Source organism: Phoenix dactylifera, chromosome 5 (genome assembly GCF_051530095.1).
Source record: "Phoenix dactylifera cultivar Ajwa chromosome 5, Ajwa_hap1_PhDact_Kaust_v1.1, whole genome shotgun sequence".
Taxonomy (NCBI): Eukaryota; Viridiplantae; Streptophyta; class Magnoliopsida; order Arecales; family Arecaceae; genus Phoenix; species Phoenix dactylifera.
Window position 1 is genome coordinate 6,339,558 of NC_143194.1, and position 143,834 is coordinate 6,483,391.

The 143,834-nt window shown below is 38.7% G+C and overlaps 11 protein-coding genes and 1 pseudogene across 16 annotated transcripts in view; 5 read left to right on the forward strand and 7 right to left on the reverse strand.

Annotated features, from left to right (window-relative positions):
• The window catches only part of LOC103696168 (pectinesterase-like), a 2,214-nt gene extending 1,293 nt beyond the window's left edge, over positions 1-921 (forward strand). Inside the window, exon 2 of the mRNA XM_008777708.6 lies at positions 62-921. Coding sequence (XP_008775930.4) covers positions 62-753 — 692 coding nt within the window. The 3' untranslated portion in view covers positions 754-921. The remainder of the gene's footprint in view (positions 1-61) is intronic.
• Positions 922-13,062: 12,141 nt separating this feature from the next.
• On the forward strand, positions 13,063-16,489 carry LOC103696169 (uncharacterized). Of its 2 annotated transcripts, none has more exons than XM_088721501.2 (2): positions 13,063-13,705; positions 16,208-16,489. In XM_088721501.2, exon 1 carries the CDS (start codon positions 13,271-13,273, stop codon positions 13,661-13,663), a length of 393 nt encoding a protein of 130 aa, XP_088577627.1. In that variant the 5' UTR covers positions 13,063-13,270; the 3' UTR covers positions 13,664-13,705; positions 16,208-16,489. The 2 variants fall into 2 exon arrangements, with proteins under 2 accessions (XP_088577627.1, XP_038977087.1); XM_039121159.3 differs by having other exon boundaries at positions 13,072-13,705; positions 16,250-16,489.
• Positions 16,490-29,820: 13,331 nt separating this feature from the next.
• Positions 29,821-42,323, reverse strand: LOC120107348 (glycosyl hydrolase 5 family protein-like; annotated as a pseudogene). The gene is made up of 5 exons (XR_016395565.1): positions 41,829-42,323; positions 41,450-41,697; positions 40,971-41,208; positions 40,640-40,924; positions 29,821-30,738 (listed from the first exon to the last, which is right to left on the reverse strand). The product of XR_016395565.1 is annotated as a glycosyl hydrolase 5 family protein-like (transcript).
• A 12,933-nt stretch (positions 42,324-55,256) lies between these two features.
• On the reverse strand, positions 55,257-64,291 carry LOC103721121 (Rubisco methyltransferase family protein). Its single transcript, XM_008811184.5, has 5 exons — positions 63,830-64,291; positions 61,912-62,078; positions 61,498-61,797; positions 58,116-58,379; positions 55,257-55,858 (listed from the first exon to the last, which is right to left on the reverse strand). The coding sequence occupies exons 1-5, from the start codon at positions 64,203-64,205 to the stop codon at positions 55,490-55,492; spliced, it is 1,476 nt and encodes a 491-aa protein (XP_008809406.4). The 5' UTR covers positions 64,206-64,291; the 3' UTR covers positions 55,257-55,489.
• A 2,286-nt stretch (positions 64,292-66,577) lies between these two features.
• On the reverse strand, positions 66,578-71,857 carry LOC148703341 (uncharacterized). The gene is made up of 7 exons (XM_088721502.2): positions 71,613-71,857; positions 70,175-70,421; positions 69,968-70,089; positions 69,765-69,887; positions 69,571-69,687; positions 68,937-69,053; positions 66,578-67,796 (listed from the first exon to the last, which is right to left on the reverse strand). The coding sequence occupies exons 4-7, from the start codon at positions 69,792-69,794 to the stop codon at positions 67,689-67,691; spliced, it is 372 nt and encodes a 123-aa protein (XP_088577628.1). The 5' UTR covers positions 69,795-69,887; positions 69,968-70,089; positions 70,175-70,421; positions 71,613-71,857; the 3' UTR covers positions 66,578-67,688.
• A 12,730-nt stretch (positions 71,858-84,587) lies between these two features.
• Positions 84,588-88,764, forward strand: LOC120107346 (uncharacterized protein At3g17950-like). Of its 2 annotated transcripts, XM_088721504.2 has the most exons (3): positions 84,588-84,793; positions 84,883-85,409; positions 88,439-88,764. In XM_088721504.2, the coding sequence occupies exons 1-3, from the start codon at positions 84,719-84,721 to the stop codon at positions 88,458-88,460; spliced, it is 624 nt and encodes a 207-aa protein (XP_088577630.2). In that variant the 5' UTR covers positions 84,588-84,718; the 3' UTR covers positions 88,461-88,764. The 2 variants fall into 2 exon arrangements, with proteins under 2 accessions (XP_088577630.2, XP_026665835.3); XM_026810034.4 differs by lacking the exon at positions 88,439-88,764 and having other exon boundaries at positions 84,590-84,793; positions 84,883-85,482.
• A 74-nt stretch (positions 88,765-88,838) lies between these two features.
• Positions 88,839-96,082, reverse strand: LOC103721122 (LOW PSII ACCUMULATION-like protein). Of its 3 annotated transcripts, none has more exons than XM_008811186.6 (4): positions 95,762-96,082; positions 89,600-90,166; positions 89,464-89,514; positions 88,839-89,210 (listed from the first exon to the last, which is right to left on the reverse strand). In XM_008811186.6, exons 1-4 carry the CDS (start codon positions 95,968-95,970, stop codon positions 89,069-89,071), a joined length of 969 nt encoding a protein of 322 aa, XP_008809408.3. In that variant the 5' UTR covers positions 95,971-96,082; the 3' UTR covers positions 88,839-89,068. The 3 variants fall into 3 exon arrangements, with proteins under 3 accessions (XP_008809408.3, XP_008809409.3, XP_088577629.2); XM_008811187.6 differs by having other exon boundaries at positions 89,600-90,220; positions 95,762-95,928; XM_088721503.2 differs by having other exon boundaries at positions 89,600-90,227; positions 95,762-95,898.
• Positions 96,083-104,097: 8,015 nt separating this feature from the next.
• On the reverse strand, positions 104,098-106,825 carry LOC120111648 (endoglucanase 17-like). Its single transcript, XM_039129343.3, has 7 exons — positions 106,616-106,825; positions 106,059-106,466; positions 105,882-105,974; positions 105,633-105,794; positions 104,838-104,952; positions 104,582-104,745; positions 104,098-104,501 (listed from the first exon to the last, which is right to left on the reverse strand). The coding sequence occupies exons 1-7, from the start codon at positions 106,820-106,822 to the stop codon at positions 104,154-104,156; spliced, it is 1,497 nt and encodes a 498-aa protein (XP_038985271.3). The 5' UTR covers positions 106,823-106,825; the 3' UTR covers positions 104,098-104,153.
• Positions 106,826-111,902: 5,077 nt separating this feature from the next.
• Positions 111,903-115,185, reverse strand: LOC120107735 (prohibitin-3, mitochondrial-like). The gene has a single exon (XM_039121162.3). It carries the CDS (start codon positions 112,987-112,989, stop codon positions 112,129-112,131), a length of 861 nt encoding a protein of 286 aa, XP_038977090.3. The 5' UTR covers positions 112,990-115,185; the 3' UTR covers positions 111,903-112,128.
• Positions 115,186-115,332: 147 nt separating this feature from the next.
• LOC120111649 (Signal recognition particle, SRP9/SRP14 subunit) lies at positions 115,333-126,988 on the reverse strand. Its single transcript, XM_039129344.3, has 4 exons — positions 126,796-126,988; positions 126,628-126,696; positions 115,753-115,846; positions 115,333-115,659 (listed from the first exon to the last, which is right to left on the reverse strand). The coding sequence occupies exons 1-4, from the start codon at positions 126,865-126,867 to the stop codon at positions 115,583-115,585; spliced, it is 312 nt and encodes a 103-aa protein (XP_038985272.1). The 5' UTR covers positions 126,868-126,988; the 3' UTR covers positions 115,333-115,582.
• A 3,173-nt stretch (positions 126,989-130,161) lies between these two features.
• LOC149753439 (uncharacterized) lies at positions 130,162-131,312 on the forward strand. Its single transcript, XM_089931127.1, has 2 exons — positions 130,162-130,423; positions 130,845-131,312. Exons 1-2 carry the CDS (start codon positions 130,187-130,189, stop codon positions 131,310-131,312), a joined length of 705 nt encoding a protein of 234 aa, XP_089787253.1. The 5' UTR covers positions 130,162-130,186.
• Positions 131,313-136,141: 4,829 nt separating this feature from the next.
• On the forward strand, positions 136,142-139,502 carry LOC120107736 (putative polygalacturonase At2g43860). Its single transcript, XM_089931128.1, has 10 exons — positions 136,142-136,210; positions 136,493-136,609; positions 137,409-137,540; positions 137,656-137,805; positions 137,898-137,918; positions 138,064-138,319; positions 138,499-138,580; positions 138,656-138,764; positions 138,850-138,963; positions 139,115-139,502. Exons 1-10 carry the CDS (start codon positions 136,142-136,144, stop codon positions 139,349-139,351), a joined length of 1,287 nt encoding a protein of 428 aa, XP_089787254.1. The 3' UTR covers positions 139,352-139,502.
• Positions 139,503-143,834: the final 4,332 nt, after the last annotated feature.

Consider the following 143,834-nt stretch of genomic DNA (forward strand, 5'->3'; position numbering starts at 1 on the left):
CTCTGATTAAATTCCCATATCTCTAAGCCTGCTTACTTACGAACCCTCCTAATGGTTTCAGCGGTCACCGGGGATGGCTTCATCGCTCGAGGCATGACCTTCCAGAACACAGCAGGGCCCCAGAAGAACCAGGCAGTTGCCTTCCGGTCAAGCTCAGACCTCTCGGCCTACTACCAGTGCAGCTTCGAGGGCTACCAGGACACCCTCTACGTCTACTCCCAGCGTCAATTCTACCGCGACTGCAACATCTACGGCACGGTCGACTTCATCTTCGGCGACGCCGCGGTGGTCTTCCAGAACTGCGACATGTACGTCAGGAAGCCGATGAGCGGCCAGAAGAACACCGTGACAGCCCAGGGGCGTACCGACCCGAATGAGAACACTGGGATTTCGATTCACGATTCGGCGGTCACAGCCGCATCGGACCTCAAGCCGGTGCAGGGATCATTCCAGACCTACCTCGGCCGGCCGTGGCAGAAGTATTCGAGGACGGTATACATGAAGACGTCACTAGATAGCTTAATTGATCCGGCTGGATGGCTCGAGTGGAATGGTGACTTTGCTTTAAGTACTTTGTACTACGGGGAGTACATGAACACCGGCGCAGGGGCCGATACTAGTCGCCGGGTGAACTGGCCCGGGTACCATGTTATCACGAGCGCGGCGGTGGCCAGCCAGTTCACAGTGGGGAACTTCTTGTCCGGGGGCTCATGGATTCCGGCCACCGGAGTCCCATATACATCTGATCTTTAAGATAATCTTTATTTTTCACTATGTAAGTCGATGAATAATGATGCGTACTTATGCAAATTTTATTGGTTGGGGAGCAATAGTGGTGTCACTGTCCGAAGGACTAGATATGTAACCAATTGTTTTCTTATTATTAGATTCGATATCCAGATGATCTTATGATAACTTCAATACGGTTGTCTCTTGCTTATTTGTTTGTTGTTGAATAAATCATTAAGATAAATTATATAATATAATTAAGACCAATGGTCTTGCGATTATATATGTTTAAAATTGCATTAGGTATACATGGAGCAAATAACAAGGTGCCTAGCTTTGTCGTCCTTATGTTTACAGGAACGGTGCTAGAGCATGCACTGATGGCCTGTGATATTTTAGCTGTGGAAGTTCAGAAGTTCACAATAATACTGTTTTTCTACCTAGGTGACAACCGAAAAATTTGAACTCACCGATGGAAGGTTTCTTTGACCCATATGGAAGATGACATGGACATTTAGAAACAATCCTATCCTTCGCTACCAGAACTAAGAAAATACCAATTCGCATAATAAAATTTACAGGGTGGTCCATGAATGATGACCAATAGTGGTGTCAGGGTCAAATGACTAGGGATGCAAGCAATTGGTTTCTTTAGTAATTCAATGTGCAAACACAGCCTATCATATTTGAATATATGGTTGCCGACAATAATTTTCATTTAGATAGATTGGACTTTCAGAACAAAAATCTGATATTATCCATTCTTTTCCTACAATAACTAACAAAAGTACTTCTAGTTCATCCACGTAATTAATTCTTGGCATAATATAGGAGAGGATATGGCCTCTTTAATTCTTTTTTGTTCATAACATGGGGCCAATTACGAAATATAGCTGCTCAAGGTTACACATAACTTGGGGCGAAAAAAGGCAATTAAGGAAAACTAGTTAAGCCATTTTTGTGATAGATGTTTACTTTTATCGAACTAGTTAGTTTGCCTTTTACAGAGGTGTATACATTTGTTTAATGGCGTCTCTTAGCTTTTTAAATGTTGAATTTTTGTGGTGTCCCTGTCGAAATTTTCACCAGTTCTAATGGTAGATGCAGCGAAAGTGATCCATTAAGATATTGTAGTCACCTATAACGGTCACAATCAAATTGATGTAGCATGTTCAAAATAGCCACTAAATGGCCGACATAATAGCTAGGGAGGACAAGAAGGAACCTTGCCTACTCACAAACGTTAACGTGAAAGGCACGTCCAAAACCCTCTTTTCTTCGGCAAATTAATAGCTGGTCCTTTCATTAACCGGATTATAATTTTTAGACTCTGATGATTGGGACTTTATCACCTACCTCAAATTTCAAAATCTTTTTAATGCTTGATCCAAATAACTGTACACATATGCTGTGAGGATCCGTGCAGGCGTGTATTTAGTCCCAAATCAGTTATGCGCTGGATAATTCTTGGGTACTTGTACAGAATAAAGAAATCCAAATAATACCTTTCGGTAAGCCATTTTGGGTGAGGTTCTGAGTGTTGCAAATGGTATCAGAGTGGACCTGGCCCATAATCTATGTGGACTAGGGGACACTGTAGCATGAATCCATTGGAGCTTACCACAGGCCGATCGTGACGTTTGTGATTAGATTTGAATCTTTAGTCTGACGAGGATGTCAGGGTTTGAACTGGAGGAGTATATGAGGATCTGTGCAGACGTGTGTTTAGTCTCGCATCGGTTATTCGCTGGATAGATCATAAGTAATTATACAAGATCAAGTAACCCAAATAATACCTTCAATTTAATTTTATATAGAAAGAATATAATTATATACAAAAATTAGTATAAGTGTATATAATATAAGTGTAAGTGTGTGTAAATCTGTCACGACCCCCGCCCCGTTCCTGGCGGGCCGCCGCGACGGTCCTAGGGTGCGGGTAGGCATAAGGCCACCAGCACCACGTAGAACCCTACTACCTATCAACCATCAATAAATTCTGAAAATTTTGGCATGATGCATGCACAAAATGATCACCTTTCCTATGGTGACCTGTCAGGATTATCTCAATACATACAACACACTACCTGTCCGAGCGGCAATCACATAACCTGTCACATAACGAACCTGGACAATATATATCAATACATCATCACAGGTATATAACTCAACTGTATAAAAATCTGGTTCCCATTCCATCCATGGTCAAACCCATATCCACAACAGGATCTATGACTGTAACTATACACTAAATACAACAGAAGGTTTATAATACACCAAAAGGGAATAAACCTCTATCTACATTATACTATACTATGGAGCGGCACAGCTAGCAGGCAATCTCTAACCCTGCTCCTCTCTATACAATACCTGCCCTGCAATCAAAAACACCAAACTGGGGAGTGAGTATATGAATACTCAGTGAGTGGAGTAGAGAGTACTATGCACATGAGACAGAATATAATCATGGCTCGAGATGAAATCTCAAGATCAATAACAAGATGAACATGATCTCAACATAGAAAATATGGAGTAAATCATCAATATCACCACAATCAATATCAACTCATCTGAAGCATATATGGAATAATCAAGTAAACATATATGCTACTCATGAATATGCTCAACAGATCATAATGCTGAAACATACAAATCAGGTGTCAATATTCTGAAATCATCACTAGACAGCTATCGGGAGGTGGGTTTTACGCCCCAGGCGAACCAGCAACAACTCCCTACTGCCATATGCATATATCGAATATGACACCACACCAATATGTAAATCTTCACTAGACAGCTGTCGGGAGGTGGGTTTTACGCCCCAGGCGAACCAGCAACAACTCCCCACTGTCACATGCATATGCAGGATAAGACACCATACTAATCATGTAAATGCTGGCCAGTATCCAGAACAGAAATCCATCTCACATCTACATACTAAACGGCACCTCGCGGGAATTCTACATCCGCGGAAAGCCATACTGCACCTCGCGGGGTCTTACTATGCCCGGCGGCAAGCAGAATATAGGTCGTAGGACCGGCCGATCCTACGCCTAGGGCCGTGTCCCCCCCTAGGAAGGGACTGGGCTCCGCCCACCCAGAAGGCTACTATGTGCACAAAGGCCGATGTTCAACCCCATCGACTATAGGTGTCCTGCAAATACTGCCAAGCCATGCATAAATGCCATAATGCACCCTCCCAATACTCTACTAAAAAGGAGCATAATCAAGACTACCACTCACTCGGCCACGACCCAATTATAACTAACATCAGGGTTGGGAGTGAGGAATCACGGGAGTACAATGCAACTCAATATACCATGAGAAGGACTCTACAAGTCTTTGAAATAGAGGACATGAAATCAATTTACAAAAGAAGTCATTTCACAATTCAGATCCAATTTAATTACTCATAAAGGAGTATAATCAAGCTACGACTCACAAGTCTTTAAAATAGAGGAAATAAAATCAATTTACAAAAGAAATCATTTCACAATTCGGAATCAATTTAATTACTCATCAACCCCTCGTAATTCCTCTCAATGTTCCCTCAAATGCATGTACAGAATAATCAAGCATGGAGAATCAAGATTATAGAGGAATCTACTACAATATCAATCAATATGCTCAAGTGGAATCAATTCACACTTGGCGACATTCATGAAAATGAATTAAGGATGCTCATGGTGCAAAGTACATGACTCCCACTCACCTGCCAATCCGGCACGGCCTCGATACGCCTCTAGAATTCTACAGCAGGCAGTGGGGAACTTCTTCCTCTCGTTCTCTAGCTTCTTGCCCAACTGTGACATGCATTTACCATACATTTAGTCTTGTATCAAGGTCATAATCTACGTGCCAATTATAATATAGGGAACTTTAATTGATTCAACTCCCCCGTTCCCTAAATCTTTTCTTTTCTTTCTCTTTTTCTTTTTCTATTAATTAACTCATCATTTATGTGTATTAGGGACTCCCTTGCACGAGTACAAGGTCTCCCTTAGCCTAATCTAGGCTTAATACCCTATTATGGCATGAAATCCCTTATTTTCCACCCGGATGAACAGTAACCCGAACTGACAGTGAGTTACTTCATCCCGGTTTTGATCCACTTTCAGGACTCCAAATTTGATGAAATTTTTACCTAACATTCTACACTCATAGAGGATTCCAAAGAGATAACATGCATCATCATCGGAGGCCGTTTGACCCCCTAAATAATTCGCCGAAGTTGGGACTTCGACACAGTTTTTCCGTAGTGCCGGAAAAATTTGTTAAAATCCGATTCTTCCTCTTTTAACCACCTCTACAACCCTTATCCGACCCCTCTAGACTATATCCACCCTTTGTATAGCCTAATGTCATCAAAAGACTAGATAGGGACGGATATTTACCTTTTTCTTTTTGGAAATCGAGGTCCTTGCGTAGAGGGGAAGGAGATCTACGTTTTTCCCTTCAGCTGGAAGTGCAACCGGGATCCCCCTCCTCCTCGAATCCCCTTCCTCTTCTTCTTTCTTCTTCTTCTTCTTCTCCTTTTCTTTCCTTCTTTTCCTCCACGCCTGAGAACCCCCTCTCTGTGACTCTCTCTCGGTTTCATTCCCGTGAGCCACCAACCACCCCATTTAAATCACATCAAAGCACTATTCACCTTTGTTTAATATTATTAAATTCCCATTTTGCCCCTAACACTTCAACATATCTACAACTATGCCATTATCTTTTGATTCCTTCCAATTTTATTCCTTATATCAATTTTAAAAGACTATTCTATCCCTTTTTATATAAAAAAAAAAAAATTTTGGGGTTATTACAAAATCCTTTATGCATGTGCCTGACTCAAATTTAATTAATAATTGTTAAGGGACCACATATCAAAAGCCCGTCTAAGAAAGGATCGGGTATTAAGTTCTCCTAAGGTTTTTTTCCACATTTGTTTGCAAACCTCATGGTTAACACCAAGTCATACACGAAAAAAAGCCATGCATTTGGTAAGGAGAAAGGAAAAAGGAACACTTAAGCCGTACGCACGTGTTGATAGGCATATAAGTACATATTGACAATGGCATGCTACCAAGATTGAGAATGATGGCTACATTGTAACATTATAGCACTCGTTAAAACAGTTTTGGATGCATTTTTTCTATTTAAGAAATATGGGGCAGCTCAAATGGCTATTTATATAACAAAATTGTAACAACCCAGGACCTCACCCAAAATGGCTAGCCGAAAGGTATTATTTGGGTTCCTTAATCCTATATAAGTACCCAAGATCTACCCAGCAAATAACTGATATGAGACTAAACACACGCCTGCACGGGTCCTCATATACTCCCCATATTCAAGCCCTGACTTCCTCGTCAGGCTAAGGGTTCAAATCTATTCAAATCTAATCACAAATACCATGATGGGTCCGTGGTCAGCCCCAATGGATCCGTGCTGCAGTGTCCCCTAGTCCACATAGGTTATGAGCCGGATCTGCTCTGATACTACTTGTAACAACCCAGGACCTCACCCAAAATAGCTAGCCGGAAGGTATTATTTGGGTTCCTTGATCCTGTATAAGTACCTAAAATCTATCCAGCGAATAACCGATGTGGGACTAAACACACGCCTGCACGGGTCCTCACAAAAATAATAGCCAAATTTTCTAAACATAGTTCACCTAAATATGATAATATTTTATTCTCTAGAATAAATGAACAATAGGTTAAAATCCAAATCTCTTTAAACATCTACATCCAATATTTTTTGGTACAATGATAAATAGAGGTCATTGTTTATTATAACCGTAAGAACAGCATCAAGGGATCGTGATTTCATAAATTCGAACATGAAGGGTTATTTTCGCCTCCACACCAATTTGTACTTAAAAGGATTGCAATCAAACTCATAGTCGACTGCGATATGGATAAATGGCGTGAGGTCACCTCTTACGGTATCTTGGTGTGAAGATTGGCTCTTCGTTGGCCAACTCAACAACTACATGCTGCTATCCACCAATATCATCTTAAACTGGGTATCGATATTAAAGGTGACTTGGACATCAAATGCATGCATGTGGTTCTTATCCATGGAATAAAGCGTTGGACAACCCTTAAGTCGCCTTCATATTTGCCGTCCAAAGAATATAACCGAGGGAAAAACCTTAACTAGTTCAAAAGCAATACACCACCGCAAGAGCAAACATATATAGCTTCAGCAGTCACCAGTGATGGCTTGATTGCTCCAGACATTCCAGGACATCGCAAGTAGGGCTGAAAATAGGTTAAATATTATCCAATCTCATATGTTCCTATATTTGATTGTATTTTGTTTTATGATCATGATTTATTATAATTATTCAAATATTATTTATGTTATAAAACATACTCATTTTATCATTTTTTATATTTTAATTTTTAATTCTTTTCATGAAAATTCAATCATTTTTCTTTGGTAAAAAATGGAAAACAAATAACTTTATTTTATTCTTTATGATACACCTTTTTTGTTTAAAATATTTACAAATATCAATAACTTCAATACATTCCTATAATTGCATATAATTTATTTCTTACAAGTTATTTGAACTATAGATGATTCATGAGTTTTTTTATTTTTCTTGCAGTTAAAGTGTAATATATAAATTTTCAAATATTATATTCAGTAATTAACTATTTAATATTTGAAGTTGGTTTATAATTAACTATAAATATTTTTATATTTATATATTAATATTTTTATATTTAATAATTAATTGTATATTCATTATAATTATTCAAACTTATTTATGTTATAAAGCATACTCATTTTATAAAATATTTTATAATTTAAGAATTATTTATTTTCATAAAAAAATCAATCATTTTTCTTTGATAAAAATGGAAATGAAAAAACTTAATTTGATTCTTCATGACAAGACCTTTCTGTTTAAAATATCTAAATATATTAATAACTTCAGTATAATCCTATATTTGTATATAATTTATTTCTACAACTTATTTGAAATATAGGTAATTCATTAATTCTCTTTTTATTTTTCTTTCCAATTATAGAGTAACATGATATCTAATATATAATTTTTTAATACTTTTATATTATATAAAATATATTGATAATGCATGTTCTTAATATAATTTGAATACAAAATTTGGTCAAATTAGTGAACAGGTCCACAGACCGTAAAAGTATATTTTTGATGATGCGAAATAATTAAATAAAAGGATCATTAATCTATAGCCTTGAGTATGCTTGATTGAATTCATAAAGCCAAGAAGAAAGCCTATAGTAACACTCTAATGAAGATCATTTATCTGAAGCTCTACCCCATGAAATGCAACTTCAAAAAGATCTTGAAGCAATCCTTGGAAGCTCACATGCAAATACAAAAAATTTTGTTGTAAGCTATTTTAAGAGTCCACCCTCAGTTTGCAATGAGTCGACCCTGGCACACTGTCACTGACTAATATGCTCTTACGAGTTTACTCCAGCAAATCGCCAGTCGACCTAAGAATAGTTTCAAAAGGCATACAGAAAGCTATCAAATACATTGTATTGGCGAGTTAACCCACGAATAACACGAGCCACTCCACTCTAACACAAGTTGATCCTAGAAATAAGCGAGTCGACTCCTAAATGGCCATAGAGAAAAAACAAAGAGCTAGAATTTTCATCACACTCGTGAGTCAACCGATATGAATCACGAGCCGACTCTAGTCAAATAAAAGTCAACTTCAAAAAAAAGTGAGTCAGCCCCTAAGCGGCCATATTGGAACGATAGAAAGTAGTAAAACTCAATTTGTTGAAGAGTCAACCTCCGAAAATATTTGGTCAACCCTTCTTACTATACGAGTCGACCCCAAAACTGAGAGAACCGACTCTATAATGATCACAGAAGAAAGATAGATTGTAGAAAAAACAACAACAACTTCGAGTCGACCTCTAAAGCTCCCAAGTCGACTCTTGTAGATCGTAAGTCGACCCCTCTACACCTAACAATAGTAACAACTAGTTTTTCTATAAATTAGAATGATTATGTTTATCTCACAATAGCTTTTTCAACCTATCTAATGGCTATGAGAATGTTCCAACCATTTTCAAATAATATAAATACGTGGGAACATAAAAAAACAAATGGTTGAAGAAGTACAAAAGAAAATCAACAAAAACAAGAGTAGGAAAGAGAAAATAAGCTCACCAACCGAGCAAGAATGCCAAAGGAGTACAGAAATCACCACCCAAAAAAATCTCACAAGGGATACAAAGCAAGAACTCGCCATCTATCGGAATCCACCGAAGGATAAGAGTTTAAGAAGAAGCTCTTTTTCACAAGCCAAAGGCTCAATTTGATAATCGACTCAAGTTTGAAAATTCTATTAGCATGAACGGTTTTAAATAGGAAAACTTGGAACAACCCTCCAAGCATAAATAATTAAAACTTGGAACAATCCTCCAAGCATAGGTAATTGAAACTTGAAACAACCATCCAAGCATGGGTGATTAAAATTTGGAACGCTCCAAGCATAGGTAATTAAAACTTGGAACAACCCTCCAAGCATGGATAATTAAATCTTACCACTTTCCACAACTACTAGTTAAGATTACCTAATTCTTGAAAAAACAAAGAAAGTAAAGGAAAATACGAATTTCTGTAGCGTCTTGCCAGCCTTGCACAGCCTTCAGTAAAATCAATATAACTTCCTCTAGAAGACTCCAAATTGCATGTTGTTTGATGCATTGGAAAGTAGAGACATAGAGCTTTCTAATGAGATAGAGCTTGCTGGCTAATTCATTTAGAATAACTATATAAAAAAGAGAAATTTCTAGTTGTGATCCGTCGATGCTATAACGAAGCATCGCTAATTTAGTCACCGCGCCAAGTTTGCCGACACTAGTGAGTAGTGTTGGTATATTACGGTGCTTAAAATCGTCAAAAGTGGGAAGAGAGCTATGACGATATTTATAAGCATCGTCAGAAGCCTAAGCTAACACGATGCTTTTTAAAAGCATTGTCGGAAGCCTTAGTGCGCTAAGGCGACGCTATAGAAAGCATCGTCGAAGGCTTAATCTCTTTCCCCCCCAAGATGATGACCCCCCCCCCCCCCCCCCCCCTCCCCCCCTCCGCCCCCCCCCCCCCCCCCCAAATGCCAAGACGACGATTTAGAAAGCATCGTCAGAGGACAATTGTCCCCCCACCTCACCCCACCATAAATCTCTAATTGTCTCCCTGCCCCCTTCCCCAACAAAATCCCTAACCCCTTCCAACCCAGCCGCCATCATCCCAACCCTCCCTTTCCTCCTCGATCCCAACCCCCTTTTCTTCATCTGATGGTGATCCAGCATTGACGACTTTTGCTGGAGCCTCCATTGTCGTAGAGGCCTCCGCCCAAGATCTCCGACTAGAACAAATAGCGACGTCGGTGGCTGAGTAAGAACCCCAAATTTCCGTCCTAGGTCGCTGGAGTTAAATCACAGATCCTCCTCGTCACCGGATCGCCGCCCAAACCTTGCGACAACCCCATCGGTGACCACTACCTCCTCAAATCCACCAAGAATAAGATCGACTACTACTGCCTCCACAGGATCAAGATTGTCTACAACATGACCCACTTGGATCAGGAGGTCGCCGAGTATTGGGCCAAGCTCCTACTGATGCGCCACTTGATGCACTCGCACCAAGAGGTGGAGTAGATTTGGTGGATAGACAGCGACACCCACTTCACCGATATGGCCTTCGAGATCCCGCTCTACTGCTACGACGCCCACAATCTCATCATCCATGGCTATCCGGATCTTCTATTCGACCAACATTCTTACAGGCTCTTCAGATCTCTCTCTCTCTCTCTTCTTCTCCTGCTCCTAGTGAAAGATTTTCTCTGAATAAGAGAAGGTTTTTATTACCTCATGTACATTCTCCAACTTGGAAAATTAACCTGCAGGTAATTGTGGATGTAATTAAATAGAGTTGGTTAACTTTTAAAATTTTTACAGTATTTTGTTCTGTGACAATTGGTACTTTATTATTTTGTTCTGTGACAATTGGTACTTTATTTCATTTGCTTTGCTATTTTATTCTCTTTAGTAGGGTTCTATATTTATGAGTTTGAGATAGAGTAGGGTCTCCATTAATATGTACTGTCGATGTGTTTTCAATACAATAAGAGTGGTAGAGAGAATTTTATCTAACTCATTTACAGAAACTTCACCTATTCATGAATATGTACAGTATGAGTAGGTAGAAAAGTTGATGAAGAACCAAAAACTATTAAGAAAACCTTTCGTTGATGGATATGTGTAGTATGTATACAGAGTTTTAAAAAAAAATTAAATATTTTTTTAAAAATAATTATAACGATGTTTTAAAGCGTTGTTATAACAATATTAGCGGTTAAAAACCGGCAGTTAGAAGCGTCGCTAATTGCCGATGCTTGTAAGCGTCGGCTTTTAGTGATGCTAAAAATCGTCGCTAAAAGCCGACGCTTATAAGCGTCCCCAGTTAGCTAGCGACGCTTTCTAAGTGTCAATAGATTTTTTTCTAAGAGTCTTAAAGTGTATGTCATTTGGAACATATTTGTATTTGAGTGAAATTTAACACATTTTGTATATGATTGGCATGATACTGTATGTCAATGGCATGTAACGGATATTCCACCTCATTATTGATTATGACAGATCATCCATTTTATAACTTTTGTTTTCCATCAAGCAAGCTAGGTGCTCTTTTCAAAGCAAGAAATTATAAAGGGCTTATTTAGCATTGTGAATCTATTTATTTAGTATAATTGTTGCATTGAAATTTACAAAAAGTGAATCTATTTATTGAGTATAATTGTTGCAAAGAAACATATAGCAGCCGAATCTATTTGTTTGGTATAATTGTGCAAAGGAACATACAACAGGTGAATTCTGAAGCAAACATCATTTCATAGCAAATATCATTGTTCTGTAATGAAATTAGAAAATAGGACAACCTCTGTAATAAAAGTTGAATTGAGTTAAGGATTACTTAATGCAAGGAACCATGGTTCGTTATCCAAACGTAATATTTATTTATGCAGTATTTATCACTGCAGACTTAGAGTTTATTTTGGATAGTTTCTATTTATTCTGGAGGATTTATATTTATTTTGAAGGTATCTATGTTTATTTTTAGATGGGAGCAAGGAAGGCAGTGAGCAGCCATGTATTCATGGTCAATTTGTATTTATTCTAAAGAGGTTTGTATTTATTCCATGATAGTTTATATTTATTTTATTCAAAGTTAGTGTTTATTCTTCATTCTTATTGTTTATCGTGGGTAAACAAAGAAAGCAATGAGCAATCCTGTCTATTTATCTTTATTCATGGCTAATTTGTATTTATTCTATGATAGTTTGTATTTATTTCATCCAAAGTTAGTATTTATCCTTCATTCTTATTGTTTATCATGGGTGAGGCCTAAAAAGACTAAAGATTAAGGGTAAAGTTGGTGTTTATTTCTACAGTATTTTTATTTATCACTGCAAACTAGATGTTTATTTTGGAGAGTTTTTATTTATTCTGGAGGAATTTCTATATATTTGTTTTGAAGATGTTTGTGTTTATTTTTACACAAGACTAAGGAAGATAGTGAGCTCTTACATCTATTTCTATTTATTGGAGCCTAGTTTATGTTTATTCTAGTAAAGTTTGTGTTTATTTTGCGATAGTTTGCATCTATTCGATCCAATGTTAGTATTTATCCTCTATATTGTTGTGTATTATGGGTGAGGTCTAAAGTGACTAAGAGTTAGAAGTAAAGATAGAGCTTGGCCGCAATCGGAAGCTGATCTAGAGTTGGATTCCGTCCGACCAAGTCGGAGAGGAAGAAGACTCTCCGATGGAGTTTTCTTTTCACGAACGTGTGCAGTACGTGTTGATTTTTTTTTTTTTTGGGCCAAAAAAAAAAGACCGGGCCGGCCAACTGGAGTGAGCCTAGGCCACCGAGTCTTGCAATAAGAAATACGCTAACTTGGCTCTATATACGCTCTAAGTATACTATAATAATACTTTAACCCAACCAAGAGGCAAGAGGCGACGGTGTGTAGGCCACAAAAGTGATATTGGAAAGTTACAAGCAATGCTCGGATGGGTGGTTTTAGGCATGGAATCGCCCATTCCGTCTCAGCGAAGGGAAAGCGCGAGGGGGGAAAAGTACCCGAGCTCTGACTCTGAGCCACACGCGTGTTGTGGGCTCCAGCCATCTGATAGCGACCGGAGACAGAGTGAAATTTGCGATCCCCAGACCGTTGGGCGTCTAATGTCTATGTAACAATCAACCGTCCGCATCCTCCCTTGGATAACCCGGACGGCAGATCGATACTTCGCCCAGTGCAACACGTCTAGAACTTTCGCATGCCTTGTGTCAATCATCTAGCCATCACCGACCTCGTCGTCCGCCTTAAAAGCCAAGCCCTTCCCTTCCCCCTCCCCATCGCCGAACTCTCTCTCGTACACCCTCCAGGGGGAGAGGAAAAACAGAGCTCCTGAAAAGAACTCAGTTCTCGTCCTAGGGTTAGGGTTTTCTTCGTCGTCGTCACCGGAGATGGCTCTAGAGTGGGTGGTGCTGGGGTACGTGGCGGGGGCGGAGGCGATCATGCTTCTGTTCCTGACCCTCCCGGGGCTGGACAGCCTCCGGAGAGGGATGGTGGCGGTGGTGCGGAACGCGCTGAAGCCGCTGCTCTCCGTGCTGCCGTTCTGCCTCTTCCTGCTGATGGACATCTACTGGAAGTACGAGACCCGGCCGATGTGCGCCAAGGAGCACGCCTGCACCCCGGCTGAGCACCTCCGTTACGAGAAGTCCATCATGACCAGCCAGCGCAATGTCATCCTCATCGCCGCCGCGCTCCTCCTCTACTGGCTCCTCTTCGCCGTCGCCAACCTCGTCGTTCGCCTCGACCAGCTCAACCAGCGCCTCGAGAAGCACAGGCAGGACTGATACGTCACCGCCTGCTGATCTCTCCTACGGAGAAGCGTATAGGTAGCATTAACATAAGTGCTGAATTTCTTTCAGGCTTGGCTAGTTTTTCCGTTTCATGATCTCTGCTTCTATTTCGGATTTCGATCTTTAGGGATATTTCTTTTTCTTCTTGTTATCTTTGATATCATGGTGTGTATGGATATTTTAATTTGTATACGCTATTCCGAATGAATGACACCTTGAATTTGGGATTTAGGGTTTGCGGTTGTTTATTTGGTCAGATCTGTTGAAATGAATGACACCTTCGTTGATGTCTGACTTGTTTATTTAGTGGGACTTTAATACAATGCATGCCGCGGATGGGAATTTCATGGCTTGAAACCTAAATTTTGATAAAATGTGGGAGAAAGAGGCTGCATAATTCTTCGTAGTCGGAATCAGTTTATCTTCTTTCAGAAAAATCCCAAAATCTCCTATCAGGATTAACAATTATCCTTCTGCTACATCTGTTGAAGAGGTTGTTGTGTCTGTGGATTTGTTTTGACTGCACACAATGTTGTCGCTTTTTTTTTTGGTTGAAAGAATCTATAATTGATGTTTGTAATTGTCATTCTGTAAGGTATTCTTCCTCTCTTGAACGATCTTTTCCAGGTAAAGGGATCTAAGAATGGAAAAGGCTAGAGTAATGATATTGTTGTCTTGGAGAGTTAGATTTTGCATGTTTACTTGGATTGAGGTTACAGAGTATAGGTAGTAATTTGTACATATTGGACGGGTTATGTATAATTTTTGCTTCTAGTCATGCTGTGTGCAATTTGCTAACATCCTAGAAAACACATCACCAAAAACTGGAGTCTCATTGTCTATTTCTCAATCTCTTGCCTTATCCTGTTCCTATCGCCCTCCTTTTTTCCTGGTCTTTTAGTAAGCAATTTCTTTTTCCACATTTATTCTTCTTTTAACTTTTGCTGAACTGCAAAGTTTATCACTTCTCCATTTTCTTCTTTACATTCTCCCTTCAGTTTCTAACTTAAGAGGCTTCCAATTCATCTGCAATTTCTAGTTTAGAGGCTTCCTTCTTTTGATTTTGATTTTGCGATTTAATTCATAGCTTTTCTTTACCTGTAACTAGATCTAACTGATTCTTTTTGAAATTTCTCTTCTATCAGGGTTGTGTACTATAGTGTCATTTCCTCTGATTAAACATCATGTCATCCTATAACCATATGTGAACCTTAGCACCTATGACCATTTAATCAGAAGTCCCACAGTTCATTTCAAATTTCTTAATAGGCATTCACTCCTTTATCTTTTCTGAAATTCTCTAAATAATATATTCATAATAAAAGTGTAAACAAAATATAAAGCACTCCTTAGCTTGTATCAAGATGCCTATCCAACTTTTACTTTTTTATTGTGATCATGTGTAGTGGCATATGATTCCTGAAGATTTTATCAACCAATTGTCGCATGTATTTTTGTCACTGGTTTGACATATAGCTTTTATGGACCCCCCCTAAGTTTAGGACCATGCTTTGGAGTGCATTCCAATTCAAGCTTTCAGGATGTTATGATAACAATTTTCAAATATGTTGCCCATCCTTCTACTTGGTACATTTACTATTAGAAAGGTCTATTCATATCTGAGCTTGTAATTCTGTAAACTGTATTACAGATCTTTTATGCTACTTTTGTTTGACAGAGAATTACTTAAAAAATTTAGATACGTCTAAGTTATTTATAACAAGATGTTTCTTTTCTATATATTGCTGCATTGACATCTCTTATTTTGTGCTCTTAAGATTGTTAACTTAGTTCCTTAAAGCAGATGCTTTGTTAAATTACCCTGATAGAAAAGGTTTCTTAATAGGGCAGGTTATCTTGAGCTAATCTGTTTTTACTTGGAAACTCTGAATTTTCTTTGGATGTCATACAAATCATGTGAAAAGCATGCGTGAAAACAATTTCTCACAATGTCTTTATCAAATTCTCTTTGCAAACCTGTTTATCCGTTTTGGATTCGATTTATATTCTCTCTCTCTCTCTCTCTCTCTCTCTCTCTCTCTCTCTCTCTCTTCCTTTAATTTTTTGTGACTTTCAGATCCCATGTTCACAGCTAGGCATTCTCTTTACACTACTAACAAAACCTACTTGAGATGTAATAATCAAATATGATACAGAACTAGTGTTCTTTTATGCTTTAAAATAAACTTCATTAGCAATGTAACATAAAAGTGCAATCCTTCTGTACCTAGTCTTCTAACAATTTATTGCCGATCAATTGTTTGTTTCCTATATATTTCTTCTTTCCCTCTTCCATCTTATTTTAGATCTTAAACTAGTTGAATTATTTTATTTTGGAATTTCTTATGACAAAATCTGTGCCCTTGTTGAGGCCCATCATAGTTCTATTTTATATATAATGTCTTCAATTGATCATTCTTTTTTCTAGAAAAATGTTTAATTTTGATCAATCACCTTATTCTAGTTGAGAATTTCACCAGTTAATCTCATCAACCAGAGCTACATAACCTGCAAAACCTATCTTTTGACTATTGACAGCTATTGCATCTGCTAATATGTCGTCCTTTCTGTGCAATCTAGAGGCGGTCTTATTGGAAGCATCCTGTTCGTAGTCTGCCTGAAATTCTCCCTTATATTTGTTTGACTGCCAGTTCTTGGAGCTTCAGAGTATGATTCTAGAACAGAATGTGGACGTTCTGAATAAAATTTGTGATTTTACTTCAGTGGTGATGATGTATATAGTGCTGATGTAAAATTTGTGTACCGTGTGCTTTGTCTGTTCCAATGTTAGACGAAATCTAATGAATTTATTTGTCTCCACCTCCTCGGTACTTAGTGATGACGTATTGTTGCTCCCTTCAGTGGTGAGTGATCTCCGTCCTATTTGCTTGTGGCATTCAATTGCTATGAATTTCTGCAGGAATTTGCAATGGTCTTTTTCCAACAGAGAGTATCTATCATGCGACATTGTGTTCCTGTCTTACGAGTTTCCAGCTCTACTATAACTACTCGCCTTCCATAATGTAAATAATTTATAATTAAATGGAAACTCTAGCTGTTAGGCGCACCATGCAGGACTCCAGGAAGCTTCTGCGTGGAGCTGTCTTGTTTTTTTTTTTCCCCCCCTCTTTTATAGTTTATTGGGATCCATGCTGATGCTGAGAGAGATTGACTCCCCATTCTTCTCCTCGCCTATAAAGCATAGCACGTTCTATGTACCAGTTCGATATAGTTTCTCTTGCATTAAAGCTTTAGGTACGTATGACTCTGGGATTGAGGGTAGATGTGTTGTTAGCAATCCAAAAATTAGCGGTTTGATATGAGTTTTAGAAAATGAATTTATGGATTAATTTGAAAAGATCTTTGGATGGTTTGGAATTGGAGGGAGAATCATTTGGAGTTTGGAGTAATCGAATAGTCATTTGTAATCGAAGAATCTTTTAGAAAATGAATTTATGGTTTGGAATTTGACCATCTGCTGGGATTGAAAACGTTTATATAGTTCAAAATTCTGGTGTAATCGAAGCGCCTGGCAATAAGAAGGTTCTGATGGTTAATACTTGGGGTTTTAGGAGTTTGGATGAAAACATCTTGGCATCCGAATCTCTTGACATCCACCTCCTGGAGTTTGACGAGTTCAGACACCGGAAACCTTGCATCCCAATGTCTGGACGTCAAATTTTTGGTTGGTCTCCAAGAAACTAGATACTGTTACAATGTTCTACAAGATTGTGAATGATTCGAAGCATGTGAAATTTTAAAATTTGGTTCGGATGCCAAAATATTTGCATTTGAGCATTCCGGTGCTAGAAAGAGAGGACATTCAAAGATCGAAGAAAATATTGCCCTCGGTGCATATTGATGTGTTGGATGCCTTCTGAGTCAATTTGACTCGACCTTTAATTTGACCATTCAAAGGCTTTTGTCAACTCATAGTTTTGATCGTGTTCCCCTTAATATTGGTTTCTTTCATAAAACTACTAGCTCTTATAAAGTGAAGGAGCTACATTGCTTTATGAACATTCATGGGTAAAAGACTTCCAATTAGGTAGAGCTCAGGAACTCATTTGCAAACTTCTTGAGGAATCACTTTGGAAACGGTCACTCCTCACAAACTTCAAGGTGATTGGGAGAAGTTACATCGGCAATGGGAAGCCAATTAAAATAAAACCTTGTCAATCCTTCTACCGGAGTGCACAAATCTGATGTCTGTGCTCTTGGTGTTGATAAAACACTAGGAATGAATAGCCTCCCAATGTTCTTTCTCTGGAGATATTTGGACTTCTTAAGACCATATTTTATGGATTTATTTGATGCATTTGTTGCAATTGCTGTCCTTAGGGAGAATCTGATTGTGCCTTCCTCATGCTCATTTCATAGGAGGCAGCCATTCACCTTAGTGAATGCCAACCAGTTAGCCTGATTCATAGTTTTGTGATGATCATAAATTTTGATAACCACCTAACCATGTTCTGATGATGGCAGGGAGGGTGCATATCAACCCGCTTGATCCACTGTGGTAAAAGACAGAATGCCAACTGATATGGATAGTCGTGGATCTGCACACAAAGAGAAGAGAAATGCCGCCTCGAAAGGCCGTTGGGATGACTCCAGCCAGGCCTCCTCCGATGCTTAAGTTAGGCAATGCTCTGAAATAATAGCATGAAATAGCAAGAGAATAAAAAATATCAGAGTAGAGTGATTATCCTAGATCATTAAGCCTTGAGTGTCTAGATTGGAGTACTTAGCCTAGAGTGCTTGGCATGGGAGCACGACTTGGAGGGCTTGACATTGGAGCACGGCTTAGGAGCTCGACATTGGTTCGCGGCTTAGGAGCTCGGCATGGCTCCAGTCAACGAATACACATCTTGGTCTCCAAGGACTCACGTACTGGTCTCAAAGGATGCACGGACTAGGAGCTTAGCTTGAGAGCTCGGCATGGCTCTAGTTGAAGATCTTACATCTCAGTCTCCAGAGACTCGCATCCCGGTCTCTAAGGATGCACGGATTAAGAGTGTGGACTGGGGTTCAGCATGGCTCTGGTCGGCAGTTACAAGTCTCAGTCTCTAGGGATTGGCATCGTGGTCTCGAAGGGTGTGTAGACTAGGAGCGTAGATTGCGAGCTTAGCATGAGTCTAGTTGGCAGTCGCACGTCCTGGTCTCTAGGGGCTTGTGTCTTGATCTCTAAAGATGTGTGGACTGAGAGTGTAGACTGGGAGCTCGACATGGCTCTAGTTAGAGGTCACGCGTCCTAGTCTCTAGGAACTTACGTCCTAATCTCCAAGGATGTGTGGACTGGGATCGTAGACCGGAAGCTTGGTTTGGGATATCGGCATGGCTCTGGCCAGCGGTTGTGCATCCCAGTCTCCAGAGACTCATATCTAGATCTCCAAGGATGCGGGTCCTGTACACACAGTGCTTAGATCTCGGCTGGCATGGAAGGGTGGCCTCTAAGGAAAGTCTCCAAGGACACAGGTCCCGTACGTATTGTGTTCGAATCTTGACTGGCATAGAAGGACGACGTCGAAGAACTCTTATCCTAGTCTTTAAGAATGCAGGTCCTGTAAGCAAGGTGCTCGGATCTTGATTGGCATGGAAGGGTGGCCTCTAAAGACTCGAATCTCGGTCTCCAAGGACTCGGGTCCTGTACGCATGGTGCTCGAATCTCGGTTGGCATGGAAGGGCGATCACCAAGGGCTTACATCCTGGTTTCCAGGGATGTGTGTCCTGTATGCATGGTGCTCGAATCTTAGCTAGCGAAGAAGGGCGGCCTGTAAGGACTTGTATCCCGATCTCCAAGGATACAGGTCCTGTACATACGGTGCTCGAAGCTTGGTGGACACGGAAGGACGGCCTTCAAGGATTCACATCCCGGTCTGCAAAGATGCAGGTCCTGTACGCACAGTGCTCCAATCTTGGTTGGTATGAAAGGATGGCCTCAAGGGATATGTATCCTGGTCTATAGGGACGTGCATCCCATCTGGAGAGGAGGTAGTGTGCGACAATGGCTATAGAAGAGAAGTCGGGCGTAGTGGTAGCTATGAGAGCTTGAAAGCCTCTCTGTGGGAGCCTTTATGAGAGCTTGAAAGCCTCTCTGTGGGAGCCTTACGCCACTAGAGCTTGTCGCCACGAAAGCTTGGGAGCCTCTTCTTGGGAGATTCTCACCATCTGTGCTTGGGAGCGTCTAGTTGATCCTCTTGTCTGGCTGCTCCCCCTCCTTTGGCTGCTCTCTCTTTATTTGGAATCCCTTGGCCTTGTTTATAAAGAGGAGGGAGCATGAATCCATTATGATTTGGAGGCAAAAGTCAAGGAATTCCCATAACTTTCTTCCTTATTTGGATTCAAATTTGTTGTAATCTCCTTCCTTATTTGGACACCGCCAAAAATTCAATTTATTTTGAAATTCAAATCTTTTTAAAATGCTCGCTACGTGTTGACCCATGATGGATGGATCATGTTTAGGCCACATCAGTTGCCCCTCACTTTCGAGTACGAGCCATTCTTTTCGGCTCGGGCGAGGGAAGTAGTTAAGCTAGCCAACTGTAGATAGGTTCGGGCTGATCTTGCCTCACCCATCTTTTAAAGTCACGAGTCGAGAGTGCAATCAAGTGCGAAAACTTTTGGTAGCCTTTAAACCCTTATTTGTTTTGAAAGCCGCTAGAATCGACCTTTTGTGCTAAGAGCTATGGATGTCGGCTTTTCATCCTACTATAGGTCGGCTTGCTAGATCGATCGGCATGTTGGATCGATCGGCATACTAGATGCTTGCCTTCCCCCACCATTTTTAGCTTTGCTTGACTGAGATGGATGGCTTGGATCTTCCAGGTCATCTCGATCTGAGAAAGTTGGCTTGCTCGTCAAGTCCTTGGCTTGGAAGCCAATATCTCCACTTGGACCGTCCCGATCTAAAGAGGCCGGTAGCTCACCAAGCCTTTGGCCCGAGGGTTGAAACTCCATTTGGGCTATTTCAATCTAGAGATGTCGGTTAGCCCTCTAAGTCTTCGGCGCGAGGGTCGGAAGTCTACTTATGTCGTTTCGACCTAAAGAGATCAGTTAGCTTTCCAAGCTTTTAATGCTCGGGTCGAAATTGCGCTCGGGCCATTTTGACCTAGAGATTGGGTTGTTTCGACCTAGAGTGATCATTTAGCTCACCAAGCTTTTGGCACAAGGGTCGGTAGAGCGGAGGTGTAGGCCCCTACAGAAGCTTTTCTAAAATATTCCTAGCCATCACTATAGGAAAACCAAGCTATCCCGGCGCTTTTTGCGACCTTTAGCGACGCTTATAAGCGTCGGCTAAAGTTCCGCCGACGCTTCGCGAAGCATCGCTAAAGGGTTGGCGATACTGGAGTGGCTAAACTTTTTGCCAATGCACGACGAAAGCATCAGCAAAAACTGTGATTTGTCGACGCTTTGATTTGCCGACGCTTATAAAGCGTCGGCGATAACCCGACGGACAAATTCCTCACGATTTTCTTTCTGGTTTTTCCCAATGCTTTAAAGCATCGACAATTGCCGACGCTTTGTAGCGTTGAGAGATCCGCATTTGCGGACGCTAATGTAAGCGTTTGAAGTGTCGGCATAAGCGTGCCGGGACTGTGCCACGACGTCTTTTACCAACGCTTAAAAGCGTCGAAAATTGTATTTTTTTAAAAAAAAATAAAAGTACCAATTCATATTATAAAACACACATTATAAAACATACATTATAACAATATGAAGCTATATTACATTGATACATTGACACAAATACTCAGATCATTCGAAATATGAATATTGTCATATCTGATTAAAAATTTACTTAATAAGTTTAGAATTACAATGTACTCTAAAAAATAAGAAATATATGCATATCAAACTCATTAAAATTAGTCTCGACGCATCAAGGACGGGATTCAGCTCCATCATCATCATCATCTCTACGAGCATTTGAAGTATCGTGAATCTACAAAAAAAATTAAAGAGAAACCTTAGAAGTTAGGAATAATGTGATACATTAACTTATATATCATAATTGATAATATGTAAAGTATTAAAATTTATATAGTTATTTACCTAAGAAGAAAGAAATCGTTGTAACATGGATGAAATATTCACAAGCTGAGACTGCAAATTTGCTTGGTTCTGCTTCAGCTCTTTAATAGTTGCTTGAAAATGACGAACTTCTGCAGTATTACTACCTTCTCTGGCATTTCTTGTATACGTGCCCACTGAAGACAACTGAGTGGAAGTAACTCCAACACCGTAATCCCTCACTCGACCATAACGCTCTGAGCCCATCAATTCAGCGAGTACTTGAGCTTCAATATGACTGGTCGCGTCGGATGATGATGACTCCCCGACGCGCTCTGAAATAAGATTTGTTGCCCTATCCTATATCTCTCAAAAGAAAAAGTCAAATTAATGTATGCCAATAATAGAACAAAAAAAATACGGCACAAGTCAAAGATGAATACATACAACTATATCTCTTGACTCGTCCCGAACAAAGCTGCCATCTCAATGGGTGTGAGTCATCTTATAAAACTCCACCCTATCAGGCTCCCTCCCATTATCATCCATCTACAATAAAAAGTATATTTCAAGAGTAATCCTATATGATAGAATAATTTAAGATAAATTTAAAGAGTTTCAAAAAAACTAACGAATTCAGCTCTACGCCTCGCATAACTTATGGAGCCTGAAGTGTGAGGAACAGTCTGCGATGCTCGAGCAGCTCTACAAATGTTGGAATATGTCTTCCCCAAAAATAATAAATAATATAATTTATTCAATGTATAAATTTTTAATCTATAATAATAGTAAATACAATCTAAGGTATTGAAAAAATATTCACAACCTGAGCTCTCTCGGAAAACCAGTAGTGGACAAGCTCCCTCCACTGATGAGAGATTACATTTGGAGGATAAAAACGGGCCACCTCCTTCTTGCTCTCCACTAAAATCTGTTAAATTTTTAATATTTTGTTCAAGAGCATCTCTGAGTAAGCCCCTCATATCATATGTTCTATAATTAAGGGTTGGTTAGATGAAGACGATAATTTAGACTCTCTATGAAATATCCATTCTGTATAACCCTTCAGAAAATCATTCCATACCAAATGTTCTTCAACAGTTTGTGGAGCGATAGCAAAACAATTTACACATTTTTGACATGGACAAAAAATATTCCCATTCATTTTACATTTCTCAAAAGCAAATTTAACGAAATTTTAAACTCCATTCAAATATTCGGTACTGGATCTCGACTTATTTATCCAACTTTTGTCTATTCTATTAAAATACTGATTGAACTGCAACTAATATAAAAAATAAAAAAAAATTAGGGTATGAATTATCAATACGAACTCATGGTACACAAAAGGGATATTGATCCATTGCATTATTGTTGCATGTGCTGCTAAAAGTAGTCATATTAAAGTGAAAGGGTGCTATACTAAATCCAATTCTTAGCCTGAGGCCTCATGAATCATCAACCTTTACTGTAACAACCCAGGACCTCACCCAAAATGGCTAGCCGGAAGGTATTATTTGGGTTCCTTAATCCTGTATAAGTACCCAAGATCTACCCAACGAATAACCGATGTGGGACTAAACACACGCCCGCACGGGTCCTCACATACTCCCCCCGTTCAAGCCCTGACGTCCTCGTCAGGCTAAGGATAAATCTATTCAAATCTAATCACAAACACCACGATTGGCCCGTGGTCAGTTCCGATGGATCCGTGCTGCAGTGTCCCCTAGTCCACATAGGTTATGGGCTGGGTCCGCTCTGATACCATTTGTAACAACCCAGGACCTCACCCAAAATGGCTAGCCGGAAGGTATTATTTGGGTTCCTTAATCCTGTATAAGTACCCAAGATCTACCCAGCGAATAACCGATGTGGGACTAAACACACGCCCGCACGGGTCCTCACATTTACAAACACTAAGGACAGGTCATTCTAAAAAAACGCCGGCATGAGAACATAGAGGCATCAATGATCTCATAGGCCATTTTAAATAATCTTTTCAAACAATTATTAAAAAAAATTCTAGAGGAGGAGGAGATCATCATCAGAGCTGACCTCAAGACAAGCTAAGGTGATTAACTCATGATGGAATATGGAGGTGTGGTCAAAAGAGTTTATTGTTTGGTTAATTGGCAATGCCAATCTTCTTTATTGCAGTCTAGCTTTAACCACCACCATGTCTCCAATTCTTTTGTAGATTAAAAAAAAGAAGAAGAATTATTTTAGATAGTTTGGTAGGTTCACTTGTGCCAATTTTTCAGGAGATTTTTAAATTAGGTATATTCTGAAGGCCACTAATCCTCATGAATTCCAGAGGGTGTATTTTATTTGTAATAAGAAAGAAAAAGTCATCCTATTTAAAAATCTGAATGAGAACATTTTATGGACTAATGACTACTATGTAGGTCACACCATGCCTTTCATTTTATCTCACTTTAAAGTTAAAACACAGATGGATGTGCTGATGCTCGATCAAGGGTAACATATAAAAATTACTAAAAAAAAATTTATATCAATATCTTTATTTATCTCCCCCATCCCATTCATTCACACCACTTTAGCATCTACCAATGCAATTAATTATACAGAGTGCAGCAAAAACCAGATATTATGAGAAACGCAACGGATTAATGATGGTCCAGAGTTGACCTTAGAAACAACAAATAGGTAATATATGAATGACATGAATATATTTAAACAGGTATATTCTTGTAAAATTGTATACAGAAGGAATGGTTGGAGTAGTCTATATGTTAGACACTAATCTTCATGTTAACGGTATGAGGATCATGCAATTAATAAATGCTAAAATAAGGAAGAACATTTCGAAGGACTCGGGAAATGTGGATAAACTATGAGATCAAACTCCATGCCACTCTAGAAAACCGGTAATGAAGGAGGAGGAGGCTTACCTCAGATGACAGCGAGGTCGACGGCGGCAGAGAAGCTAGGGCTCGAGATGGAGGTGAGATGTCGGCGCGCAGCTAGGGCATCGACCGAGAGAGGATGAGGAGAGGGAGCTGGGCGAGCGTTAAAAACAAGAAGAAAACAAAGAGGAGGATGAGGAGGAGGAGGAAGAGAAGGAGGAGGAGGAGGCTTACCTCAGACGACAGCGAGGTCGACGGCAGCGGAGAAGCGGAATCTTCGATCGCCGATCAGGACTAGGGATAGAGGTGAGATCAGTTTGATGTCGGCGCGCAACTAGGGCATCGACCAAGAGAGTATAAGGAGAGGGGGCCGAGCAAGCATTAAAAACAAGAACAAAACAAAGAGGAGGAGGAGGAGGAGGAGAAGGAGGCTTACCTCAAACGAGGGCGAGGTCGACAGCGGCGGGGAAGCTAGGGCTCGGGATGGAGGTGAGATGTTGTCGCGCAGCTAGGGCATCGACCAAGAGAGGATGAGGAGAGGGGGCCAGGCGAGCGGTTGGGGGGTTTTATGTTTTCTAACGACGCTATTAAGCGTCGTCGTTTCTGGAGATTTACTGATGCTAGGGGAAAGCGTCGGCAAAGGTTGGCGCTGAGCCAACCTTTGCCGACGCTAAGGGCGCCAACCTTTGCCGACGCTTTCCTCTAGCATCGGAAAAACACAGTCGGCAAAACTCACATTTGTTGTAGTGCATGAAGGTATGCAAGTCGGGGCTATTGAGTTGCTCAATTGACAAATGGAGGTGTTGCCTCCTCAGAGTCATTAAATAGCCTACTTGACTTGTTACGCTTGAGAGCATTTTTATTGGTGGTCATAGAGGGACGCATCTGATTGATGAGATTATTGCTAAAAGCACTCAGATCTGAAAAAGAAAGAAAGTGGGATATGCTATCATTTTCCACAAGTTCGGAGATTCGAATCCTTCTGCTAACACCAATCTGTTGATACCCAAATTCTACCCAACCATGTTCTGATGATCTGAAGGCATGGAGGGCGCAAATTAATAACCAAAGTTCGTGCTAGTAGAATGACACCAGCTATGAATTTACTAGTGGATAAAACAAAGTCCTCCTTTATTGAAGGTCGTATGTGATGGAGAATACCCAATACCTGCCATCTCTCTAAAACCAAGGTAAAATTAAAACTATAAAATATTTGATATCTACGTTACATTCCACCAACTCTATTAGACATAAATTACATTACATTTGACATTGAGTTAGCTTTTCAATAGAACTTGAATCACATGGATCGAAGCCCAAATAAAGGAGATTTTTCAAAATTTTGGAGAAGTATAAGGAAAAATTAGCCTGTGAATTGATGATCAAAATAACACTATCAAATGTAAACGGATGGAAGAAGATCTATCTTTAGAACTATGCAATGGAGGGACTTACCATCAAACTTAACTTTGTCTGAATTTGATCCAACCGGGACTTGAATGCTCCAATGACATAATAATTGTAGTCATAGGAGCTGATAGAGCAATTATCACCATTGAAAGAGATTTGTTTTAGAAGCATTCTTAAAGCAATATATATTATTCTAGTTTTCAAAAACTTAGTTATTTCAAGTTTGAGGTTAGTTCTAAGGGTCCATATGAGTTTCCATTAATGTAAAAGCTCTAGAACCTATAAACACCCCCCTCCCCCTACCCTCGTGTACCTTTGCTTTATCACTGAATTAATAAAGCTTTTTCTTCGGAGATTTCTCTCAAATTCTTGTGTGATGCAAGGCTGCTAAAGACTCCATGACGTGATTTTGTGGTTTGGGTGTGAGGAAAAGATTCTTCAACCAAAGCCGTAGTAAAGAATACAAGTGTGAGACCAAAGGTTCAACAGGAAGAGAAGGTGTAAGGCCCTTTTGGTTGTCCCTAAATTTGGATTTTCTTCTAGTTCCTTTTTTTTCTTTTTCTAATTTTAGTTTCTAGTTGATTTTGTTTCTGTTTTTGATTTATTTTACAATGCTTTGATCTCATGTGAGATAAGGTCTTCCCTCGAACTCCTTAACTATATTAGTATGATATCAGAAAACCTTTTTGCTGCTCATAAAGTTATTGTTCATCATGGAGATTTCTTGGTGTATTGTATAATTGGATTTAAGAAAAGATATGATAATATTAATTTAGCTTTCCTCCTTAAGGTGTTGAAACATCGCCAGTTCCCTCATAATTGGATAGGATAGATCAGAACAATTGTATGTTTTATTAGCATGGGCACTTTGGTCATGCCTTCTAAATAGATCAAGTACCATTGTTATCCTAGATAGGGAGACCCTTTCTCGCCCTCCCTTCGGCCTAGCACTAACAGGCTATCAAGATTGTTCGTAGTATCAGAACAAGAGGGTTAATGGTCTTGGGGGGTTAAGATCCTTTGAAGGGATTACCGACCTGCATTTTGCTGATAATATTTTGTTATCTTATGATGTCAATCAAGATCAACTTCTTGCACCAGTGCTCATACTATTCAGTTCTGAGAATTTGATAGTATTCAAGGTTAACTTTGTTAAAAGTTTAATCATATGTTTAGGGTTAGAGTTTGTTAAACAAATGGACTGGACAGGAATTTAAACTGTAAATCGGAGGCTTTTCAACTGCCTTTGAGTCATCAGTTGAGGAACTTAGATTGGATATCACTAATTAAGAAATTTGATAAAAAGTTATCGTTTTTTTTTGGGGGGGGGTGCACTATCCATCAAGTTCATGTCTATGTACAAGCTTCTAGCTTGAGTAATCAAAGGGATAGATAAGATTCATAAAGCTTTCAACTAGGTACTTCCTTGACATCAAGGTTCTCATGCTTAGTCACATGGGATGAAGCATTACCCTCCTTATAATGTTATCCTTTATGGAATTACCCATCTAATCCATTTTTGTCCAAGCATCTAGCTTGGGTAATCTCAAGGATTGAAAAAATTGTAGAGCTTTCCATTGGAAGGGAACTGCCTTGACATCAAGGTTCATATGCTTAGTTGCATGTGAGGCTATTTGTAGACCGAAGATGAAAAGAGGCCTTCAGTCAATGCAGTGAAGAACCTATAGAACTTGAACGCGACACTCCTAGAAAAATAGTATTGGAAATTCTTCACTGAGGAAATGGCTCTTCGGAGATCCTTATTTAAGAAGTAATATTATAGCATGAAGAAATAGGGGCCTGGATCCAAAAGATCCCTTTAGGCTTTGTCACTTATCTAGAGATTCATCATTATTAGCCTTCAAAGTTAGTAAGAGTACGTTTTTTTTGTATCTCAAATGACACCTATATAGGCAAATTGCCTCTGTGATCCTTGTTTCCTAGTATAATTAGGAGCTGTTTTGAGAGAGAAACCTTTATATTCAGACTTCTAGATTAGGAGGAAGAAACATTAGAAATTATTCGTTCAAGAGGAGTGCTAGAGGAGTATGATCATGTACATTGTAGCAATTCCTCATGCTGTGGATGAGATACATAGCACTCCCTCTAGTACACATTTATGTAAAAGAAGCTCTACCTTCTTATCTCATAGGTGACTGGTTACAAGAAAATGCTAACCGGCAACAAGTTCTTTAACTGGTCAAACCAATCACCTTTCTCTTTATCTTTGCATCGACCATATGTCCCACAAGCTGAAGGAGTGTAGAGCTTTGTGAAGGATTAAGTAAGCTGAGGCCTATGTTTTCGAATAGATTCTTGAGTTTCTTTCCTACCATATGTGCCACATGATGGACATGAATAATTTGTCCCATCCTTTTCGCATGCTCTTAAGGATTTCTTACACCTCTAGGAGGTCCAAAGGGCATTTAGATTTGGAGGCTGGCCAATAAGATTAAGACAAGAGGCCGTGGGTGCCCAAATTGCTTGAGTGAAAGGGCAATGAAGAGATGAGCAGCAGTCACACCTCAAACACTATACAAAGGACATCCGGAGCTTATTCTCCATCCTTTCCTTGCATGGACCTCACCTGTGTGCAGCTTGTTTCGAAGGGCCAACCACATGAAGACCTTATCCTTTTCTGGCACTTGACACTTCCAAATTATTTTGAGTTTTTGACAAAGAGATATATTTGATAATAAAAAACTATATGATTTGACAAAGGGTTATATTTTATCATAATCTGTTGAAAGTTCAATATGATGCACTACTAGATAAAACATTAGACATGAGGAAATTGGGGTAAATAACCAAAATATTATTGGCATAAAGGTTGAATTTTTTCTTGAATGTGATAGGAGGCTAAGAGACTATTAAAGTGATAAAAAAGTGAAGCCTTGAAAGAGATGGAAGATGAGTTTGACTTGCTAAAGAACTACCAGCTTGTTGGGATTTTTATCGACAGGCCGCGCAAAAGATGGTTCAAAGATCTCGAACCTAGAAGAGAAAATAGAAAAGGAATGAACTTATGGCAGTTTCTATTTCATTTCTAAGATTGATCTGCTGATTTGCAAGATGGAATCGGCAATAAACATTTTAAAGCCTATTTGGCATAGTTTCTATTTATTATTTTTAATTTTTCAAAAACTAAGATAAAAAAACATGTTTAGTACTACTATTTTTATTTTCTATTTTTAAAGTTATAGAAAAAATATGAAAGTAAGAAATTCTTTCTTCAATATTTTTAGAAATAAAAAACTTATATTTTTAATCACCACAATCAATACTACCTCCATTACTGCCACTACCACCTTAGCTACTACCATTGTCGATGCTACTGTTGTTGCTGTCGTTGCTACCTTCACAGCCCCATCACTATTGCTGCTACATTATCACGGCTATCGTTGCTATCTCCACCACTATATTGCTGGCACCTCCACCACCACTATTGTTGCCATCTCTATCACTACCATCACTGCCTCCATTATATTGCCTTTGTTACCATCATATCTGCTATATCATTGGTGCCCTTATCATCACTACTATCATCGCCATCACCATCATCATTGCGATGCCTCCACCACACTATTGCTACCTTCATTGCCATATCTGCTTTATTACCTTCCTACCTACGACCAACACCATCACCATCTCCACTACCTCTATTGTAATTACTCCAATGTTTATCGCCATCGATATCTTTATTTTTCAAAAAATCATTGACTATATCAAATGTATTTTATATTTTAAGATTAAGAACAAAATAGAAATAAGATTTTTATTTTTCTATTTCTAAAAATACAAAAATGAAATTGATGCCAAATGATAGCTTAGTTAACTTGTTTTGTAAGTTCCTTAATTAATGCCGATTGTGTCGTCCCTTCTACTCTTTATTAATAAATTTGGCACCTAGAAAACTCAAAATTTTTGTGATAGTAGAAATTAAAAATAAACTGCGATGTCCACACTGGTGATCATCAAAGATCTACGCGGCAGAATGTTTAGACCTTTTGTTCATGATATGTTCACCTCAAAAATATTATAGGTTTTAATTAGAAGTTTCAGAAAATACCACGCACAAGTCAGGAAAATTAGGTTTTAATTAGATTGTTGCTAATGCATGCTTAGACAACGATGTGACTCGGCACTACTTATACCCCTCATGGACACATCCTGGAAAATTAGAAGTTTCAGAAAATACCATGCACGAGTCAGGAAATTCTTCTTGGTGGAACAAGAACATTTCTAACCATTGAATGTTTTAAATAGAGCACTATATATGGATCTTAGAACATTTGCTCTGTAGTTTTCATAAATAGCCAAATTTGAGTCAATATCTCTCAATCATACACAGGTGAACTGTTATCTAGAATGGCCTGGTGCTAGTGACCATCTTGAACCATTGGCTCCGAGGGTCACACCGTCCATCTCCGCTTAGACACTTGCATGGATTTGTGACAATGCTCTGACCATCAGAGCCAATGTCCAAGCATAAATTGCTACTATTACCTGAGACCTTGGTTGAGAACTGAAACTTAGATATCATCTTCCACATGGAATGTTGGTCGCAGCGAAGGGTTTCGAGCTTCACTGGTTTTCCAGCACCACCAGCTTTCAGATACATGAGAGTACCCTGCGGCACCAAGGCTTTCAGTGGTGTGTATGTCCAGGGTTCTGATTCAGTACAGTGGCCTAACTCAAGTGTCAATGATTTCCTCAGCACACACAAAGCAGATGAGGGATGGAAGATTATTGAGTATGGTGGAATGCCTGAAAGGCCAGGACCTGCATCATGAATTTAATGATGATAATCCAATCTTTATAAAAATCAGCAAGCTTGTATTTTGGTGCATGCAATTAAAAACTAAAGCCTTAAACAATTAATCACCGTTTCCTCTCAATAGCAAAAATGCATGTGCAAATGCTCATTAAGCCAGTCACATGGTAGAAACTACAATTGAATTTGATATTTGAAAGGATTTATGCATCAGTTTAACTTCCTACTCATGTTTGTAGCACATTCGTTTCTATCATCTCCATGATCGTTGCGTCAATAATTATTTGCGTGCACTTGTATACACTAAGATTGGAAACATAGCAAGAAAATCTCATTTAAAACTTTTATTAATAAAGCTCCGTTACATGCTGAAAAAGGTTTTATTAGCAAAGGACAATTAATTCAATTTTAGGAGAGTTTTCATATTTCAGTTTTTCAAGTTTAAATCAAAAATTTTATAAAAAATAAAAAATTAACAATTAAAATGGAAGACTCCTCTATTAACTGATATCAAGGTTAATGAGATTGGACCATTTGTTGATGATCCGTACCTAATGATGGTTTAGGTGGTCTAATCAGGGATTATCATGGTAATCCAATGATGGTGTTGCTTCTTCTTAAGGGAGGGAGTGTAATGGTTAACAGATATTCCTAAGGTCTCATTGACAATGTAAGAAATATTTCAAATGCTCGTTGGCCTGTGAAAGAATATAATTAACAGATATCAGGAAATATGCAGATTGTCGGGCTGGTGCATGCTTATTGGGACGCTGATCAACTTGGCAATGCTTTGGCTAACTTGGGAAGGTTATGGAGATATCCAAAATGTTGTAACTTCTAATAGATAAATGGAACAGCCTAAGGGCCACTTTTCATAAAAAGAAGCCGGAAAATGTAGGCTTTCATGAAAGAACTTATATTTTGTCATCTTACTTCTGTTCAACAATTTCTTAAAATGCTGTAATGACACGCAAACCAGAATATGAAGAGAAAAGGTACAATCCTACTAAATGATAATGTCTATCAGGGAAAAGAAAAGAAAGGTAATCTATAATCAAAGTATGTTACGACAGGTAAAAAGAATAATGAAACAAGAAGAAAAAAAAGAGACAAGAACAAGAGAATAGAATATTTCCATGATTTAGTTTATTGACTTACATCCATAGACAGAGACGATGCAACAATTTTACTATAGAAAATTGGAGATGACATAGTACAAGATTTCCTCACAAAACCCTAGGATCCAATATATCGAATCTCTTAAGCACTCAATTTTTCTCTCATTTTAGGGTTACAAGAGATATATATAATAGAATAAGTTGATTTAGACTCAAACTGGTGTTCTAAAATAATCAAGTTAGCTCGGTCCACACGGACTCTTCCCCCACACCTCCAGCTAACCATTCGTGTGTTCCAAACAAAACGTGTGTGGCAGCCTAGGAGACTTTTTTCTTCCGCTCCACAAAAAGGTCCCTGTGTGGCTCTCTAAGGCCTGTAAACTCAAGATATACTCAACAAATCTTTATCTTGCCTTGAAGTTTACTAAGTCAAGTATATCGAAACTCTACTCACTATCTCTTCGACACCTATCCCTAAGAGAACTAGGCTCTACCAATACCAATCAAGTCCAGCAATGCTTAAACTTATCAACTAGAAGTAGCTTAGTTAATATATATATTGGATTCTCTACCATGACTATCTTCTGAATTGCAATAATACCATTATCGATGATCTCTAGAATAACATGATACCTGACATCAAAGTGTTTGGCTCTCTCATGATACATTGGATTTTGAGCCGAGTCAATGGCACTATGGCTATCACAGTGTGGAACTGGTAACTATTGTTGCAAGCTAAATCTATCAACAAGACCATACAACCATATAGTTTTCTTTACTCTCTCTATTACAAGTATATATATATTGTTTCAATTGTAGACAAAGCAATTGTAGAATAAAGTGTAGCCTTCCAGCTAACATAACAAAAGAGAGTAAAAACATATTTTGTTAAAAACCTGGACTAACTTTCAAGATGTTGGACTTATAGCTTATGTTCTTGAAAGTCCATTCACTCCTTTGGAGTGTAGACCTTTGCAACTAACCATGCCTTGAACCGTGCTGCCTTAGCCCCAAGAATGCCTTCCTTCTTTTTAAAAATCTATTTACAGCCTACTGCTCTTTTACCCTTAGGCACCTGGACTAACTTTCAAGTTGTTAGACTTATAGCTTATGCTCTTTGCTATGATGAAGGTTCCTCACCATCAACACTCTCGACTACTGCAAGAGCATAAGCAACCATGTTTGCATATTTTGAAGGTGGTCTTATATGCCTCTTCACATTGCCAGTAGTAATACTATATTGTTGTTGTTGTGATACATCATCATGTATAGAATCCAATTTCTCTATTCTCTATTTGATTGGACTAAACTAGAGAATTTCCGACACTCTCTTTGGAGCTTCAATATCAACCTCCACCTGTTTGGTGACACCATGGTCCATACTTGTATTGTCAGTAGATTTCTTCTTCTATTTTACGCATTGCAGACTTATCAAAAGTAACATCTTTGTTAACGATAATTATAGGTAACTAGAAATCATTTGTACACCACAATTTATATTCTTTCACCCTATGTGCAGAATCTAGGAGTATGCATTTTCTGACCCTCGGTTTAAGTTTACCATCATTTACATGAATATATATAGGATAACCAAATATTCTCAAATCAGAATGTTTAATAGAATTATCGGACCATAGCTCATGCAGAATCTTGCAATCAATCACTTTAGATGGAGATCGTTGTATCAGGTACCTTGCCATATTAGCTACTTCGGCCTAGAAGATTTTGTTGAGTCTAGCATTTGAAAGCATATAATAAGCTCCCTCTATGAGTGTCCTATTTATCTATTTTATAACTCTAATCTATTGTGGTGTTTCTTGTACAGTGTGGTATCTCATTATACCTTCATTTTTACAAAACTCGTCAAATTCGCTTGAAGAGTTCTTGAAGCCATTATCAGTTCTTAGTGTTTTAATCTTCTATTTGGTCTACTTCTCAACCAATGCTTCCCAATATTTGAACTTGACAAACACTTAATCCTTGTGTTCCAAAAAATACACCCAAATCATTCTAAAATAGTCATCAATAAACGTCAGAAAATAATAATGTCCACTCATTGATGCAACTGTAGAGAGACCTCGTAGGTCTAAATGGATGCAATTCAATCTAACCTTGGTACTATAAATATCAATACAGAACTTTACCTTGCACTGCTTACCGAATACACAATATTAATAAAAGTCTAGTTTGCTTGTCTTCACACCATTAAACAAACCACTCTTGGACTAAATCATCATCCCTATCGTATATATGTCCTAATTGCATATTCCATAATTGAATAGCATTTGTATTTGACAATCTTGATGATGGTAAAACTACTACAATACTGGCTATTAGCTTACCTAGTCAGTAATACAAGCTATTCACCAACTTTTCTTTCATCGATATAAGGCTCCCTTGAAGACTTTCAATATACTATTCTCACTATTGTACTTATAACCTTGAGAATCCAGCATAGCTAAGAAAATGAAGTTCTTTTTCAATACTAAAGCATGCCAGACTTTTAAAATTCTCATAGCGCCATCATACATCTCAATTCGAATTGTTCGAGCACCAACAACAGCAATGGATTTATTGTCTCCCAATAGAGGTATTTTCTTTCCTAGTCCAATAGATGGAAAACCAATCTTTATTATAAGTTATATGAAAGGAACAACCAAAATCAAGAATCCAATTTCTCCTGAAGCTACTTACACTGACTGATAGAACCTCACTACCACCATTATCGGAATTTTTCTATGCCCCACTAGTATTAACTTTAGAGATAGTCTCTCTCTTTTCACCTTATCCTTTTCTTTCTGGATAAAGTCTTCTAATGTGCCCTTCCTTATGACAATGAAAACAGTGGATGTTTCTATGTTTAGACTTTCATTTGGATTTCCTTCTTGCCATAACCTTTTTTTTTTCTCCTACCTCTAGGTCAACCAAACATAAGCGACTCTAAAATGGCCACTTTTTCATGATCAACCGAACATGCCCAAATTATTTTTTCAGGCATCATATTCTGAGGAATGTTCCTAGAAAAAATATTTCAATGAGAAAATATTATGTCCGTGAACCAAACAAGTCCTTCAATTTCAAATTTAGTACTCGTCATCATGAAACCCTAATAAAAAAAGCCAAGACTTTAATACTACTGTTACGATAAGTAGGAAGAATAATGAAACAAGAAGACAAAAAGAGAGAAAAACAAGAGCATAGAATAATTATATGGTTTGGTCTATTGACCTGTGTCCATGACCTAATATAATGCAAAAGTTTTACTATAAAAATTTGGAGATTACAGAGTATAAGATTTCCTCACAAACTCTAGCCCTCGATGCGTATAATCTCTAAAGCACTCAATTCTCCTCTCATTTTAGGGCTACAAAAGATATATATAATAGGGTTAGTTGATTTGAGCTTGAATTAGTGTCCTACAATAATCAAGTTAGTCTGACTAGTGGTGGCTGTACTCCTGCACGCCTCGCTGATAATACGTGCAGCCCAAACAAAATGTGTATGGCAGCTTAGGGGATCTTTTTCCTTCGGGCTGGAAAGGGTCCCCTTTTGGCTCTCTAGGGTTGGTAAACTCACGGGATACTCAACAAAGTATCATACACTATTGCAGTAAGGGAATTGATCCTACTCTCCTATATATAGGCCAAGACTTGATGGTTTGCAAACCAGGTCCTCCTACCATCAGGTTACCAGACGAGCAAGCAATCATGTAAGTCTTGATTCGTTCAATGAAAGAAGAGGTCGGATTGAGGGTGGAGTCTGAAGAGATACAGGAGAATGACAATGGAGAAGATGATGAGTTAGTATATAAGGATGAACAGTGGCTGATACATTGCCACAGTAACTGGCACATAATTCCTACTCCCTATCGTACAGCAGCTGAGTCTCTTACAACCCATTTTATACACAGTCAGATCTAGTGATCCGTTGTGGGAATAACCAAAAACAGTTACAGTGAATACTCTGGAACCTGGGAGAAGAACATGCAGTTATAGTGAATACTCTGGAACCGAGTTCAAGTGACTGTGGAGCAGGATCAGTTTAGCTGATGAAGCAGCAGTGAAATGATCATCTTAAGATCCCCCCTCAAGCGGAGAGTGGGGTGCAACTCTCAGCTTGGAACAGATGAAGCGATGACGTGCCGTAGGAAGAGATTTGGTAAAGATATCTGCTGGTTGATCTTGAGTAGAGATATGAGATAGACTAATCTCTTTGGATTGAAGTTTCTCCCGAATGAAATGATAATCCACCTCAATGTGTTTAGTGCGAGCATGAAAGATAGGATTGGCCGCAAGAACCATGGCTGAGATACTGTCAGAGTGAAGAACCGTAGAATCAGAGATGGAGACACCAAGTTCTTGAAGAAGTCGCCGAAGCCATATCAGTTCCTGAGTGGTAACGGCCATAGCTCTGTACTCAGCCTCCGTCGAGGATCGGGCAACAGTGGGCTGCTTCTTGGCACACCAAGAAAGAAGATTGCAGCCGAGGAAGATACAAAACCCAGAGGTGGAACGCCGATCCTGTGCATCGCCAGCCCAATCGGAGTCACAGTAAGCTGTGAGGTGCAGAGAGCTTCGTTGATAATGTAAACAGTAATCAATGGTCCCTTGAACATAACGGAGGATGCGTTTAAGGTATTGAAAATGCAATTGAAGTGGGTGATGCATAAACTGACAGACAAAGTTCACAGCAAAGGAAAGATCGAGCCGAGTGATTGTCAGATATTGTAAAGAACCAGCCAGACTTCGGTAAAGCTCAGCATCTGAAAAGGGAGCAGAGAGATCAATAGAAGAGGACTTCTTGACCGGAAGAGGAGAAGCCAGAGATTTGCAGGTCGCCATGCCAGCCCGCTGTAAGAGCTTCTGAGCATACTGGGATTGACTAAGTCGCACACCGTCGGCATCAAAGAAGAAGCGAATGCCCAGAAAATAAGAAAGCTGACCCAAATCCTTCATTTTGAAGTGGGAATGAAGCTGATGAAGAAGAGTAGTGATGGCAGCAGAATCGTTCCCAGTAAGGAGAATGTCATCAACATATATTAGTATGTAAATAATTGTGGAGGCCTGCTGATAGAGGAAAAGAGAGGGATCTGCCGAGCTGGAACGAAAGTGATGTTTGAGGAGAAACCCAGAAAAGGTAGCAAACCACTGCCGTGGGGCTTGTTTCAGACCATAGATGGATTTTTTGAGCTGACAGACATGAGTGGGATGCTCTGGATCCGTGAAGCCCCTTGGTTGTTCCATAAAAACTAGTTCATCGAGATGCCCATGAAGAAAGGCATTGGACACATCGAGCTGTTTGATGGACCAGCCCGAGTGTAAGGCAAGAAGAACAAGCATCCGGATGGTGGAAAATTTCGCCACAGGACTGAAAGTTTCATGATAATCCAGTCCATACTCCTGTTTGAATCCCTGAGCAACTAAGCGAGCCTTGTACCTGGCTAGGGAGCCATCGGAGTGCCGCTTGATCTTATAAGTCCAGCAACAGCCGAGAATGTTTTGATCAGGAGAGCGAGGAACAAGAGTCCAAGTCTGCTGATCAACCAAAGCATTGAATTCTGAAGACATTGCCGCTCGCCAGTTAGGATCAGTGTTCGCCACGGAGAAGCAAGTTGGTTCCTGATCACCGGCATCCAGACTAAGAAGAGAGAAAATTTGCTTCGGGCGAAGTGACCCCGTCTTGGATCTTGTAACCATAGGATGCCTGACAGGAGGAGAAAATACAGAGGAACAGGAAGGGTGTGTAGATTGAGGAGAAGAGAAGGAAGATAGAGGTGCAGTGAAGGTTGAAGATGAAGTAGAAGTGGATGAATGAGTAGGGATGGTCTTGAACGGGGAGGACGGTGACAAAGTAGGAAGCTGAGAGGGAGGAACAAGTAAGGGCGTGGGAAGTAGAGGGGTGGATGAGATGGGAGATTGAACAGAATGAGCAAAAGGGAAGAAAGACTCATTGAAGCGAACATGGCGGGAGATGTAGACCCGGCCATTGGATGGATCATAACAGCGATACCCTTTATGGTTAGGGGAGTAGCCAATGAAGACACAAGGTAGAGACCGAGGTGAAAACTTGGATGGATGCTGAGGACGTACCCAAGGAAAGCATTGGCAACCAAATACGCGAAGAAAGCCATAATCCGGAGGGCGGTGATACAGAATTTGAAAAGGAGACTGGTGTTGAAGACGTGGAGTTGGGAGACGATTGATTAAGTAAGTAGCCGTTAAGAGTGCCTCAACCCAGAATTGAGGAGGAAGAGAAGAGTGAAAAAGAAGACTCCGAATCATTTCTAGAAGCTGGCGATGTTTGCGTTCAGCACACCCGTTTTGTTCCGGAGTATAGGGAGAGGAGCGTTGATGAATGATGCCAGACGCAGCAAACAGACGATGAAAGCGAGAATTAACGAATTCCCCACCACCTTCAGAACGAAATACTTTGATAGTGGAGGAAAATTGATTTTCAACTAAATTTTTGAACTCAACAAACTTAGAAAATACATCGGATTTCAATGCCAATGGATACACCCAGATGAATTTTGAAAAGTCATCCATGAACACAACATAGTAACGTAAACCAGTGGAGGAGTTCATAGGAGAAGGTCCCCAGACATCAGAGTGTATAAGATCAAGAGGACGCCGGGAGATGGAATTGCTGGTGGAGAAAGGAAGTTTGTGTCCCTTGGCCATGATGCAGAATTGACAGGAGGTAGTGCTGACCGAGGAGGAAGCAATGGAATTGTCCTTGAGAATTTGCAGCAAGGTGGATGAAGCTGGATGACCAAGACGGAGATGCCAAAGCGAAGGCGAGACCTTTGCAGATACTAAGGCAGTGGAGCGAGAAGAGGAAGTGGGAGGCGGAAGGAAGGAGAAAGGAATCCTGTAAAGCCCCTCAGTGCAGCGTCCCTGGAACAAGATCTTGCCGGTTGCTTTGTCCTTGATCACACAACCATCAGAATTAAAGTGAAGGGTGCAGTGATTATCAACAGCTAACTTGTAGACTGACAGCAGATTGTGAGAGATATTTGGAGCATGCAGCAGTTCAGAGAGTTTAAAATTGTGAGTTGGGGTGCAGAGAATACCAGTCCCGGAATGTATAACAGGAATTGAGGAGCCATTGCCCACGGTAATCCTATCTGAACCCTGATATGAAGATGCATCTGAGAGTGACAGTGGTTCGGAAGTATATGTGATGTAGCACCACTGTCGATAACCCAGTCACGGGAGACAGAGGAAGAAGACGGTGTAGAAAGAAGCGCCTGCTGATTTAGCTGTCTAGGAGGAGAGGAATTGTAGGTTGGATCCATTCGGAACCAACAATGAATTGCAGTGTGTCCTCTTTTGCCATAGATTTGGCAGTCAATGAGAGCTCGGGAATCCTTCCGCAGTCCAGGAGAATTCCAGTTGCTGTCCCACTTGTTGTTGGAGTGGGTACTCCTTGCTCGACCACGTCCTCTGGGTGAGAAGAAGGATCTACCTCGACCTCGTCCCCTAATGGCTGAAAGTGCAAGGGAATCAGCAGAGGACTGTTGCTTTTCTCTGGATAAGATAATGAGTTCCTCGCTGCAAAGCAGAGCATAGAGCTCATCCAGTGTGAGAGAGGCAGATCGAGTGCGAATTGATGTAGCAAAGGCATCATATGAGGGTGGTAGGCCATTAAGAATGTGTAGAATGACATCTTCGGTGTCAATTGTGGAACCAGCAGCGGATAGAGCATCAACTTTTTGCCGAACTTCATGGAGAAACTGCTGCATTGGAAGATCTAGTTTCCTTATGTTGTGCAATTCATTTTTGAGCTGCATTACATGACTCCTTGTAGCCGAATTTAATCGACATTCTAAGGTAGTCCAGATCTGAAAACAGTGATCTAGATTGATCACATATGGTAAGATGGAAGGAGAAATGGTGGAGTTAATGGCTGAAGCTAAGAACTGGTCTGTCAGCAACCAGAGCTCATAGCTTCTGTTCTTATCGGCAACGGAAGATGGAACACAGGTGGAAGTGCCATCTAAAAAACCAAAGAAGCCACTCGCTCTGAAAATACGAGTGACTTGAGACCTCCAGGTGAGATAGTTATCGGATTGGAGCTGGGTGGAGACTAGATTTTGTATTTTTGAAATCAAAAATTTCAACCTGGGAGAAGTTAAGGGATCATCCAAAGATCCTGATGATTCGGCTGACCTGGTGACTTGTTCAGATCCAGGAGACTCCATTTGATCGTCGTCTAGTGGAGGAAGAACTACTTCTAAGGAGAAAGGCGTCAGAACCTCCCGCTCTGATACCATGAAGAGATACAGGAGAATGACAATGGAGAAGATGATGAGTTAGTATATAAGGATGAACAGTGGCTGATACATTGCCACAGTAACTGGCACATAATTCCTACTCCCTATCGTACAGCAGCTGAGTCTCTTACAACCCATTTTATACACAGTCAGATCTAGTGATCCGTTGTGGGAATAACCAAAAACAGTTACAGTGAATACTCTGGAACCTGGGAGAAGAACAGGCAGTTATAGTGAATACTCTGGAACCGAGTTCAAGTGACTGTGGAGCAGGATCAGTTTAGCTGATGAAGCAGCAGTGAAATGATCATCTTAAGAGAGTCCATCTTGTATAAGCTGTAGATGGATTGGAACACAAGGGAAAGAGCTGTCTCGTGTAAGATCTAGTCTGGAATTTGGGTGGACAGGCTTGTCTCAACTAAATTCAAGCACTAAGATAGTATAATAGAAAAAACTACTCATGCATTTATGTATAAATGTGATAGTAACATTTGAGGCTTATATGGTCAATTGTACCTCTGAAGGGAGCTTGTATATAGCTTGTATCTTTTGCAACAAGCTGGAGTTCCGGGTCTTGCACCAATTATAAGAAAGCACCCCTTTGACCTCATCTCCGCCAATTCTTCCACCTGCAATATAATAGTTTCCCTGAAGTGTCCAAAGAGCCCAGTCCAAATCCAGTTCAGCTAAAATCCCCATCAGGCAGCTCAAGTAGCGGTCTTCACCTGCCTCTATATCTATTTGATTCACTCCGAACTCACTCAAGAACAGGGGCCACCCCTCATCTAGCAAAAATCCTGCCTTTTTTGCTATAAAAAAAAAAAAAAAAAGAAAAAGAAAATCCTGCCTTCCTTGTGATATTTCGAACCGTCCTTGCGCACATTTTGTTTGGATTCTCATTTTCCCACTCTTCCATAATGGGGAAACCATACCAATGTAGCTCGAATACAAGCTTTCGCGTGAATGTTAGCTTGACTTGTTTCCTTGAGAGGTGTCTCAGATCACTGTCAAACCTCATCCCAGACAGTATAACGAGGGCATCCGGGTTTGCCGAGTGCACTGCCTCTGCACCCTTTTGCATATACCTGCATTTCTTCAGTGAAGAAGTAGTTGGTTCATTCACAACGTATCAGGTTGCAACTTGGTCACGTAGTTGACAAGGGTAAATTTAACTCCAAAAGGCTTGCATGTAATCCATGCTAAACAAAAGAAACCAAGCAAGTTAACAGGATCTAAATTCAGAAGCTATAGCCAATTCATGTTGGATCTTAACAACTACATATACGCCCTCCTAACTCTTTAATGTTAGAAGATCATAGCTATTACCTGTACCAAAGGCTGACCTTCTGCCGAGGCCCTTTAAGCTCGTTCCTGAGGCTCATGCCGACAACATTGGCTGAACCATTGAAGATTGTAGCCATTTTTGTTAATCCCCTCAGCCAAACATCTGCGTGAAAGTACTTGTCCCCAAAAAACCCACTGCCATCATAGTCGTTGCAACACCACCCTGGCTTGCTTATGTGATTATCTAGGATCACCATGATGTTGTTGTCTCCTAGGTTCGACACCACAGCCTGGAAGGTTCTTTCAAGTATTAGCAAAACTCATAATGTAATGCAATTAGGAATATAAAATCTTCTTCCTTCACTAAATAATTGGAAAGAACTTTATTTATAAGAACCAGTAAGGATATACTATATTTCACCTTGAATGCTTGGATGAGTGTGAGATCAGCAAGAGCTGGGTTGTTAACTTCGATGGCAGCAATGGACTCCAACAGGCCAAGTGCTCGGAAGGACTGCCAGACAGTGAGGCTGGAAAGCGAGTCATTGGTCACCAAGAAGAGGGGCCAAGTGAACCTGACACAGTTGAAGCCCATGGAGGCTATTTTCTTTGAGATAGTGTCTAGTGGCTGCTTTCCCAGGCCCTCTGCCAGCATGGTCTCCGGGTGGGATGGCCAGGTGACGCATGCCAGTTTTACCCGTCTACCATACTCATCCACAATCCACCGGGAACTCGTGGAGAGAGGAAAGGCAGTTGTGGGCTTTTGGGTGTTGAGAAGAGTAAGAGAAAGGAGTAGCAGAGAGAGAAGAAGGGAAGGAATAGCCCTCATGCTTGTGGTTTAAGTTCAATGACCAGCTTCACCTCACTGGTAGCAATTGTTTTTCCTAATGAGCATGCAACTTTTTCCAGTTTCCACACCTCCGCAACCCTATAAGAAGAAAAGCATCCATCTGTAACAACTTCAATATATTAATGCGCGCGCGCGCGCTGAGAGAGAGAGAGAGATTATTGGATGTTATTACTGCCTCTGAAGTGCTCACACCAAAAACTAGTTGATTTGAAAGCCTATGCTTCAGATGGTCCAAAATGTAGGGAAACACTCCCTCAGTTAAAAACACAAACTCAACCAAGTATAGTCAACTAAGTATAAGTTTATGAATACAAAATTTATGAAAACTAGTCACCACAAATACCAATGCTAGGCAAACAAAATGTATGGATTGATTCTAAGTGGCAAACCATCAAACAGCTCAAAGATATACCCAAGAGACACAAGATTTAATGTGGTTCGGCATATAGTCTACATCCACGGGTCATGCTCCGATCAAACTTCTACTATAATAAACAAATTACGGTGATTTCTACTCAAGTATCAACATATATCACTTGAGCCAATACAATCTAAAAAAAAGAAAAAAGATAAGGGTTACCTCACGAGCATGAACAAGCTAACTCCAACACAAAATCTTCAACAACTTGTTGGAAGAAACTACACTCTTGAAAACACAAGCTTCAGTTAAAGTAAAAAAAAAACACAAGCTTCAATGAGTATCAATGGACATAGGAGTAGGACACACAAGCTCTCCCCAAATCCTAGCCGCCTGCCCTCACAAAGAGTTTTGATTTTCGTGCTTCTATTTTTATCTTGAAAAAATAGCACCTAGGTTTTAAAATTGGGATTTAAAATGACTTAAAGAGCCATTATGGGCTTGGACCAAAAGGAAAAGGCCCAAACCACATATCAATCTCTCCCTCCAAGCCCATGAGAGAGGAGAACTAACTAATGACTCCTCACCGGGAGCCTAAATCTGCCAATTTGGCGCAAAGCTCAAACTTTTTTTTGGGAAGCACTTTGGTCATCATGTCAGAGGGATTCTTATCTATGTGTATCTTCTCAAGCCGCACCTGCTGCTTGTCCACTACATCATGTAGCCAATGATGCTTCACATCTATATGCTTCGTATGAGAGTGATACATAGCATTTTTACTCAAATCCATAGCATTCTGATTGTAACAAAACACCATAAACTTGTCTTGCAATATTCCAAGCTCAAGAAGAAATCTCTTCATCTATAGCATTTTCTTGATGGCCTCTGTAGCGGTAATGTACTCTGCCTTTGTAGTACACATGCAATACATTTTTGAAGCTTTGACTGCTATAAAACAACTCCCCCAGCAAATGTGAACAGATATCTTGAAGTGGACTTCCAGTGGTCTAAATCTCCTGCCATATCAGAATCTGTAAAATCCTCTTACACTGGTTTGTAGCCACCAACTAGCACAACTCAAAAGTACCCCTCAAGTACCTGAAAATTCATTTCGCACCTTTCCAGTGATCTCTACCTGGATTTGAAAGAAACCTGCTAACCACACCAACTATTTGGGCAATATCTGATCGTGTGCACACCATAGCATACATAAGACTTCCCATAGCTGATGAATATGGAATGGCCTTCATAGATTTTCTTTTATCTCCAGTAGATGGACATGAGCATTTAGAAAGCTTAAAGTGACTAGCAAGAGGAGTGCTAACTGACTTAGCACTTACCATGTTGAACCTTTCAAGCACTCGTTCAACATATTTCTCTTGTGACAACCACAACTTCTTTGCCTTCCTATCACGATAAATTTGCATGCCCAAAATTTGTTGTGCTGCGTCTAAATCTTTCATATCAAAAGACTTAAAAAAAGCTTCTTTTAACTTCTTAATCATTTTTGCATCTTGATCCAAGATAAGCATATCATTCACATAGAGCAAGAGAATAATAAAGTTTCCACCACTAAACTTCTTGAAGTAAACACAATGATCTATATCTATTATTTTGTACCCATGATTGACCATGAATAAGTCTAATATTTTGTACCACTGCCTTGGTGCTTGCTTAAGCCCATAAAGATTTTTCTTCAACTTGCAAACCAAGTGCTCTTTACCTTTCACCTCAAACCCCTTAGGTTGAGCCATGTAGATCTCTTCCTTCAAATTACCATGAAAAAATGCAGTTTTAACATCCAATTGCTCTAGCTCAAGGTCCAAGCTAGTTGTCATACCCTAGGCAACTCTAATAGAACTCATCTTCACAACCGAAGAAAAAAATCTTATCAAAGTCAATGCCTCTCTTTTGGCCAAAGCTTTTAACAACAAACCGGGCTTTGTGTTTCACTAGCTTTCCATTGCCATCCTTTTTCAACTTGAATGCCCATTCGTTCTTCAATGCTTTTCTACCTCTAGGAAGCTCCACAAGCTGATAAGTGTTATTTTTCAGCAAAGAATTCATCTCTTTTTGCATAGCTCTCATCCAAGTAACCCTGTCTTCATAAGATTGTGCTTCTTGAAAGCTCTTCGGCTCCCCCTCACTAGTAAACATAATGTATTGTGAAGCAGGATATCTTGATGATGGTCTATGCTCTCTAGCTGATTTTTTGACCTGAGGTTCTGCACTTTCTTGTTGAGTAGATTGCTCCCCCTACTCATTAACCTCATCTTCAAGCGTCTCATCATCATCCATACCCATTTATGACATATCACTACCACTAGTTTCTGGTACCTCATCTCTGCTAGATTCATCTTGTACCTCTCCTCCATCTGTAGTACGCTGCAAAGAGGCAAAATAGGTACAAAATTGATAGCACCTTCTACCACATCCTTAGATTTCTTGGCTATTTCAGCATCTTCAAAAGTTTGGCCTTCATGAAAGACCACATCTCTACTTCTGATATTCTTCCTCTTCACTGGATCCCATAATCTGTATTCAAACTCTTTATTGCCATAACCAACAAAAATACAAGAAAGTGCCTTATCATCAAGCTTCGACCTTTCCTCCCTAGGTACATGTGCACAGGCTTTGCACCTAAATACCTTCAAATGTGATTAGGAAACATCCTTTCCACTCCATATTCTCTCTGGAATATCAAAGCCCAAAGAAACTGAGGGAGATCTATTTATTAAGTAACAAACAGTGAGAACGGCTTCACCCCATAATGCCTTAACTTAGCCATCCTTAGCATGCATTTAACTCTCTCTACAATGGTGCGGTTCATCCTCTCCGCCACCCCATTATGTTGTAGTGTACCCGAAACAGTTTTTTCATGCCTAATACCATGCCTCGAGCAGTAACTTTTGAACTCTTTTGATGTGTACTCTCCCTCGTTATCACTACGGAGACACTTCAATAGTTTTTCTATCTTTTTTTCAATCATGACATGAAACTATTGAAATAACCAAAGCACTTGATATTTTATCTTCAACAAATATACCCACACCTTGATGCATTATCAATAAATGTGACAAAATACCTATTGCCACCTAAGGACTCCACCTCAATGAGTCTACAAACATCAGAGTAAACTAACACAAGAGGATTAGATTTCTTTGAAGAAGATTTAGCAAAAAAAACTCTATATTGCCTGTCAAAAAGACAATGATCACAAGGGTTTAGAGTTTTACCTTTGGCAAAGAAAATGAGAAACATCTTTGCTAAAATTTGCAATTCCTTCTCACTTATGTGAACCAACCTCTTATGCCACAAGCTTGGAGACGACTTATCTTCGGTGACATATAAGTCATCTCTATACACCTTCTTATGTGTCTTATAAAGAGTGCAACAACGCTTTGCTTTAGCTACCACAAGTGATCCTTCAGTAGGATTTCATCTTCCATCACCAAAGCAATTAACATAACCTTATCTATCCAAGACATTCATAGAAAAAAGATTAAGGCGCAAATCAGAAACATGGCGTACATCCTTCAAAGTTAAAGTACACCCGGCATTGGTTTGAATGCAAACATCACCAATTCCCATAATCTTCGAATAACTCTCATTGCCCATCTTCACATTTCCAAAATCTCCTTCCTTGTACGAAGTGAAAAACTCCTTATAAGGAGTAGAATGGTAGGAAGCTCCGGTGTCAACAACCCACTCAACTTCTTCACCAAGATGCATACATTCATCCTCTTCATAAAAAAGAATTACTACATCTTTACTTGAGCAAGTAGCCATTGTATTCTTATCATGTTCTTTCTTCTGTGTATTATTCTCCTTTTGTTGTGCTTTCTATGCATAGCAATTTCTTTTCATATGCCCTGCTTTACCACAATGAAAACATTTGCCTTTTTCACCAAACTTTCCTCTAGACTGAGATCTTTCCTTAAATTTTCCGTGAGCTTTGTATTCTCTACTCTTACTTCTACCCTTATTCTCCATGACAAGAGCTTGTGCATTATCTGTATCCGTTGACTTTCTTTTTGTTTCTTCATTGAACAAGCTACTAGTAACTTGACTCATTGACAATACACCATCCGGAGCAGAGTTACTAACTGTGACAACCAAGGTCTCCCAACTATCCGGAAAAGAACTCAAAAGCAACAAAGCTTGCAACTCATCTTCAACCATTTTTATTGTACTCAATTGATTCACAACACTTTGAAATTCATTCAAGTGATCGGCAACGGGGCAACCCTCTTTAAACTTCATACTCATAAGCTTTCTAATTAAAAAGACTTTGTTCCCGACGGTCTTTTGCTCATATCTAGCCTCTAGCTTCTTCCACAACTCATGAGCATCGGTTTCATTAGACACATGATGAAAAACACTATCATCCAACCATTGCCTAATTGTCCCAATAACCTTTCTATGTAACTTTTGCCAAGCTTTATCATTCAAGTCTTTAGGCCTAGCCGTTTCACCCTCCACGGGCTTATACAAATCTTTGCAATAAAGAATGTCTTCCATTTTTGGTTTCCAAATTAACCAATTTGTATTTGTGAGCTTAATCATGGTACTATAAGAATCTTCCATCTCAAACCACACAAGTCAACCGCAAGCCACACAACCTTGCTCTGATACTACTTGTAGGAAAAATACTTCCTCACTTGGTGAAATCACAAACTCAACCAAATATGGTCAACTAAGTGTAAGTTTATGAATACAAAGTCTATGAAAGCTAGTCACGACAAATACCAATGCTGGGTAAACAGAATGTATGGACTGATTCTAAGTGACAAGCTTTTGTGCAAAGAAATAGCATTCTGGTGCATCTTAGAAAGAGCTTCCCTAGTAAACCTTTTATAGCTTTTGAAGGAGTTGAAAAGCTATTTCAAAATTTTTATCAAATATTTTAAATCTTAAAAGTACTCAAAAGAGTTCTAGCCCTCCAAAAAAGCATTTACCAAATGAAGCCTAGGTCAATTTTAAGGAAACAAGTTATAACCATCCCAAAACCAAAATAATGCAACCAACAAAACCCAAAAGACAAAGGCCGAGAGCTAATTCTGAAAACAATCAACTGTCGACAACCTACCAAAGGAATTAGCTTTCTATCTTAAATTAAAACCAAATTAAGAAGAGAAGCTCAAGCATACATCATCAAACTGAGGGAGAGAGAGAGAGAGGGCAAGTCATCGAGCCGAGATCTGAGCTTCATGACTAGATTCTTGGACCCTAATAGCTGTCTTCTGTCGTCAGGCCCGAGATCATTTCCCATATTAATCTGCAAGTGTTCCCACACCTAAAAGAGACATATTAGAACAAGAGTATCAATCAATAACAACATTCAAGTTTTTTTCTCAGAAAGTAACAGCATCAAAGCATTTAAGGAATGAATAATCGATCATCGGACATAAGGCTTATCAACAGTAAAGTTTTCTTTTGGTTTATCTTGAGGCCAGAAATGATCAGATTAGACCATGGTCCCGTCATCTAAAACTCCAATTCAACCAAAATGATAAAAGAATATTCGCTGACGCTTTTATCATAAGACAGGAGAGCATGCATTAACAAATCAAACTCCGAAGAGGATGGTTTCATCAGACCAACTAGGCCAGATTGTGAATAGCCCATTTTAATGACATATTTCATGTCAATGTCGTCCCTTAAAGATGACACAAATCGGCATTATTTATCCAATCGATGAAGAGCATATTCAACATGCCCGATATCTTAGCAAAGCCATCATAGCAGTGTTAAAAAATAAAAAATAAAAAATAAGAATAAAATAGACCCAATTATTTCATCCTTTCTTGTGCAACTTCTACATGCAGTTTTTGACATCTTTGCTCCTTGTTTCACGTCTTCACATGCATTATGATTTTACACATAGTATTCAACATCTTTGCTGCTTGTTCAAAAGCAGTGTCCAAGTTTGTTAGGATAACTTGCAGTGTTTCAAACTCCACTTACCACTTTGAACCTCTCGTCCTCGCTAAGCTATATCCCAAACAACACTATCAAAATCTGAGAGAGAGTACTTAAGAGGAGATGGAGGTACCGGAGCCGGTGTCGTCCGCCATGGAACAAGAGAAAAAGCTGGGGATGGAGAAATAAAAGGAGGGATCCCCATTTCAAATGCGTGGGCTTCCATTTAGTTGTTGGTTTCCTTGAGAGGTAAAACCAAGCGTGCTTACCAAAAAAACAAAAAAAAACCAAGCGTGCTCTTCTACTTTTGCTGTTCTCAGGATAAAACAAGCCATGGCCTTACTTCAATAGGAAACGCTTGTCGACGTGATCCAATCATGGAGGCGTCTGTGATCCAATCCAAAGTAAGGCTGATGGCTCTTGCACTGTAATTGACATGATATTGGGATGGCTCTTGCCTCTTGCAAGTGAGAGGTGTTCTCAAGGTTCCAGATCTTGGTTCGGAGGCATGCATCATCATGTGATGCCTTTGGAAAAAGTAGTTGAGCCTAAATGAGGAACATGACCCTTATAATTGGTTCACAAAATTCTAACTAGTTGGTGTCTTAATGAAGATCTTCTGATATATACAAATCCACTACTTCAAAAAAAAGCTAGCAGATCACATGAACTCGATACATTTTCTCTTCCCTGCAGCGAGATATATTCATTTTCTTGGAGAAACAGATAAGATATCCAGGCACGGCCGCATTTTGATACCACCGGAGATGGCGAAAAGAAATCTAAAAAAAATAGGGTTGAAATCTTGATAGGTTTTCTACTCAAGAAAAAGAAATTAGAAAGAAAGAAATAGCTTTACAGGCTTCATTAACGCTGCACAAAACAGTTAGGTTTTAAAATCTTGATAATTGTATTTCATTTTATAATAGGACATACACATTCTTTCCGAAAACAAGCAAAAGACATAGCAGATGATGTGGAGACTGTCGTGTCATTGTCAAGGTTCCAGCTCTTGGCTCTAAGGCATGCATCTTCATGTGACACCATTGGAAAAAGTAGTTGAGCCTAAATGAGGAACTTGACCCTTATATTATGAGTTGGTTCTCGAAATTTTGACTGGTTGGTGTCTCAATGAACATCTTATGATTTATACCAATCCAGTACTAAAAAAGCAGGTAGCAGATCACATATAAAAAAAAGAGAGGATTGAAAGCTTGATAGGTTTTCCACTCAAGAAAGAAAGAAAGCTTGGCAGGCATTATTAAATCTTTAACTTTTAAAATCTTGATAATTATATCTGATTTTATAATAGGGCATTACATTCTCTCCCCCAAAATTAAAAAAAGAAAAAAGAAAAAAAAGCCAGAGAGAGGAGATATTATGGAGGCAGACCTCTTGGGCCAAGAGAGAATGATGCAAATTAATGATTATCCTTGCAAAATTTGTAGATAAGATGAGCAAGGCAACTTAATTAGTTGCTTTAAATTGGTCGAAGAAGGCTCAACCAGAAAGAAAATATGAAAGGCAACAATGATTGTGTCAACAAGGAGAACAGATTCTTACTTGATCGCAAAATCTATGCTTCGACTAACCAGTTTTGCAACTGCCAGCAACACTGATTTCTAAATGTTATTTATATAAAAAGATCTCATCAGATTGACCATAATGTTTATATGCCTTCGTTGATGTGTAGGTTGTGTGGTCACGCCCCGAGTCCGGAGCACGACAGATGCCGCATGCTTATACGGCATACCGTATAGGCAAGTAAGGCTATAGATCATATCAAAGCAATGACAAATCCTTAAAATTTATTTAAGTATTAATTTACTGGAAAAGTTCATTCTCTTCTTATTTTTTCAGACTCACAGAAGACAGAGACTCAAATAGAAGGGACATGTAGTTCATGCAACTAGTCATTAATTAGTTAGTTATTTATTTTATTATGCAGAAATCGATGGATATCAAAAAATTGGTAATTGAAATATTGAAGAATTAATGTAAGTGAATTAGTTTAATTTATGGTATTGTGTGAACTATGCCTATATTTCAAGCCTAGCCTAGTATAGTCTCTAGGACTCTACTCTAAGGAGTGTGCGGCCGTGTCATGCGCCAGAATTCAGGTGTTGGATTCGGGGCATGTTACACATGCCATTTACTTAGAACAATTGTTTGATTAATTATATTGATTGTCAGCATTTTAGCATGAATTTATTATCAACAATGTCGGCATGGAAATATAAGCACAACATGGTGAAGCAACTGATGCTTACATCCTATAGTGTCAGACATAATAACAAGGACCATTAGTAAAATTGCACAAACTGTGTTACTTTTTCTAAAGAAAAACCGCATGCATGTCTAACTTTTTGATTTCAGATTTATGTATTGTTGAAGCATTTTTCTTCTAAAATTTTGATTTTGTAACTTTAAAATGGTTATCTAACTTCTAGTGAGCTGGTGGGAGGTTGTTTTGCCCAACTTGCTTCACAGGATGTTATTGGCTCGAGATTCAGAACCATATAGGCATGGCATGGCAAGTGGCTCCTAGAGCTAAACTGTGAGGGGGTCCAATAGGTAACTCAGAAGGTCTTAAGAATTTTTTTAAAAAAATCCCTTATTATATTACATCAGAGCAACCCCTGATCTGATCCAAGTCATGATAGACCTCCTTTCGCCAAAATGCACTTAGATCTCCAGCTTTTCTGCACTAAGGGCTGCTAATTATATTTGTAGGCAACTAGTTTTCTCATGAGTACTTAAATTTTTGATGGATGCTTATATATTATTTGTGCTAGCAATGGCCTAAAGGCATACTGTTGGGGGGAAAAATGGATTGCCCCGAAACACGTGGACGTATCGCCGGCACATGATGACAGGCACCCCGGCAACAACCCCCCGAGACGGCCGGCCTTGAGGCGCCCGACATCCATGCGACCGACCTCGAGGCGCCCGATCTCGGCATCCCCGACTTCAGAAGGCTGAACCCAACTCAGCAGGCCAAGCCGACCTCAGAAGGCCGACCTTGTCGTCCACCTGCTGCGGTCATGCCCTGCAGCAGCTTCACCGCACCACGCTTCGCTCACCAGCTCAACCAGGGACCATGCCCTGCTACAACCGTCAGCAATTAATGCGCATGGTCTCCACAGATCTCCGACTTACTCCACAATTAATGTGTATGGTCTCCATAGATCTCCTGCTTACTCAAAATCTCAGGCCATCCATGGCAACTAGCTGTACACCTACGGCAATTCATTAATTCACACGACCACGCCCAATCGTGACGGCGACTCATTAATTCGCCCAGTCGCTTCACAGGTAACCTTGTATCCCTCCTATAAAAGGAAAACCTTTTCCCCTAGATCGGGGACTTCGGACTCTGGGACTCTGTCTGCAGTCTCTCTCTCTTTTTCCACGAAAGCCCCCTCTGACTTAAGCATCGGAGGACCAGCGCCGGAAACTCCGGCCACTGGCTTCTTGCAGGTCCTCCGGAGGACGCAGCCCGCCGACGTACCACCCGCACCGAAGCTCCTCCTTCTCAGCCAAGTGGTCACCCCCGGGTCCAATTTCCAGCAACACATACATTAAATAAGGTACCAAAACATGTGTCTTCTAAAATTGCAAATGCTGGCAAAGATGCGGAAAGCACGGTTTGAATGTTTATTATAAGCACAAGTGCCTTGTTGGTATGGGGCTCCATTTCCGTATGCAGCTAACTAGTATAAATTACATGAATTGGTTTTGGTCTTTTCTTGCTCCTTTGTTATTTGAAATAGAATTTCATTGAATTGTGAGGACTACTTTTTTGGGGTTTTACTTTTAATGGCTCAGTTAGTAATATTACTATTTTAACTTAAAATTTTAAGTTGAAAATTTTTCTTCCAATGCTTAAAATTGCAATTCAGAATTATAGGTTGGAAGCCAGAATATTTTTTAAATGACCCCCTTATGTATACTTTACTAAACATTTGGTTTTATAAAAATCTTCTTTATGTAGCACATTTATCCAGAGATCAAAATTAACAGTTAACACAACTCAGGCACACTCATGTTTCATAGTTGGAAGTCAAAAGGGTAAAATACTCAAGGGAAAAAAAATAAGATAATCATTTACAAAATATTCATATTTGACATTGCTCCAAAATAAGAGTATTTGACATATCAAGAAGAAATATTTCTAGCACATATTAGCAAAGTTGATTTACAATGTATCGACTTTTCTCCTTCAGTTTGGTCTCTACTTGAAAGAAGATAATAGTAGAAGCTTAGAAGCTAAAATCAAATTTATCAAGTTACACAAATCTTGGAAAAAAATATAATCAAACAGATTACAGCCACCCATGCTTTTACTCATGCAATGATAATGTGCTCTTGTGCTAAGATCATACTCTTGCATGAGCGCAACATTCTCGATAGCCCTGGGTCAATATTCCATCACATATCACCTCACAACTTCGCTCACAATTGATTAGCTTCTTCACTGAAAAACTCTGGACGTATAAGCTCAAGAGATTGAGAGGTTAATTGTGATTTTTTTTTCCTTATTTTTGATGCAAAGAGGAGGAAAGACCACCCAATTTATCAAGTCTTTGTTAGACTATTAGCTTCCATCCTTCATCCTACGTTGTCCAAACTACTTCCATCTTATACTTTACTTGCTATGCAGATCTTTGATTGTTTTCCTGCCATATGCTATTTAGTCTCTCTCTCATTTACTAGTTGATAGCCATAAAAGATCTCATGACATCACCCAAATAAAAAGCGTCTTCCCCTTGCCAAGGATCAGGACAAATGTTTGGTCATCTGGCACACCAACCCCGGCGTTTGAATGCCATATGTGTCGCATTCCTGAAGCCCCTGAAGCAAAACCAAGAAATGTTCAATGCATTGACCCACAAAACTGCCTATTCCAATAACCCCTCCCATGCAGCCAGATGTCAAAGAATCCATAGTCCAATTCATCCCAGATTGAATTCCTCCACTAAAAGGTCCAAGTTGAGAATTACTCAAACCTGTATTTCTAAGAGAGAGAAAATCTTAAATTTTATGAAGCATAAAAGTTGAATGAGATGCGCATTGGATTTCTCTTTATATCCATTAAGTAGTTTTTAGATCAATGGTCATATTATCTAATTCACTGACTCTCTTCCAAATGAGTTTCCATGGGTGCACACAAGCTCTAGTTTGTGCATTTACTTTAAACTCAAATCTTCCCATTCATTGAGGGTTCATTAACTAATTTGATAGCAAATTAAAGTATATGGCTTTTCTTTAATCAATGACAGTTGAGCCGCACTATTCCTTTCCCCAACGGTTCAAAAGTAGACGCCTCCAACTGATCAAAGTATAAAGATATTTCCCACCCACCTTCCCTTCCTGCCTGGTCCTCACATGCAAATCATGCCCCACCTCCCCCTGGCCTTTGTCTGGCAAATATATAGGAGACCCAAAGAAGATTGGGAGAAGGTGGCCTTGGCATGATAGTATTCTTTTCTCTTGGCTCTCTTGGAATGGAGAACATGGAGCAAAACATGAGAGGTGAAAAGGAGAGCTTGAGGAAGGGATACCATGTTCCAATCCACAGCCAAGTGAGGAGGATCATGCAAGAGGATGAGAAGATCGAGGACCAGCTGCAGCCTCGGGTTCTCGAGATGAGACCCGTCTTTCGGGACCTCACAAGGCAGCTCTCAAGGTCGCCCTTAGGGCGAGCAGGCCGAGCGATCGCCGTTGGAGAGTGAGTAGGATTGAACATATTGAAAGCTTTCATGGGAGAAGATTAGCAGTGGAAGAAGATTTTTCATCTATAGTTTGTTCTCTCTTTTCCTGTAAATTTGTAGGGGTTCATATAGTGCCTTCGCATGACTGCGTACTTAGGCTGTAAAGAAAAGTATGATGATTACAGAGATTACGTCTCATGGGAGTTGACGTCTATCATGATCTCTTTCTAGGCTTTTTTCTTCTTAATTTACTTATAGTTTTGTTCCAGACTATGTGAATATGTGCCATCTTGGTTTTCTTGCTTTCATTTGATCCCTTGATATGTTTTGATGTTCTTTACTTCTGAGGAGAGAAGATTAAATTCTGAACTGCACACAAAAGTTATCCTTTCTCAGGGAAAAAAGAAAAATCTCAAAAGAGCAGTCATCCTTATTTCAAATTGATGTCTCCGGAGCTGTAACATTTGCCCTCTATTTATCCAGATTTCTGAAACATAACAATGAGACTTATTAGATTACCATGCAACTTTTCCAGTTCCCTTGTTTAACAAAAAAAGGGAAAGCTTTCCAGTTTCCTTCTGATTCTGAAAATATAATAACAGCGTATGACCAAAATTGGTTAGGCATGTCAAGAGGAGGAAGTTACAGTCTTGGATCAAGCCATACATATCTGAACCTCGTACTACATACAATACTACCAACCACAAAAGATAAGAAATAGATAAGAAGTGGCACGCCTCTATTGACGTCATATCTGGAGAGCTTAATTTCCTGAGAAAGAGTTGAAAAGAACAAAATTTGGTTACCAGACTCCTGCTTTTGTTAAATTGCCATTCATCAGAAAACTGACGCACTTCTGATGACAGCCTATTGCAGTGTTCCCATAGATCCAACAATTTCCAAAGTTTTTCTGGAGCTTTTACATCTCAAACTCTATATTTCTGAGTGAGACAATGATCCATCACTTGAATCCAATATCTTTAAATGATGTCTAAGAGTTGGACAGAAGAACTAAAGGTAGAATAGCATAATCCTTGAAAGCATGTCTATTGTTTGCTGCTTGTAATGAAAGAACTGCCCAAGTTAACATGGGAAGAAACAATTACAGAAAAAAAAATAATGTCATGGTAGGTTTCTGAAAAAGAAGAGTTTGATGATCCAATGAGCCAATGTATAACTTGGGGCATTCATATTAAAAAAAATTGAATAAAGCCAGTAACAGAACAAACACACTAACTTTAGGCAGTGGACTTTTCCTCTGATAGCATCTTGACTCTTTGAGTAAGCTTGCGCATCACATCTTTGATCATCAACTTCTTTTGCATCCTAAATTGGATGGCCAGTTCTTTTGAACTGGAAACATTTCCTTTCAAAATGGATTCATCCTCCATTATCTTTGTCGGGAAGTGCTCGAGTGCAATGACAGATAGGGCAATAACAGTTCGGAGAGCAGCCACTTCAATGGGCACTCCTAAAGGAGCTTCCTCTGATAATGACATTAGAGTGTTCAAATCGTGCCTTTGTGCTGTTTCCTCGTCATTTGAGAGAAGTACTCGTAGGGCAGCTAATAAGCGGCCATCTACCAATTCAGGACCCCCCAAGCTTACCTGAAAGGAAACAAAAGAGATTTTACAGAGAAAACTTTCAGAAACCAAATGATGCACATTGATTTTGCAAAGCAACACTGTGGTTGCTTAAGAAGATATTCAAATGTTAAACATTTATAACAACCAGCAAACAGGCGCAAGCCCACAGGTATGTGGACAATAAAATGAAGGCTGCTTTCTGATTACCATTCAAGATGGTATGAAGGAATAGATAATTCTTAGGAAGAACATGAAAGGTGAGCTTGTAATTAGGAGGCAGAAGTCAATTTAATTGTGTTATTTAAGAATTTAGCATATTCTGTTTCTCTAAGCTACTATACAAACCTACAACCTTTCCATCAATCCCTAACAAATAAGTCCTCAGCTTCAATACTTCTTACTAGCAAGAAACTTTCTTCGTACTAACAGTCATATTCACAGCCTGGATTGTTATAGTTCTCAAGTCTTCAAGGGCAGCAAATAATGGTACGCCTAATTCGCTCTCCCATCTGCAAGATTAGGTATGTACATCATGGTACAGAAGAGGAGGTGAATACATGAGAGCTCAATCGATGAGAATCAGTGTTTTCTGAGAGTTTTCTATGCTTATAGTACTGAAAGTTATTTATCTTAAAGAAAAAATAAAAGTTAGGACAGGGAATCAGTGTTTTCTGAGAGTTTTCTATGCTTATAGCACTGAAAGATCTTTATCTTAAAGAAAAAATAAAAGATAGAACAGGCCGTCCTTCATTTGTTAATTTTAACAAAAGTGTTGCTAGTCAAGCCAATTGATCAATTGGTCAACTTAAATTGGTTGATACAAGCTGGAACGGAGATGTCATGACGAAAGTCTCACAGTAATAAGAAATTCTGCAGTTTCTCTGAGTTGTTGATGCAGGATATTTTTGCAATTTGTTACTAGTTATTTGGGACATGAGAAATTTGAATGCTAATGTCAAGCTGCCCCACTATTTCCAACTTTAATTTTTTGTACTTCAGTCATTATCGATTCAGAATATCAAGAGTCAAAGACTGAGCATGGGTTTAGATAAGGAGTTTTTGAGTGTTTTTAAGTTTTAGTGTAGAGGAACCAAGGTATAGCATATACGGTTAGAGCATCACTACCAAAATCAGAACATATAACCAATTTGGAACAGCCTTTTCCATCATCATGACATCAAAAGGAGTCAAAGAAAAAAATACTTTAATTCAGGGATGAGATAAATATTATATTTATTACTTGTTGCATGATGTCTATTCCGTAAATTGGTTCTCAAGCATTTCTCTATTGATTTCCAAAATTACTAGGAAATTGTTTTGAACAAGTATTTTACATGCTTTCTAGGAATGTGACAACATTAAAGTGAATAAATGCATAATGTAAATCTCCTAGGCATGAAGGAGATATAATTAGTTATACTCAAGTTGTATTTCCTCCTCTTGTTCCCTACAGCATGTTTCAATCCATGTTTTTGGCCCAACATCCAGTAGTCCTAGCTCTAAGTACTGCATGAGTTGCCAACCAAAAAGCTCTAGTTAAAGGCAGATTTACAATATTAGTACCTTATATTCATATCATTGTTCAACAAAACTGTTTGAACCAAGAACCGCAATTTTCGTACTGGGTACTATATTAGAACCATATCGATTAGGTACAGTACGGTACATCCTCATACCAAAATAGCTTTCTAACTATTGTTCTCAATTTTTATCTCAGTATGCCTCAATACAGATCGATACACCTCGTTACGGACCAGTACATACCTCGGTATAGGGTGGTCCAGGGCGGTATGCCTCAGTACAAGGCAGTACGCCTCGGTACGGAGCTTGTACCGACTTAAAATTAAGTTTCGTACTGATTTTCTTCCTGTACGGTACGGTAGACCATGATTTAAACCATAACCATACACACATCTGTGATATTGGCACCCCATATTCATAACATTGTTCAACAGAACTATTTGAATCAAAGCTTTACACACATGCGCACAAACACACACACACATTACACATCAGAAGTCCAGATTCATATCATTAGTAGCACAGATTCATATCATTGTTCAAAAGAACTGTTTGAATCATAACCAATCACACACATAGACACACACATTACACATTAGTAGTTAGATTCATATTATTGTTCACAAGAGCTGTTTGAATACACACACATTTGCAAGTAAAGGGAAAAGAAATAATAAAGTTGCATGATATTAAGTATTATGGATCTATTTCAATTAAACCAATTTGATTAAGCAGAATTAATAGTTTAGTAGCAAACCTTGAGCAGAGCCTGATCTCCCTGTAAATTTAACTGGGATAAAATCTCCTCCTGCCAATGTTTGGGAGATAAAAAGCTGGGGGTTGAAACTCCAGCAGCCATACTAGCAGCATCAAGAAGAGTTCCATCATACTTTAGTTCAACATAGTCAAATGGATTTGATGGAATCACAAACCCATAATCAAGAAGGAAAAGGTCATTGCTTAAACAACCATAGTTCAGCATTACTGGAGTATCTTGCTCAATGGGTGTTTCTGCTACAACCTGTGCATGTTGCAAATCAATTATTCAACTCCAGGGAAATGTTAAATTGTGTTCAATATTCATGGAACTCTTCCATAATTTAAGGAAGGTTAAAAACACAATCTCAATATTTATTTTGGCATCATCCATGAGTGTCTCCAAAAAAAAATATCTGGGTAGAGATACAGATGCAATATTTGCATCCTTACATAGTAATTTGTAAAGCTGTATGCAAAAGGACATAATAGCATGAACCTAGGGAACATATTCACTTTTACCAATTCAATAAGGTGGCACAACAATTACATGTTTCACTTCTAGTGGTAAGACCCCATTGCAAAAAAAAGATTTTCTATCATTTTGGCCACTGCAGATGTTTTTTTAGCAAAGGGTTTAAACAATGCTACATACAAAAACAAAATATAAAATACAAAAAACAGATTTCATTTCTGGGTCATTTCACTTTCTTTGTCATTGGTGCCCCACACTAATAGCATCTGGGAAAAGTGAACTTTGGATCACTCACACATGCCATCATCCACAAAAGAGTTGTATTAAGAGAGATAAGCTACAGTGCTATCGTCAGAGTTTGAGCCACAACTCTATCAAAAACTACATGGTGACCATCTGAAATTAAGATTCCAGATAATTTTACATTACCAGAAGTATCAAAAACTTCAATCAAATATTTTGGGGGAATCCTTACATGAACGTCAATTTAAAACAAAATAAACTATACAAGTAGAACTAAAAGCCAAAACATATAGTGGGTCATATAAATAGAAAAACTACACCATTTGACATGTTCTAGGAATTCTAAAATACTTTAGAATCAAATTAGCAAGTCTTCCCTTCACATTAGTAATTGTACATATAGTGACAAAAGATGTATAGGCAAGAAACTTCTAGAATAATTGATTTCTTTTTTCACTTTTAAAATTGTCATCGTCACAGATCATATGCATTTTACACCATTAGGATGTTGGTCAAAAGCTAGTAGTGGGGTCTTACCCCCTCCCTTTTCTCTCTCGCATGCGCTCATACATATAGAAAGCAGAAATCCATTCACTGAATATCTAGGTTAGCAAATACAAAGGGGAAAACTCTGCTGATTGTTGAATCACCAACATTAATTTGGACAAAACTAATCTTAAGGTTATTGAGCTATGTCACATCTGTAGCAGAGAGTCTTGAGTGGATGTGAACTTTACAAAAACATGGTAACTCTATTAATCAAGTACAAAGGCTATTCATTATACAAAGTTAAACAATGCAATAATAAAAAAAAGACAGCACAGTGCAAGAGGCTCCCACCATTGCAGAGTATGGGGAAGGTCAAATGTACTCAACCTTACCCCCACATGCAGAGAGACTATTTTCATAATTAAACAATGCATGCAATGGCAAAGAAACAAAATCATAAGTATCATCAAATTATAAAAGTTTCTAAAAACTAGGCACTGAAAGAATGAGACCATAATAGAAAAGATTGATCTCAAAGTGACATTGACAAGTTATTCTAGAAAGGTTTAAAATTCTGCTCATAGCAGGTTTAGACTAGTTGGTGCATATCGTACAAGCCCAAAGCTGATGCATAACATATCAGCCCAAAGCCAATACTGGAGGGAGGGGGCCTGTATACCCATCTTGAAAACTGGTGGCAAGCCAACCCGACTCAAGGCATATCAAGCCCCAATCGAGCCATATTGACCCAACCAGATGTCGAACCGAGTGCTACCACCAAGTACTACTTGGTGAGGGTGCAAACTAGAGCAGTGGATAAAATCTTTGGAAATTGGTACCAAGGAACTGGCTTAGGGTTTGTGTCCCACCCTCACCCGGATTTCAACTGGAATTTCTACCATCATAATTCTCACATAATAATAATAATAAATAATAATAGTAACAACAACTGGATTTCCACTAGCCTTTCTACTATCCTATCTCCCAAATAATAATAAAAATAAATAACAATAGTAATAACAACTCCTTGTTTTCCATCATTTTAAGGTAAGAACAAATATAGGAAGAAGCCAGCAGTCCTTTGGATGCAATTTCTGCAGGATTAAGCAACAAACATCAGATTTTGGGCTAGAAAAGCATTCTAGCTTGGTAAACCCACAGCACCCTTTTTCTATTGTTTGAAAATTGACTTTTTAGTTTTTAATGAAAAATAATGCTGGGATTTTATTATTGGAAGATCTAAAGGCTATGATTAGAATGGAAACAAGATTAAAATCAAGGAAAATTAGTTGATTGCAAGATACATTCTTGATGTGTTTTTGGATTTGATGAAACAGAAAATCAACCATAGGAAATGATTTCAACTATTAATATTAATTCAATGATTTCCAAGAAATTCAAACTAGTAAGATTCATCAACTTAAAGATGGTCTTGTATCGAACTTCTTTAATCCTTGCTTGGATTTTGGGAGTTTGAAGATGATGAGAAAAACAAAGAGTTTTTTTCACATCTTTAACCCATTAAATCGGTTCGGTCATCAACTCAATCTTTCTGATCTTCAAGAGCCTAGAAGGCTCGACAGGAAGAAGAGCCCAAACTTCCATTTCTCCTACTCGTTGTCCCCCTTGCTTCGCCCTTCCTCTAAGGATGAATGTTATATGTTCGAAGAAAATGATTTCTCAGAATTCATCAAATTGAAAACATAATATCCATTAATTCAAAGAAGTCTATTGACCTGATTGCATTTCACTTGTCAATAATAGCACATATTTGTTTTCAATACATTTTTAATTGCATGTCACATAATGTTATTCAGTAAGCTAACAACATATAAACTTCTGGAGACATCCAAACAAACCATGACTAGGGTACCCAAAGCAATACCTATACCATATTTCTTGCAAAGAAAAATATCAAGATGACAACAAAGAATAAGAAAAACAAAAAATGAACGCCAAAATAAGCTGCATCAAAGGTGTATCAGGAATCTCAAAGCATATGGATCGACACACTTTGCTAGCACTTCACATGGTATAGACTGTACCATACACATGCATGGTTGAGACAAGGTTGATATGTGGTATTCTGAAATTTGGATTCAAAGTAGCAATTTCGACCCATAAAACCATAAAACAGCAATACTTTTGTAGGGTAGACTATGTTTGAAGAACTTACCTTTAATGACATATTTGGGCTGTCTAGATCTTGTTCCTGAACAATTCGAGCATTTGGTTGAAAGCTGTGGTTGCACATATCTATGAGTGGGAGCAGCATAGGTATGTCAGCATTTTTTCCATTAGGAAGGATCTCACCATGCAAACGGAAGGCTCTAGAAGAAACTGCCGACAAGGCCCAGCCAAGTGAAGATGCATTTACATCTTGACCTCCAAAAGGATGATCTTTCAAAGCAACATCCTCAAGCATAAGCTTAATTTCTTTCTCAAACTCAAGAAGAAAGCGACATCTCTTATTTACCTGAAACAGTATTTAATCATGATTGTAATAAATAAATCAACTCAAGATCTTGGCTTGGATTCCTGCACAAAAACAGCATCCGAAAGAAAGTAACTAATTTAAGATTTCAACAACCTGGTGAAGAAGAGGAGCATATTGCAGGTTCTTTATGTCTTCCCTGGAAAAGAAAATTGGAACATTGAAAGCTTCTGGTAAATTGCTGATATACGGCCACCAAAAGGAACCAACCATTGCCCTTTCTTGAAGAAGCCTCAAGCCCAATCTCATAGCCCATAATTCCTCTGTCACATGCTCCCCGCAGGGTCCAATTTACTCCTTACTAAAAACTCAATATAGCCTAATTTGCAAGATAGAATGTCACAGACTAAATTGAGCCACAAAGACTGACAGCATGAGGCCCAGCACATTATCAAATGAAAAAAACTTTCTTGCAACCACATTTCTATCTAATAAGGAAGTAGCCATATGAGATCTTCGAGAACAACTTATGGTGCTCTTCGAAGTCTATTTTCAACTCTGAGAAACAGGTGATTTCATACAACAGATGCATAATGTAGCATCTGGGATGTTCATGTCCACCTGCATAGATACTGTTATTTTCAAATATTTGGGCTTGCCTCTATCATATGAGAGAGATATTCAAACTTGGCTCTAAGTTTGGAAAAAGCTTATCCATAGTTGCTTAAGTTTATCTAGTAATCAAAATGAACAAGCCAAGCCTCAAGAAGGGCATCTTAGAAAGAAAAAAGGTTATTGTATTTATCCCATCTATTGTGTTTTCTCCCCAGTCCTTTTGGTTGCTCTTTATTTTGATTCATAGATCAAGGTTAGAAACTTGGTTTCAATTTCACCATGCAAAATAATTTTGGCATAAAGGATTTTAGCAGTCCGGCGATTTCAAATCATGTTCAAGGTTTTAGTTGAAACAAAAATGTTAAATAAAAATAACTAATAAAAATAATAAAGAAGAGAGCAAGCCTTGGTGCAACATTAAAATTGCTTCATTATGACTTAGGTGTTACAAGTTCAAAACACGAAAAGAGCCTCACCCCACACGGGGTTGCAGCAACATGTATCTGACCCTCTCTAGATCCTGCAATGGCAGAAGCTTATTGGCTGACCTTTTTACAAATAGGAAAAAAAAATATATCAACGATGTCAAATGTCATTTTGGAGTATATTATATTGTTTCCAACCTTCGAATGTATTATCTATAATTTTAATGGTCTAAAACTTCTAAATGTTGTTAACAGTCATTGAAAAATTGTACAAATGAAATAAATACTAGGAACCAATACAAGTTTGAAAAGTAGACTAGATACCATATCGGTATTATAATATGTTATTTTGTTTAGAATCTTATAAACCAAATACATGCATGCACATGAAAATAACAAAACTTTTAAAACTTTTTACATATGTATCCTAATGCCTGACTGTTAATTATTTTTGGTACTACACTTTTAGTTGTTGCTTGATGCTTGAATAAGATTGAATATCCTATATACTAGAATATAATGATCATATTAGAGAGGATCTTGTAGGCTCTATTCTTTGGTTTAGTTCCTATATCAAGCAAAATCAAAAAAATATGGCAGCCATTACCTAATCTCAACAAGTTAGATAAGAGAAAAAACACATGGTACAAAAGAAGAAGAAGAAGTTTAGAACTTAAAAAAACAATTTTTTCAAGAAATTCCCATCACTTGTCAAAGGTGGAGGAAAAACAAGCAATGAACTCATAAGACTCAGGGGAAAAGTCTTTCTTTTCCCACTGAGCGTAAGACAAACAAACAAACAAATAGATTAAACGAACCCAACTGTTTCTCAACCAAAAACTTAAAATTTCAAGCAATGAACTCGCAACTGCTCCTTCTCTTTTCCTTGTATTTCGGAAAATGCTTAATGTACTCCCAGAATAGTTTTTTCTTTCTCAGATTTTCTTATCGTTTGATTGGATTCAGCAAAATACTTTAACAAGCAACAAAAATCAAAACCCAAAGAAGAAAACTTATGATGGAAAGCCAATTACCAGGCACTCGGCGAGCCAATTGGCTCAGGACGGAATCAGGACCCTCTCCACCGCCATCGGGCTCGGGGTCTCGGCGTAATCGAAGGGGAAGGTGGCTCGGGAGGACGACGAGCTCCGACCGTTGGGGGATGTCGTCGGTGGCGACGACACCGAGCCCGTGGTAGGGGTGATCGGCTATTTTGAGCTTGGGGTGGAGGAGGCCGCCCTCCCTCCGCACCCACCGGACGAGGTCCGGCGGGTGGGGGACGATGCGCGCCGCTGCTGTCACCGGCGGCGCGGAGGATGTCAATTGGCGGCGGTGGGTGAGGGAGGATGTCGACGAGGTCACGAAGTCGACGGTCGCGGTTAGCACCTTAGAGGCCGCCGACGCCGCCATTTTTAGTAGTGGAGGGAGAGTGGGTTTCGAAGAAGATAATGTGAGGGTAGCAGGGCTGTCGCTGTGCCTCCATCTGGGTCCAAGATATGAAACCGGTAGGTCCCTGGATGTCGCCTGAAACCATATTTAATAATTGCTTGAGAAATTTGTTAACTAATACATGATATATTTATCATTTTGATAGATTTTATTGTGATCATTAACTATGAAAAACAATCATATGAAGTTTTTGTTCCTAAGCAAAAAAAAATATGAATTTTTTGTTAATCTGCCTATATTATTATATTGATCAAGGTCAAAAACACATATGTCAATATATTTTAATTTTAAAAAAAAGTATAGTAACACCTGTTCAAATTTGGATGAGAAATATGTTCTAGCCATCCATCTCTAAATTTTAGTGACTTCTAAATTTTTAAAAATTTTAGTTATATATTTTTTTTATTTGTTGCAATATGGTCTAGCCACCTATCTCAGTTGAAAATTATTATCATGTGATCGTCAAGTGACGACACTTCGGGCTCAGCACCGTCACATTCATGCCCATTAGGAACAAATTAGGGTACAAGATGCCGGTCCAGTTGGTCCGACAGGCGTGGATGTAGATCTAGTAGAGGAGGCGGCACTTGATGGAATCTTCAACTGCTTGGCTTACAACAACAATATTTAGACAGTAGAAAATTTGAAGAAAGAAGCTTTCCTAGCTCGACCATTTTGCGTGCTATGTGGTAGCGGGGAAGAGCCCACAAGCCATCTCTTCCAAACTAGTGATTACTCAGGGCTCATTTGATTCGCGGAAAAAAAAAAAAAGGAAAAGTGTGGTCAACGGAAAATTAATGAAATACCTCTTGTTTGGTTGGAGTTTTCAAAAGAGAGAAACGGAAAAGTTGTATTCCTATGGAAATATGATTCCCACATTTCATGGCAAACTCTTTCCCATAAGAAACATGAGAAAGTTACTTTCCCATAAGGCGGAAATCACTCCATTTTTATTTTTTTTCAAAAAGGCTCTTCAGCATTAAAGAAGCATTAAAGAGGCATTAAAGACCTAATTCTTATTAAGGGTATAATAGAAATTATACATAATTTTTCCAGGAGAGTGGATGGTCAACCAAACATAAGCACTTTGAAAATTTATCACTTTCCCATTGTTAACCAAACATGCCAAAAGTACTTTCCTAGGCATCCTCTTCCTAGGAATCTGCTTTCCAGGAATCATATTCTTATGAGAAAAAATGCTTCCCGCAAACCAAACAAGCCCTGAGATCATCTAGCCAACTCGCTCCCAAAACGGGCATGGGACTACCTAGTCACCATTGCATATGGAACGAGAGAAATGGCAGGGTGTTCAGATATGCTCCCCGCTCAGAGTTATGGAGACATGCTACTCCTTGCTTGCCTACAGGGAACAAAGTCCAGCCCCAGACCATCAAAATATTGAAGCTTTTCAAATCTAGACGACACAAAACCAGCGAGGCAGGAGTTTCAGAACGATCAACAACAACAACAAAAAAAAACAAAACACAATCTTCCATTTTCTTTTTCATGTACATTGCACATTCCTATTTAAGGCTGCAAATGGGTTGGGTTGACCCATGATCCGACTCGACCCGACTCGCTTAGATCCCACCCGACTCGCTTAGATCCCACCCGACTCGTTTTGGATGACCTGTGGGGCCAGATCGGGTCTTAAAATTGGACCCGTTCCATTTCTAGGTCGGGTTTAGATTTATTGAACCCAAACCCAACCCAACTTGGCTCGTTTGAAATTTAGATAATTTTGGATTTTCAATCATATGAACCGACCCGACCCGAATCTGTAAAACTATTTGGGCCCGCGAGGGTGCAAACAAATTCTGAAGCCATGGATGGGCTAAACCCGAACCGGACCCGACCTAGACTTGAAGTTTTTGGGTTATACATAGTTCTGACCCGGTCCGAATGACCCGTTGGGTCAAAACTTGTAGCGATAGACCCGACCTAATCCGACCTGATCTTCTATTGGGTTGGGTCTGGGTCCAAAATTAGGATCCGAACAAGAAACCGGATTGGGTAATAGTCACTCATGACCTGACCCGACCCATTTGCAACCCTATTACTATTGCTAATTTATATTGAAGTATAAATATATAACAGGGATTTATCGAAGACTAAAGTTGGGACCCACATGTAAATGCTAAACAATCCTGGTAATGTTAAATTTTTCAGGAACATACTAGTAAGTAGATTTAGAATTTTCTACTTAGGTTGAAAATATTATAGGATTCGTAGGTTGAGCCAGTACAAACAGTAAAATCAAAAGATTACAGGCTTTAGAGTGGACCAACCTCAATCCTATATAGAGGAAAAAAAAAAAAAAGGTATCTTCTTTTTTCTCTAAACAAGCTCAATCTTCCAAACAAGTCTTAAAAGAAAAGACAGACATTAACCTAAAATATAGATTCCTCTAAACAAGCTTTGTCCATCATCCAACTCCAATTACATAGCAGGCTACAAATCCCTATATGGTCCATCAAACTTAATGGACTTTAATAAGACCATCATTTCAATGAGCTACGTTCATTCGATATACATCGTGTTTGAGCTGTTGCTAGACTATATATAATCCAATGAAAAGAGGTTATAGCTATCGCTAGGATGACTTCAAGCTTTGTTTGGTTACCAAGAATCCAGAGGAGCTTCCCTTTACGCACGCACGCGCACACAGATAGAGTGAGAAAGATGTTGTCCATTCGTCTTTGTTTCTTGAGAGCTCCCAGCCCCTGACCATCTCAGGGTGAACTTTGATGGTCGTGTGACCGGCGATGAAGATAAAGCAAGAGTGGGTTTTGTGATCAGAAGTCACGATTCACAGGTTATTGCTACGGGCGGGCAAAGCACATATGGACTATCAACTTTAGGGGCGGAGCTCAGGGCAGCATGAAAATGTATCTCCTACGCGAGACGGCAGCTGAAGGCGGAGCGCATCATCCTTGAGATCAACTCAACCACGGTGATCGATTGGCTATGCGAGGAGGGGTGAAGGAGAGATGTGAGTCTCCTACTCGATGACATCCGATGGATGGTGAGAGACTGTACCGACTTTCAGGCGGTGCATGTGTATAAGGAGGCAAATATAGCTGTCGATTGAGTTGCATCATTTGTAGCACAGCACTCTGGAGGAGTTCTATGGATCAACCAAGATATCCTTCCTTTGCAGTTTTGTCAAATTATTGCTCTTGATTCTGCTGATTGTACCTATACTAGAATAGGATGAGCAGCTGTTGTAAAAAAAATAAAAAATTAAAAATTAAAAAAAAAAGGAAAGATGCTGTCCTCTTATATCAATTTTTAAGTCCGTAAGCAACGCTGGAACAATTCAACGCAGGGAATTCGATTACTTATAGAGGGCTGTATGGCCTTCCTTACCTACTTATATATGTTTCCTCTTTAATTACAAATCTATACCATCGATCTATCTTTAAAAGAAGAAACTTATGCCCTTCATTTCATAAGCATCCCAATAAGTACGGAAATCAGAAATATGACAATGATGAGTCCAGCAGACAAGTCTTCCTCAAATCGGATTGATATCTGGCGTTCAATTTCCTCCTGGAAAAGAATTCACAAAAACCAAATGCCATGAGAATGATGGACATGAAGACAGTAAAAGGTGCAAGGTACCCAAAGAAAAGCTAGAAGAACAAGTATTTCATTGAAATTGGAGCCGTTATATGACCTTCACTTCATGAATAAACAAAATGAAATATCTCATGGATTTGGACATCCATTTACCTTCGTTTCATGGACAACATGAGACAATTTCATGGGCTTGCCCATCCTTTTCTCAAAATACATTTGTTTCCCAAATTTTCATATCCCTGAGGATTATTTATTAATCATATATTCTATTTTAACATTATTTGAAAATATAGTTCATGAAATCTTCTATACTTGCATATTAATCTTCGTATGTACTATATTCGTCTTTTAATACCTGATCTCGAAACCTATTATTTATACAATCCTCCAATTTACTAAATGATAACCAAATATTCTACATATATTCTCTAAACGGTGTTAATTTCATGTTTTCCAAATATTTTTCTTCCTAGCCCTCATCCATAGCTGACCTCTTAACCTTCCTCTAGGTTCCTCGAAATATGATATATTTTTTTAAAAAAAATTAGATAAGTTTTTAAAATCTATGTCATGATGCTTCGAACGATCAAGCCCAAATTCCATCGTTTGGGCCTGAAACAGACCAGTCAAATTGAAAGTTTCCATTTCGGATATATTTTGACTGGGCATATCTTCCAATCTGAAAAAAATCTGGCAAAGCGATAAAAGTCAAAATCTATATTCTGAAAAATTTTAGCTTTTTCGAGTTTATTTCTATTGATCATATTTATTTTAGGAAAAAGAATCCTGTTAGAATTAGGAAAAAAAATATGACTCGAATTGTGCAAGAGTGAACTTCACTAGAAGCTGTGTATCTCAAAGTCTAGATCATTAATAAAAGAAAAGGGACTTAAATCTTACTTTAACAATTCTTTCATCTTCTTTTAAATTTCTTTTCAAATATTTAAGTGAACGGGTAGAGAAAAATCTTCCTTCTCTCCGATCAGATCACTAGTCTATCATGGTAAAATGATCCAGCTATGTGTAACAAGGTAAATGATCAAACTTAGTATGACAACAATAACAAAAAAAAAATCTACTAATTGAGTAAATCAAACCTAAATAACATACAATGCCATTTGTAGCTGTGGAACATGAAGGCATGATCTCCAACTGCAACTGATTTGCCTTGCTTTCCATAATAGAACTTTGTTCACCCATCGTTGCTACATTGATTCCATTCTCCACCTGAGAAGGACAATGCACAAACAAATAACTTCATAAGGGTTTATAAGTATATATAAAAGGACAAGGATCGGTGCATAAATACAAAAGATTTCACAGACTAATCTAAAAACCCTTTTATTTTATCGGCGGAGAGATAATTTGTTTCGATTTTAGAATCTCATATTAGGTTTCGAAATACATTAATCTAAGATTGAAATCGTTCCATCTTAGTTGAGTTGTCAAATCATGGATGAACTCTCTCTTGACGATTGACTATCCTTGATCTCCAGTTATGGTAGTGAGGCCGATTCATAAATGTTTTGGAGTAGCAGGTTTGTCGCTTTTTATTAATTTGTGAATATGATTTTATGGCCAGCCTTTGTCTGTAAATGGCTTACTAGTCCATAGAGGTAAATGATCAAGCTTTTTATAACAAGATAAATTATCAAACTTACTGTCTTTTTTCTTAAATTTTGGGATGACAACAATAACGAAAAAAAGATCTATTAATTGCACAAATCAAACTTAAGTAACATACAGTGCCATTTGCAGCTGTGGAATGTGAAGGCATGATCTCTGACTGCAACTGATTTGCCTTGCTTTCCACTGTAGAATTTTGTTCACCTGTTGTTGCTACATTGATTCCATTCCCCACCTGAGAAAGACAAAGCATGAACATTCCAATTGATGGATATCTAGCCGTTAATCAAACTTAGGTGTTTGCAGACTCACAGAACCATTGATGGAACAAACTTCGAGCATGATGACCCTCTCCTTCAATTTATTTATCTCCAATTCAAGGGTGGAAGTTTTCTCATGAATCTTTTGGATATCAGGTTCATGGTCTTTCACATGCTATGAGAGAAATTTGGATTTCAATAACAATGATATTGTCATGGCTAAGTAAGAGCAACTAGGTAGAATCTTACACATACCAGTTCTTTGGTTGCCTCAATTGTAGTTCATTGACCTTCTGCATCAGTTCTATGACTTTGTTCTCAAGGTCCAAATTTTTCTTGCTGAGTGCTTCAATATTGCCTCTATGATCTTCAGCAATCTAAATGACAAATGATACTCCATACGATAAGAGAGAGGGAGATCGGTGTATGCTTGTTTGGAACATGAGCATGGAGACATTTTACCTTTCCATGAGCAAAATTAGCCAATTGTGGATAGTTTGCTTCCAAAGGACTATAAGGATCTAGTAGAGGTTGGGCTTGAGAAGAGGGAGGAGAAGAGCCAAGAGGGACACATGGAGAGGAAATAAAGAATGGGCTCTGAGCCCTCCTCTTCCATTGGGATTGCTGATTGCCCATAAAAAATTGTTGCTCCTTATCCAAATAAATGATTTGTACCTAAAATTTGGAAAATCAAGCTTGAAAGTATTACCTACATCAATTAAGCCAATGAAAAAGTCATGTTCCATGGAATAGAGAAAATAATGGACATACTGTAGCTTGAAAGCAGGTTAGATCTTCCTCACTCTCTCTTTTTTAAAAAAATCGACATATTATAAGAACATATACTAAAAAAAGTTTAAAACAATTGCTAGTAGAAGAAGTTCTCATCCTTTTACTAACAAGTGGATAATGTATTCTAGTCTTGATGTGGTGTATCACTGTATATATTCAGACCTGGCTAGTTTAAAATATTGGATAGCTTGCTCGCCCTTTCTTTCTAAGAAAAATAGCTCTGTAATTCATCTTTAACTACAAATACATGATATAAGCTAAAGCTAAAAATCTAAATCGTAGGATGTCAAGTTTAATTATATTGAAATCTTTGTCTTTCGTGAATAGTGTATGTTTTCAGTAATCTTATCCACCTAACAATTGGAATTACAGTGTTCAAGTCTTGACATGGTGTATCACTGATTATATTCACACTCGGCTAATTTAAAATATTGGGTATGTCGCTCTACCTTTCTCTCGAAGAGAAAGACTTTGTAATTCATCTTCAACTATAGACTATATGATATAAGTTAAAGCTACAAAAGCTAGCACACATGCATAAAGCTGGTGTTCATTGAAATAGAAAGATGTTTGGCAAATTAGCATCTATCCCATCAACGATAGGAATAAGAATAATCTTTAGGAAACACTTATAGGCTCTTCAATTTGATGTGAACTAAGCTTTGCCTCCTCATGGTCACACCCTCCAAAGAAGAGGAGGTCATTGATTCAAGTCTTGGGTGGTGCATCCTATAACGTATGCTAGATTCACATGCTCCTTTCATCTCTTAAAAAGAAGAAAAGGAAAAGGAAAAGTAGAAAAAAAAAAAGCTAAATGCCTCATCAGTTCATACTCAAATATGTCTAAATACGAGAATAAAAAAGAATACGAGCGCCAAAATTGGTCTGGCTGTCATTGCTCATTTTGAAGCATGCTTGCAATCAACATGATAGCCTAAAACTTCTAAATGAACCACAATACAAGAAACATGGATTAACTCTATGAACACCGATATAGAGCTCTGATTACTTTTGGCTAATTCTACAAAATTTAATAGGATGTTTCACTATGTTAGCAATAGAAACAAGTTACTAAGCATGAGCTGAAAGGAAGGATGGGAATCAAGACCTGCGAAGGAAGTCTTTGTGAGAAGCCTTTCAATTCAGAAGGAAAGAAGGAACTCTTTAGGTGACTCTTCCTCAGGGGAAGCTTTTATTGGGGGATTGGATAGGCTTACATGAAACAGCCGAGGTATTTCGAGCCAGACCAGATCAAAATTGTTGAAAGACTTCACCAAATCAACCCTTCAAATGACTTGAATGGACATTGTGAAGAATATCATAAAAATGTGATTGAATGGTTACTTTTGGTATTTTGAAGCTACCAGAGGTTTCCAACCTCTTAAACTATGGCCAGAGTTGAAAATAATTGAAGGATGAATTGCCAAGAAAAAGAAAGGAATGATGTTAGGCCCCAAAGCGTTTACTTCCTGCATGCCTTCAAATAAGATAAGCAACGACTTTGAATATTCAATGCTTCGTCACTATTTCATGCACATATATTAATGCCGTGATTCTTTTGAACGGATTAACAGGGTGATTAAAGTTGAGAACTAGCAAAAGAACAAATGTGATGGGACAACTTTTCTCTGAAAAAATGGCAAATGCAATCTAATAAAGAGCTGCATTTTGGTATAATTAGTGACTCAGGTCAGCCTGAGCCCGTTAAAATTTGGCAAGCTCGTATTGCTCAAAATTTGATCTGGTCCAACCTTGAACTATGTTTTCACTTTCCTTGTTTACGCTTACAGGTTAGGATAAATCTGTGGTCACTTTCAATTTATGGTAGTTAAATCTTCTGTGGAGTTTTATTCACCTATTTGATAACATTCCTGTTTATCTACTTAATGTTCCCACTACTGAAACATCTTTGTAGGGTTTGTTTCTCTCTCCAAAATTAAGGTTACAATACTTGACTGAACCAAAAGGAATATGTTGCTATACTTTGTGCTGATCTTTATCACTGAGGATCATTTTATGTCACTTGACAAAGTCATAAAATATGTTTGATAAAGTTATGAATTTCTAATTATATGACATCAGCCCAGTTGAAATAATTTCTTCTCATCTATTTCGATCAATTATCAAAGTTCCTTTTTCTCGTTTTATTTTTCATTTCAATCAAAAGCTTCCTCATTTAACCAAATTTTGTTCTTTTATTCTTGTTCTTGTTCACTTAACCAATTTTTTTCCTTTTTTTTTGCCTCTGTGTTGGTTTTCTTTTTTATTTTTTTCTGAAAAAAAAAAATCTCACCATACCGACTAGGGGATGTTCATTGATTAGTGTGACAGGGATATTAGTCGTTTTTTGGTTTTCTCGTTTAATTATGATTTTAGGTTTGGCAAAATCTGATGAGAAATCCAACTAATGTAGAGAATTCTAGACAAATACCACAGAAAATATAAGCAATGCTGTGCTGATTCTGTTATTGTGCACAGAAAATGAGAAATTTTTTCAGTCATGCAAACACTTGCATTGATGGAAAATTTTGATGCTGTTTATTATGGCAGATGTGGAAGATATCCTCCTGAGGTAAGGACTGCCATTCCAGTAGAAGGAAGATTTGAACATATTGTTCTATCATGTAATACTACATCTGACCATGCAATTCTTGGATAGAACGAGAATGACAAAAGGCCTTGGATGTAAGTGAAGCCTTCACCATTATCTGTATTGGTGATATCATTGGGCTTTGAAAGTAGTATTAGAACTGATGCTAGAAACTGCAGAATAGATCCCAATGGTGGTTGATTTTGTAAGAAAATATAAAATATATAAATAAATCTATCTCATCCTATTCTTGGGACAAGTAGTGATTTCAACTTGATATCAGAACAGAGGTTCTGCGTTCGAACCCTATCTCCGCATTCTTTAACCCCATTATAAAAAAATTTCACATACTGTGGCCACAAATCCACCCCTGCAGCAAAAAACGGAGAAGAAGCAGAGTCTTGAACGAGAGCACAAGGATGCCTTGGAAAGAGCTGAGTGAGTTTGAATGTTCGACATGCCATGCCATCAACAGAACAACCCTGTGGTGACACTAACTGTTGCTGGAAATTAGACCCGGGGGCGGCCGTCGGCTGAGGAGGAGGAGCTCCGGCGAACAATGTCAGGCGGCGATCTGTCGGCAAGCGGCGTCCTCCGTGGAGGGGACCTGCAAAAAACCGGTGGCCGGGATTTCCGGCGCCGGCCCTCCGATGCTTAAGTCAGAGGGGAGGCTTTGTTTAAAAAGAAGAGAGGAGGAAGATATATTCTTGCTAAGTTTTCTGAGTCCAACCCCCTCTGGGAAGGAAGGGTCCCATTTTTATAGAAGGGTCGGATTACCTGTGATGTGATAGGGCGAGGTCGCCGTACGACTTAGCACGTTGCTTGAGTTGGTGCGCGATCAAGTGAATTAATGCCTTGATGTCGGAGGTGAGGCCGGGATCAGAGAGTTGTCACGGCCGACCGGACGCTGCCGAGCCGATTTGCCGTGGAGGGCTGAAGATCCGTAGGTAATAGGAGCCACGCGCATTAATTGTTGAGTGAGTCGGAAATACGCATTAATTGTTGAGTGAGCCGAGGATATGCATTGATTGTTGAGTGAGCCGAGGATATGCATTGATTGTTGAGTGAGCCGAGGATATGCATTGATTGTTAAGTAAGCCGGAGATATGCATTAATTGTTGAGTAAGCCGTGGGTTTGCAGAGATCGTGCGTATTAAATGCTGGAGGCAGTGGCAGGGTATGGCCCCTGGCCAGACTTCGGAAGGGTACAACCGCAGTAGGTGGGCGACGAGGGCGGACTTCCGAGGTCGGGGGCTCTTCGGGTCGGATGTTCCGGGGTCGGATGTTCCGGGGTCGGCCGCCCAAGGTCGGCCGTCATGCAATCCTCTGATGACGAGGTTCTCACACACTATGGGGGGGAAGCTGCACTCCCCCAACACTAACCCTTCACCTTTTGAGAACCAAGGTGAGGCAACCTCCCACAGGAGCTCAAAATCCAGCAGAACTAACTGGGATGAATCGGTGGAGAAGCTCTTCACTAGGAATGCTTCTGGGAACCTTGTTCTGAAGAGAGACATCAATGTCAATGACTAGCATTATGATTCTTTTCTCTTTTCTAGTTGGAAACTATAGGAATTTGTCTTGTTTTATAGTTGTGCTTTATGTAATTCTTTCTTCGCTGGCCAAAAAAAATTGTTCTTCAATGTTGTGATGAGTCCAGTATCTGGATTTTTCTTGGCTTCTCAAGCTGAAGAGGCAGTGATGTGCAAAATGAGTCCATAAGCTGGTCTCATGCAGCTCCTGTTGTATTTTGTTTGTGGGTGAAGCAGTCTGAGCACGCAAAAAGAAGGATTGAATTTTTTTCTCCCTGATTTTTGCAAGTAATGAATAATCTTTTTGTTCTTGTATGATCAAGAAGCTTACAGATATCTGCTTTAATCTTTTTACCCCAAAAGTATCATTCATTACCAATCTCTTCAAATAAAACTGACCTGCGTCTCAATGTTGTGTTCATAACTGAAAGAAATGCAATGACTTGATCTCCATATAGTTTGTCTGAGAAGACATCAACTGGCTCCCGTATGGTATATCAAGGTATCAATTGAACATGTTGATTGCAAGCAACTTGTTAGTTCAATATTTGCCTGATTGTCTCAGTGAGGATTAGTTCCAGAGCCAAGCTCAAACTGGGATCTATGCTTGCCATAGTTTTCGAACCACTAGTGATCAATGGTTGGTTTGCTCATCTTATGCCCAATTAAAAATGCATAAGTGCAAGAATTTAGTTTCTCAATGAGAACACAAGGCACCCTTCCTAAAAGATAAATATAAAAAGGTGGTAACAGAGTACTTGAAATTAAGAAGTGGTAGATTCTGAACATTGTTTCATGTGTGTCAAAGGATGTCATTCTTGCATTCGCGAGCCGGCGGCTGGGGCAGAGCGCATCATTCTGGAGGGGGACTCAGCCACTGTGGTAGACTGGATTCGAGAGGAGAGGTGGAGGGGAGATGCGAGCCCTCTACTTCAAAACATCTGGCAGATATTGGAAGGTTGTAGCGCCTTTCAGGTTGTGCATGCCTAGCGGAAGGCAAACCAAGCGGCCGATTGGGTGGCTACCTATGCGGCGCAGTATTCTGAAGAAGTTCTTTGGACTCATCAGGGGATCCTTCTAGCACCTTTGTGCCAGGTTCTTGCTTTTAATTTGATTGGCTATACCTACACTAGAACAGGGCGAGTAGCCGTTGTATCCCAAAAAAAAAAAAAAATGTCATTCTTAATCAACCAAGGTTTGGTCCAGCAGCTACTATCTGGCAAATGAGGAGTTTAGTACCAAAACCATCTAAGTTGGCCGGGATTTTGAGTTAATGGTTAATAATTGAGTTCAATAGCTAGCATTGGCACGGGTGTCTCTGTATGACCAAAAACTGGAAATAATTTTGGCTGCATGTGCTAACCTCATTCTGGTTCCTCCTTTTCTCACATCATTAGCTTACACTGACAAGCTAAGGGGATTGACCTTACCAAATTGCCTGCATGCAAATATTTGGACGTGATGATTCTTATCTCCAACTCAGCAAAGTACAAGAAAAAAAAAATCTCTCAGAAATCTTGCTACGAAAGTTATTAAGCTGGTATGAAGCTTACCATCTCAGATTGAGGACGGTTTAAATCACCATCAGTGAGGAATGCTACCATCCAATGGACTGTGATCGCATGCCCCATCGTTGAGTAAGATTTCAGTATGCTTTTTTCTTTTTTTTCAAGAAAAAAAAGTAATATATCTTTTGTCCTCAAGAAAGAGAAAATAACGATCTTTACATGTAGTTCTGCCAAACCGTTATCTGTCCCTCGATCGGCGTGGGTTCATTACTTCAATTCTTGGGAGAAGTAGCCTCTTATTCACCAGATCTTGGGAGGATAAAAGAACAAAACTCTTGATGGTTGGGTCGCCAGCCATTCCTTGATCAGTGGCATGCTAAACGGACGGAGGGAAGGCTCGCTCGAAGGTTATAGACCCTCCCAACTTCCAACGCTCGGTACCGAAAGCAGAGGCTTCTTCTATTAACGGAGTTGTCGATACGTGATTTTAATAAAAAAAATCATTACATTCTTTTTCTCCCTTCTCAAACCTCACCATTCCTTATCTTTTCCAAGTCTCTTTCTTCTCCTCTAAATCTCTTGCATTTTTTTAGTATCTTTTCACCTAAAAATTTATACAATCTAAGAAATGCTATAAAGATAAATTCTTTTGTTAGACAAAGCTAAAAAATTGCATACTATGTACTGGTGCTAATGAATGCTATATTCTGAAAGCTGTGCATTGATTTACCTAAATGTATATATTGGCTTGCTAGATGACCAATTTGCTTATTGTGTATCATATAACTATAGGTAAAAGTCATGTTTTGTAAATTATGTATCAATTTATCTCGAGGTATATTGGCTGGATGTGTATCAAAGAAGTTTGTAGCATGTATTAAGAAGTTAACAAGTATATATCATCTGAATATGCAGTGTCTACTAATAAGCATGATGTTCTAGAAAGTGTGGATTAATTTGTTTAAAAGTATGTATTGAATTACTAGATGACTAATTTGCTAAGTATGTATCACTTGACCATATATTGTGTATTAGTGACTACTATATTCCGGATACTGTACATCTATTTACCTAGAGGTGTGTATTGGTTTGCTAGATAACCAATTTACTTGGTATGTATCACTAGTATGAATTAAGGAAAAAAAGCCACACGCAATTTCTTTTTTTTAATGTTTTTTTTAATCATGGAATTGACAATTTTATTAGGAAGATGAGTCCTGACTTTGAGTTTTTTCTTCAATATGGGCACTAAGAAAAATATGGTAAAGAAGCAGAAAGTCCATCTCATATTTTCTTTTATGGTATAATTTTTGTTTCCCTCGGTATCTTGAGAACCAATGTAAGATGCCTGCCGCATAAACCACATATTCTCATTAGGGGCCTTAAATCAATTACGCTGGATCCATGCATCAAGGTGGTATTTTGTGGTTTACTTGAAATCTAGGTGCGCTGCTTCCGTTTGAATCTTTTCAGTTTTATATTTATATTTATGTATCCTATGCAATTTTTCTAATTGGAATTCCCTAGGCAGAATCTTCTCAAGAATGTCCACATGTTGCAAAGGGCTATACTTTCAATAATCTTTTCATTTATACTCTATAATTATCAAAAAATTCAAAACAAAGGGATGAAAACTTAAGCATTATTGATAAACTATAATTTTAAAGAATAGATTATTGATATGATTGAGAATATTGTAATAAATATCCAGTGAAACAGGCAATGAATGCTTACAAGATAATTTTGCTGAGGTGAATGGAGAAGGATGTATTGCATACACTGCACATTTTTTGGAACTTCCAAGGATAAAACTACTCACAAGGTTGGGAAACACTCATTATTGTTGGAAAAATAGGCCAAAAACCAATAATGCCATAAACTTCTTTTTTCTCTTTATGAAATTAAATGGGATATCACTGCAATTCATCAGGCAATAATAATCTCTGTAATCTGTATAAGTAACTAATAAGCAAAATAATCAAGCAACTTATAAACAAGAGATTCAGAATTTAATATGAAACACTCTTCAATATGAAAAAAAATACCACGATACTTAGTACAGTTAAAGAACTTCTACTATTTTAAATAATGGGATTATATGAGTCCTCTCTAGTCCACTAGAGGTTATACAAAAATAATCAAAATCGAATCCTGGCTTCTACAACAAAAATATTCATCACTAATAAGACAGATGCCAACAATAAACAACAAAACAAAAGACGAATCTTGTTAATAGAGAAGGTTTTTCGAAAATCCTAATAGTTCAATTTGTAACTCTTAATGTCGAAAACAATATATTAAAATTTCATCAGAATCAAAATAAAATCAGTTATTCAATCATCTGACAAATTATTTTTTAAAAAAAAAAATTCGGACACTTTCATGATGCCAACAATAAACAACAAAACAAAAGATGTATCTTGTCAATTGTAAAGGTTTTTCGAAAATCCTAATAGTTCAATTTGTAACTCTTAATGTCGAAAACAATATATTAAAATTTCATCAGAATCAAAATAAAATAAGTTATCCAATCATCTGACAAATTATTTTAAAAAAAAAAAAAGATTCGGACACTTTCATCATTGGCCTCCTCTGTTTGTCGCTGCCTAACTTGCCCAAACAAGCCAGCAAGCACTTACGAAAGAAAGCTGCCACATTGCACCAATTGTTTTAGAACTTTTCTATTTTTATAGATATGGGTCCCACATAAAGGATGGAGCACACCAACAACTATGGATGTTTCTATCTGAAATGGAACATGTATCTCTAATACTACGAACTGCAATCAAAATGTTAAACCAAATCATAGTGTGTTTCAACAAGGGATAGGTGTCTTGAGATGCACAAAACATTACTTTTTTCCCTTCGCTTCTAAAGCCAAATATTTTTTCCATCTAGTGCATTACATGGGACCTCACTGTTTATCTAGGAATTCCGCCCATCCTCAGATCCAAGAACCGGCATGCGACCCAACTAATACCTTCAACACCCTTCCATATATATCACCCAACTCATCATGCCTTCAACACTCTTCCACACTCTTTTTTTTTTTTTTTTTAATGATGCTCAGCGCGTGCATCAGTTGGATTCAGGAGGATCTGAAGGTCGCTGTCGGTGACCATCGATTGCTTCATGACATCTGAATGATGATGAGGGATGGAGATGTTGTCTTGGCTAAGCATGTATTTAGAAAAGCCTATGAGACTGCGGATTGGGTGGTCACCCATATAGCTAACCACGCCGGCAGTACTATGTGGACAGAGGATGAGAAGCTGCTTCGGGAGCTCCGTGTTTTTTTTTTTTTAACTTTATTGGGTGTATTCATCTACGTGTTGTATGAATCATCCGTCGTAGTAAAAAAAATAAAAAAATAAAAAAAATAAAATAAAATAAAATAAAATAAGAGGAGGAGGAAGTGATTCACTTCCCCCTCTATTTTATTGATTCAGAGAAGACAACACTCTTCCTTCCATACTCGAAAGCCGAGATGCAGAGTAGAACGCCAGCTCTTTTTGAGTACAACAATAGAACACAAGCTCGCAGGTCTCACAAACATCATGACTGCAAGAATTTAGCCTCACGCAAGGCTCCAGAGTCCTCATCAGAGGCTTCAAAACTTCACATTGGGACTTTACAGACGCTACTCCTGGCTTGATTGGCTGATGGCCCAGCCACACAACTGGCAGTCACGCTCCTGCCTTAAATTCCTCTACGGACCCACTCCCCATCACGGGCGTGGTTAGGTCCAACCGCATCATGGATCCATCGCACCATATCCAAATTCTGGCCATACCACTTTTGGGTGGGGTTTGAGACCAGCTATGAGCAAAGCTACCTGTCATTGATCTGGTAATTCTATGCACAAAAGCCCCCAATAGAACTTCAAATCCATGTAGAAGCAGCTCCATTCATTGTGCTCCTTCATGCACATCCTCACTCACCAAGTCTTTCACCAAGCTCAACATTTGAAGTTAGATGGAAGCATGTTCTTATAGTTACAAAACATTTTAGAAATGTTAGATATATGAAGGTCAAACCATAATGTCTAGCAAAAGTACTCGTCGTCTTTGTAATTGCTTTTGATAATCCAGATCAATCACAAACTAGATCGATGACATGAAAACCGATGTTTAATGTTGTAAACATGAAAAATGGATGCCTAGTGTCGACACCATGGATTGGATTAACTTATCAAAAAATAAATTAGCTCGCCATTTGCACATGTCACTATGTATATATATATATTTTTCTCGAACTTATTAAAGGGTAAAATATATTTTTTAAAATTGCAGGGTCCTTAGTGAAAGCAATGGAAGTAAGTAGTGATATTTGATCTACCTAAGTAGATAATTTTTTAGTCAATCCATCAAAGAATATAGATTTTGTCAAGCATTAGGTTCATTCACAAATCTGAAGCATGTTAAAGGGGTCATGTGCATGAAGGACCACATGATGCGAGGCCTGGTTCGGTCCTTAAAGACGCAAAGCTGGCTCCTCATTATTAATACGATTATTCAAACAATAGAAGGGCAGCACTTGGAACAATATCTTTTGACCTAGGGACCAAATTGTATCAATAGTTATTTGACGCCATAAACCTATCAATCTATTTATTTATTCTTTGTGTGAGCCGAGAAATATGTGGGAGCTGGAGGCCAGCTTTATAAACTGGGAAATAGAATACATTCAAAATCTCAAAGCCTTAGCATGGTTCATTTCAGGGCTTGGGCAGTGCCAGCTTAAAAGACACCAATTTTAGCTCTTCTAGCATAGATCTCAGATAAAATCCAACCCAATTCGTCCTGGTCGTAAAGGTCAAGTATCAAGCCTGGGTAGGTCCAAGTGGCAGTGGATTTGTTTGTCTAGCTGCTTTGGCATATATTTGCTAGGTGTTAAGGGGACATGCAGTTATTTGACCTTACCTTTATGCAACGTTTGGCATCTGCAATGTACTCTAGCAATGTATTCTAGATGAAGGATGAAAGGTAGGGGTGATAACCGAGTCGGAACGGATAAGATATGAGTCGGATCGGATACCTGATAGATTGAAAATTTGTCAATTTCAATTCATCTGATCTATGAAATAAGTCAAAAATCCAGATTCAAAGCTAATCATTTTTATTAAACAGATAATCTAATTCGATCTACAGTAGATTGAGATAAGTTAAACAAGTTAAATGATTAAGTATTGACGGCATATACGCATCTCAACTCGACTACAATCTTGTAGTCAGGTCATCCATGGTTGTCTCTTTAAATAATAGCAAAAATTAAACAAAGTGCGATGTACTATTGAAAACTTGAGAATAACTAGAAAGGTGTTTAGAGTGGTGAAAACTTGAGAATAACTAGAAAGGTAGCTTTTGTTCTAAAAATAATATTTAACAAATATTATTTCTAATTTTGAACATAGTACTATTTAATTTTATAGAACAAAAGCTACCTTTGGATTCATTTCAGCTTGTAATTTATGTAGTTTATGAAAGTAAATAACAGACACATACAGACAGAGAGAGAGAGAGAGAGAGAGAGAGAGAGAGAGAGAATGAGTAAATTTTGGAAGACTTGATGGATTATTTCAAATTTGGGGATCCAACTTGACGTTCCTTTCTGGCGATTTATGGTTGGGTTCCGTGATGTATGAAGTTGTTGCTAACCAAAGTATTTCCCGTTTTAACTCATCAACCTTCCTGGAGCCACCTGACCCTTGACTTTTACCATGTAAACAAGGCTAGTTTGTAACTAGTTGTATATTATGGATAGAATAGTATACAAACCCTATGCACTATAGAATGAGCTCAATCTACTTCCATAAATAGTACAAAAACATGCCCGGTTCTTTATTCTTTATTTATTTAGTAACATGATTTATTCATAAATATGAATAAATCCTACGTGACCATGAACATTATTATATTTTTGATTCAATTTTTATGTAGTAATAAAAAAGTACAGAAATCTCGCACTCTAACACAATAGATTAATTAGCAAATAATAATCGTCATTATTTCTACTACAAGGATGGATAAGGTTTCAAAGTGAAACCATTTATATAGCGATACAAACATTACTTTCCCCTTCTATATTATATTTATTGAAGTCGATAAGTACTGCTTAGCTTAGTTTCTTCAATGAAGTATATAAGCCCAGTAAGGAGGGTAAATATAGCAAACTAGCACTAACTGAAGGCACATTGATTTCCACATTACAGAATTATAAAGTTAACATCTAAAAAGTGTCAATTTTTTATTACCTTTTGCCTTCTATACTTGAGTCTAATCGGGCTTTCTTGTAAGGCTTATTTTCAAAATGTGTAGTCAAATACTATTGCCACATGAGTGATACTTTCATACGTGATCCAAAGTAATGATTAGACAAAAGTATACAATGGGAGGTCTGTCATGAGCTCATGGAGGATTGTTTGATGAGTAAGAAAGGAAAGTTTAATCAAGATTTATTGAACACATACACTAAGGAAAGTTTGCTCATTCATAATCAGATTAGAAACTTAGAAAAATGTGGGCTTCAAATATGAAATGAATTCTTTTTTTGTTTGTTTTTGTTTTCTTACGGTCTAAACTATAGCTCCATATATACCTAGCTTAAGTTTCTCAAGCAAGAGCATGAACAAATTGCTTAAAAGTAGCACTCACATGAACCTTGCACCCCTTCGAAATAGTCTTTTATCATCTTTTTAAATTGGGGGTTGTCTCTTACAAAGAACAAAAGGACCAGCTTTTTGACTAGTTTTGCTCCAAAATAATAATAAGATATGGAAACGCTATGTGCTTGACTCGACACCTACCATAAAACTCCATAAAGTCCTTTTCTGATGGTTGGACTCCTTGTTGGACTAGCTCTCGACCTAACATAATTGAGAGAGAGTATCCAAGATAACAACCTTGGAGATGCATGAATGAAGGAATATATTTGTGAATGACTACTATAGATAAAATAATCCAAGTATTTTTAGCCTCTTGCATGATGCAACATCAGATCACTATCAATACTGGGGGAAAGATTTATGCATCTCCTAATGCTTATTAGTTGGGTTGGTGGATAAGAGAATGGGCATTTGTTATCCTTCTATTGTGTAAATAGTACAACTACTTCAAAAATAAAATAGAGTAGAAGGAAGTTAATATTTGGTCGAGAAGCTACTATACTTTGTAAAGATTACATATTGTGATCAAAAATATTATTTTGAAGTTAATTCTTTTCATTAAATGTCATGTGAAGACAGATATAGGCACTACTAGAGCACTTCATCAAATCCTTTTCTTCCCTATTTTTGTTGTTTTGTTGTAGATTTAAATTACTCGAATACAGATTTTCATTTGTATGGCTATAATGATATTATCCTACATTGATGGAGGGATGCAAATAAGCTAAGCTGATTATGAACAACTCATGTCAGCTTAGTAACTAAGTTATGCTAGCTCGTGAATTTAAATGACATGTAGTGATCAAGTTGTAACACTAATAAGGTTATAATGTAGATATACCATGTGTTGCTGCCAAAATCCGGCCTGAAAGAGCTAGATGAATTGGCGAACAACAGTTGATTTGGTCGAAGTGGGGAGATCCGTCTAGCGAACACAAAAGAGAAATACCGAAGGTTGCTGAATTTGATATGGTAGGAGATTCTTCGAAGCTTACGTCAAGCCAATGGAGATCTAATAGTATGAGCTACAGAAGATGGAATGGAGTAAGAAAATAAATGTTCTAGGAGGTCTTCTAAGTCTTGTTCATATATCAACGAAGACATGGAGCCACTACTCGGAAAGAATGGACGTATTATAACCACCCGAACGTACTTGACGAGCTATAATCGTTTCGCAACATGCCTCATAAGGCATAGAGCTATAACCGCCCTCTGTAATATGCTTTGATTCAGGGACACATGGCATACGGTTATTAGTTGGCCACGGTTATAACCAGCGAATCCAGGCTACATCAGCATGCATTTTCCCCAAACAAGAGACAAGCCTAAAAAAAGATAAATAAGATCCTCTCAAGATCATGTTTGCACCAGAGAGTCTAGGATAGATGAATATGTCTTGTTTTGTTCAATTAACCAGCATCCACTAATGCAAAGATAATAAGTGGACCCTCTAGTAGTTGGAGTGGAAGGTCCCATTAGGTTTTTTTTTTTATGTTTTCTTTAAAATAACAAAAAGAAGAAAGAGGTGCATATAGCCAAGTAGTCTGTGGGGAACCTTATTCTAAGTATGGGATCAATTATACTAATAATCATGGGTATGTTATGGATTTGCCTAATCCAACATTGTATATGGTGAGTATGGGGTCCATCTAGATGTAGAAAGGGGTCCCATAGTGGGTGCTTACCAGCATGCACACTGGCCTCAACGTCTATCCAGTGGTCTCCACTGCTAATGACTGACCTTTACTTGCTTAGCGGCTTCTCGCTCCCTAACAAAAGGTTCCCATCAGGGGGGTATAAATCCGTCATTTCCCTTTCGGCTCACCTTCTCTACCCATTCTTAAGTATTCCCAGGCTCCGAAACTCCTTCCGTCTTCCTCCTCGCTCTCCCCCTTCCAAGAATAAACTTATTCCAACGCCATGAATCGGGATCCCGACCTTATCCCCTCCTCCCCGTCTAACTCCTCCCTCTCTTCGTCCGATCTGGACACCGAGGTAAGAATGAGGTAGGAATAGCGAGCAGCTTGTAATTCCCAGAATGCCCCCGTCTCGCTGTGTTAAATTTTCTTTTGGTTTTTTTTTAGTCGACCGGTTCGTTCTTTCACGACCGGAGCACGACGCTCGGGACGCTGATGGGCGTGTCCTTCCGGGAGATCGCGGTCCGGCCGGCGAGGGTGCCGTCACGTAGGGATCACGGCCACGTCGACGGAGTGGACGTCGGCGGCGGAGGAGAGGGGGGAGGGAGGAGGCCGAAGCAGAGGGGGGCGCCGGAGAAGCGGCGGCGGCGGCACCGCGGGGGGCGAAGTTGGTGGCGGCTGTGCCGGGACGACATGGTGCGGCCCACCTCGCTGGGGGAGTTCCTCCAGGTGGAGCGGCAGCTGGGCGGGGCCGCCGGCGGCGAGGTGGCGGACGGCCACTTTCTCTACGGCGGCGGCGAGGGGGTGGCGGAGCACGAGGCGGTGGGCGGCGGGCCGCTGTTTGAGGACGGGAGGGTGCTGCCGCCGGCGGATGGGCGGCGGCGGCAGCAGCAGCAGCAGAGGGCCACCGAGGGGGCGGTGTCGCTGGGGAGGTTGCCGGTGCTGCTCACCGGGATCTGCAGCAGCGGTGATGGGTAGATTTGAAATTATAAATCCTCTCTTTCTCTCTTCGAGTATATATAAAGTTTACTCCTGGATTTTTCTCTACGTTTTTTTCGTTATTCGTTTCTAGTTTTTTCTTTCGTTTTTCTATCTTATTTTTATAAAGAAGAGGCACTCAAATGGAAGGGAAGGGAGCCTGCCGTTGTGTCGGTAGGTTCTATTCTAGATGGTTTTGTATTTTTTTTCCCCAGTCTCGTGACGACGTGATCTCCTTGTTGCTTTTTCTTAATTTATGTTCTGGTGACTACTTTTTCTCAAACTTCTTAGGGTGGGTGTTTGTGAGGAACAGCAGAGAGGGCTGGTTGTTGGGCCCTTGGAATCGTTTTCTTGGTACAACATTATGAAATGAATCGTTCCTAATGGAAAGACAGGGAACATGTCCCTTTTTTTCTTGTTTTTCTTTTTTGTTTGACTAAGATGGAATTCATGCAATTGTAGTTCGAATACACTCAAAAAAATAAAAATAAAAAAGTCTAAATGATAAGCTAGGAAAGCTACCATCCAATCTGCAACCTCATTTGCTTCACGGTAGATATGTCTTAACAGCGAAAGATGTGCTTTCTCTTGCTAGAATCCATGTCTCTTGTCCCAGTAGAACTTGTCCTTAGAGTCAGTTTTTGGATGATTCGGTATCCGATACCCATGACGTGTTACTCAGAGTGATAGGAAACTAGTCATTTTATAAATCAGAAAATCCTATGCAATCTCCATAATGATTGGAGATTCAGCTCCGGCTAAGAAATCAATATGAAAAAGGAAAAATACTTTTAGATATTGCTTGCCAGGGATTAATGCAATGCATGGTTTAGGTAGGCGTTGGGCAAGATTTGAGCAAGGTTGGGTCAATTACTATTTGTGAGATAGGACTGGTAAATTTACTGGTCTTGGGCATTTTCCGGATGAGAATTATAGTTTGGTACAGCGACCTATTCACATGATAGCTTCTGAGATTTACATAATCTGTCAATTATATCTTGAATTTTTAAAACATATGTTCGTTTAAGAATAACTTTTAAGATTAAATTACAGTAGTTATGGTAGCATGGAGACATGTCCAAATATCCTGATTTAGAGACTTAACTGACCTGAGTTCAACAGTAAAATAAATAACATTTGCAAGGTTGACCATGTTGAAACTATTAGGACATAACTGAACCTGATCAACATGTGCATAAGCATACATGGACCAAATGAACAGATCACTTTTTGAATACATCTACTCCATTCCAATCCTCTTAACACAACTTGAGCCATCCTAGTCTAACTAGTGCTAAATTTCCTTAAAAGAAGAAAACATACCATGCCCAACAACTAATAATTAGAATCAAACAACTAATAATTAACCAACTGTTGAAGTCTTTACACAACCTAACGCATAAGCGATTTATGTTCATAGCCGGAGGGGTTAGGGTAAAGCTGATAACGGCTTCTGGACCGAGAAATTATTAGGTGGACTAGGTCCACCGTGGACATTAGGTGAAATGAACCTAATAATTTCATCCTAGGATAAAATGATTTCACTTTAGGCCCATGGTGGACCTGGTCCACCTAATAGCCTCATTAGAAGAGCATGTCATCGAAAAATTAAGTTGCAGCCAGTTAGACTCTCAATTCAATAACAGATCTGTAAGTTGGAACATCAAAATTTTCAGACTTCGGCCAACGGAAGCTGATGGAGAATTTTCTCCGCTGAACAATCTCCTATCAAATATTCAGCCTAAGAATCCTGATACAATTTGCTAGAGACGATCAGATGATGACAAACTCAAAACAACAAAAATGTAGAAGTTTATTAAGATGGAGGATTACGATCGCCATGGGCAAAGATTCTATGAAAGGCTGGCAAAAATTTTCATGTGCTTGGCACTCGTGAAAAGATGAATAAAAAAACGAATATGCTCAAGAAGAGGCTGAAGGTACATTTAAACGTGTGTAGTCTGCAATGAGAAGAGGCTTAAGCTTAACATCTCAGGTAGACCTCCTCCAGTTTTTTCACTTCGGACCACTTGGAGACATCAAAGAATTTAGTGTAAGTTTAAGCTGGCCTGTGATCAGCTAGTCACTGATATTTGTTGGGTTGTCTAGAAGTAGAGAGGTGAAAACTAATAATAAAACTGTTCTTATGACAGCATTTGAACTGACCAGGGATTGGTCCGTTCTGTGTAATTACAAAGCAGCAATTAGCTTTTCTTTCCTCTGGAGCAGACTCTGTAACTTATCTTAACCTTTGTTTTCTTCGTCTTTCTCAGTGATGCTCTCTTTTTAATTGTAATCTTTCTTGTGCAGTTCTCGTTTTAATAATATCAGGTGGGTTTCCCTCTCTTCAGTGAAAAAAGAGAACAACCTAAAACTAAACTTGTCCAGGTTAAGTGGGGTTGATTCAAACAAAATTTAAACTAAACTGGATTGAAAGTTGAAGTATAAAATATGGAATAATTTTTAATTAGTAACCTTGCAAATGAACACATTTACTTCTAGGTTGGGTCGTTAATCTGATTACAAAATTTCTGGACTAATTTTGTGTTGGATCGGGTTATCAACCTCACAAATTGAATCTGACTTGATGCGGGTTGTTTATATATAAACATGCAGAGCTATTGATGCTCAAAAATCCATTATAAAAACCCCAAACTGTGACAATGATAACTTTGGACTGCTTAGGTTTTATTTGTAGAAATAATGATCATATCAGGCTCTGGGAAGATAACTTTGGTTGGCGACATTGCTTTCAGCAATCTATTTCCGAGACTTTATAAATGATGCCTTAAGAAGAACATTTTCATTTTGTCATAGTGGAAAAGGAAGGAAGCTAGGTAGTGTGAGATGATGTCCTAGAATCTTTTGTTGAGAATCATGTGTAAGTTTTAATCCTATATGGAAATTGATATACATGATTGGATTCAAAATTTAACGGCTTAAGCTTTTAAACTAAATTATATTTTGACTTATATATCATGGTCTTCTCCTGACTGGACTCAAACTCTTTATTTCTTCCTAATAGGCAGTTTCAGAGCCGATGGTGATGATTCTGGACAACTCACAAAGATATAAAACAATTGGAATTTGTGGCTCTTATGATGAACGGTAACATGTTGACTACTGGCTCCTATGATGAACAATAACATGCTGGCTAGTAGAGTGGAGCCATGTTGGTATGCCTAGTAGGTGCAGCAAGTGGACTTGATGGAGCAAGGCACTGGTTTTGAGCATGGCCTTGGAACCTATGTTGTCATGACAGGTCCTTGGTGGCCCATACAAAGGTCTTGACTATATCTCCTAATCAGTTAAGCACTCTTACCATGTGCTGTAGTCATATATTTTTCAAGATTTCCAAGATTTCGCAGATTAAAGTTGATCTAGCTGAAGCATACTTGGTTTAGGAACATCTTCTGCATCAAGTGTTTAACTGCTAATATCCACGTTAAACTTTATATATAGATATGACAATTTACAGATCAATTTCATATTCTCCTCATGTTATCAATATAAACACCTCTCAACAAAGGAAATAGTGAATCTCCCACCAGGAGAAAGACATACATCTGATATGATATATATATATAGATAGATAGATAGATCAAAAATTTGGAATAAACAAAAACTTACCTTCCATATACATATATATAGATTCTTAAAGGACTCTTCCATCCATGCCATCAAAGAGTCCTGACCAAATTCCTTTCACCGGCGGCAGTTGCGCAACAAAAGCATTCCATGGAGGATAGCCAACACCACTCCCACGAACTCGGCCATCCATACGTAGAGAGAGATACCTTTAGCATAGATAGACAATTTAAAAAAAAAATTCTTGACAGAAATGAGACATCAATTGATAGCAGGCACAGCTAACAATTTAATATTCGAAGAGCCAAACGAATTTTGGTGAAAGACTGAATTGCAAACTGATCATATAATTTTGAATATATGTCTAACTGAAATTCTGTCTTTCATGTTACAAATAATTAACAGAGCTGCGTCCTAGTTTCCACAGATTAAAACGATGACAAAGTAAAATAAACTACTTACACTGGAGAATCGGGCGAGACATTAGCCAATTTCTTCTGTTCGCCTATCCAGCTGTGGACAAAATTAAAATCAACATAAACATGTCATTAGAAAAGACAAAAGATTATTATTTTATTTTCTTGATATTTCCTCTTACTTGGCCCATTCGGAAGTGTAAACAGGTCTCAGCTGCCAGAGCCTCTTTTTCTTGTTGACAATCATCTCCTCCTCATTCTTGTCAAGTTCAAAAGGAGTGTTTGCATCCATCTTAAAAGGAACCACCAATACCCCTCTATCCAGAAGGCAATCAGTAAAAGGTTTGCTCAGTCTAAAGGACTCAGCAATGTACGAGGCAGGGCCAGCAAGAATGACCAGGCGAGCAATTCCCCTCAAATCACTGACAGAAATGATCTTATTCTGGTCTACTCGCAGCTTGAGTTTTGAGAGGTTTTCCTCCCTTGATAGCTTTGCTAGTTGGGCATTTTTAGCACTATTCTCCCTTGTGTAAAGAAATGCAAAAAATAAAATTGCTCCAATATCTATACCAAGACCCTTTAAGATTTCAGGCAGCTCTGCTGATCTTGATGAATTTGCCAGAGCAGGAATCAACTGTGTAATAGATATTAATCCTCCAATAGAACCACTTGCAATGAACGCAAGATAGAAAAACATCCGCACCGTGCGAAACGGAGAGAGAACCTCACTTCTTATCTTGGTCGTTGAGCTGAAGAACAAATGAAATTGGTATCACAAGGAATCCTCGCATGTTAAACATAACCTGATGGCTTCAAAAACATTAATTAGAATTAACTAACAACAGAACAGGAATTACTTATTTTCAATAAGCATGATATAATCCATATTTTGAAAATGCACCTAAACCAACAGAAAACTGTTAAATAATTAAATAGGATACAGCAAGTCATTTTAAGCTTTTAAGCCTCTTCCTACAATCATCTGCATACCAAATGTTAACTTTCCACCTTCCCTTACTTGAACACGGGACAGACAATAGTAAAGCATTGATTATGATTGTATCTACAGATTCAATAATTCCTAATACACAAGATCAGGACTACACTTCCAGAACAGGGATATTCCACTCATTCAACATCTGTTTTAATACTAAAGGACATGGCAAGTAAGGCAATTAAATATGAATCAGTCATGGGACCACAACATTGCTTCAGACTGCAAGGTGGGGTGGATAGGGAACCTATTATTAAACTTCTGTTCCAAATACTGAGACAGAGTACGGTAACAAAGATACTAACCTATCATTAATCTTCTGCTCCAGATATTGAGGCAGACTAGGATAACAAAGGCACTAAGATTACCGAACTAATTGAAGATGGTAAATGGCAGCTACCACCACCCCCTTGCACATGGTGGCAAGTGCTGTGCCCAATCTCATTGTGGAGCTAGCGAATCCAGCACATATGGGGCATGACAACACTGAATACAAGATTTCTTCTAAGGTGCATATAAAGTCAGCATAGGATCTCGTGACTGCTAAAAAAACATGTCCAAACTAAGGTCATTGGGAGCAGTGCCTAAGCCTTCCTTGGCTCTTTCAATGGCCATGACTGGTAACTGGCTGGTCCAAGAGAAATTGAAAACTGACAGCTATCTTTTCATTCTAAGATGGAGCAATAAGGAAACTCTGGACCATCTTTTATTCAGCTGCTTCTTTGAAAGTCACTTTGATGAGGACTGGACTTTGGCATCCTCTGGAAGGGAAATCTCAAAAAAATGATTGCCTGAGGCATTCTGTAAAAGTAACAAGGTTGTAGAAAAATCTTTCAAACTTGTTCATCCACCCTATTACCTAGCATGTATGGGATGAAAGAAACCAGGGCATTTTTTATGGAAAACACATGGAAGAGCAAAGGATATAATTAGAATAGAAGATTGCAATTTTAATAATTAAAACTGGGCTGGTTTAAATATAGGACTCGGTGGAGTGAAGATATTATCAATAGACAGGTAGAGGTTTGCTTTATAAACCTGCAGTTCTACAGAAATAGGTGTTAATATAATCAGGCTTTGGAAAGATGCCTTAATGGAGGGTGCACAGAGAATACTGTGTAGTATAAAAATTTCTGGGTCAATATAATCATTTACATCAACCAGCACGCAAAGACAAAAAACCTAGTACACCATATTACAAATAAAAAAATGTGTAGTGAAACAAACATTCATCATATTTTTATAAATTAGAGGAACAGCAAGATGATATAATAACTCTAGGGATTTTCAGCTAGTTCAGAGCTGATGGGCAGCTCTATACTGGACTGAGAAAGAAAAATTAAAACTATGAATAAAAATATTCATGACGTAGTTGTCATGATAGATTGAGAAACTTTATGTTATTCTTAAAGAGTAAATTATATGGCCAAGACAACAACTACTGCTGGTGGATTAAGAAAAGAAAAGATATAAAAAGGCCTGAGGAAGGTTGAATATATGCCAAATGCTTTAGCATTCTCCAATAAAAAGGACAAAAAATGAGCTACCACTATCTTATAAGAGAGCCCTTTTTTTGTTTATGAACTAATAAGCATAATATTGTATGTAGGCGTAGGAATGCATTAATGCTACAAAAATGGAGCTTTGCCAATGGTATAAAATATATGGTACAAATAAGTCACTAAAACACACACACAAAAAAAAAATAGAATAACAAATGTCCCAGGGAAGGATGAGTGGGAAAAAGATGGGCCAAAATGTAAGGGACAGAGACGTTAAAAGATTTTTTTTTAAAAAAAAGAAAGCAGCAAGAATAAGGCCCTACATCCAGTCTGTCATGTCTATGCTTGAAATACTCCAATAACATATGAAGAGAATCAAGCTACTTATGAGCCAATCAGCTAATGGGTCAGGCAACAGAGGAAGGATAATAACATGACAGCAGACAAATAAATATATGCAAAAGAAAATCAATTGATGAAGCAGGTTGGATGGTGCTTTCTCTCGGAGGCAGGAACCGTCATAAGTAGAACAAGATAACAGTATACAAACTTATAACCAAAAAGCAAAGTCACAGTGAAGAAACAGTTAAGGTAATAACTTCCCGAAGGTGGGACCTGGGCCCACCTCAATTTAAATTCTGGACAGCATCTCAGGAGTGAACTCTCCTGAAAGTGGCAAAGTAGACCTGGATTCTTAAGCTCATTTATACGGTTGCAATAAGAATTCTATTTTAGGTAGTACAAAGAAACTAGGTCTCAGAGAGAGGTCACAAACTAAGGAAGAAAGAAACAAAAGTACATACAGAAAGTAAGGACTTAGAGATTGCAGACTAAGAAGCAAGAGAACAACAAAACACAGTAGAAACTACAGGCAGCATACTACCAACATGCAGATGAAAAATCAAGCCATTGTGGTAATACGATAAATTGTTAGATATGGGTGGGATTCTAGTAGCAGGGAACCCCCTATGGGACACAGACAGAGGCACAGAGAGAGAGAGAGAGAGAGAGAGAGAGAGAGAGAGAGTAGCATGCATAACAATTTTCATGGTGGATAATGCAGTTCTTAGGAGCAGGTGAAACTAGTCCAACATACCAGCAAACTGCTATAAGCACGGTTTACCGCCAGTAGTTAGACAAGTTGGGCTACTTTGGATCAGCCAAACTGACTAGCAGAACATACATTGACTGATCTTCACAACCAGATAATAAAATTTATAATACAAATAATTATTCTTATTCTCTCATAATGCCATTGACTTAGAATCTTTCCACTAGAAACACACAACAAATAGAGTTTTTCAATTTGTTGGAGAGAGAATCAGCTGCAATCCTGATGCTGTAGAACTGACATTTCTTTATTTCCAAAACTCCAAATAAATCCAAAAGGCTACACAGCCTATGAATCAGATCTTCCTCAGAGTAACTCAAATGAACCAGCCCCAATCAAGAGTGATCAAGCCTCTAGATTGTCCATTTAACTAGAAACAACTAGAAAGGCATTCGTAGACAGCTAGTAAAGTGGTGAGGTAAAAGAAATTATGCATAGGAAAAGGTTAATCACAATGATGGAGGAAAGTTAACTACAATTAGGTCCTCCTATGGGCTAATTGCTGATAAGAAGATCTTACTCTTAGGGTTTGAAACATCAGCTTTACTTCTTAATATCAATATTCCCTTTGGACAAGAAAGTGATAGATGGTATAGCGAATGTCAAGAAAACCTTGTCCATAAAAGAGAAAAGGATGGAGCAGCTAAGCTCACCAATATAGTTTAGGATGAGATTAGCTCTCGGTTCTCCTCCTTTAGGACTTCGAGTGGAGACATAGAGCCTAAGATCTCATAGTTTATATATCACTTGTTAGAGATCACCAGCAACTCATCACATTATAAATTGTCTCATAGCATGGACAAAATGCTCAAGTTGATCCAGAAAGATCATTGGACTGATTGTGACCTCCAGAAGTTACGTTTTGCAGTTGAGTCCCACATGTGGTGGATTTTGCTCCTAAACTCTATCTTATTATGGATTTCTTACTAGTCACGATTTTAGAAAAATTCAAACAGCTTTTAACTAAGAAAAGGAATCCATTTCGAATTTAGGGACTTGGACTTTGATAGTATAAGAGGCATCGTAGTCAATTCATAGTTCTTTTAACAAATGCAAATAGGATACAAAAACCTACTTTCACAATTTTTTTATTTTATTATTACGTTATGCTACAAATCCGAGTGGAATGGATTGAAGAAATTGCTTCCTTCTCTCTCCAATCGAATATTTGTAAGTAATAAGTATGAAAAGAGATGGTGACATGGAATAAGAGAAACTTGTATTGCCTTGGCCTCTGTACTTCGGTAAGAAGGGTGAGCAGGGATGACAATTTTTGGATAAGGAAAACTTCAATTGCTTTACACCTTCTGTGTGTATGTGTATGTGCGGATGAAAAGGGAGGGTTAGAACCACGAAAGCATGTCATTACAGAAACGGAAAGATCACAGACCTCCATAAATGGAAGCTGGCCTTCATGAGGGATATCACTCTAGAAATGAGAGAGAGAGAGAGAGAGAGAGTTTGGGAATCTAATTGAAGAATACTTAGTCCAGTTTCTTACAAGATTGATCAACTTTCTCATAAAGAAGAAACTTTTCTTTCTCCCCAAATGCACCAAACAACTATTAGGCATGAATAATACCATCTTGTTTCAAGATATGTTCAAATTTGGGTGCCCCTCAAAATTTCTCAAAGATCTTTAGTGGCAGTCGGTTCACCTCGATGCCCAGCAACCTTGAAATGGGAACAAACCACTCTCAAGAAGAGACAGTGGATGAGAATGTGGTCAATGGTTTACAACTTGCAAAGGGTGCAGCCAGAAAGGTTGGAACAATTCCTTCTTTCTTAGATATTCTTCTGTTTGGACCTTGTTACCGCAGGCCAAATTACAGAGCATCCCTCTCTCTTCTACACTCTACTGACAACTACCTTGGGCTCCTCTGCTATACTGAATAGGTCTGCAGAAGTACTCTCCAGTGAAATATCTCCTACCATCTAATCAAAATGCTGTCCCTATCGCCCACTTGAAAGTTCGATCTATAAAGACGAGGCAGTACAGGATGCCGTTTCAGTTGTTGGGGAGAAAGATGCCTGTTGCCTTCATCTTCTTATCATCTTCTTATTACCTCCAGCTCGTCATTCAAATCTTTGATTTCACATAATTTGTTTTCGTTGTTTGGGAAAAAGATTCTGGTTCTTTTCAATTATTCCTTTTCATAAGACAGCATCAACTAATGCCTCACCCAAAGATTCAAACTTTTTACTTAGAACGATCACATATTCATCTCTAGTTTTACTGTTTTTGTTAGAACATGAACAACTATCATCACCAAAACACGGAAGCAGTCTTGCCTTGATTCAGCCATGGAGGCTATCAAACAGTATTAAAAGAATCAGACAATCAACATTATTAAAAGAATCAGACAATTAGTTTCCTGCAGTCATTAAACAAAAATCCTTATGATGCGGTCTCCAACAAGAATTAAATAACAATTTCCAGATTCAACTCAAATGCCTTGCCCAAAGACTGAAACTATTACATGGAATGATCACATAATTACTCCAGCCATAACTGTTAATTATTAGAACATTAACAACCCGTCTCCCAACGCATGGAAGCAGTCTTGAAGAAATTCTTCCATGCAACCTATCCAACAGCATTAAAACAATCGAACAACATATTTCTGGCAGTGAATTAAACAAAAACCCCATATAGTGCAGTCTCCAAGAATAACTTTTTTTTGCTCAAAATCGAATCCGAAACTTAGAGAACGCAAAGTTAAAGCGAATGGAGTACCTTATCTCGGTGGAAAGAGACGGCTTGTTGGCCGCGGAGCAGCAAATGCGGCGAAATGTCTGCCTCCTCCTCGCCGAAGGAGGACCCGAAGAAGGAAAAACCTTTTCTCTTCGGAGGAGAAGAGATTTTGATGGGAGCCAAAGGGCTCTGGAAGAGGGATTGAGGCTAGGGCATGCGATAAGGAAGGAAAAGAGCGTCATAGCAACCATGGCCGTGTTTTCTTTGATTTCCTGGAAGACTTGGAGCCTCGGTGGAGCGTCTCAAGGCCAGAAGAGGACGCGCACCAAGCTGGGTCACTCCATAGGCCCGTAGTAACTTATCCTGATATAAATACAAGCCTTAACCAGGGAGCATGCAAATAAGAAAATAATAGTATCAATTTATGGCCATAAGATCCTGTCGGAAATAGTTTATTGTGGAATATATTATATCTTTATATATAAAAAAATATAATTATTTGCAAAAGATCTATCAAAAAAAGTTTCCATAATATTTATTCATTTTATTGTTGAAAGGAATCACATCATAAATCTTGCCATGGACTTCTAAGAGATCTTAGAGTTGATGTGCAATACCTATTATTAACAGACAAGGACCTTAGTTATATGCTTAGAGTTATTTTGGCATGGTAGAATTATTTTGGTAGGGTAGTGGCGTGATATAGTCTTACGTATGTATGTACATATGTGTGCATGTTTGTATATATCTATGCATATCAACATGGACTGAGATATTTATATATATAGCTGAAAAAATAGGAAAAAAACAAAGATCTCTAAAGTCTTAGCAAATATCGTAGGAACCAAAAAATAGAATTTTTATGAATCAATAACTTCCACTCCAAATATTTATTTAAATATTTAGTATTTAAAATATAAAGTAATTTAGAATATATATGAAAGAATTAAGATTATCCAATATTGCAATCATAATATGTGAAGTATGATGAGTTGAGAATATGAATCAAAATATTAGGAGTCTCTATCAATCACAACCATCACGCGTTTAGCACTAATCCTTCCCTTAAGTTTGTGCTTGAGTAATTTTATATTTTTAGGATGTTGGATTTCCTTCATATCCATGTGTTCCACATCAGGCATGATCATTCATTGTGGCCTATTGATCAAAAAATATATAGAGCTAGTCTCAACCTAAATCAACCTATCAATCCCACTTATTGATAGTGTTGGATTGAAGTTTGAGAAATTTGGGTGGGCTTGAGTTGCTAAAGTCCAACCTGAAACTTCACCCTAGCAAAGTAAAGTATTGCCATAAAAATTATTTATAAGTAATATTTGATTGACGGATGAAATATTACATGAATACTTCATTTGGATGATCAATAAACAGTACTGGATATACTTTCCATGTCAATCGTGACACTGAAAAGGTGTCTAGGAGTTCTTCAAGAAATTGCCCTAATGATCACAGTGTTTACCACCGAAAGAATTAAATATTCTTAAGCATCAAAATGTTATTTATATCTAAGGGTTACGCATCGCACGTATATGACTAACATTGTGTATGGTGACTTGATACCTTGACTTCACAATGACACTTGGTTGTGCTATCATATTTAACGGTCAATGCAGGCAATCCACCTTGAAAACCATCGTTAAGAGTTGAGATATGAACCATTGGTATATTTTGTGTTAGATTAGAAAGTTAATGTCATCGCATGTATGCAACTTGAACAATATCTAGATAATATCTTATGCTAGTTTGTAGAATTATGAATATCATTGCTTGACATAATTTCTTATCATATGTTTGTGTATGTAATTTCGACCTTCTCGCATATTAGTTATCAGTTTCTAGGAATGCCTTCAACTTTATACAATGGGAAAAAGGTAGAACTTCCCCATGAGCAATAATAGTGTTCAAGAGGCTTTAAATTGGTTCAATGCAAATGCATCTGCAGTGGAGATCTCTTTTTGGTTCTCCAACGAAGACCCTTTCATCTTGAAAGCATCCGCATCCAAACCTAGCAACCTATTAAGTGTTAACCCTAATCCCTTTCCATCACTAATTATCAATACATTCCAACAGGCTAAGTCAAACTAGGCCTAGCTAAAGCTCGGCCCATTTTACATTCAAACCAAGTTCATGCTCAAAAATACTTAATAAGCACGGTTTGTGAAGTAAAAAAATCAACTCCAAAAGTTGCTAAGTTAAAATATCAAAATCTCATGTTAAAATAACCACTCCTCCCATACAAACTTGAATTTTTGTAGTCAACATTAAATACAATTGACTAAGTCAATCACTTAAATCCATGCTCCCTATTCAACAAACAAAAATTATATGAGGCAGACACTAGAGAGAAAAATATAGAGCTGACTTCCTATTTTGCCAATTTTTTTTTTAGTGCGCATCTTAAAGAAGAAACCCAAAAGTCATAGATTCCTTTTCTAACGGAGTTGTCAGATTCATAATTAAAAAAAAAAAATTACAGTATATACTATATGGCCAAGTAATATATACTAAGCAAATTGGTTTTTTATCAAGTCAATACACATATCTAGATTAATTGATACAAAATTTATAGAACATGGTAATTACCAACACATAGTACATAGTCAGATGATAGCAAATTAGTCATTTAGCAACCCAATATACACTTTCAAGCAAATTAATACACAATTTTTAAAATATCATGTTCAATAGAACATAGCCGATATATACACTCGTCGACTTTGTAATATATACTGTAAACTTATCTAATACACACCAAGCAGTGATCCAATACATATTTTCAGATAAATTTTCAAAACCTGTTTTTTACCAATACATACTTTATGGCCAGATAATTCACACCATGCAATTAATTATCTTGTATTTATTTATTTTTAAGTTACAAGATTGACGGATTCTATTAGTAGTAGAAGTCTTATTCTTATTTGATTTTGGATTTTCTCTTTAACTTGAACGCTAGAAAAAAATGTGATAAAACAAAAATTCCATCCCATAAGATATTCCATGGTGCCCAGCTCATATGATCTTTGTTCTTGCTGCCTATCCTCAGCAGCGCACACTACACTAATTTATAAAAATTGCGACATTTTTGTGGCAGCATATATTAAAAATACTCCTAATTTAAATTTTATCTAATATTTTATAATTTTTTGATGGAGTTGATGATCTAACATAATTGAGGACGTAGTGAGTAGAGATATTATAGGACTCTTAAGTTAGCATTTTGATTTCCATAGGACTCTTAAGTTAGGTAACCAGCCGGGAATTCGATCTCCATAGCAACAAAACAAAGTAAAACCATAGCGTAGTACGCCTCTGCTGGATCAATATCCTCTTCGTCCTCATGCTAAATATCCTAATCCACATGCGAAGGTTGATCTTCCCTGGCCTGATAACCCCACGTCCTCATCAGGCTAATGGTTCAAATCCATTCAAATATAATCACAAACTCCGTTCTGATACCATTTGTAACAACTTAGGACCTCATCCAAAATAACTAACCGGAAGGTATTATTTGGATTCCTTAATTCTGTATAAGTACCCAAGATCTATTCAGCGAATAACCGATGTGGGACTAAGCGCCCGCACGGGTCTCGCATGATGAGCAATTGGATGAAGCTCTATTAGAATGGAGGTCGTTCGGTAGCTCGAATGCTTCCTTGGGGCTCTGGTTTTGGGAAGGGAACTGGATGAAGTTCTTGGTCTTCTCGCTAGTCCTCATCGACTCCGGCACGACCGGCGGTGGAGGCGGCTGACAGCATGTCCCCATAGCCCAGAAGCTGTCGAAGATCGCGATCCACCAAGCGTCGCGGGCGCTTGACGAGGCAACATACGTGAGGGGCGGACGTTCTGGGGGGGAAACGTAGCAGCACTAGCCATCTAGGAACTTCGCTGATTCCTTTGTTAGTTTCTTTCGATGTTCTTAGTTTTTCTCTTGAAGTTCTTAGTTCTTTCTCTTGTCTAGTTTATATGGATTTCAGCTGAATTCATCGACTTTGGCTACAAATGTGGAATGCAGGGAGAAGATACTGAATGGATGAAAGTGGTGCTTCGATGTCCCAATCCAATTCCTGATGGTTGGATTAGAGTGTTCTCCCCTGCACAATTTAAGTAACTCGCTCAATATTTATTATCCTTTCGATTAAATAGGTTTGGAATTAATCTAGCAATCATGTAGAATAAGCGAACCTTGATAAATATGTTATCTTATGTTTAGTAAATGAGAAGGGTTATGCATTGTTTTTTATATGTCTCAGTTCATCTACTAGTCCTGCTGAGAATGGTAATAGGAGAGAGAGCAACATCCATTGAAATTCTCAGCTCTTCCGCTTTTCAATGACTGGTCCAATCTTTGTAGCAGCAAGCTTCTTATCGAGCATGCAAAAGTGTGGCACAAAATCAAGAGAGTGCCTCCATTTCTTTCTCACACATGATTACAACTGTGGCACGCCTTATGTCTAGCCCCGAACCCAGGAAGTAACAGACGCAGATGATGCACACCTGCATGGCGGACCATACAAGCATGCAAGGCTACTGATCATATCAGGTATACTTTGGTTTTCAGCTGGTTATTGTTTGGGGTGAGTGTATTACTTCTTCCTGCAGACATACTTTGGTACTTTTTGGTCTGCCGGGGCTGCTTTACCACGTCAGGTTCTGTGTTGCTAGAAAAGCTGAGTTTTTCTCTTTACTAGCCTTTCTCTGTGCCTTGGTTGCATGGTTCGACTGACTTTGTAGACAGGTGGGTGTGGGTCGGTTTTCCAAATTTCTGTTTCTAAAACCTATTCTAAACCAGGTTGCAGAATCTCTCTGTTCATTATGAAGACTTTGCAGATTTTCCTCAGGGTCAATTTCCCACTTTCCACATCAAGCGTTCTCCATGGAAGAGGCCCAAAGTTGTTTTTCTTCAGCTGGTTACTTCTTACTCTGATTTCTTCCTCCCTGGTTACTTGTCTCTATACCGGTTACACACCAAAGTTGTATTTGCACTGGTGTTCCCTACTTTTGTTAGGTGCCAATCCCTCTTTGGTAGCCTTTTTTCCCCACTGTAATCCTCTAGCCATGCAATAAAGGCCCGGTGGATCTTACCTCGTTTTAACTTAGGGTGCAACAAGCTACAAGTGAAACAAATCTATTTATTTGTTATCTTCTCTTATATACAACTTGTCTTTGAAATTTTAGTGTACATCCCAATCATGTGATTACTGTGGTCACCGCTAGTACTGTAACACCCCAGGACCTCATCCAAAATGGTTAGCCGAAAAATATTATTTGGGTTTTTTAATCCTATATAAGTAAGATCTACCTAATGAATAACCGATGTGGGACTAAACACACGCCCTCACGGGTCCTTACATACTTTCCTCGTTTAACTCCTGAGGTCCTCGTCAGGCTAAAGGTTCAAATCTATTTAAATCTAATCACAAACACCACGATCGACTCGTGGTCAGTCTCAATGGATCTGTGCTGCAATGTTTTGTAGCCCACATAGGTTATGAGCCGGGTCCGCTCTGATATCATTTATAACAATCTAGGACATCACCCAAAATGGCTAGCCGAAAGGTATTATTTAGGTTATTTGATCCTGTATAAATACCTAATATCTATCCAGCAAATAACCGATGTGGGACTAAGCACATGCCTTCACGGGTCCTCACAAGTACAGGACTAACTTAGATACTAAATTTGCAGCCCAAGGCCGTTGCAATTTCAAATGCATCTTCCTTTGTGAATCAAAACGCTCCTGTTTATGGACGGCTTGCACCAGAAAAAAACTTGGAATGAGGCAAGTTGATCATGGCCTGCTCCATTTAATTTACTACTTAATTTCTTTTTGCCTTTTCCTGAACTATTACATGTTAAAGAGAATCTTTTATAGCAGTTCGTTTTTTATTCTTTGTATGTGTTACTAATGTCACCCAAGGCACCCACTAATGGCTCCAAATGAATGGAAATAGCCCTGGTAACGAGGTTGAAAACCTGTGCAGATTTAGATATATGTTGTGTTACATAAGAAAGTAGATATAATTCTTAGTTCCCAGTTTGATAGTGTGTGGAGTCAACAGAACAAGATCTGTTAGGGGGACTGCAAAATCCCCTACTTGTTTCAATGGTTTCTTTACACCATATTAGACTACTCCAGAATAGGTCTACTGAACAAAACTTTTACTCTGTGCCTAAGGGCAGATTTCGATGAGCAACCATATGCCCAGATGACTTATTATATCCTGCTTCTGTTGAGAAATATTTTGAGTTATTGTCTGTTGCTATCTATTACAAGATGGCTTCCATGCTTGCATTTGTGTTTGGTCAGCCACAATTTGTTTCAATTTAGTAAATAAAATAGAATCCACTTGTCGTTACTCTAACCTCAACACAAATGAGTGCTTAGCTACCAATGAAATATATGATATCATAGAGCTACAGATTGAGATTTTAATGTACTTCCTGTGGTGATAATAGGAATAGGAGTGCAATGGCATGGCACAGCACAATCTACACTGGCATGGCCCAGTTAATTTGCAATGGAACAACACAGTTTATTAAATCCGAACAGGAATTCTGTTCAGATTGTTTGAAAAAAGGGTAAAGAAAATATCTTAATTATACAAAGAATAGGATCTCAACAATTTGATTCATGATAGTTGTAAATTTAGTTCCAAAATACCTCATCTCACTAGAAACTCTTGTAAGGACCCAACTCTCAATTTTGAGAGATATATATTAAGAAAGTAAAAATGGATAATAAGCCTCTTATAAGATTTGATAGGTATTATAGAAGAATTGGAGATGCCGTAGGAGCATACATTATATTGCCTTCAATTTTTCTAATAAACTTATTAATATAATACACTTTATAAATTATATTATTATTTTTGTATACAAATTTATATAATTATGATATAAAAACTTGATTTAATTTTATTTTGCACGCGGCGCCATCCATATAAAAACTTCAGTTTTTCTTTTTCATGTTTCTATCCACAGTTTCTAACAAATTGTAACAAGTGCTTTTGGTTTAATTTTTTGGAGTGTTCGTACTTTTGCATTAACAATACAATTTATAATTTCAATTTGATTTTGTGGGATGCTATTGATGTTTCAAAAAAGCATCATTAAGATAATTATTATTTTATATGGATGGTTTTAGTTGCACTTTCAATTTCATAATTTTTTATTTCAGGATGTGTCATCATCTACGTTCGTTTACCGGTACTCGGCAACGCCACTAATTAATTGGCAACGGCATTTTGAAGCATCGCTATTTATTACATCCCTTTATTTTTCTTTTTTATAACATTTTTTTGTTAAAAAAAATGTGCGGCATTTTAGTAATATTCGTAAATATTAAAAAATACTGCCGGAAAGAGACTTCTGGCGGCATTCGTAAAAAATCGCTGTTTAATAATGTTTCATAATTTAGAATGCTACTAATTAACTTTTACCAGCATTTACATGTGCCGCTATTTGGTACATTTTCTTTTACTATTCCTTCATGTGACTTTTTTTTTTGTGGCATTTCAAAAATACCGGTAAATATCAAATAAAAATACTGTTAAAAATATATATTTTTATCAGTGTATATGAAAGCGTTGACGCCAGTATTTGATGAAAATACAATTGAAGGTATTAGGGTTTTTTTTTTCAGCGGCATATTTTTATATTGATAAAGACCCTTTTTTTTTTTTTTTTTGCAACGACATTGTGCCTCTGTGGCAACCACCTTGTAGCATTGTCTCCCAGGAGGAATCACGGTGGCTCCCTCATTCCCGCTGGAGACGCCTTTTTCACACCTATTTGGCAATCATCAGCACTGTCAATTAAGAAGTTTATAAAAAACACATTTGAAAACATTAAAAAAAATTGATCATAAACTATGTTGAAATCCCCACTTTTTCTAAAAATTTAAGCTGATAGAATAAGATAGATTTATTAATATATTTTATATTTTTTTACACTCTTCTTCATATATAGGCCAAACTTTTCTTTAATAGATGAGCCGAACATGTGAAAGTTCTAATAATTGGGTTAAAGAGTAGAAGATAGGATGGATTCGATCTTAAGACCTTTGAAATCACAACTTTTTTAAAAAAATTATATATATTTTATATTTTCTTACAAATTGATGAACGAGATCATACAACAAGTTTTTTTTGTTTTTTTTGGTCAAAATCATACAACAAGTTTCAATAAACGAATCACCTTAAAAAAAAAAAAAACAGAGATAGAGAAAGCTACAACAAATAACAATGAAAGCACCCACAAGATAGTCCACAGCTTTCCTGCTCTCCCTTGTCAATGCTATATATATATATATATATATATATATATATATATATATATATATATATATATATATATATATATATATACACGCCAGCCAACCAAATTAAGAAAGGTATTGTCCTCGATCTATCTAGTCATCGGAGAGGATGGTGGTGGGGTGGGCGGAGAAGTAGGCGAGGAGGCCGAGGAGGGGGGCGTTGATGTAGGTGGTGGGCTCCGACTGCTGGAAGACCGGCCGGGAGTCCGGGAAGGCGTCGGAGGCGTTGGTGGGACCCCCCACCACCGCCCCCACCAGCTCGTTCGGGTTCGGCGCGGAGCTCAGGTAGTATTTCGTCCCGGCCTTGCACCCGATCTTCCCCGGGTGGGCCCTCACCGACGGCAGCGAGCTCGCCCGGTGGTGGATCCGCCGCGGGTACTTCCCGCCGTACCCCACCATGTACGACATCCCCAATGGATTATCCCCCAAAATATAATCCACCTGTGTACATATTTATATTTAATTTTATAATTACGCAAGAATATAAAAAAAAATTAAAAAAAAGCGTTAATAAATCCCACCTGGCGCTTGGCCACTCGCTTCAGCTGGTCTGGCGTGGCAGACTGGGTGCCACATGTCACACGGCCATTGGCATGGCTGAGATAATTAGAATAAGCCAGGAGAAGGAAGGAGAGGGAAGTTACATGTTGCATGTTGCTCCCACCCGTCTTAAACAGCAGGCCCCCTTAAAGTTTTTTGTTTAAGGAAAAAAAAAAAATTAAGTATAAGGATATTGATGAAAGGTATTTGGAAAGAGAGGATAAAAACGAGATAAACCTGGGGAATACTCGATTTGAGGGTGGCCAGAAACTCCCGGGAGGAGGGAGCAGATAAAACTATCCGCATTCAGCTTGAACGAGTGCAAGTAATCATCCTTCCCCATCAAAACTTGCTGCACAAAAAAAAGAACATAAATATCCTTTTAAAAATTTAAATTTATATAGATATTTTTTAAAAAATTTTTTATAAAATACTATTTTTGCACAAATGTCCCTAATATAACGATTCGTTTATATCATTAATAAAAATCATATTTATTTTAATTAAAAATAAAATAAAATTTTAAAATTACTTTTTTTGTCTTTCATCGTCTTATAAATATTTCTTTTTGCACATTCATCCATTAAAAATATTTTAATCATTTTAATTTAAAATCGTTAATTTTTTACGGCGTTAGATAGTGTACATATGCAAAAATAAGGATAAAAAAATAGAATAGCAAAATAAGTATTTTACAAGGGGTATATATATAAATATTAATTTTAAAAGAATATCCATGTAAAATTTGATATTTAGTAGGGTTCATGTAAAAAAAATATATATAAATAAATAAATAAGCTAAAACCGCATAGAAAATAACTACAACGAGCGCCCCAGCTCTTGTCCTTAGTCGTAATAAAAGAAAATAAAGGAGAGCATTCCTGCCATTTTAACGAAAAAGTGCTAAGCGGGCAACGGTCAAAACGCCCAGCGAGGCACAGTGATCAGCGGTACCAGCATTACATTTTAAATCATTTTAATTTTAAGGGGTGAAGGAACCGCTGACCGATGGTCAACGCAGTTAATAATTACCTTGGAGATTAGGACATTGATACCGGCGTGCTTGTTATCACAGCCGAACTCGTTAATGGTGTCTCCGGCGCGCAGCACCACCTCGTTCCTCTTAATGTACTCTCGGTACACCCGCTTCAGCGACGCCTTGTGGAGCCACGCCGCCCCCCATAGCAACTCGTCCTGTACCTCCCTCCCCCACCATCATACTCCATTAATCTATGATCCAACGGCCCAGATTGAACGAGTTGGAGGAAAATCAGAGCTCACCTCGTATCCATCGAAGTCGCAGTAGAAGGGGCACACCGCGTCGTGTAGGCTGCTACTGTACGCTCCCCTGTGCTTGTCCGCAAACTCGAACACCTATCAACGATGTGGACTCCTGATCAGAAGTATATACGTAATGGAGAAGAGATCATCGAACCTGGTTCAGGTTGATGGACGTACGGAGACGGCGCGGTCGAGGAGGCGGCGGGAGTAGGGGGGGTCGCGGTCGCGGAAGACGATGGACGCGGCGGCGAGGGCGGCGGCGGTCTCGCCGGCGACGTCGGAGCCGGGGTGCGCCTGGTCGACCTTGTAGACGGTCCGGGGGGTGTCCATGTCCTCGGGCCGCTCCCAGCAGGAGTGGTCGCGGAAGGCGTCGCCCACCTGGACGTAGACGACGTTGGGGACGGCCGTCGCCTTCAGGAGGTAGTCCGTCGCCCACTTGACGGCCTTGACGGCCTCCGTCATCTGGGGCCCCATGTTCTTGCCGAAGTCTATTATGCTCCACGCCATCAGCGTCGCCGTGAAGGCCATCGGGAAGCCGAACTTGACGTTGTCCCCCGCGTCGTAGTACCCGCCTGTTAAGTCCACCTGCGGTCACCGCACCGCCGACAACGTTAAAACGAGCCGAATGACATTCTAACAGGCAGAATAAAAGCCACGCAGAGCGAATGTTCCTGGGAGAGGAGAGGGTTTGTATCACATTCCAGCCGTCCATTGGGAGATCGTGCGATTCTTACCCTGGCGGCGGCGCCGTCGTGGAGGGCGGAGTCGCGCCGCCAGGAGAGGCGCTGGTCGGAGGGAAGCTTGCCGGAGCGCTGGCCCTCGAAGAAGAGGATGCTCTTCCGGAGGGCATCGGAGTAGTCGTGCCCGGAGGCGGCGGCGGGCCGGAACGACGTCGCCAGGAGCGTTATCAGCAGCAGCAAGGGTGCCGGCCGAGGCGCCATTGCGTGCCGACCGAAACGCTACGGTTAGAGAGCTCACGCCTTCTCTTTTTCTCAATCAACGGCTATTCATTCGCACGAATAAATAAAGAAGGGAATGGAAGGGGGCATGTCGAGGACAGGAGCGATGGCACTGTACTGGGGAAGGAAGAAAACTGCTTCACGGGCCAATTCACGTACCATATTGGTTCATTATGACGTGTTACAACGGTTCTCTCCGTCAACCCTGCCGTGAACTGAGCCAATGTCCTCATGCCATATGGCGTGAAGCTTCGTTTGGTACGTTTATTGGGCTCCGTAGTGTTGGTCGGAGGGGCATCGGATTCTGAGAGTGCGTGACACGTGGCGAGGGGAGGGGCCGTTGCGGCGCGGCTAACGATGAGGGGAGGGGGTGGGGATTGACCGGGTTCGAACCGGGTGCGACCGGTCGAACCGGATAGGAATCACGTGATGGCGGTTTGATGATGCGTTCTTTGTCGAGGACTGGTCGGGTTGTCATCAATGTGAACGTTGGAGGTGGTTTGGAGAGCCGTTATCTTGGAGGGGAGCGGAGGGAGACGTGAGAGAGAGGGTAAGAGACTAAAAAGGCCATTTTGATGGGTTGGATTTGTCCTGTAGATTTGGCAAGGAATGATGAAAGATAGACCTCCTTTTTATTAGTAGGAAAGGGGGTTAATCAGTTGGTGTTGTTTATACTTTCAATGCTATCATCCAAGCATAGAGACCAGATGAAAAGAGCTGGAATTCTCGGAGGCCAAAAAATGTATAATTTTCTCTTTGTTTTTATTGTTAGTTCTTTTGTTGTTGTAAAGCTGAGAGCCTGATCTAATCTAACAAGCACGTCGCCTACAGCTCATGGCTAAATTACTTGTTTCCATTCCCTGCATTTTTATCGTTTAAAAAACTTATCCACGAATAAAATATACTGCCTCAATCCTGTCTCCAAATGGAAGAAAAATGAAATGAAAGTTCAAGTGTAACTTTCAAATAATATTTTAGTTTTAGTTTGTCTATTTTGTCTTCTTCATAGTTAAAAAAACTCATCTCTCCCGAGTCAACTCTCCTTGGTAAGTTTTGAGTCAACTGAGTAGAAGATGGCTTTTGTAGGATTAGTTAACGTGGTTGACTTGTCGAGTTCCTCAAAACTCGGTCTGACTCTTAGCTTTTTTTGGCTTGGGGATAGTATCATTGTTACAGTTTTTAAAATCGAATCATTTAAAACTATCTTGTTAGCATAAACGGCTGCTCATTCTTACCAAGATATAGATCATATATGGAACTCTTTATTTTAGGTACCTGAAAGGTATCTAAGTCGATCCAAAGTTGGTCCACACTAACATAATATGGGGTTTTTCATTTTATAGGTTTTAGCATTGGACCATGCCCCAAGGATTAACCCCCGATGAAGGTATGATTAAGGGATTTAAGGGTGATGTTGCCATTAGATTTGAGGGTAAAGAGTAAATAATTGGCAACTGATTGAGTGAAACCAACCTCAAGTAGCGTAGTAGAGAATTTGGAAAATTAGTTATGAGAGGCTTATCTAAGACCATATCTTCACGATTGATTCTTTATTAAGAGCATACTGATCAGAATGCATGAGTATATTTATCTGATTAAGGTACCTAAATTGGGCTTAGAGCCCTAGGTTAAATCTGTTAACCATAATTTAGACATGTTGCTGTTTGAAAAGATGTCGCCCATTGATCATCTAAAACACAGATAACATGTTGCTTATTAATGTGCCTTCAGTGAAGTGTTGACAGGGATCTCAATTTATAGTAATGTTTTGCTTCAATGTATCAGCACAAGCTATACTCCATGGCTGTTTTCTTAGCTATTTCAGCCTCAGTGCATGCTCTAACCAGTATATTCCAATTTCCTTGGACCTATGAAAAACTTGGAATCCTTCATCATTTCCACATGGTATGGCATTGGTATATTCGCCCTCTTAATTTTATTTGGAAATTAGACAGTTCACAGGTGGCAAAGGACTCATAGAAGCACAAAGGTTAAGGATGGGTTCAGCTAGAAAGAAACTTTGTGAAGGCAAAGAGTTTGTGATAATGGAGTTCCCAAAGTCAGTACTCGTCTGAGTCTAGTTGACATATTTATGAAAACAAATAACTGAAGATTTGGTGGAAAAGGTTAATTAATTATTGTGGGGCATTTGGATATATATATATATATATATATATATATATATATATATATATATATATATATATATATATATATATATATATATATATATATATATATATATATAATATAAGGGAGGGTTCAAGTTGGGTCCATTTGAGTAGGTTCTGGGAGCTACCTAAGCCATTTTGTTCCACAAGTATTCAAGTTTCAGTCAGGTTGTGTACATGTCCAAAAAAAAGTAGGACAATAAAAGTGGGGTCTAAATTTAGACACAAACAGACCCATCACTTCATCTAACTTGGTTCAATAGTCATACTGGCACAGGATTGGGATTGGATATTGGGTAAAACAAACCCATTTGTGTCCAAACATGGTGAAAATATCTCATTGAATCTGAGATGATAGCAAGTCGTAAATAAGAATTTCCTTGTTAAATCAAAAATTAAATAAAGTCACATCACATAAAACTAAAAAAAAGACCACTAGATCTAATGATGACTAGGAAAGTTAACCATCCAGATGAGGTTAATCAAGAAAAATCTCAAAGTCACAGATATTTTAACTTTTGCAAATAAGGAAACACCAAAGAGTTGTACCCATCAAATGTATCCAATAAGGGCCTTTAATATTTTAGGAGAAGCTCATGACAACAGATTATTTCATATCTAGAGTTTAATAGAAGCACTAAATTAAAGAAGGCAGGCAACTTCATGATTTTCTAATATCATATTAAGATTAACTATGACAATAGAGTGTTAGTTTGGAATTATCTCAAGGTAGCAAAAGGTATTCTATAAGACATGGTTGGTCCAATGGGCACATAATAAATAGACATTTGGTAGGAAATGCAAGTCATCCATCCTAGAGTCCCTGGACCGTGTCGCAGCTCTTAAAGTGTCAATTTCAAGGAAAATTGAGCCTAGGTTGCTTTTCCTAATTCACTTTATTATAGTCTAGTTCACTTAATTATACAACTTCAAAAGTGTTTATATAATGAAGTTTTCAATAGTTTAATTTGTTGACACTACTTGAAAACAAACATGACACATTGCTCAATCACTCCCGGTCTACAAGATGTATGCAAAGACATAATAATTGAGAGGCTCACACAGAATGCTTGTGCTCCATGGACTCTTATTTCACAGTACAAAAGATCAACACTACAAAAAGCTTCTTGCAGTAGAGTTCATGGCCTTGAACAATACTAAAACGCCAGCTGCTAATGTAACACAACTAAATTATTTCCAAAAAGTCATCCAACACCTGAACCTGATGGGAAATTCCCACAGCTTTCACATAGTTATATGCTTCCTCCATATTCTTCCCTTTCACTTTTCAGAATCCCCATAGTTTCTTGCCTGCTTGTGTAAGGCACAGTCAGGCTCCCTAAGTGCTAAATAAGAAATCACCTTTTGAATTCTCTCATGCTTTTAAATCCTTAATCTGATATCATGCACTTGTCCATAGGCAGTATATGGTCTTTACCTTTAAATGACTTTTCAAACACAGGTTTTGAATTGTGAAACTCTCATATGAAAAGTTACTTAAATCTCATTCTCCATTTCAATAATCCAACATGGAGTTCCCTAAAAGTCTAAAAATGGACATAAGGCCAGGCAAGAAATATCATTACCAATTCAATGTGCTTACATAACCATTAACAAAATAACAAACTCAAAGAACAAGCTAATTATTTTTTTAAAAAAAAGAAAAGCATTCTATCACCAAATTCGCCACATTTTAGAGCATTGATACATGGAGCAACAAGGAAACAAGTTTAAAGGAAATGGAAAGATGACAAGTAAAAGAAGGTCCATCTTTAAATAAGGTGGACAGGTCATGATTCTTTATCAGGAAAACTGGTTGTCATTTCATCCTACTAACTTGTATTCTATGAAAAAGATCATTTTTTTTTACCTAACAGGGACTCGCAAGGGTTTTCTATTTTAAACTGAAGAAAACGACATCAATGAGAAGAGAAAATCAATAGTCCATGTTGGTCAAACTGATCTGCCACAGAACTGTATTTGAAATCCAGGATCAAATTCATAGATTCCAAATATTATCTTGATATCGCTGATCTATATCAGCAAAAAATAACTGCAAGGTCGCCCCAAACCAGATTTCAACTCTATCCAATAAATATTTCTGGGCCAAATTATGTAGCTTGTGCTGCCATGTAAACAGATATTGGATAACACATATAATATAATTTTTACAAGTCAAAATTTATTAATCTGCTTAGTACTTCCATGATTCTCTTTTCTCAGAGGTAAGTCGGAAAAAACATTGCATAAAACATTACTCTGAATGTTGTCATCAGACAAAATCCAAATATTAATATCTAAAAGTCTATCAAATCAAACAAGAATAAGGAGGCAAACAACACCATGAAGGACAACAAGGAAGAATGATGGAGAAAAACAGGTAATATAATTGTATGAGAAGAAATACAAGCAAACACTGATAATTCCAGCATCATATTGTATCATTCATGAGAAAATCCTTTCCCTCGTCCTTTTTTTTCTTAAAGAGGTAGCGGAAGTTCATTAGATAACAAATAGGCCAAGTGTAGGGATGCAAAATCCTCATATGTCATGTATCAATAACAAACAGCAAACAGGAAAGCATTCTATCTAATAATGCAACTGTAAGCTTATTCTTTGAGAAAGCACAAAAAATTAACACCAATTTCATTTTCATCTTGTAGCACAAATTCATTCAGCAATAACTAATAGAAATTGTCCATGAATTAATAAACCATGATCCTACACACACACATTTTGGAATACGAGAACATGGAATCATGACAATGCTACCATTTACTATTCCAAATCCCCAAGCGAACATGAATATCATATCGAATTATCAAACCATCAAAATAATTAGGGACAATTCTAAACATTGCATATTTTAACCATATCCAAGAGAACCTATATTCCAGCAATTGTCAAATTTGATTAAATTTAATAGTGTCAACCAAACAAACAAGATCTCACTCATCGAGTCGACATTACCATGACCATCAAAATTTATCCAGAAGATCCTCATATTTCCACAAGTCTCAAGACGCTTCATGACTGATATCCATCAGTTACTAATTTCTCAGGGAAGTAATGGGAATAGTAGCAGTAAACTAGAAGAAAGCAGAAAAGGCCAGTATATCACCGGCCCTGCACCATGTTCGTGGGGTTGAGACCGAGCAGCATGTTGTTCCCGCCAGGAAGGTAGACAACATTGGGCGACCTGGAGAGGGTGGCAGCGATCTCCCTTGCAGCCTCGATCCTCCTGAGCTCGAGAATCCCCGTGCCGACAGCAGCGGTGGCATCAGAGATGAGCTTGGCAGCCTCGCTCTCTCCCTCGGCACGGATGACCGCAGCCCGGCGCTCCTGCTCCGCGCGCGCCACGAGGAACTTGGACCGCTCGGCCTCCTGCTGGGCGACCTGCTTCTTCTCGACGGCCTGGGAGAACTCGGCGCCGTAGGAGAGGTGGGTGATGGCGACGTCGTCGAGGACTATGTTGAAGTCGCGGGCACGGCGGACGAGGGCGTCGCGGACGAGGGCGGAGACGTGGGGCCGCTCGGTGAGGAGCTGGTCGGCGTTGAACTGGGCGACGACGGCCTTGAGGACCTCGTTGCCGATGGACGGGAGGACCTTCTCGTCGTACTCGGTGCCGAGGGAGGTGAAGATGGTGGGGAGGCGGGGTACGTCGGGGCGGGAGAGGAGGCGGAGAGTGAGGTTGACCATCTGGAGGTCCTTGGTGCCGGACTTGGAGGTGAAGGTGTGGGGGCGGGTGCGGATGTCGAAGATGTAGGGCTTCTGGAGCCAGGGGATCAGGAAGTGGGTTCCCTCGCCGACAGTCTCGTCGAGGACTCCCCGGAACCGGTCAAAAAGGACGGCGCGCTCGCCGCCGTCCACGGTGTAGAGGGACGCATTCACCAGGCTGGCGCCGACGCCGAGGCCTATCGCCGCCCGGGCCAAGTTCGTCAGGAACGACGCCGCCGCCTGCCCGCCGCCGGCCGCCATTTCGATCGACCGCTGTTGCTCGGGTGACGAAAACCCTAAACCCGCAATTTGCGGTCAGGCGTTTTGTTTGCCTGCAGAGGAGGAAGGAGAATGGGGGTACGGTGCTCCGCAGGGTCAGCTGAGGGTCTAGAATACTCTTATTGATGGTGACGATGGATCAAGGCCGTCTGATTCATGGACTTCCATGTTCATGATTTTGCGAGGCCCTCATGAAATGAACACAAAAATAAAAAAATGGAGTGTTTTTATTTGTTAAATTCCCCAAAAAAGTGTCTTTTATTTGTAAAATCTTATGTCATCAAGGAATCACGTTATGGTAATTTTCTTCATGATTATGAGGTCGGGGGTATTGATAGTAATAAAATATGATAGATTTTCTTTAAAGTATTATAAACAACGATTTAGTGAGATTAATGAGATCGTAAACCAAATACAAGATTAGGGGAAGATGGTGTTTGTTGAGAAGGTTGGTTAGATCAAGCAGCAAGATAAAAATGGTGGAGCCCGGAAGAAGTTTGACAAGTTCGACCGAGAGACATTTTTCTATTCTCAACGAAAGGGTTAATGACTATTGAAATCTTCTTTGAGCCAAAATAGTCAATGGAATAAAAACTGATAATAACCTAAAATTTTAGATATAAACTAGAAATATTTGGTTCAGCGTCAAGAAGGCCCAAAGTCAAAGGACAAAAATAAAGTGGACAATTTTTTTCTGACATTTTCAAAAATTCTATCTATTTTCAGAATTTGCAGAAAAAGAGGAGTTCGATTTTCTTGTTTTTGCAATAATGTTCAATTTGAAATTTTCTAGCTCATTGTAACAGTACCATGTAACTAGCCCGAAAGAGGCTAGTAGGCTAGAAAATTTTATTATAAATCTTCCCCATAAGAACAAACAATCAGACAATTTTCATGAAAATGGTAAATTTTATGCCACAACAGAGGCCTACCATAATGACCCTTCCTTTAGTTCTTAGACTAGAAGGGCTTTTGAACATCCCACCTCACAGCTGCCTGTTGGAAGAAAAATAAGCCAATTGCTTATGCAAGAGGTAGTGGTCCGTAGAATAAATATTTTTTATATATTTTCATACCGCTCATATGTTAGCTAAAGCTTTTTTTTTCACTATTTATATATTTATGATAACCTAAAAGAGAGAGGTTATGAAAATTAGAATACTTTGTTGCTTCATACTTGACTCACCATTTATACACCTTCTAGGGCATAATAATTTTATATTAAAAAAAAGTCAAACGATCCACACAAGCCTTAATGGTAAAAGCAAAATTATGAGATTCAGTCCTATTCTCTGGCATAACAGCAACAAAATGCAAAATGTAGTATATTTTTACTACAAGCTTCACTTCTATCATTACTTTGATCTAGATTTGAAATTGTATGGAAAGTCAAATAATTACTATTTTTGTAGATATGAAAATTTGTTCAAAGTCAAAAATAGTGATTTTAGAATTCGGCGGGCAATTATTCTTTTGCCATTCGAATTGCCTATAAAGATGTTGAAAATATTAGAACAAATAATAAAATATCTGATGTAGAATTTATTCAGAATAAAATAATTAGTGAATAGAAAACTTTCATTAACCGGTAGTAGAATAATTTAACAAGTAAATAAAATAATAAAGAATGATATTGAGAAGTGGCCTGAGAGATGGAGGCACGTCTATGATGCTATCTTTGAAGTAGTTTAAGCCCTTCATGCTGCATTGGGTTCTTGTGCACATCTACTCCAGAGATACAACTATACTTGCCACCTACCGAACTAGCATTCATTTACATGGAATGATGAACTTCAAATAGGCAGCTTTCTGACCCTCTTAATTCTTATAAAATATTAAATAGAGAAACGAGAATAAAGAAATAAAGAGATATTGAATATACCCAAAGAACAGGAGATAAAGAGAGAGAGAGATATTGAATATAGAGATAAAGAGCACGATCATCAGTGAAGCCTTTGCCAACTGAAAATATCTCCCCATTACAAGAGAGGACTTTTGCTCCCTCTTTACCCCTCATCTATCAGCCTCTTCTTTTCAAGTCCCTCTAGTTTCAGAGTTGCACCTTCCTGTCTTGCTTTTCTTCTCCATATTTAACCTCATTTCATATTCATGACTCCGTCTAGAACCGAAAAGTATTTAGAAAATCCATAAGACAAAATGGTACCTGTCCAATCTAGGGTTGAGGATCCAAAGCAAGGCATGTTCTCAGAAGAAAATGTCTCTTCTTTTGCTGGTGAAGATAACAACTTCCCCTGTCCACCAACACTAGAAAAACCTCAAATTTGCATGCATCAAAAAAAATAAGTGGTGGAAAATGGGCCAAAATTGAAAACAATTCTGCGTACTTAAATTTGCCTTGCTAGCGCAACCACCCCCAATGGGCAATCTAGGGGGCTTAAACAGGAACGATGATGTTTAGTATCCATGAGATTTTTAACAAAAATGGTAACTGAAAGCAATTCCAACCCTGTTCTGGACTGAGGGTATAATTGGCCTGCTTTTGTGTAAGAGACCAAAGAAAACCAAAATCTGATCTTCTGATTCATTTATGAGGGGGCAAAACACAAATACAGTTTTACTGCCTCCTTCCCCTCCCCTTCTTCGAAGCCTGCTGCTCCACCTGTTCCTTGCCTGATACTTCTGATATGTCAGCTGCAAAATCAAGAAGAAAACCAATGTGCAAAACCTTAAATGAGTGAACTTTTTGTTAGCAAGCATTACTAGGATGTGATCAAGGAACAATACCATCAGGGCCACGGGCCATCAAAGTGAAGAATATGTTGTTGAGCTTCTCCATCTTTTTTGCATCCTGGGCCTGGTCTGTCTTGAACTTCAGACACTGCAAATATCATGTTCTTTGTATCAGTGAACCTAGGATACATTGAAGATTACTTGGTTGGTTACTGTGAATGCTGATGCAAAAATAGACTTCATGCAAACTAAAGCTTGCCTAACATATTTTAAAAAGAATTATACAACTTTTCTTACAAAATACACATAAAAAAAGAATTCACAAATTTAATAGCAAAAAATTCCCAAAATTGACCAAATGGCACATGTTTCACTAATGCTTACTTTCTTCACTTTTAAGGTGTACTCCACTGCCACTGTAAATAGATCCAGAAGTTATATTGAGCCTAGATATATTAAACGGCATTGTAGATATAGCATTCATTAGACATTGCTCCCATTGTTGACCATGTTTGTGAAACTTTCTAGAGTATCCAAAAACCTGCACTGTCTCCCAATAGAAGTTTGTGTATCTGATATAAAGTCAGAGAGGGTGTATGTTCATGAGAAATTTGAGAAAATCACTTACATCAACAAAAATGATAAAAAAAGAAAAAGAACTAGTAGCATGAATTTGAAACAATAGGAAAAAACAAATTAAAGGTGGAACTTAGCAAATTGTTTTAAAAGACTAATAAAAAAATGAAATGCACAACAATGCATGGATTATCCATAAAATATAGTCAAAGATTTCAAAAAAATAAAAAAACGCAAAACAGCCAAAATAGTGCAAATGAAATTCTAAAAATAAAATGAAGAATGACTGTAAACTTCTTCAACAGATTCAAGAATTGTTTGACAATGCTTGTGTATCATTACAAAATTCCAAGCAAAAAATGCCATCCCTCCTCCTTACAGATTAAAATGGTAAAATTTTAGCTTCAAAATTTGTTAAGTTTGGTAGAAGAGAATGGTTGCCATCAAGGTCCACCGTACCGGGTTCGGTAGGCGTACCGGTTGCCTACCGGACCGGTACGGGCCGGTTCGTACCGTGCTCCGGGCGGTACGAACCGGGAAGCTCTTCCCCGCCGGAACCGGGGAAGAAGAAGAGAACCAGAGAGAGCGCGGGGAAGAGAGGGAGAGAGCCCACCTTCGGCCGCCATCGGAGAGCCGCGGAGGGGCGTCGGAGGCCGGTGGGGGGCGGCGGAGCCCGCGGGGGCGCTGCGGAGGCCGCGGCCGCGGCCGCGTCACTGTTTCGAAAGAAACAGGGGACGCGGCCGCATTTTTTAATTTGGGGATTTTAAGTGAAGTCGGCACATCGGTTGCCGACTTCACTTAAAAATCCCCAAATTAAAAAATTTGGAAATTTTTAAGTGAAGTCGGCAACCGATTTGCCGACTTCACTTAAAATCCCTAAATTAAAAAATTCCCCAAATTAAAAAACGCGGCCGCGTCACTGTTTCGAAAGAGCCCCCGCGGGCTCCCCCGCCCCCCGCCAGGCTCCGCCGCCCCCCACCGGCCTCCGACGCCCCTCCGCGGCTCTCCGATGGCGGCCGAAGGTGGGCTCCCTCCCTCTCTTCCCCGCGCTCCCTCTTTTTCTCCTCGTCTTCTTCGTCTCCGGCAAGGAACCGGCCTGTACCGGTTTCCACGGCTCCGCCGTACCGGTAGCTGGCCGGACCGGTTCGGCATACGCTGGTTGCCATCAATGAATGATGAGTAAAAACAATATAAGGTTAGTTGATGTTAAACATGATTTTCAAAAGAAATTGTTACATTTAGATTGTTTTAGTGAAATGTAAATGTAACAGTTCATGCTCAAGAGCGCACATGATTGATGACTGAAGTTCCACAAACTAGATTGTCAGAGCAAATAATGCAACAGAATAGTAATCATGTAATTTTCTTAAGTTGAATTCCAGTAATCAAGTATCTGTATAATTTTTCAGGCTCGATATGTCAAGATAAAAACTTGCAAGTTCCATGCTTTTACTGTTAAGGCAAATTAAGGATCTGAGAACCTTGGATTGAAAATAGGATAGTGCATTATAGAAAGAAGAATCTATAAATCATATTCAAAGAAATAAAATGAGTCATCTTCGAAGAGAATCTTAAATGTGCCCATCAGTGAAAATTGAAGTTAAGACCTTCATTCTTTTCTCTGTACACATTTAGCTTCTCTCAGTTACACTATAATACAAGACGTTGCCAGACAATTTTCGCAGCTATGTACAAATTATTCTAATCATGCAGCAATGTCAGCGATAACTGGGCTGTCAAGATCATTATGTTTAGAGCTTTGCCACAATACAGATCTCCCTAAAATCTTCTTCAAACATTTGTTTTCTTAGCACAACAAATGACATCATTCTGTACTCTCTACGACTAAACTCTCCCCTTCATCTGGCAGAAGCAACTAAGCATTTGATAGCAATGACTCCAAAGTTGACCTTGCCATGAGGATAGAAGAAGTATCTTCCCTGATGGAGGATGAGCATTAATGGCAGCATAGGTCAGTCTCCGAAAAAAATCCCAAAAAATAAAAAAAGAACAAGATAATTTCCAAATCAGTTCTTAGAACACCCACTGCAAATGTCATAAATAGTGGTGCAGAATCATCTGGTGGAAGTTCACTGAATTTCATGAGAACCATGCATTCCACACTATAAGGTCATTCTGTGTTTATACTAGTAATGGGCATCGGGCCGTGCCGGGCCGGCCCGGCCCAGGCCCACCGGGCCACGGTCTAAACGGGCCGTGCCTGGCCCGGCCCGCTTCGTTAGGACTCCTATAAATTGAGGGGTATTTTGGGAAAAAAAATTGGACTCCTATAAATACCCCTTTCCTCCCTCATTCTCACCACACCAAACCAACTATTCTCTCCTTCTCTACTACTATTATTTCTCTCTTCTAAAGTGCTCTTCTAGCAATTTAATTTTTAGTTTGCATTTAGCAAGTGTTCAAGTGCTACACAATAGGAGGTTCCTGTTGAGAAGAGAAGGTCACTCCTGTTGAGAGCACAAGAGGAAGCTCAGAATCTCGGCTCTGCCTCTGCCCTCTGACCCTCTACTCAATTCCTCCTTGTGGTTAGTTTTTATTTTTGAATTCATCAATTTAGATATGTCATCTTTTGAGGAAAGTCATTTTGGCATTCCTCCTGTTTCTGAGGGAGAAGAAACTAATCCCCAACCCCATGTTCCTAGTTTCTCTAGAACTAGTGAACCGAGTGAAGATCAAACCTCTTCTCGTAAGAGGACTAGTGCTGTATGGAATGAATTTGATAGAATTATGGTTGATGGAGTCTGGAAAGCAAAATGTAAAAAATGTGCCAAACTTTATAGTTGTAGTAGTCGTGGGGGAACAGGCCATTTAAAAAGACATCAAGAGAGTCATAGGATGCATGATTCTCATGCTCAAACTCAAAGTACCCTTAATATACAAGGAGGATCACTTGTAGGTAATTTTGCATATAATCAAGAAAATCAAAGAAAAGCACTTGTAAAATGGATAGTTAAGGATGAATTACCTTTTAGTTTATGTGAATCTTTTAATTTTGAAGAATATGTTCAATTAAACCTATAACCTGCTTACAAAAGAACTAGTAGGCGTACATTTAGAAGAGTAACTATGACTAACTTTTTAGCAATGAGACAAAGTTTAATTGAAACACTCTCTACTTTAAATGTAAAAATTTCATTAACTTCTGATATTTGGTCAGCATCTGTAGGTAGTAATTGTTTTATTGCCATTACTGCTCATTATATTGATAATGATTGGCAATTAAATAAACGTATTCTTGCTTTTCGTGCTTTTGATTTTCCACATTCTGGGTAACAAATTTCAAATGTCATTTATCAAACTGCATGTTCATATAATATTAATGATAAAATTATGTCTATTACTTTTGATAATGCATCTAATAATAATTCTGCTGTTACATTATTAAAGGACTCATTGCATCCCATGTTAAATGGAAATTTATTGCATATTAGATGTGCATGTCATATCTTAAATCTTTCTGTTCAAGCTGGCATGGGCATGATTCAAGATGTGATTTCAAAAATTAGAAATGCAGTTTCTTTTATTCATGCTTCAAGATCAAGACTTCAAGAATTTAAGGAACTATGTATAAATCATGGTAAACGTTTTAAAAAATTTAAACTTGATGTAATTACTCGTTGGAACTCAACATATAGCATGATACATGATGCATACCCATATAAAAACTTATTAAGTGCATATATTAATGATCGTGGATTAGGCTTTACATTGACTGAAACTGATTGGAATAAAGAAAAAATTTTCGAAGATTTTTTGCTTAGTTTTTATAATGCTACCAATGTTCTTTCTGGTATTTATTATCCAACTTCATGTTCATTTTTACAACAAGCATATATAATTAGTCAAAAATTTGCAGAACATAGATATGATGATGTTTTAATGCCTATTATTGAACAAATGGAATCTAAATGGAATGAGTATTGGGACAAGATATGTCCTATGCATAACTTAGCTGCTGTATTTGATCCAAGAGTTAAATTGAATGGCGTGCTAATTTTACTTGATGCATACTGTGAAAATATTATTCAAGATCCTGAACCTGCTAAAATTGAGGCAAAACAACTTCTTTATGATATTTATGCTATATATGATGAAAAAATTCGTGGATCTAGATTCTCCGTACAAAGCTCTATTTCTTCTTCTAGTAGTTCTCGTTCGTCATCTATTTTTTCATTCATTGCACAGAGAAAACACACACATGCTTCAAGTTCATCTTCATCTTCTTCATCTTTAAGTAGTGAACTAGAATTTTATTTACGAAATGATCTTCAGTCTGCATATGATGAAAATCAAATAGAGAGTCTGGATGTATTATCTTGGTGGAAGAGTGTTAAAAATCAATATCCTGTTATGTCTGCAATTGCACGCGATATTTTAGCTGTGCCGATGTCCACGGTAGCATCGGAATCCGCTTTTAGTGCAGGTCGGCGTGTTCTTGACGAAAAGAGAAATAGGATGATTGGCGAAACGGTTGAGATGCTTCTCTACTTCAAAGATTGGTTGGATGCTGAGGCGAGACTTCAAGATAAAGGTGGACATAATACAACATCCTCTGATGATGATGATACAAACACTACTGAATAGTGAATACTGAATCACTGATGATTAGTAAGATTTCTTAATTTTTTATAATTGTACATTTTTATTTTTTTAATTGTTAAAGTGAGTCATCTCTATTTTTTCTCCTTTCTTATTGTATTCTGGAGGTCAGACCAAGGTCTAAACCTCCCTTCATGTACCATTTTGATTTAAATTAATAAACTGGTAGGGGTCTATGCCAAACCCCCCACCATTAAGGTAGCTTTATATTTATAAATCCTTAGTTTTCAATATTTATTAATTTATTAAAAAAAATTTATGAAGCATTTATTTTAAGGGAGACGGGCCGTGCCTGGCCCGGCCCAGGCCCGGTTCAGGCCCTTATGGGCCGTTCCGGGCTGGCTCGCGGGCCGTGCCCGGCCCAGGCCCTTATGGGCCGTGCCGGGCTGGCCCGCGGGCCGTGCCGTGCTTGGCCCGCGGGCCGTGCCGTGCTTGGCCCGCGGGCCGTGCCAGCCCAAGCCCTAATGGGCCGTGCCGGGCTCGGCCCGCGGGCCAGAAAAGTGTGACCCAGCCCGGCCCCCTTGAATGGGCCGTGCCTGGCACGGCCCGGTACTCGTGCCGGGCTGTGCCGGGCCATGGGCGGCCCGGCCCAGTGCCCAACTCTAGTTTATACGAATAAAACTAGTAACTACCGACCGCCATTTTGAGGATCTACTAAATCATCTGAAAAACATCCACTAGCATCCACTCTTTCCACAAACACAAAAGTAAATAAAGATGCATTACCTGTTCATAAAATCACTTGTTGAACTACGCATAATCACCTTTTTCTTGTAACCATAATTAGCAAAGAAGTTTCCCAACTAAAATACATATTTTAAATGACTCAAGCATAAGAGCCTCATTTAAATTAAGTAATAGAAGAAGATTTTACTCACAATCAAACAAAAGAAATTAGGAATTCATGTGCTTTATTGTAGTTCAAGTCCAAATCTCTTCCATTAATTTTTATTAAAATTGTAATTTCTTCAATAGGAAAAAGGAAATCAATAAAGTTGCTTATATCATTAAATATGATTCATTCTATGCAGATATAGGAAGGGTAATTGAACAAAGATCAACAGAGGATATCCTTCTAGAGGGGAAAATGTCAGCATACATTCTTTATTGACTTGGAGAAAGCATACAACAGATATCAAGAAGGGAAATTTTTTGGATTTATGAAGGAAATATTTATATAAGAGTTACATTAAAACCATTAAGGACATTTATGCAAGAGAAGCTATAAGCTTTAGGAGTTCCTTACTGCATGCAACAAGTGTATTTCTAGTCACGGTAAACCCGTACAACTGCACCAAGGATTCGCAGTTAGCCTATTCCTTTTTATACTAATTACAAGAAAACTTGCTTTTAAAATTTGCAAAAAGTATTATGGCATATATTATTTGCATAGGTTATAATTTTGAATGGCAAAAGAGTAACAAATGATATGCTAAATTGAAAATATGAAATAAAACTTTAGGGGAAAAAGCTATGGAGCCATGCCTATCTTCTCTACATGGTCTCCCGCTCTTTTAGAAATCAGATAGTCTGGTTATGTGAGAACCACTCTTTTAGAAATTGGGTAGTCTGGTTATGTGAGAAACATTACAACTATACCCTCTAAATCCCATCCAACTTTTGAAATGGAAAAGAAGAAGAAGAAGAAGAAAAAGAAGAAAGTCTGTCAATCTCTCTACCTCAACCAAATTCTACATCAAGGAAACCTACCTCTCCCTCCCTCCCTTATCTTTCTCATTTCTATCTTGCTATAATGCAAGCCCAATCCTTTTTATTCCTCTTTCTGAACCCCATCTACGTCTCTTCTGAAACCACCTCTCTCTCACTATCTGTCTTCTAAAAACTCAGAGAACCATCCTCAGAAAATCTCTGTGTGTGTGTGTGTGTGATGAACTCAAAAAGCCCCCACCAACTCCATATAAACAAGTTTCCACATTTTTATCTTGAAATTCTATCTTCATTCGTCCATAATCATTGGGAACAAAATTTCAAATTTGATGATTTGATGTAGAATTGGCTACAAGTAATTATTTATGAGAGAAGGCTAGAAATAATTATTATCAACTAAAACTTTATGAATGCAAGTTATTTTTAATGCATCTGATCATCACTTGTAAATATCAAATCATGGAAAATCAAATGCATTGCAGAAGTTGAAATTATCCTTCCTACAAAACGAGGAAAAGGAATTGAATCAATATTACCTACTAAATGATCTTTGATCTAGATTAGGTTGCTGCATGGAAGGTATCTTACTCCCACCTCTTGCAATTGTTAAGGGGTCCTAACACAGAAACTAGAAGGATAGTGGATCAATGTTGGAAAGGAAAGACAAGGTGGGAAGGGGAAGACAGAGGAGAGGAAATTGGAGCAAGAGAAAATAAAAATGTAGGAGGGCACAATTGAAAGGTTGCTTCCTATGACCCTTAGCTGAACCGGAAAGGCCGGTTTTCCTCGTGATTGCAGGTACCTAGCCCTGCAGTAGCCAATCAGGGGGTGTCAGGGATTCACATGGAAAACTTATGCAAGGCTACCTATTATTGCTCAAACTTTGGAGAACAAAGATATCACTAATCAGCTCTGTTATATGAAAAATAATGGAAAGATAGATGAAAACAAATATGTTTTCATGTGATCATAACAGAACTTTGTAGAACAGTGCTTCTAAGGTATCATGTGATTATGGAATATCTTGGCAAGTAAGAAACTTATAGAACAATGATAGACCTACAACATTATATAGCCAAAAATGTTGGGCAATATAAAGGGTCCAGGAAAACAAGCTGAATGTAACAGAACTGATGATGTTTAGATGGATGCATGATAACAAAAGAATAGAATGAGAAATGAATATATTAGAGAAGATGTAGGGATCATACCAATTAAGAACAAAGTGCTGCAGAATTAATTGAAATTGTATGGGTATGCACAGGGGCTTCCAGTATAAAGAGGTGTTTTGTGTGTGTGTGTGTGTGTGTGTGTGGGGGGGGGGGGGGGGGGGGTGTTGTATTTCAATCTTTGTTGAAGGATGTACAAAAAAGAAGGAAAGACTAAGAGACATGGATGACAGTTTTGAGGAAGGACATTTAAACCCTTGACGGTCTTGAGAGAGGACACTAAGAATCTTGAAATAACATCGTATGTTTCCTAGAATAGGAACATTTGATGAACAAGGATTCTTAAAGCTAACCCCAAATAGTCAAGATAAGTTTTGATGATTATGGTTGTGGTATAGTCAAGAAATTTTATCAGCAATTACCGAGACCCAAGGATGTTACATAGGGATGTTCATATCAGGGAGCATGCAACATGGCTCATCAACAACAGTAACTAACACATGCAATAAATCCTCTTCAAATCTCTATGTGAAGCGACGCATTCCAACCATCCAAGCAAGTCCACCAACCCAATATCAACATTAACTGAATGTACATGAATACAACTCCAAAATCCAAATATCATTCCAAAACATCATGCTCTTCAACCCACATCCCACCCTTTCTCAACAGAAAAGAGCTTCAACAACTCTGACAACTTTAGCTTCTAAAGATTCATTATATTCATGCTCATATTTTCATTGTACAAACTTCAACAAAAACAAGCTACAATACACTTAGCTTCTGCAAACTCTTCTATTGATCAATTATTTTGATCATAATATTATCCTGTTTAATTATTAGATCAATCTTTTCTTTATTGATGTCGTTACAAGAAAAAGAATTAAATCTCAATCCGTTCAAAGCACCTACCACAGTTAATCTGTAATTGTCATACTGTCCAGTTGACTAACTGCTGTCCATGGTAATATTTTAAGGAATGTGACACAGTATGACATATTATAATTGATACATACAGTTAGTTTAAAACTTTCATCAAATAGAAGCCAATATACATAACACACACACACACACACACATAGAAGCATATGAGAGCAATTATAATACACAGACAGTATAAGAAAAGGACTTTGCACTCACAACAGAATTATATCTTTGGTGTTGAAAATGGGAACATAAGCTAGTGGATGTGATCTTTCAGGCTAAAATGCCTATGTAAGAGAGAGAGATAGAGAGAGAGTCACATGTTTGACGGTCCCTTGTCTATGCATCAAGTCACTGAAAATCAGTACATAATATCATGTCACTAAAATTATATGTACCAAGAAGTTTTGATGCATAGAGGAGAGGCCCAACATGTGGTTTTTCGTATGTAGGAATGTTAGGCATTCTATAACACAATTTAGGATTAGCAATTTTCAACCACCAACAATAACTTTTGTATGGGCGTAAATTCCTCTCCTTACACCCTATGTGTATCAACTGCACCCTATATGTATAAAGAATACTTAGTTACATTTAGCTTGAAGTAACATTAAATATAGCTTCAAAGGAATACTCAGTCGAGGACTCATAAAACCAACCAAATAGTTGGAACAATGCTTGACAGTTAATAATTGTTGCAAACTAGAGACAATTGTCAAAATGAGTTAAGGCTAATAATATGCTATGATGGAAGGGGGACAACGGTCAAATTGTAGCTTATTCCTCATAATTGTCTTTAATGAGTTGACCTTTAACTTTAAAAAGCCAAGAGCTTCTTGGTGTGTGAAGCATGATAGAATGAGGGCATTAGGAATGCGTTACCTAGGACATAGACTGTTAGAGTTTTCTCATTAACAAAGATGGAAGTATATTATTTGTGTCATTGTATAACTATGATCATGGAGTTAAGATTTCAACAAAATTATATATCTAAGAGAACTTTGTTAGAAAAGACTGTTTTTATTCAATTGATGAAACATTTTCATTAGAAAGCCTTACTAAAATGCATATTTGATCCCAAAACTAGATAAATAAATTTTGACATGATAGTAAATGATGGGATTTGCTCCTAACTAATGTATTACCGCAAGAAACAAAAGAACAAATGCTAAAATTTGAAAATTTTGGACAACCTTCATGGGGATGGAGGTCTAAAGTTAAATTGATGAATCCCAGAAAGATGAGAGTTCAGAAAGCTAATATGAAAAGCATTTGATAAGGTTTTCATGGTTCATGATAACCTTTGTTGAAATGATCATAGGGATAAAGGAAAGCATAGTATATACATAACCAATTATACATATGGGTGAGATAAACCTTTACATTATCATGTTCAGTTCCATCATAAGCAGAACATGGGTAGATAACTGACTTGTGTCAATTTCTTTTAGAGGATGTTGATGGCAAACACATAAGTATAAAGTATGGACAAGAACCGATGCCCCTTATTTTGTATATAAATTCAGGAAATGCTCACATTCCAAATCATGACTAAATGATTACCCATATATATATATATGCAAAATAAATGAGATGTCCAAGAGTATGTTATCAAATCGTACAAATCAAAATTAGGACAGAGAGAAAACGAACATCATATACAGGCCATGCATTCACTTTTCCTATCTCAACTTACCCGATTCAAATTTAGAACACTCATCCTCCTAACTATTTATACGAGTTTGTGATGCAGCCATCGTAAACCAAATCAACGTGACATTGACCCATCCGGGAATTCCATAAGAATCAAGAATTGTCATACAATTTGTTCACACCTCTATTCTCAGCGGGCAAGCCAATCAATCTAATAGAGAATTGCACGATAAATTTCCAATTCACTACAAAATTTAAATAAATTACTAAAAATAAACCCTAGATTTTGAAGAGATTGCGAGAGGGTTTGGGAGTACACCTCACGGTTGTCGGTAACCTTGAGGATCAGCTTCCCGTCGCAGTGCCTATACTTCATCACGTACCGGGACTACTCGATCAAAGAGATTAAAATCAAAAGAACAAGAAAAAGAAGAGATCAAATGAAAGAGGAATTAAAAAGAAGGAAAGATAGGATTTAGAGGAATACCGACTGGGGATCCGCGCGAAAGAGCTGCACGGATCTCTCCACGAACTCGTCCCAAGAAGCGATGTAAACCATTGGAATCAGAAATTTGGGAGGCGCTGGGTGACGAAAACCCTGAACCCTCAATTTGCGGCCTGGATCTTTGTTTGCCTGGAGAGGAGGAAGGAGAATGGAGGTACGGTGCTCCGCAGGATCAGGGGAGGGTCTAGAATATTCTGATTGATTGGTAACGATAGATCAAGGCCGTCTGATACATGGACTTCCATGTTCATGATTATGCGCGGCTCTCATGAAATGAACATGAAAATAAAAAAAGTGGAGTGTTTTTTATTTGTTAAATTCCCAAAATAGTGTGTCTTTATTTGTAAAATTTTAGCGATGATAGCACAGGAGAAGGAGCCAACGGAAGGATCGTCTGGCAAATTTTATGTTATCAAGGAGTCACGTTAATGGTAAATTTTCTCATCATTCGGAGATCGGGTGTTGACAGTAACAAAATATGAAAGATTTTCTTTGGCAGTTTCACTTCCACCTGGATCTAAATATAAAATTTTATTAGAATTTTTTATAAATATATTTCCAAAAATTTAAATTTGTGAAAATATTTTTTTAAAATTTATATTTATTTCTGTGCCATCATAAAATATTGTTTTTGCATAAATATTTCTAATATAACAATTCTTCTAACGTAATTAATAAGAAATTTATTTATTTTAATTAAAAAATAAAATAAAATTTGGAAATTATTTTTTTATCTTTCATCGTAATCATCTTATAAATATTTTTTTTTTGCACATCTATCTATTAAGTATAAATGATGAATCAGCCTCTAACTAGTTGAAGGATGTGAGGATGTAGTCAATTGATGCTTTCTAGTACTTATTCCTAAGCCTCAATAGCGGGTGGTTCTATATACACCCCCCCTATTGCTAAGGACACCCCCCAAAAACCAAAAAAAAAATACCCAAACTAACCTTTAGTGTAATTACCATATTGCCCTTGAAATTTTCTTAGTACACCCCCCTTCCTCCTCCTCCGTTTCGTTTTGAAAAGAAAAAAAAAAACACCCCTCAAACCCCCCCTTAAACCCCTCGATCCATTTACATCGTTTAGGCGATCTTTGAAGGAGATTTAAGCCCCATTCGAAGCATGGACAAGCAACTAGTGATTTGGGACGAAGAATCGGCCGCAAAGGTACGTGTTCCACCTTGTTTCGAAATTTTTTTTTTTCACGGTTCGTGCTCCGTTCGGCACTGGATCGCCGAACAAAAGGCTTCTGTTCGGCTGAACAGTGCCGAACAGAAGCCTTCTGTTCGGCAACCCTCAACCGAACAGAAGCCTTCTGTTCGGCTGCACAGTGCCGGACAGAAGGCTTCTGTCCGGCACTGTGCAGCCGAACAGAAGGCTTCTGGTGCCAAATCGCGTGCCGTGCTGAATTTTGTGCCGAACAGATCCTCTGATTCATTAATTCTTGGTGATAAATTATTTTATATGTAGGGCTATGCTACAACCGAATCGAGTATAATTGGATCAGAATTTGTACTGGATTACACAAGCGAATTTACAACTTACGAGGTATTATAATGTATTGTGCAATTTTGTATTAGTTTAGCGAGCTATTTTTACAACTGTGTACTTACATAAATTGTTTAATGTATAGATCTTCAAGAGTAGAGAGGACTTGTGTAATTGGTGTCGTGAAGCTGGGAGGCGAAATGGTTTTGTTGTTGTAATCAAATCATCCGATGCAGGTACCATTTCTAAGAAACCCAGAATTACGTTAGGTTGTGAGAGGGGTGGGACGTACCGAACCAAAAAAGAAAAGCGAATAAAGACTGCCTGTGGGACAAAGAAGTGTGGATGCCCTTTTGCATTAAGAGGAAAGAAATTGGATACTGCGGATGATTGGATATTACTGGTCGTATGTGGAGTGCACAATCATCCCGCTGCAGAGAATCTGGAGGGGCACTCATATGCAGGGAGATTATCTGAGCAGGAGACGGAATTGTTAGTGGATATGTCGAAGAGTTTGGTTCGTCCAAAGGACATATTATCCACATTGAAGGAAAGAGATGCCCTCAATGTTACGACTATCAAGACTATCTACAATGTACGTCAACGGTTTAAGGTTGTAGAGAAAGCCGGGAGGTCTGAAATGCAACATCTATTAGGTAAATTATCAGAGGCTAAATATATTGAGTGGCATAGGAATTGTACTAATACGGATGTTGTGCATGACTTATTTTGGGCACACCCTGGCAGCATTGATTTGTTCCGTGCATTTCCCCGTGTGTTGATAATGGATTGCACGTACAAGACGAATAGGTATCGTCTTCCGCTATTAGAGATTGTGGGGGTGACATCTACTGACATGACATTTTCAATTGCTTTTGTATACTTAAATTCTGAGCGGGAAGAAAGCTATACTTGGGCATTAGAGAGATTGCGCAGTGTCATAGCTGATGATGTTTTGCCTGAGTTGATTGTTACAGATAGAGACTTGGCTTTGATGAATGCGGTATTTCCTACTGCTAGACATTTATTATGTAGATGGCATATTAGTAGGAATGTTTTGGCCAAGTGCAAAAAAATTTTCGAATTGAAGGAGAAATGGGATAAATTTATTATGAGTTGGAATGTACTAGTGCTGTCCTCCACGGAAGACGAGTATAATGATCGCTGGAGTGCACTGCAGAGAGAGTTCGGTACCTATCCAGATGCACTACAGTATGTGTCAGATACTTGGCTGAGCAAATACAAGGAAAGATTTGTTGCGGCGTGGACGGATACATGCAGGCACTACGAAAATGTGACGACAAATAGGTATCACAAATAAAGACTCATTTAATTTTAATTTGCCTCAATTGTTATATCTAACTTTCATTTGTTTACTAGGGTCGAGAGTGCACATGCAAAGCTCAAAAAGCAGCTTGGATCAAGCCAAGGAAGTTTCGAGTCATCTTGGACTAGAATACATGGATTGATTGAGTTGCAGCACAGCTCCGTTAAAGCCTCATTGGAGAAGAGTTTATTGGTAGTGCAGCACAACTTCAAGCCAGCTGAATTCAAAGAGTTGCGAGGTTTCATATCTATAAGTGCGTTAAATCATGTCCTCGCCCAATCGAAACGAGCCAATTCAGTTGGGTTTGATGATTCAAATTGTGGGTGCGCTATTCGACGCACACATGGTATACCATGTGCTCACCAGATTGCGCGGTACAGGGTGGAAGGTCGGCCCATTCCTCTCGACTGCATAGATCCTCATTGGAGGAAACTTGATATTCTGCCTACCCCCCCCCCCCCCCCCGTGCAGCCAATTCAGTTGAGTTGTGATGCAGAGTTAGATTTGATTGCGCTACGATTTAAGAAGTTAGATGGGGCTTCTCAATTGCAGATGATCAAGAAGTTACGAGAGATTGCAAGTCCAGATAGTACACCTCTTTTAGAGCCTGCAAAACGGAAGACCGGTTCACGTGGGCGCGCTTCAATGAAGGTTGATACGTCTACTCGACGTGACCCGTCTGCGTTTGAGTTGGTTCTATCTGGACAGGATAGTTATTCACCTGGTGTTGAGAAAGTTACCATCCGCAATCCATCTACTCAGATTCAAAAGAGGCGGCCCAAGCAAAAGGTAAGTACCAAATATTTATTTCCTTACAATAGGTATCACAACGTCTACGGGACGGTCCGTGCCGTGCCGGTATGTGATGTGCCGATACGGGACATGTCGGGACGTGCCGTGCCGAGATGTGCCGATACGGGACATGTCGGGATGTGCCGTGCCGAGATGTGCCGATACGGGACATGTCGGGACGTGCCGTGCCAAGATGTGCCGATACGGGATGTGCCGTGCCGAGATGTGCCGATACGGGATGTGCCGTGCCGAGATGTGCCGATACAGGACATGTCGGTACGTGCCATGCCGAGATGTGCCGATACGGGACATGTCGGGACGTGCCGTGCCGTGCCGGTACGGGATGTGCTGAGACGGATAACTATTTGGATATTTCTGCCATTGTTACATATTTTCTATCATTTGATATTATTTGCAGGTTTTTCGTACTAGAGCCCAGTCACATACGCCCATTATCTATATTGATGCTATTCCTTCTGCCTTGAGACCATACATCCAGCATATCAAGGATGTAAAAGCTGATGGGAATTGCGGATTTAGGGCAATAGCTGACTTACTGGGATTTGGAGAAGATGACTGGGTGCGTGTTAGGAAGGATTTATTGCAAGAGTTGCAATGTCATTCGGACCACTATCGCACATTATATGGTGTGGAAGGGACGATTGCTGAGATCACTCATGCATTATCATATTATGATGATTGTCCACCATATGACAGATGGATGACTATGCCGGACATGGGTCATCTTATAGCATCCTGCTATAATGTTGTCCTATACCATCTCTCGTTGCAACAATGTCTGACCTTCCTACCTCTCCGTTCTGTGCCAGTACCTCTTCTATCCCGCAATCGCTATCGGATTCGTAAATGGAAATTATTTTGTTGAGGTACTACGTTCACAACACTTGCGAATATTTAATTTTGCTTATTTAATTTTGCTTATTTATAATTTTGTAGCTATTAATATTTTCTTATTTCTAATTTTGAAGGTGTTCTTGTTGCCGGGACATCCCGTTCCGCCAGTAGCGACCAACTGGCAAAAATATCATCTTCCTTGTGCTACCGGATGGGAAAATTCATATGAAGCCCGGATTCAACAGTTCAAAGAGAGCATCTCACCTAATGTTATAATTAGCGAGACAGTAGAGTTAGATTGATTGTTTATATATGTACAATTTTTGAAAGTTGTAAATTTTTTTGGGCTCTTAGAGTCATGTACTGTGAAACTCCATCATCAATATAAATCAAAAAATATCTGTCTTCGCATTGTTAGATTGATTGTTATGTGCACTGTTATATTTGTGTAAAATAGAACGGGCCAGGCTTTACAAAGATTACACGTAAATGTACCAAAAATATATATTTTTCATTAATATCAACAGTTTCAAATTACACAAAAAAAAAGTCGAAGCTACATAATCAAAATAAAGGCTCCATCATCAATCCCTATGACGCCGTCGTCGACGCGTGTACTGCTGTACGTCCGAATGAGAGGGTGCTGGATCCGAATGAGAGGGTGCTGTACTCGGGCCAGGCTCATCACCCAGAAGTAACTGATGCATCTGACAAATAGCATGAAATAGGTGCCCGGCACCTAGTGACGTAGCCTCTGAGGGACCCATCCGTACAATGTCGGTACTGATACTGAGTGCATCTGCAATACGCCGCCGGTGCATGTCAGCATCATCATGACCTCCCCTAGCTCCAGAATGAGTACTCGAGCGCAGATGAGGAGGCTGAACTGCAACGTGCGTGATACGGAGATACCACTCCATGTATCCCGGTACGCTGTCTGATGGCCGGGTAACTGGGTGGCTCCTGCTCGCCTGGCTCAGCACGTGGTCCTCCCACCGCTCCCAAAGCTGATCCATATAGGAGTAATGTATCCGGTACGAGCCTGCTGTGGAACCTCTGTTGGCTCGCATAGGGGCTAGTGGCGCTCGAGGGATGGTCTGAATACGACCAAACTGTCTAAGAACCCTTTCTGGATGATAGGGTTCTACGATATCAAGGCACTTGATGGAGCCACTAAAAAATACGATATCAACATATGGGCGATCTCCCCGAAGCCGATGATGGGGATCCCAAATAACCTGCAAAACAAAAGGTCCATTTCAGTTTTATACTATATCGCATATTAAAAGTACTGACAAACACAAGCAAATGGTAATATGATACGTACCTCATCGATGCTCAAAAGGTCCAATGACTCACGTAGAACCACTAAATGGTCCATCGTGGTACGTGATGGAGTACCGGGCATCCAGCGGTGCACGCGGGGACTGGCATCAGTATACTCAAGCGACGGGTGAGGACTGAGTGCTGGAAAATGCTCATAAATCCATGCCTGCAGAAGCGTCATATAACCACTGATCTGTCTCACTGATGACCTCGACGCAATCCCCAACTGCCGATACAAATATGCTAAGGCAGCTGTACCCCAGGCATATGTGCTCACCCTATCCAGATCCCGCAGTAAACACAGATACGCTATAGGCACCCTGGTCCCACTCTTATCAGCAAAGAGTGTGCAGCCTAACAAAAATAACAAATAGGCTCGTGCTGCACACTCTATCCTCTGCTGGCCGTCTCTATCAGATACAGAGTGAAACTGAGTCCTCAGCCACTCCATCCTCACAGACTGACCGCGCGATGACAGTACCTCCTGACGCGCGTCTCCAGCTGACACCCCCAACAACTCCACAAGTAGCTCCTCAGCATCCCGATCACTCATCCTCTCAGGAGAAACTGCTACTGAGGCACCTGCGACAGGAATCCCTAAAATGGCGGATACATCATCCAACGTGATAGTGATCTCGCCAAATAGTATATGGAAGGTGTTCGTCTCGGGCTGCCATCTCTCTACGAAGCCCGAAATCAGAATCTTATCGGTGAATCGATAAGAGCACTGTACTAACTCTATGAGGCCCGACTGCCTCAATAGTGCTTTGAACCTGGTATTTGGTTGGTTTGAAGACCACCACTTCCATTCACCAACCTTGGCAGTATGGTTCATGCACTTTAGTGGAGCCCGTTCCTGTAATATAAATGTATAATTACTACTACTTTATAAAACATCAATAAACAAAATATAATGCTATAACAAATAAACAATACCTGTTGCCTCCAGATGGAAGCTGCTATATGCGTCCTGAAACTGATCAGGACGGACTCATCCTCTGGACCTCCTGGACATGGTCCAACGGACTCATCGTCTTCGCCCCTAGCGGGCATATCATCATGCTCTGACTCAGGAGAGGGCGATGGCATATGAGCAGGCTCGGGAGAAGCAATCCTAGCACGACGTCTCCTAGCTGACGCCGTAGGTCTAACTCTGAAGGGACCGGGATCCATGTCTGAAAATATAGAAATTCAATGTTAGGCTATATCAAAGAAAATAATTCAATTGCATACATAAATGAGAGGATCTGTTCGGCACAAAATTCAGCACGGCACGCGATTTGGCACCAGAAGCCTTCTGTTCGGCTGCACAGTGCCGAACAGAAGGCTTCTGTTCGGCTGCACAGAGCCGGACAGAAGGCTTCTGTTCGGCACTGTGCAGCCGAACAGAAGCCTTCTGTTCGGCACTGTGCAGCCGAACAGAAGGCTTCTGTTCGGCACTGTTCAGCCGAACAGAAGCCTTTTGTTCGGCGATCCAGTGCCGAACGGAGCACGAACCGTGAAAAAAAAAATGCCGGCGGGGGGGAGCTACCTCGAGGTGGTCGTGGAGGCGCCGGCGAGGTGCTCGTTGCTCGGGAGATGGCCGGGGAGGTGGTTCCGGGAGAAGCCGGCGAGGTGGTCGGAGATCGGGAGAATGCCGGCGACGAGAGGGAGAAGGGGGAACGGGGGGGTTTTGGGCGTTGGCGAGGTGCTTTGGGCGGAACAGTTCAAAGGGAGACGGAGGGGGTTTGGCCGCCGGCGAGGTGCTTGAGGCGAGGTTTTTTGGGCGGAAGGGAGAAGCCGGCGGGTGTTTTGGAGGGGAAGAGCGGGGTGGGGGGGGTTTGGGGGGTGTAGAGAGCAATTTAGGTGAGGGGGTGGGGAGGGTGGGGGGTAATTTAGGAATTTTTAATTTTTTAGGGGTGTCCTTAGCAAATGGGGGGGTGTAGAGAGTATTTAATTTTTTTTTAATTTTTGGGGGGTGTCCTGAGCAATAGGGGGGGTGTATATAGAACCACCCCTCAATAGCTCATAGATCTCGGCCCTCTTCACCAATTAATTTACTTCTTACCCCCTCCTTTTGAATCAAAACCCTAATTAAGCATTGGAATAAGGAAGGTATTAGGAGGTAGCGGGGTTATGATCCAGGAGGATCAACAGCATCAATGTGGACTACTTTTTCTTTTATAGCTAGGGCTAGATAGGGATCAAGAGAGGGATCTACCACATTAAGAAGATGAAATACATACCAAATTTTCAGAGGCCATTATTTGGCCATACAATGCCCGATTAAGATGATTTTTTTAGATCAGGTAACTTTTTGACATCTGCAATGCCTCCTAAAAAACTTGGTATAGTTAGTGATCAAGCTCAAATTACATCATTTGGACCCCAAAATAGGCCACTCAACCTGTTTTTTTTTTTTTTAAGAAAGATTTTGACCGGGCATATATCTCAATTTAGAAAGATTTACACAAAAACGATAGAAAATAAAGTCAATATAGAAATCGAGATCTCTCTCGTAAAAATTTAGCTTTTGAATATTTATTTCTACTAGTCTTGTCTATTTTGGTAAAGCTAGTCTTATTTGAACTAGGAGAGAATCTAACCTGAATTATACAAGAGCGGACCTTATAATTGTTATGTATCTCAATTTATCAATCATCAATAAAAGAAAAGTGAACATATTTGCCCTTTCTCGAGTCAACCCTTGTCACCGGTCTAATGGAACATAATAGTCAACAAAATTCCATGCCTACATGAAGGAAAAAAATTCCCCCTTATTTCGATTAATTACAGCTGAACACCGTATAAAGCAATTCTTAAAATAAGAAAGACTAAAATTTCTCAATAGTTGAGCTAACTCACGCCTACATGTCACTTACATGATTCGAGCCCTTTCTACATATTGAAATCTTATAAAACAATATAATATATACATATAATATAATATATTTGTATAAATTAAATTGAAACAAATTAATACAAGACCAGAAGCTATGGTGAACAAGCCTATAATGTTCACCAATCTTTCCTAGGTCTGGTGAATCTTGTTGAGTTCTATATATTTTCGACCTGATTCTCCTAAGCAAAAGTTTGAACTCGTTCAAATTTAAATTAGAACATAAAATATAATGCATCGCTCACGAACAAACTCTTTAAAAACTCCATTAAATTTAAATGAAATGGAGTAATGGCTTCCAACAAAAATGAATTTGTTAGTAAAATGAGCCTTAACCTCATTGGCAGGTCTTCGCCACTAAGCAATTAGCTCAAGAGACTGGGTTTGGGTCTAAAAAAAGGTCAAATAAGCTACTATGTTGGGTTTGGTTCTTAAAATAAGCCTTAGAGTCTTATTGGTTTGGGATTACATACATATTGAGCCATGATGACTAACCTAAAACCAGCCTGATCTCATAATTTTATGCCTTTTTTGAAAAGATTGCACGTGAAATTTCCCTTTTTTGTGGATATCTTTTTTTGGCCGCCAAACATACCATTTAGTGTTCAATTTTTGGAGGAAAGAAGATCCGCTTTCTCCTATGAGTCATTATAAATATGGCAGAGAACTACAGAAAAACCATAACTCGCATTGCTGCAGCCACATATTTCTGGACGGATACCATGGTGAGTTCTCATATATCTTTTCCCTCCTTTCGCTTTATAAAGTCTTTATATCAATATCTCAATTTCCTACGCATCTTTTCCACAAATCCACTCATGTGATGTAGCTTTTCAATCTCTTGCTGCTGTACGTTACATGAGACCCTTCTTTTCTACGTGATGAAAAAATAGTTTCTGTTAGAATATAGTTTTATAAATCTTTAGTTACTTTGATATTGTGTTATAAATATTTTTTTTGATTTCTAGCACCGGTGAATATTCTGTTCCATCTTCTCCTTCATGCAGGAAATCACTTTGATCTTTGTGCTTTTGGGTTTGGCTTATGTGGTTGGTGAGGCCAATCCAATCATTAATGTTATGGACTATGGGGCTGTTGGAGACGGCAGACACGATGATACCCAGGTTTGCAAGTTCCCCTACACCTTGCCGCTAGGGCTCTCTCTCTCAAGGTCTAGGTCTTGGTTATATATATATATATATATATATATATATATATATATATATATATATATATATATATATATATATATATATATATATATATATATATATATATATATATATATATATATATATATGAAATTTATATATGCAACAATTATAATTTATATACATGCACATGAAAAGATACGCATAAGTATGTGCTAATGTTTATGAAATTAAAGAAAAAAATCATGTTAGTTTACATAAATATGTGGGAGTGTGTGTATATATATACAAGTACATATATACCTGCATATATATGCTATAAATGCATCCATGCATGCAATTTCCTGGTATAGCGTCTACGAAATTAAAAAAAAAAAAACAAAATTAAAATATTTGCAGAAAAAGAGAAAAGAAAAAAAATAATTTTATTTCTTTGTTCCATCATATTGGGCATATCTCAGGGATTATATACACTCGTCTACAGACTCCATATAAGAAAATAATATAGGCAGATATAATATCATTCTAATAAAGGAAAATAATAATTGCTGATATAAATTGTTATGTGATTCCTAAAATTACTCTAACAAGATTATGCTAACAAAGAAAAATAATACTGACCAATATAGGATTACGCTAACAAAGAAAAATAACACAGACCGATACAGGATCACACCAATAAAAAAAATAATATGGGTCGATACATGTTGTTATGTAATCCTTAAAATTATGCCAATATTTGCCATTTTATGTTGTGAGTGGTGTCTTGCAGGGGTTCTTAAGGGCTTGGGGTGTCGCTTGCTCGGACTTTAGGGTGCCCACAGTAGTTATCCCTCCACGAAGGACATTCCTGTTGAGCCAAATAGAATTTGAAGGCCCCTGCAAATCCAGCATCCATGTTCAGGTTCAGCTAATACCAAGTTTATATGCACTAATATAAAATGCAAGAGGAGTTCAACTTTCCAGTACAGCAACGGAACTTAGGTTTTTGACTGGACTCATGGGAAGTTTTGGTGCAGGTTAGTGGAAATATTGTGGCACCTAACAAGTTGTGGACCTCTGAATTCACCACTTGGATCTCATTCAGAAACATCAACGATCTCACTATTGATGGTTCTGGCCTGATCGACGGCCAAGGTTCCATCTGGTGGAACTGCAAAAATAAGAAGGTAATTATTCCTAATGTATATTAACAAAGTTTTTCTCTTTTGTAAGTCTTTATATACCTAACTAGGTTTTTTCCCCTTCCTTTTTATTGCAGCGATGCGTTAATGTTCCTTATGTAAGTATGCTCTCCTAAGTTCATCTATGTGGAATTTAAATTACTAGTTGCCTTTGATTTAATGTAACTGAACCTGTTATAACCTGAAACTTGGGTCGTCTGGGTTTGGATACCATACATCATTGCTCAAATATTTGGCTTCTAAAAATACAGACAAACCATTACAGTATACTTATTACAAGTTTTGTATCAGGCATTTGGAATCTCAGGCTGCAACAATTTTCACATGAATGGCCTAACAATTATAAACAGCCCAGGAAAACACCTCACTGTATTTATGAGTTCATGGGTTCAGATTAAGGGTCTTAAAATTATAGCTCCAGCGGACAGCCCTAACACCGATGGCATATACATCCAAGAGTCTGAGCATGTTGAAGTTAGTGATACCGTCATCAGATCAGGTAATGCTTATAAGCGTCGGTAGTTTTATTTCTGACATTTTTTAGAGCGTCGCAAAAGTGTCGGCAATGTAAACGTCGAAAATCAACTTGCTTATTAGCAATGCTAATTGCCGAATATACTAAAAACCTATGTTCGGGTATATACATACGTCAAATAACTTTCCTCTGTGCGCACGTAGGAGATGATTGTATAGCCATTGGTACGGGTTCTTTGGATGTGAACATCACGAGGATTTCATGCGGCCTTGGCCATGGCATAAGGTGAGTTATATCTTTCTATTGATGAACTGAGATCGATTTTGATGGCCTTGACTTATATCATCCCTGGTTTTGCAGCATTGGAAGCTTGGGATGGCAAAATTCAAATGCAAAGGTCGAGGGTGTCCACATCTCGTACTCTAATTTCTCTCAAACGACCAATGGCATGAGGATTAAGACATGGCAGGTACAAATTTAATATGCAATTCTCAATCCCAATTAAGACGCATATTTTTGACTAATAACTGTTTGCTTACTTTTATGCTGTGAAGGGAGGGTCAGGTTTTGCAAAAGGAATCTCTTTCGAGCACATCAAACTTGCTTCAGTTCGAAACCCTATCATCATAGACCAATTCTACTGTCCCACAAAGAACTGCAGGAATTCGGTAATCACTTGCATTTCTTCTTATCATTATGAGGCAGAGAAGTTAAAGTCTTAGAAAATTCTCGTAATTCTCGTTTAGTATTTATATAAAAATCTTAGAAAGCTAAATATCTTTTCCCTTTTTTTTTCCTTGGTCCTGTTTCATGGCAAAGACATCGGCTGTGAAATTGAGTGATGTTCGATTTGCTGATGTACGTGGAACCTCGTCAAGTGAGGTGGCCATCAACCTTGCATGCAGTGAGAGCGTTCCCTGTTCTAACGTTGTTTTGGAAAGCATCAGCATTGTTTTGGACAAAGTTGCCCACAGGAATCAAATCACCTCTTATTGCCTCAGTGTCCATGGGAGTAAAATTGGTAAGGTCATACCGGATGTCCCATGTTTGAAATAAACCTATGTTTCCTTCTCAAGTCATCAGAATTAGTGCTATATTTTGTCAATGGTCCCAATTAATGGGGATAGCAAGATGAATTCTCCATCTTGTAATTGTTGCTTCATTCCATGGGACCAACAAAAAGCATCAATAAACTTGAATTTGCTTCCATCTCATCATATAATGTTTTAGTTTTATGTGCCAAAAATATTTAGGGGGAGATGCTTCATTTACCCTACTTTTTCATGAGCATTTCAGGGTAAGACAAAGGAAGCACTTGGTCAATGATGTAGGTTGAATTGGGCTGCAAATTGCTCCTCTTTGACATGATTCGAATTTTCTTTTATATCTGGATCGAGATTCTAGATTCACCTCTTTCACCTACCTAGCTCCCATTAGGTTTCGTTTAGCTCAAGTGGGATTTCACTTTCAAACTAATATCTACAAACTAATATTCATGTATTTTGGTGGTTTCTTACCTAATCATTAAGTAATTATTAAAATGGACAGTTTTAACTACATGATTCTATGTTTTACTATGATTTAGTCATCAAAACCTAGTAAATTTAAATCTACCTATATTTTAAAATGTGTAGATCATGGTCTATAAAGTGGATAATCTATTTGTTTTACCATCTATTTTATCATACTAGTACAACTGATGCAATTCATTTTTTGTACCAATTTGATTTATAGTTATTAACCAACAAAATATATGAATTTTATTTTTAATTAATTTTTAGTGTGGGTCATGTTCAATTATTTAGATCTTTAAATTGGATGGTCTAACATCAAGTACATAGACCAACTCATGCACGTATGTACTTATACACACACATATACACACATATACATACATACATACATACATACATACATACATACATACATATATATATATATTATTAATTTTGTCATATTTTATTATTTCTATGTAATATATTATTAAGTTCATTAATAACAACCACCAACTATATTTTGAATGATGGCATGATGCAGCAGGGCCCATGTACAACTGCATGGGCCGGTGTTCTATGTACGGTATAAGCCCCACTCCGTCATAAGTCGTGACACAAAGTATGGACATCAGGCTTGAATCTCATGTTCACTCCTTGAACTTAATATTGAATGAATGACAACTATAGGGCTTGCCAAAATTTTGCACAAAAAATCTCTTCCAATCATTCACGGTGGATTAAGATTCATATATATAATTGTACAAAACTTAATTGACCAAGTAGATTATATAATATTTAGGACAATCTGCTTCAATCCAAGTAGACCTGTTTATGGAGCAAGCGGAACCAGACTTTGCCCAAAGGCCAACATAATTTTCTTAGAGTGAGGCCCGATTTGGCTCAAGTCTTCGAATCTACCAGCCTGGCTCTTACTCAAACTTTGAGCTTCGTATCATACATACTTCATGACCATTTTAATTTTTTTAAAAAAATCATAAAACTAAACTATTTAATATTATTTAAAAATACTAAATATGAATAATTAAATATTGTCAATAACATACAATATATCTATTAAGCTATTAGGTTGATATATCAAATCTTTGATCCAAGCCCGTCTAAAAAGGTTCGCGCTCAAGTGGGGCCAAAATAGGTTTACCTCCAAGGCACCAAGCCTATAATGTTCACCAATGTGACTCTTGTTGAGTTTTATATATTTTCGATCCGGTTCTCCTAAGCAAAAGTTTGAATTCGTTCAGATTTAAATTAGAACATGAAATTTAATGCATTCCTCACAAACAAACTCTTGAAAAACTCCATTAAATTTAAATGTAATGAAGTAATGGCTACCAACAAAAATGAATTTGTTAGTAAAATGAGCCTTAACCTCATTGGTAGGTCTTCGCAACTAAGCAATTGGCTCAAGAGACTGGGCTTGGATCTGAAGAAAGGTCAAATAAGCTACTGTGTTGGGTTTGGTTCTTAAAATAAGCCTTAGAGTCTTATTGGATTGGGATTGCATACATGTTGAGCCATGATTAACCTAAAATATGGCCTGATCTTGTAATTTTATGCCTTTTTTGAAGAGAGTGCACGTAAAATTTCCCTTTTTTGTGGGTAGCTTTTTTGGCCGCCAAACATATCATTTAGGGTTCGATTTTTGGAGGAGAGAAGAGCCGCTTTCTCCTATGAGCCATTATAAATATGGTAGAGAACTACAAAAAGACCATAACTCGCATTGCTACCGCCACATATTCCTGGACGGATACCATAGTGAGTTCTCATATATCTTTTCCCTCCTTTTGCTTGATAAAACCTTTATAGCAATATCTCAATTTCCTACGAATCTTATAGAGATTTTCGCATAGGGATGGAAGAGGAGAGGGTATCAGTGAAGTGGGATGGTTGTTACCTCAACTCTAGCAAGGTTTTGGCTATGATTTCAATGACAGTAGGGGCGGAGGCACGACAATAATGCATGGAAAAGAAAAAGAGAAAGGGGGCAATATTCAGTAGTAGCTTTCGTCAGATGTGTGTGTGTGGGGGGGGGGGGGGGGGGGGGGGGGGTGAGGGCGGTCATGGTGCTCTTAAATAAAGGTAGAGTCTAGGATTTTTCTAGCCTTTAACAATCTCTGGGACTCTAATTTCCACTAGGATCCTTTGAATCCTCGACTTGGGGGGGGGGGGGGGGGGGGTTGCGAGGGCGGTCATGGTGCTCTTAAATAAAGGTAGAGTCTAGGATACTCCTTCTATCCTGCTTTCTAAAACAAGGAAGGAAATATCTAAGACTCTTTGAATCCAGTCCTAAACAAGAAAAAAAGGAAGGAGATAGATAAAGATAGAAATCACAATCTTGCCTTGTTGATAGGGAAGAAATCAACCATAATGGAATATTTCCTCTCGTCCTTAACCGGAGGCAGTTCATGCGCGCGATAAAGATTCCTCACTTGTTTGAGGATATCCTTCCGCAGTTGGTCAAGTTGATTTGCTCGATTTATCTCAGATGGCGTGAGTGGGTCTTCCTGTACTCCTTCTAAAGGATGATAGTTAATAGCCTTCAACAATCTTTAGGACTCTATGAAGAGTCCTGGACTTCTATGAAGAGTTTTTGGTGCATGGCATGTTTGGAGTACACGACTCGTTCATAATTAAGTTCGATTAGAGTCCATGCCTCACACTCTTACCACTCAAGAATTTGAGAAGAATCAAGAGAAAAATTTTATTAATGATTTAAAGATTGGAAAAGAGTACATAGCAATATTTATAAGTTTCAGGCCCTTGCATCAAAGAAAACTCGTAGAGCATCCTGGAACATGACCAAAATCAAAAACTATAATCCTACGTTATCTCAAGTAAGAATACTTGAGAAAAGAGAGCTCCTAAAATTTGATTGTGAGAAGGTTGCCGTTAGAAGGCTTTAGATGACAATTAATTTGACTGTCTAATATCTTTTCATGCTAAGAAGCCTACCATCAAATCTTTTGGTCTACTTCTTTGACTTAAGCTTGGATTATGAGAATTCAGATGGTGATAAATGCTCCATCCAATGATTTTAGATGGCTTGGATGTTTGAACCCATGTTGGAGTTCTTTTGGTAGCCCTCAAGAAGAAAACGCTTGAAGGTAATAGAGGCATCATTGAATTCTTTCGACAGTAAAATAGCCAACATCGTCTATTGGGGCTGATTGTGAGCTGACCATCATCAATTCATTTTGGTGGTCTAGAGGCTATTATCAAATCATTCTGGGCAACACCTACGTTTGGTATGACTTTGAGGGTCAGGAGTTGTTATTTCAAGGGCTTGGTGTGCCTTAGTTTTCATCAATGATCTAAGAGTAGTTGTGACTCAATTAGTTGTAGTTCAACGTCGGATACATAATGTTTAACTATCTTTAACTTAGGAGTTTTAAGAATCGAACGAGTTATAGTCTAAGAGCAACCTATATATAAGTTGACGCCATGCTTAGGCCCTGTTTGGGGGAGCTGTTGACAGTAGAGCTGTTGGAAGTAGAGTTGTTGGAAGTAGAGCTGTCTGAAGTAGAGCTGTTATAAAAAGCTGTTTGTTGTTTGGTAACCACATTCGTAAAGTGCTGTGGTACTTTGTTTTGTGTTTGGTAAACAAACTGAGAAAGTACTTTTATATGACAAAATTACCATAAAGGACATTGCATAGTATTATACAACACAACATAATAAAACATAACATAAATTAATACATAAATATATGATATAGTATTATATTATTGTAATATATAATAATATTATGTTAATATAGCATAATAGTAATATAATTATTAGAGTAAATTAATATTTGGTAATATAACATAATATTAAATTATTTAACATAACATATTAATGTATTATGATATAATGTAATATATATTATATTTATAGTATAATACAATAATAAAAGTATAAAATATTATAATTATTAGTATAAATTAATTTTTCATAATATAACATAATATTAAATTATTTAAAATAACATATAATGTAATGTAATATAATACAATATTTATAGTATAATAGAATAATAAAGGTAT

Excerpts from the sequence above, each read along its gene's own strand:
- LOC103696169 (XM_088721501.2), top strand. The coding sequence starts at position 13,271 with ATGGCTCTAGAGTGGGTGGTGCTGGGGTACGTGGCGGGGGCGGAGGCG.
- LOC103721121 (XM_008811184.5), bottom strand. The coding sequence starts at position 64,205 with ATGGCGGCGTCGGCGGCCTCTAAGGTGCTAACCGCGACCGTCGACTTC. Across the intron at positions 61,798-61,911 it reads ATGCTCCTCTTCTTCACCAG|GTAAATAAGAGATGTCGCTT; the intron begins GTTGTTGAAATC and ends ATACTGTTTCAG. Across the intron at positions 55,859-58,115 it reads GAGATCAGGCTCTGCTCAAG|GTAAGCTTGGGGGGTCCTGA; the intron begins GTTTGCTACTAA and ends GTTTCCTTTCAG.
- LOC148703341 (XM_088721502.2), bottom strand. The coding sequence starts at position 69,794 with ATGCTCGAAGTTTGTTCCATCAATGGTTCT. Across the intron at positions 69,054-69,570 it reads CCACAGCTGCAAATGGCACT|GTGGAGAATGGAATCAATGT; the intron begins GTATGTTACTTA and ends TGTCCTTCTCAG. Across the intron at positions 67,797-68,936 it reads CCACAGCTACAAATGGCATT|GAGGAAATTGAACGCCAGAT; the intron begins GTATGTTATTTA and ends ATTCTTTTCCAG.
- LOC120107346 (XM_088721504.2), top strand. The coding sequence starts at position 84,719 with ATGAATCGGGATCCCGACCTTATCCCCTCCTCCCCGTCTAACTCCTCC. Across the intron at positions 84,794-84,882 it reads CGTCCGATCTGGACACCGAG|TCGACCGGTTCGTTCTTTCA; the intron begins GTAAGAATGAGG and ends GTTTTTTTTTAG. Across the intron at positions 85,410-88,438 it reads ATCTGCAGCAGCGGTGATGG|GCAGTTTCAGAGCCGATGGT; the intron begins GTAGATTTGAAA and ends TCTTCCTAATAG.
- LOC103721122 (XM_008811186.6), bottom strand. The coding sequence starts at position 95,970 with ATGGTTGCTATGACGCTCTTTTCCTTCCTTATCGCATGCCCTAGCCTC. Across the intron at positions 90,167-95,761 it reads TCTCTTTCCACCGAGATAAG|CTCAACGACCAAGATAAGAA; the intron begins GTACTCCATTCG and ends TTTGTTCTTCAG. Across the intron at positions 89,515-89,599 it reads TACACTTCCGAATGGGCCAA|CTGGATAGGCGAACAGAAGA; the intron begins GTAAGAGGAAAT and ends TTTTGTCCACAG.
- LOC120111648 (XM_039129343.3), bottom strand. The coding sequence starts at position 106,822 with ATGGCGCCTCGGCCGGCACCCTTGCTGCTGCTGATAACGCTCCTGGCG. Across the intron at positions 106,467-106,615 it reads ACGACGGCGCCGCCGCCAGG|GTGGACTTAACAGGCGGGTA; the intron begins GTAAGAATCGCA and ends CGGTGACCGCAG. Across the intron at positions 104,953-105,632 it reads TCAATGTCCTAATCTCCAAG|CAAGTTTTGATGGGGAAGGA; the intron begins GTAATTATTAAC and ends TTTTTTGTGCAG.
- LOC120107735 (XM_039121162.3), bottom strand. The coding sequence starts at position 112,989 with ATGGCGGCCGGCGGCGGGCAGGCGGCGGCGTCGTTCCTGACGAACTTG.
- LOC120111649 (XM_039129344.3), bottom strand. The coding sequence starts at position 126,867 with ATGGTTTACATCGCTTCTTGGGACGAGTTCGTGGAGAGATCCGTGCAG. Across the intron at positions 115,847-126,627 it reads AGGTTACCGACAACCGTGAG|TGTCTGAAGTTCAAGACAGA; the intron begins GTGTACTCCCAA and ends TGATATTTGCAG. Across the intron at positions 115,660-115,752 it reads GATGGCCCGTGGCCCTGATG|CTGACATATCAGAAGTATCA; the intron begins GTATTGTTCCTT and ends TTGATTTTGCAG.
- LOC149753439 (XM_089931127.1), top strand. The coding sequence starts at position 130,187 with ATGATCAAGAAGTTACGAGAGATTGCAAGTCCAGATAGTACACCTCTT. Across the intron at positions 130,424-130,844 it reads AGAGGCGGCCCAAGCAAAAG|GTTTTTCGTACTAGAGCCCA; the intron begins GTAAGTACCAAA and ends TATTATTTGCAG.
- LOC120107736 (XM_089931128.1), top strand. The coding sequence starts at position 136,142 with ATGGCAGAGAACTACAGAAAAACCATAACTCGCATTGCTGCAGCCACA. Across the intron at positions 138,320-138,498 it reads TGATACCGTCATCAGATCAG|GAGATGATTGTATAGCCATT; the intron begins GTAATGCTTATA and ends GTGCGCACGTAG. Across the intron at positions 138,581-138,655 it reads GGCCTTGGCCATGGCATAAG|CATTGGAAGCTTGGGATGGC; the intron begins GTGAGTTATATC and ends CTGGTTTTGCAG.